This window comes from Ranitomeya imitator, chromosome 5, assembly GCF_032444005.1.
Source record: "Ranitomeya imitator isolate aRanImi1 chromosome 5, aRanImi1.pri, whole genome shotgun sequence".
NCBI lineage: Eukaryota > Metazoa > Chordata > Amphibia > Anura > Dendrobatidae > Ranitomeya > Ranitomeya imitator.
Genome location: NC_091286.1, coordinates 674,531,172 through 674,675,350, shown reverse-complemented (window position 1 = coordinate 674,675,350; position 144,179 = coordinate 674,531,172). Strand labels below are relative to the sequence as shown.

The 144,179-nt window shown below is 43.8% G+C and overlaps 1 protein-coding gene across 1 annotated transcript; it reads right to left on the bottom strand.

The window, feature by feature from the left end:
* Nucleotides 1–25,230: 25,230 nt before the first annotated feature.
* Nucleotides 25,231–139,219, bottom strand: LOC138680974 (cytochrome P450 2K4-like). Its single transcript, XM_069768160.1, has 9 exons — nucleotides 138,873–139,219; nucleotides 122,486–122,648; nucleotides 119,957–120,106; nucleotides 86,004–86,164; nucleotides 82,558–82,731; nucleotides 80,032–80,173; nucleotides 40,002–40,186; nucleotides 26,154–26,295; nucleotides 25,231–25,571 (listed from the first exon to the last, which is right to left on the bottom strand). The coding sequence occupies exons 1-9, from the start codon at nucleotides 139,044–139,046 to the stop codon at nucleotides 25,378–25,380; spliced, it is 1,485 nt and encodes a 494-aa protein (XP_069624261.1). The 5' UTR covers nucleotides 139,047–139,219; the 3' UTR covers nucleotides 25,231–25,377.
* Nucleotides 139,220–144,179: the final 4,960 nt, after the last annotated feature.

Sequence of the window (144,179 nt, the reverse complement as noted above, 5' to 3'; positions counted from 1 at the left end):
TGGCACAGCTATGGGGCACAGTGAACGGTGCAGAGCACTGTATATGGCACAGCTAGGGGGCACAGTGAACGGTGCAGAGCACTATATGGGGCACAGCTATGGGGAAATATGAACGGTGCAGAGCACTATATGGCACAGCTATGGGGAAATAATGATCTATTTTTATTTTTGAAATTCACCGGTAAATGCTGCATTTCCACCCTAGGCTTATACTCGAGTCAATAAGTTTTCCCAGTTTTTTGTGGCAAAATTAGGGGGGTCGGCTTATACTCGGGTCGGCTTATACTCGAGTATATACGGTACTTGGGACTCTGAGGCCTAATTGTTTCAAATGAAATGCTGTTGTGAATTGATTAGAATTGTCAACACCAGTAGTCATTTCCTCAACAGGGTTATTACCAAAGTGTACTTTAAGTCTTAAAGACCTAAAGAAACGGTTTAATTCTTGGATTTTTACGTTACAAACACTGGAACCGTGGGGGCTAAACAGGGAGTATGAGATTAGTTATTGAATATGTTATTATTTATACATATCGCATGGTTTAATCCTTGCTTATTTTTATATTAATATTTTTTTTCTTTTTGTCTTGTTATTGTAGGTGTCTTGATGCACTGGTAATGTATCCCCTCTTATATCTTTTCTCTTTTTCTTTTCCTGTTCTCTTTTTGTGTTATTTCTTTTCTACGTTCGTTTTTTTCTTCTATTCATTAGCGGTATCTTATTCGCTTGCGGCTGCGCGGTATTTCACTTTTCCTGTTTCTTCACCGCGCTCTTCGGCTCTTTTCGGATATTTCCGGCCTTATGTCAGGACGCATGCGCATTTCTCTGCGGCTCTACATTCCTCGGCGCTTGCGCTGTCTTTCTTGGCTTACTTCGGACGTTCCGGTTTCACCGCCAGCACGCATGCGCACTACTCCGTGTCCTATTCCGGCTTGTCTCGGGGCCTTTCGGCTTTATCACATGACAGGCAGGATATTACATCACTGCCCTATATAAGGTCCTCTCGCATGCCGGCATACTACCGCTCTGGGACTGCCATCTGGAACTTTGTTTCTTATACAGGTAACATTTTCATTCCACATATTTGGATCTTTTTGTTTGCCACTTGTTTCTCTCCTTTTGGTTCTTTGGGCTTGTCGCTGGGGATACATTTCCATTAGCTCTCGAGGGTTCATCTAGATTGTGGTTGATTCACCACATTTTGTTTAGGACCTGCATATTGCGGATCCTTGATAATGTTAATCATTTTATCAATTGATATATGTTTGTTTTTTTTACCCGATTTTTCACAAGACTGACTTCTTATGGGGTTATATATTTTTTATTTTTTCATGTGTATTATTCACTTTGAAGGACTGGTTTTGTGAACCATGCTTTCTTCTGCCCTTATTGATCCTTGATTGGAGTATGTACAATGCTTATTGGCTCGAGTAGAATATACCCTAGGTGTATATATATATATATATGTATTTGAATATATACAAATTTTTCTTTTTCTTTTTTCTTATGAGAGTTCACACATATATAAATTATTTAGGTTCATTGTGTAATAGTAATATTGAACACTCGTGTTACAATAATTTTTTCTTTTTTATTGTTGTGTACTTATACTGTATTATGTTTTTTTCATATAGATTGTACCCTTGACAAAGACCATTTTATGGTCGAAACGTTGGGAAAATTTTCTGTTATATCCCGTTGTTATGGCTGTGAACTCCCAGAACAAATGACTATAATAAAGAATTGAACATTTGATACAAGACCCCTTTTTTCTCTCATGAGAGTGCTGGAGGTTGTTCTATTATATTGTACTATTTTTTCCTCTTAAGCACCAGGACTTCAAAGTGTGCGATTGACCCTGGTCATTTATATTTGAAATTTTTTTGGGTTCACCGCACCTTAAAAACCAGATATATGTCTTTCAACACTTTATCTTATGGCCCAGCAGAGGCAGAAGAAATTGTTTCTCGTGTTACTATTCCAGGGGAATTTTTACATACCCCTTCGGAAGAGATCAGATCTCGTGATTTGGAGAGAGAGCTAAGAAGAAAAACAGCTCTTGAATTACACTATGTAACATTAGCGGAGTATCATAAGGTCAAGAGGATACCCAGAGGACTTCGAGTCTCCCTTAGACCCACACTCTTCCAGGATAAACCGGATTTTTGTCAGAAATTCGAAAGCATTTTGAATAAATGCTCGATGGACATAATTATTCTCACCATTGAGTATCTTCATAAGGAACTTTCAACAATTGAAGAACAGATTACCTCTATTCAACAACAACTGAGTAGTACATTAATGTTATGTTTGCTAATGACAGGTGTTATGAAGGCAATCCAGAAACACAGTGTGCTTAGCGATCAGAGCGCACACAGTGATCTGACAAATACCCAAAAATACAAGAACGAGCTCTGAGACGTGGAAACTCTGTAGACTGCACACCTGATCCTATCCTAAACACAACTAAAAGCGGCTGTGGATTGCGCCTAACAACTACCTAGGCAACTCGGCACAGCCTAAGAAACTAGCTAGCCTGAAGATAGAAAAATAGGCCTGACTTGCCCCAGAGAAATTCCCCAAAGGAAAAGGCAGCCCCCCACATATAATGACTGTGGGTAAGATGAAAAGACAAAACGTAGGGATGAAATAGATTCAGCAAAGTGGGGCCCGATATTCTAGGACAGAGCGAGGACAGTAAAGCGAACTTTGCAGTCTACAAAAAACCCTAAAGCAAACCACGCAAAGGGGGCAAAAAAAACCCACCGTGCCGAACTAACGGCACGGCGGTACACCCTTTGCGTCTCAGAGCTTCCAGCAAAACAAAAGACAAGCTGGACCGAAAAAAAGCAACAAAAAAGCAAAAGCACTTAGCTATACAGAGCAGCAGGTCACAGGAACAATCAGGAGAAGCTCAGATCCAACACTGAAACATTGACAAGGAGCAAGGATAGCAGCATCAGGCGGAGTTAAGTAATGAAGCAGTTAACGAGCTCACCAGAACACCTGAGGGAGGAAGCTCAGAAGCTGCAGTACCACTTGTGACCACAGGAGTGAATTCAGCCACAGAATTCACAACACATTAACCACTGATAAATTTGACTCTATTTTACAGAAAACCAACAAAACCATTGAGGAATTCAGATCTCAACTCCAAGAGAGAAAACGATCCAAATTCTTGCGTGACGCTGAGGACTATCATCGTGAACAAGTTTATAGATGGCGGGATCAAAATTATTTCAAGGAAAGAAGGGGTTACCGTCGTGGCAACTCCTCAACGTCATCAGGTTCCGAGAGCGAACTTACATCACGTACTCCCCTACCTTTTTTAGAGCAGAGGCGGGGAAGAAGTACAAAAAGCCGACGAGGAGGGGCCGCAGACAACATAATCTTCGAGGGTTCAAGGATACGCACACGATCTCAGGTAGGGACAACCAGATTGTCTACAACATATCATCCTATAATCTCTCACCCACTGAGTACAACGTCCTTCAAAAAGGACTATCCTTCTGCCCTACCCCCTCCTTCAACGGTTTTACATTAGACCAAGAATTACACCGTTTCTTTAGGTCTTTAAGACTTAAAGTACACTTTGGTAATAACCCTGTTGAGGAAATGACTACTGGTGTTGACAATTCTAATCAATTCACAACAGCATTTCATTTGAAACAATTAGGCCTCAGAATCCCAAGTAACTATAATCCTCCACGTGTTTATCATCCTATTGAGACATATATCTCTCTTGTTAAAAGGGATGTTGAATCTGATTTGAAATCTATTCGAAAAGGCTCTATGCGTATTCACAGAAATTTATCTGTGATAGAAAAAGAGGCACTGAGGAGTCTGCAAGAGAATAAGCGGATAATAATTAAGCCCGCCGATAAGGGGGGCTCAATTGTTGTCATGGACAAATCCCATTATACATCTATTATACAAATGCAACTAAGTGACGGGACTACTTACCAACCTATTGATAGAGATCCTACTTTCGATATAGCGAGAGAAATACGTCAGATGGTGGAAAAATATAAAGAGAAAGGTATGATTGATGTTAAGCTTAGTGAATACCTTATAAATACTCAGCCTATGACACCGGTGTTTTATATATTGCCGAAAGTGCATAAAGATCTAATGAACCCACCAGGACGGCCAATTGTGGCGTCAACTAATTCACTTCTCTCCCCTCTGGCGATTACACTGGACCGTATCCTCACTCCATTATTACAGAATATCTCTTCGTACCTTAAGGACACTACAGACTTTCTCTCTAAATTACATGCTATCACTCCAGTAGCTTCAGGGTGCACACTGGTTACGTTAGACGTGAATAGTCTGTATACATGTATTAATCATCAAAGGGGTGTAGAGGCTGTCCAGTGGTTTTTGACTAAATATACCGATTTTTTTCCTGATCAACTTCAATTTTGTGTAGATTTATTGGTCCTTGTTTTAAACAAGAATTTTTTTCTGTTCGGTGATCAATATTATATACAAAAGACTGGGACGGCCATGGGCTCAAACATGGCACCACCATATGCAAACATTTTTATGGCATCCTTTGAGGAGACTTATGTCTATACACACTCATTATTCCAAAAATATTCTATATACTGGAAACGGTATATAGATGACGTTTTCATGATTTGGAAGGGGGATGAAAATCTTCTCCTTCAGTTTGTTAGTGATATGAATTCCTGTGTTCCCAATTTAACGTTTTCTATGCAGAAGAGCACAATATCCATTAATTTCTTGGATACTATGATAACATTGGAAGCTGACGGTAACCTTGATGTGGATCTATATTGTAAACCAACCGATAAGAACAGTCTATTGCACTACAGCAGCTGTCATCCTCGACATGTTAAACAGTCCTTACCCCTTTCTCAATATCACCGACTGTCACAGATAATATCCATTGAAGGCAAACAGGCTATACGACATCAGGAAATGTCAAATAAATTCTTACAATGTGGCTATCCTCTGAGAACACTTCAGAAAGCCAGAATTAATATCACTAATAAAGAAGAAAATTTGGGGAGACAGAGAATACCCTTTGTCAGCACATTTCATCCATATCTTTACAAAATAAAAAATTGTGTCTTACGTCATTGGGATTTGCTGGGTAAAGCTTATCCCAATATACGTGAATTTAAAGATAAGCCGATTATGTGTTACAAAAAACCTTCCAATCTTAGAAACCTTTTGGTGAGAGCTGACATCGGTTCCGATAGACCTAATTACACACAGAGGACTCTTGCTACACAAAAACGGGGCACGTTCCCTTGTCTTCATTGTTTACAATGTTCGAACATTACTAAGGGGGAGACTTTTTCACACCCCCGGTCGGGAAAGTTGTTTAATATAAATGGTTTCTTTACATGTAATTCGTCCTATGTTGTATATTTGATTAAGTGTCCATGCGGTCTCGGATATGTTGGGGAGACTACCCAACATATCCGAGACCGCATATCTCAGCATAAATCCACCATTAGGTGTCAGAAACTCATGTTACCCGTCCCAGCACATTTTGCCGCCGCTGGACACAACGTGTCACAATTGAAATATCAAGTGATTGAGCACGTAGCTTTGCCCAGACGAGGGGGAGATAGGATCAAGAGGCTTAAATCTAGGGAATCTTTTTGGATTTTTACGTTACAAACACTGGAACCGTGGGGGCTAAACAGGGAGTATGAGATTAGTTATTGAATATGTTATTATTTATACATATCGCATGGTTTAATCCTTGCTTATTTTTATATTAATATTTTTTTTCTTTTTGTCTTGTTATTGTAGGTGTCTTGATACACTGGTAATGTATCCCCTCTTATATCTTTTCTCTTTTTCTTTTCCTGTTCTCTTTTTGTGTTATTTCTTTTCTACGTTCGTTTTTTTCTTCTATTCATTTGCGGTATCTTATTCGCTTGCGGCTGCGCGGTATTTCACTTTTCCTGTTTCTTCACCGCGCTCTTCGGCTCTTTTCGGATATTTCCGGCCTTATGTCAGGACGCATGCGCATTTCTCTGCGGCTCTACATTCCTCGGCGCTTGCGCTGTCTTTCTTGGCTTACTTCGGACGTTCCGGTTTCACCGCCAGCACGCATGCGCACTACTCCGTGTCCTATTTCGGCTTGTCTCGGGGCCTTTCGGCTTTATCACATGACAGGCAGGATATTACATCACTGACCTATATAAGATCCTCTCGCATGCCGGCATACTACCGCTCTGGGACTGCCGTCTGGAACTTTGTTTCTTATACAGGTAACATTTTCATTCCACATATTTGGATCTTTTTGTTTGCCACTTGTTTCTCTCCTTTTGGTTCTTTGGGCTTGTCGCTGGGGATACATTTCCATTAGCTCTCGAGGGTTCATCTAGATTGTGGTTGATTCACCACATTGTTTGTTTAGGACCTGCATATTGCGGATCCTTGATAATGTTAATCATTTTATCAATTGATATATGTTTGTTTTTTTTGCCCGATTTTTCACAAGACTGACTTCTTATGGGGTTATATATTTTTTATTTTTTATTTTTTCATGTGTATTATTCACTTTGAAGGACATTCCACTGTCCCTGGGGTGTGACTTTCCTTTATAATGATACGCAGCACCACCCTTGGTAGCGCTGCCCGTCTTCTGACATCATTGGTTGGCTGGCTGAGGCTGTGCGTCCGCCCTGCCTGAAACCACGCTCCTCGTTGTCTTACTTATTTTGACTGCGAGGGTGTGATCGATGGGCACGAGCAGTGGATATCTTCACCTGTCTTTACTCTTCTCCTTCCGCCTTCTTCAGACTATGCGGCCTCATGGCCGCGGCATGCAAGAAGGGATCAGCTGAGGCCGCCCAGTCTGAAGCAGGTGTAAGGACATGAGTGAGCGGCGAACATATTTACTGCGCAAGGCCATAAATCCCAGCTCTGCAGTGTGACTTTATTAAAACACACTGCGGGTCTGGGTTTCATGGCCATCGCTAACCGCACGGGCCAACATGAAATGAGGTGAGAAGACAGGCAGCGCTCACAGCGCATGGCCAAGGGATAACAAGAGCGCAGACTCCTGTACAACAAATAACAACGCTCAGGAAGCTGCGCCCATGCACCAAGGTGTTGTTTTGGACACCTGTGCTGCGTCTCCTTAAAAAGACAACTCACGCCACCACTACTGTTTGACAGTATAATGGGCTAAATAGTGCACGTGTTTTATTCAGCGTGTGCAAGGCGCAAAATTAATAGAGCAACCTTTTACTTGTGCAGCATTAATGCTGCACAAGGTGTGGCTCTTGTACCTTGCAACACCTGAGGGGGGGTTAAAGGTTTCCTTTGAAATTGGTTCAACTAGGCTTCGGCCTACACTCTGCTCCTCTCCTCCTCCTGCTGACCCTGGGCTCATAACACCGCCAGTTGTAGCCTGGAAGTGCTAGCCGCACAGAGAAAACACCAGCCAATGTGTTTGTGGGGTTCAGCAACGCCGGTTGTTCCCCTGCTGTGTAGCCGGCATCGTGTCCAGCACAAGCCACGCTGGCACAACAGACCAAAAGCTGCCACCAGTGCAGGTTTTGGCCTACACTCTACTCCTCTCCTCCTCCTGCTGACCCTGGGCTCAAACAACGCTAGTTTTTGCCAGGAAGTGCTAGCTGCACAGAGAAAAACACCAGCCAATGTGTTAGTGGGGTTCAGCACCGCCAGCTGTTCCCCTGCTGTGTAGTCTGCAACGTGTCCAGCAGAAGCCACGCTGGCACAACAGAAAAAAAGCTGCCACCAGTGCAGGCTTCGGCCTACACTCTACTCCTCTCCTCCTCCTGCTGACCCTGGGCTCATAACACCGCCAGTTGTAGCCTGGAAGTGCTAGCCGCACAGAGAAATGTCAGGGGGTTCATGATGATGCACCTCCAATTTCTATCGCTTCATCTACTCCTTCTGAGGTTCCTGTATTTTTGTCTGATTATCGGGATGTTTTTGAGGAGCCTAAGCTCAGTTCGCTTCCTCCTCACAGGGATTGCGATTGTGCTATAGATTTAATTCCTGGTAGTAAATTTCCTAAAGGTCGTTTGTTCAATCTGTCAGTGCCAGAGCATACTGCTATGCGGGATTATTTTAAGGAGTCCTTGGAAAAGGGACATATCCGTCCATCTTCGTCCCCTTTGGGAGCAGGTTTTTTTTTCGTGGCCAAAAAAGATGGGTCCTTGAGGCCTTGTATAGATTATCGTCTTTTGAATAAGATTACCGTAAAATATCAGTATCCTTTGCCTTTGTTGACTGATTTGTTTGCTCGCATTAAGGGGGCTAAATGGTTCACTAAGATTGATCTTCGGGGTGCGTATAATCTTATACGAATAAAGCAAGGTGATGAGTGGAAAACCACATTTAATACGCCTGAGGGCCATTTTGAGTATTTGGTAATGCCTTTCGGACTTTCTAATGCTCCTTCAGTCTTCCAGTCCTTTATGCACGATATTTTCCGTGAATATCTGGATAAATTTATGATTGTGTATTTGGATGATATTTTGTTTTTTTCTGATGACTGGGAGTCTCATGTTCAGCAGGTCAGGAAGGTGTTTCAGGTCCTGCGGGCTAATTCCTTGTTTGTAAAGGGCTCAAAGTGTCTCTTTGGAGTCCAGAAGATTTCTTTCTTGGGGTATATTTTTTTCCCTTCTACTATTGAGATGGATCCCGTCAAGGTTCGGGCTATTTGTGACTGGACGCAGCCTGCATCTCTTAAGAGTCTGCAGAAGTTCTTGGGCTTTGCTAATTTCTATCGTCGTTTTATAACTAATTTTTCTAGTGTTGTTAAGCCTTTGACGGATTTGACTAAGAAGGGTGCTGATGTTGCTGATTGGTCTCCTGCGGCTGTGGAGGCCTTTCAGGAACTTAAGCGCCGGTTTTCTTCTGCTCCTGTGTTGCGTCAGCCTGATGTTTCGCTTCCTTTCCAAGTTGAGGTTGATGCTTCCGAGATTGGAGCGGGGGCGGTTTTGTCTCAGAGAAGCTCCGATTGCTCAGTGATGAAGCCATGTGCGTTCTTTTCTAGAAAATTTTCGCCCGCTGAGCGGAATTATGATGTGGGTAATCGGGAACTTTTGGCCATTAGGTGGGCATTTGAGGAGTGGCGTCATTGGCTGGAGGGTGCTAGACATCGTGTGGTGGTCTTGACTGATCACAAAAATCTGATTTACCTTGAGTCTGCCAGGCGTTTGAATCCTAGACAGGCTCGTTGGTCACTGTTTTTCTCTCGTTTCAATTTTGTGGTTTCATACCTGCCAGGTTCAAAGAATGTGAAGGCGGATGCTCTTTCTAGGAGTTTTGTGCCTGACTCCCCTGGAAATTCTGAGCCCACTGGTATCCTTGGGGGTGGGGTGATTTTGTCGGCCGTATTCCCAGACTTGCGACGTGCTTTGCAGGAGTTTCAGGCGGGTAAACCTGATCGTTGTCCGCCTGAGAGACTGTTTGTTCCGGATAGTTGGACCAGTAGAGTCATCTCCGAGGTCCATTCTTCTGCGTTGGCAGGTCATCCTGGAATATTTGGTACTAGAGACTTGGTGGCCAGGTCTTTATGGTGGCCTTCCTTGTCGAGGGATGTGCGTTCTTTTGTGCAGTCTTGTGAGGTTTTTTCTCGGGCTAAGCCTTGCTGTTCTCGAGCCAGTGGATTGTTGTCACGTTTGCCTATCCCGAAGAGGCGTTGGACGCACATTTCCATGGACTTTATTTCGGATCTCCCTGTCTCTCAAAAAATGTCCGTCATCTGGGTTGTGTGTGACCCCGCTTTTCTAAGATGGTTCATCTTGTACCCTTGCCTAAGTTGCCTTCCTCCTCTGAGTTGGTCCCTCTGTTTTTCCAGAACGTGGTTCGTTTGCATGGGATTCCGGAGAACATCGTTTCTGACAGGGGATCCCAGTTTGTGTCTAGATTTTGGCGGACGTTCTGTGCTAAGATGGGCATTGATTTGTCCTTTTCGTCTGCATTCCACCCTCAGACGAATGGCCAGACGGAGCGAACTAATCAGACCTTGGAAACTTATTTGAGGTGTTTTGTTTCTGCTGATCAGGATGACTGGGTTACCTTTTTGCCGCTGGCCGAGTTTGCCCTTAATAATCGGGCTAGTTCTGCTACCTTGGTTTCTCCTTTCTTTTGTAATTCGGGGTTTCATCCTCGTTTTTCCTCTGGTCAGGTGGAGCCTTCTGATTGTCCTGGAGTGGACATGGTGGTGGATGGGTTGCATCGGATTTGGAGTCATGTGGTGGACAATTTGAAGTTGTCCCAGGAGAAGGCTCAGCAGTTTGCTAATCGCCGTCGCCGCGTGGGTCCTCGACTTCGTGTTGGGGACTTGGTGTGGTTGTCTTCTCGTTTTGTTCCTATGAAGGTCTCTTCTCCTAAGTTCAAGCCTCGGTTCATCGGTCCTTATAGGATCTTGGAAATTCTTAACCCTGTGTCGTTTTGTTTGGATCTCCCGGCATCGTTTGCTATTCATATTGTGTTCCATCGGTCGTTGTTGCGGAGGTATGAGGTACCTGTTGTTCCTTCGCTTGAGCCTCCTGCTCCGGTGCTGGTGGAGGGAGAATTGGAGTATGTTGTGGAGAAGATCTTGGATTCTCATGTTTCCAGACGGAAACTCCAATATTTGGTCAAGTGGAAGGGTTATGGTCAGGAGGATAATTCTTGGGTGGTTGCCTCTGATGTTCATGCTGATGACTTGGTCCGCGCTTTTCATAGGGCTCATCCTGGTCGCCCTGGTGGTTCTCGTGAGGGTTCGGTGACCCCTCCTCAAGGGGGGGTACTGTTGTGAGTTCTGTTTTTGGGCTCCCTCTGGTGGTTACTGATGGTACTGGGTGATTTGTGTTCTGCTGTCTCTGGTGTCCACCTGTTCTATTAGGATTTGGGAGTTTCCTATTTATCCGGGCTTTCTTGTCATTTCCCCGCTGGCTATCAAGGTTATCAGAGTGTTTTGTTACCTCAGCTTCTGGCTTCAGTAATCTTCAGGACAAGCTAAGTTTTTGATTTTCTTGTTCCACGTTTGCTTTATTTTTGTCTTGTCCAGCTTGCATATAATTGTTTCTTTGCTGCTGGTTGCTCTAGCGGGCTGTAATTGCTCCTCATGTTCCATGAGTTGGAACATGAGTTCAAGTAATTACAGGATGGTTTTTTGAAGGGTTTTTTGCTGACCGCGCAGTTTACTTTTGTATCCTCTGCTATCTAATTTTAGCGGGCCTCATTTTGCTGAATCTGTTTTCATACTGTGTATGTGCCTTCCTCTCATTTCACCGTCATTATATGTGGGGGGCTGCTATATCTGTGGGGTATTTCTCTGGAGGCAAGAGAGGTCTGTGTTTCTTCTAATAGGGGAAGTTAGATCTTCGGCTGGTGTGAGACGTCTAGGATCAACGTAGGCACGTTCCCCGGCTATTGTTATTTGTGTGTTCAGGTTTAGGGTCGCGGTCAGCTCAGGTTCCATCACCCTAGAGCTCGTTGGTGCTTGTCCTTTTGTGATTCCCTGCCATTGGAATCATGACAGATATCTTCGCCTGTCTTTACTCTTTTCCTTCCGCCTTCTTCAGACTGTGCGGCCTCATGGCCGCGGCATGCGAGAAGGGATCAGATGAGGCCGCCCAGTCTGATGCAGGTGTAAGGACATGAGTGACAGGCGACAAAATTCACTGTGCAAGGTCACGAATCCCAGCCCCGTAGTTGACGTAAAGAAAAGACACTGCGGGTCTGTGATTCATGGCCATTGCTAACCGCACCGGCCAACATGAAATGAGGTGAGAAGACAGCCAGCGCTCACAGCGCATGGCCAAGGGATCACAATAGCGCAGACTCCTGTACACCAAATAACAACGCCTGTGCTGCGTCTCCTTAAAAAGACAAGTCACGCCTCCACTACTGTTTGACAGTATAATGGGCTAAATAGTGTACGTGTTTTATTCAGTGTGTGCAAGTAGACAAATTAATAGAGCAACCTTTTACTTGTGCAGCATTAATGCTGCACAAGGTGTGGCTCTTGTACCTTGCAACACCTGAGGGGGGGTTAAAGGTTTCCTTTGAAATTGGTTCAATTAGGCTTCGGCCTACACTCTGCTCCTCTCCTCCTCCTGCTGACCCTGGGCTCTAACACCGCTAGTTTTTGCCCGGAAGTGCTAGCTGCACAGAGACAAACACCAGCCAATGTGTTAGTGGGGTTCAGCACCGCCAGCTGTTCCCCTGCTGTGTAGCTGGCATCGTCTCCAGCACAAGCCACGCTGGCACAAAATACCAAAAGCTGCTACCAGTGCAGGCTGCGGCCTACACTCTGCTCCTCTCCTCCTCCTGCTGACCCTGGGCTTATAACACCACCAGTTGTAGCCTGGAAGTGCTAGCCGCACAGAGAAAAACACCAGCCAATGTGTTTGTGGGGTTCAGCAACGCCAGCTGTTCCCCTGCTGTGTAGTCGGCAACGTGTCCAGCACAAGCCACGCTGGCACAACCAAACAAAAGCTGCCACCAGTGCAGGCTTCGGCCTACACTCTGCTCCTCTCCTCCTCCTGCTGACCCTGGGCTCATAACACCGCCAGTTGTAGCCTGGAAGTGCTAGCCGCACAGAGAAAAACACCAGCCAATGTGTTAGTGGGGTTCAGCACCGCCAGCTGTTCCCCTGCTGTGTAGCCGGCAACGTGACCTGGAAACGCCACGCAGGCACATGAACTGAAATTGAAGGGAGCCTGCCCCCCACCCCCAGGTGTTTCTATGTATAACAGCCACCTTGTTCAGCAGTACTGCTAAATTTGTACAAGGTGATTGACTTTTTCTCCTTGCCCACGTTGAACTCAACACGTAAGAAATGTGTCTCATTGAGACCATTAAACTGTCCCTGAGGTGTGACTTCCTTTCTAATGATACACAGCACCCCCCTTGGTAGCGCTTCCCCTCTTCTGACATCATTGGTTGGCTGCCTGTGCGTCCGCCCTGCCTCACACAACACCCCTCGTTGTCTTATTTATTTTGTCAGCGAGGGTGTTGTTTATGGGCACGAGCAGTGCATATGTTCGCCTGTCGGACTCGTCACTCATCTCCTTCCGCCTTCTTCAGACTGTGCGGCCTCATGGCTGCGGCATGCGAAAAGGGATCAGCAGAGGCCGCCCTGTCTGAAGCAGGTGTAAGGACGTGTGTGAGCGGCGAAAATATTTACTGCTCAAGGCCACGAATCCCAGCACCGCAGTGTGACTTTATGAAAAGGCACTGTGGGTCTGGGATTTATGGCCATCGTTAACCGCACCGGCCAACTTGAAATGAGGTCATAAGACGGGCAGCGCTAACAGGGCATTGGCAAGGGATAACATAAGAGCGCAGACTCCTGTCCTGCAAATAACAATGCTCAGGAAGCTGCGCCAAGCACCAAGGTGTTATTTGGGACACCTGTGCTGCGTCTCCTTAAAAATACAAGTCACGCCTCCACTACAGTTAGACTGTAGAATGGGCTAAATTGTGTACGTCTTTCATTCAGCGTGTGCAAGTAGACAAATTAATAGAGCAACCTTTCAGTTGTGCAGCATTAATGCTGCACAAGGTGTGGCTCTTGTACTTTGTAACAACTGAGGGGGGGTTAAAGGTTACCTTTGAAATTGTTTCAACTAGGCTTCGGCCTACACTATGCTCCTCTCCTCCTCCTGCTGCCCCTGGGCTCTAACACCGCTAGTTTTTGCCCGGAAGTGCTAGCTGCACAGAGAAAAACACCCGCCATTGTGTCAGTGGGGTTCAGCAATGCCAGCTGTTCCCCCACTGTGTAGCCGGCAAAATGTCCTGCAAACGCAACGCAGACACAAGGCTGACTCCAGTGCAGGCTTCGGCCTACACTCTGCTCCCCCTGCTTACCCTTTGCTCCAACACCGCTAGTTATGGCTGTAGGAAGACAATCTTTAATAGGCAACGCATCCTGGTTCCAGCACCGCCAGCTGGTTCTCGGCAGTGTTTTTGTCACAGGTACTCCCTCGTGCCAAGCCTGGTTTCAGCACCGTCAGCTGTTTCCAGGTTGTGTCAATCTCACTGAGACGCCTATGCTTGCCCCGTCGTGGTGCGGTCGGGTTAGCCAACTCCAGGGTGCCTCCAGTTTAGGAGCTTCCTATGTGAGCTGCGTGAACTGGTAGTCAAGGCTGGTTCTGTAGTGCCAGTAGGGCCTGCTCCCCCTGTAGGACTGTTGGGGTTCGGTAACTGCGGCTGCCTCGCGGCCTAGCTGTTCTCTCCTCTCCTGTGGGCCTTCGGGTCCACCACCTGTTTCCAGCACCGTCAGCTGGTTCCGGGCCGAGCCTTTGGCTTAGGTGTCTCCTCCTGGGTATCCGAGTTCCGCCAACGCCAGGCGGTCCTTGGTAGTGCTTTTAAGCGCGGGCACCTACAGCTTAGTAACTGGGTTCCAGCACCGTCAGCTGGTCCTCGGTCGTGCCATTGGCTCTTGCACACTGGGGCAACGCATCCGAGTTCCAGCACCGCCAGCTGGTTCTCGGCAGTGTTTTTGTCACAGGTACTCCCTCGTGCCAAGCCTGGTTTCAGCACCGCCAGCTGTTTCAGGGTTGTGTCAAGCTCACTGAGACGCCTATGCTTGCCCCGTCGTGGTGCGGTCGGGTTAGCCAACTCCAGGGTGCCTCCAGTTTAGGAGCTTCCTATGTGGGCTGCGTGAACTGGTAGTCAAGGCTGGTTCTGTAGTGCCAGTAGGCCCAGCTCCCCCTGTAGGACTGTTGGGGTTCGGTAACTGCGGCTGCCTCGCGGCCTAGCTGTTCTCTCCTCTCCTGTGGGCCTTCGGGTCCACCACCTGGTTCCAGCACCGTCAGCTGGTTCTCGGCAGTGTCTTTTGCTCTTGTACCTTCTGCTCCCCATCCTGGTTCCAGTACCGTCAGCTGGTTCCGGGCAGAGCCTTTGGCTTAGGTGCCTCCTTCTGGGTATCCAAGTTCCACCAACGTCAGGTGGTCCTTGGTAGTGCTTTCAGGCACGGGTACCTCCTGCTTAGTAACCGGTTTCCAGTAACGTCAGCTGGTCCTCGGTAGTTCCATTGGCTCTTGGACCTTCGGCTACCCATCTTGGTTCCAGTACCGTCAGCTGGTTCTCGGCAGTGTCTTTTGCTCTTGTACCTTCTGCTCCCCATCCTGGTTCCAGTAACGTCAGCTGGTTCCGGGCAGAGCCTTTGGCTTAGGTGCCTCCTTCTGGGTATCCGAGTTCCGCCAACGTCAGGCGGTCCTTGGTAGTGCTTTTTAGGACGGGTACCTCCTGCTTAGTAACTGGGTTCCAGTAACGTCAGCTGGTCCTCGGTAGTTCCATAGGCTCTTGAACCTTCGGGTAGCCATCCGAGTTCCAGTTCCATCAGCTGGTTCTTGGCATTTTCTCAGCCTTCTTGTACCTTCTGCTACATTTTCAAGTTGAAGACCCTAAAGTCGACGACTCGGAAGACCACCCCGATGACGACGATGACGACGACGGCGAAGACGACGACGGCGGAGACGACGACGGCGGAGATGACGACACTGGAGACGACGACCCTGGAGACGACGACATGGAAGACCGAGAAGCAGAAGAACAAGAGGCTGCAGAACAAAGAGCAGAAGAACATTAAGCATAACACTTAATATCAGAGCAAAAGATATTATCTAAATTATATGCAGAAGAAGACTAAGCAGTGTATGGGGGTGAGTCCGTTCCTCCTCGTGGTGCCCCTGGATAAAGCCTGATGCTGCAGGCCAAACTGAACGCGGACAAATGTAACTTTTGTGACTGGCAGAACGGAAGGTGTAATCTTCCAACTTCTATAGATAACAACTACGGGAATGCCTGTCACAAATGAGAATATGATGAAGAAGTAGAATAGGAAGAATAATAACAGTTGAATAAAATGAATATGTAGAATAGGAAGAATAATAATAGTTGAATAAAATGAATATGAAGAATGTAATAAAAAAAAAAAAAGGTAAAGGATGAAGAAGAAGATGAATAAGGTGAAGAAGAAGTTGATGTCAAAGATGCTGATGATGATGAAGATGAAAGTGTGGGAAAAGTAAAAAAAAAAGAAGGGGAAGGGCGTGGAATAGTGAAACATCAATATCTGACAAAATAAAAAAAAAATTACATAGTCAATATCTTTGTCACTCTGAACGTCTTTAAAAAAAAAAAAAAAATGCTATTCTATTTGATTGGGCTAAACCTCTATGACTTTAATGTCTCCGCCACCTCCCCAAATACATCCTGCATTATTCTTAGTTGTTTTCCTTCATGTAGAATGAACCTACAAGGAAAGAAAGGGTTTATTTTAATTCCGATATTTTGGTCCCATTGACTTGCATTGGGATCTGGTATCAGTATCGGCGATATCCGATATTTTTTGAATATCGGCCGATCCAATCCGATACCGATACTTTCCGATATCGGAAGGTATCGCTCAACACTAGTAGCATACCAATATAGAGATGAGGAAAGGTCATGATTATGCATAAATTGAGAGGGAAAAATGCACCTAGAGTTTGCATATTGAAGAGTTTGATTTAATGGGGCTATTGTTTGTGATCACATGGCAGTTTTAACTCCTTTCTGACAATGGACATACTATTCCGCCCATGTGGGGTGGGCCCTACTTCCCAAGGATGGAATAGTACGTCCAGCGTGATCGGCCGCGCTCACGTGGGGAGCGCGGCCAATCACGAATGGGAGTCAGCTGCTTATCGCAGCTGACATCTGGCACTATGTGCCAGGAGCGGTCACGGACCACCCCCGGCACATTAACCCCCGGCACACCACGATCAAACATGATCGCGATGTGCCGGCGGTGCAGGGAAGCATCGCGCAGGGAGGGGGCTCCCTGCGGGCTTCCCTGACACCCCCGCAGCAATGCGATGTGATCGCGTTGCTCCGAGGGTCTCCTACCTCCTTCCTCGCTGCAGGCCCCGGATCCAAGATGGCCGCGGCATCCAGGTCCTGCAGTGAGGGAGGTGGCTTACCAAGTGCCTGCTCAGAGCAGGCACTTGGTAACGCTGCAGCGCTCTGAGACAGATCGGTGATCTGACAGAGTGCTATGCAAACTGTCAGATCACCGATCTGTGATGTCCCCCCCTGGGACAAAGTAAAAAAGTAAAAAAAAAAATTTCCAAATGTGTAAAAAAAAAAAAAAATCCTAAATAATGAAAAAAAAATATTTATATTATTCACATAAATACATTTCTTTATCTAAATAAAAAAACAAAAGCAATAAAAGTACACATATTTAGTATTGCCGCATCCGTAACGACCCAACCTATAAAACTGGCTTATTAGTTAACCCCTTCAGTAAACACCGTAAGAAAAAAAATAGAAAAACGAGGCAAATAACAATGCTTTATTATCATACCGCCGAACAAAAAGTGGAATAACACGCGATCAAAAAAACAGATATAAACTAACATGGTACCGCTGAAAGCGTCATCTTGTCCCACAATAAACGAGCCACCATACAGCATCATCAGCGAAAAAATAAAAAAGTTATAGTCCTCAGAATAAAGCAATGCAAAAATAATTATTTTTTCTATAAAATAGTTTTTATCATATAAAAGCGCCAAAACATAAAAAGATGATATAAATGAGGTATCGCTGTAATTGTACTGACCCGAAGAATAAAACTGCTTTATCAATTTTACCTAACGCGGAACGGTATAAACGCCTCCCCCAAAAGAAATTCATGAATAGCTGGTTTTTGGTCATTCTGCCTCACAAAAATCGGAATAAAAAGCGATAAAAAAAGTCACGTGCCCAAAAATGTTACCAATAAAAACGTCAACTCGTCCCGCAAAAAACACGACCTCACATGACTCTGTGGACTCAAATATGGAAAAATTATAGCTCTTAAAATGTGGTAATGCAAAAAATATTTTTTGCAATAAAAAGCGTCTTTCATTGTGTGACGGCTGCCAATCATAAAAATCCGCTAAAAAACGCTATAAAAGTAAATCAAACCCCCCTTCATCACCCCCTTAGTTAGGGAAAAATTAAAAAATTAAAAAAAATGTATTTATTTACATTTTCCCATTAGGATTAGGGCTAGGGTTAGGGCTAGGGCTAGGGCTAGGGTTAGGGTTAGGGTTAGGGTTAGGGCTAGGGTTAGGGCTAGGGCTAGGGCTAGGGTTAGGGCTGGGGTTAGGGCTAGTGTTGGGGCTAGGGTTATGGTAAGGGCTAGGATTAGGGCTAGGGTTAGGGCTAGAGTTAAGGCTGTAGTTAGGGTTAAGGCTACAGTTAGAGTTGGGGCTAAAGTTAGGGTTAGGGTTTAGATTACATTTACGGTTGGGAATAGGGTTGGGATTAGGGTTAGGGGTGTGTCTGGGTTAGAGGTGTGGTTAGGGTTATCGTTGGAATTAGGGTTAACGTTGGAATTAGGGTTAGGAGTGTGTTTTGATTAGGGTTTCAGTTATAATTGGGGGGTTTCCACTGTTTAGGCACATCAGGGGCTCTCCAAACGTGACATGGCGTTCGATCTCAATTCTAGCCAATTCTGCGTTGAAAAAGTACAACAGTGCTCCTTCCCTTCCGAGCTCTCCCGTGTGCCCAAACCGGAGTTTACCTCAATATATAGGGTATCAGCGTACTCAGAACAAATTGGACAACAACTTTTGGGGTCCAATTTCTCCTGTTACCCTTGGGAAAATACAAAACTGGGGGCTAAAATATAATTTTTGTGGGAAAAAAAAAGATTTTTTATTTTCACGGCTCTGCGTTATAAACTGTAGTGAAACACTTGGGGGCTCAAAGTTCTCACAACACATCTAGATAAGTTCCTTGGGGGGTCTAGATTCCAATATGGGGTCACTTGTGGGGGGTTTCTACTGTTTAGGTACATTAGGGGCTCTGCAAACGCAATGTGACGCCTGCAGAACATTCCATCTAAGTCTGTATTCCAAATGGTGCTCCTTCCCTTTCGAGCCCTCCCATGCGCCCAAACGGTGGTTCCCCCCATATGTAGGGTATCAGGACACTCAGGACAAATTGCACAACAACTTTTTGGGTCCAATTTCTCCTGTTACCCTCAGGAAAATACAAAACTGGGGGCCAAAAAAATAATTTTTGTGGGAAAAAATTTTTGTTTTATTTTTACGGCTCTGCATTATAAACTTCTGTAAAGCTCTTGGTGGGTCAAGTGCTCACCACACATCTAGATAAGTTCCTTAGGGGGTCTACTTTCCAAAATGGTGTCACTTGTGGGGGGTTTCAATGTTTAGGCACATCAGTGGCTCTCCAAACGCAACATGGTGTCCCATCTCAATTCCTGTCAATTTTGCATTGAAAAGTCAAATGGCGCTCCTTCGCTTCCGAGCTCTGTCATGCGCCCAAACAGTGGTTTACCTCCACTTATGGGGTATCGGCGTACTCAGGACAACAAGGTTTAGGGTCCATTTTCTCCTGCAACCCTCGGTAAAATAAAACAAATTGGAGCTGAAGTAAATTTTTTGTGAAAAAAAGTTAAATGTTAATTTTTATTTAAACATTCCAAAAATTCCTGTGAAACACCTGAAGGGTTAATAAACTTCTTGAATGTGGTTTTGAGAACCTTTAGGGGTGCAGTTTTTAGAACGGTGTCAAACTTGGGTATTTTCTATCATATAGACCCCTCAAAATGACTTCAAATGAGATGTGGTCCTTAAAATAAAATGATCTTGTAAAAATGAGAAGTTGCTGGTCAACTTTTAACCCTTATAACTCCCTAACAAAAAAAAAATATTTTGTGTGACATATCTCTGTGATTTAATTGCATAAAAATTCAAAGTTGGAAAATTGCGAAATTTTCAATATTTTCGCCAAATTTCCATTTTTTTCACAAATAAACGCAGGTAATATCAAATAAATTTTACAACTATCATGAAGTACAATATGTCACGAGAAAACAATGTCAGAATCACCGGGATCCGTTGAAGCGTTCCAGAGTTATAACCTCATAAAAGGACAGTGGTCAGAATTGTAAAAATTGGCCTGGTCCATAACATGCAAACCACCCTTGGGGGTAAAGGGGTTAATAATGACTACTACAGACAGGCTTGGCTTTAACCCCTTCATTTACCAGATCCCTGGGGTGCCCTGGCCTTAAGCATTTTACTTTTGTTTAGGGATCGGTACTTACACAGGGTCCCCTGGGTTGGGGCCATGGAGTAGATAGTTGACTGGTGGTGCAGGCTGACAGGATTGTTCAAGTCACCAATGTAGAATCAGGAGGGCAGAGATGGTACAAAATTGGAAGGCAGAAGAATTGTTAGGAAAAGGTCTGACATCAAAACAAGTGTAACACTGGTTTAACATGCTGGAAAAGAGATGTAGATAAGGGCTAGTAAAACTATATCTGGCAGCTCTCAGGAGTAAACTGGGAGTATTAATAAACATAAACCATATAAGGTACCATAGGTGAAATGGTGCTGTTGAGACAAACCACAGTGCACCTTGACAAAGAAGGCGAAACGCGCGTCGGTGGCGGCGGGGGGCATCGGTCCTGACCTGGCATATCATGGGTAAGCACATTTGGTGGTTTATGAACCGGGGTGTACTCAGATGGTAGTGCGCACTACATCATACATCTGATTTAAACTAGTCATTGAACCTAATACTGATACTATACCCTGGGTTCATTTATTTACTGACGGCACTTAGCCTGTTTTTCTTACCCATGCTGGCCATTGTTCCATCTTGTTTGTCAGGACTTTTGCCCCACTTTTTCCCGATCCTAGTCTTGTAACTGTCGTTGTATATTTAATAAATTTTGTATTTTGTTACATTTGGACCCATCTCCAATTTTTTCCTAATGTAATATAAAACTGGGAGTATTAGTAGGGTGTTTTTGTCCCAATGGCCAAAGCAGGGAGGAACAGGATACACAGTCAAATTTCCAGACTGGACAGCATTACAGGTCCAACTTCTCCACCATCACCAGCGATGCACACAGAATGAATATGATGACAATCTAACATATAAAGCTGAATGTGTGTCTGTATGTGTGTGTGTGTGTGTGTGTATGTGTGTATGTCCGGGATTGGCATCTGCACCGTCGCAGCTACAGCCACAAAATTTTGCACAGTCACGCGTCTGGACCCCGAGAGCGTCATAGGCTATGTTGTGAGGTGAAATTTTAACCCCGCGCTTTCCAATTCACCAAACAATTTTGCTCCTATCTACATAATGAAAAAAATGAAAGGAAAAGTGTAGGAGGCAAATTAACAGCTGCCAGATGTAAACAAGGGGGACTTAAAGAATGAGAGCGATGGCGCCAAAGAGTATATACCGTACAGTTGCTAAGGTGGGGCCCCGACATGGGATACTCACCACACACGGGGATATAAACACACACACAAAATGCGCCACACACTACCACATGCTTGAACACATATTACCCTCAGCACACATTTCACCACAAATACACCAACCTCGCCACATAAAAGTCGAAACACAAAAGTCTGCACTCAAAACTTGCCACGCGCAGAACTCGCCACATACAAAAACTAGGCTCTTGCAAAACTCGCCACAAGTGCAAAACTCACCTCATGGAAAACTCGCCACACGCAAAACTTGCACACGCGGAAAAAATGTCACATGCACAAAAGTTGCAACACATGCAAAAGTTGCCTCACACAAAACTTTCACATACTCAAAAGGCACCACACATAAAACTCGCCACGCGCAAAACTCGCCATGCGCAAAACTTGCTGCACACAACTTGCTACACTAACCTGTCACATGCAACTCGACACACAAAAAGTCGCTACATGCATGTCGCCACACGCAACTCAACACACACAACTTGACAAACGAAACTCGCCCTAAAACACACACAAGTCTGGTATTATCCTTCAAAAATAAAAATCTGATTAATAAGCAGACAAACTACAACAAATGTACCATATAGGAAATATGGCAGCTGTCAGTCACATGACCTGTCTATTATGTGTATGTGTGAGCTAATATATACTGCCAGGGGGAGGGCTTCCTGTTGGCTGGGGATTTATCAGGCTGCCAATTTAGCTTACAAATACTGAGGTAAAAATACTGAGCAAATAACATGTGAATGAGGTCTAATACAGGAGGAGATGACACACAGGTATATACTATATACAGGGGAGATGACACAGATATATACTATATACAGGAGAGATGACACACAGGTATATACTATATACAGGAGCAGATGACCTACAGGTATATACTATATACAGGAGGAGATGACATACAGGTATATAATATATACAGGAGGAGATGACACACAGGTATATACTATATACAGGAGCAGATGACCTACAGGTATATACTATATACAGGAGGAGATGACATACAGGTATATGCTATATATAGAAGATGACATGCAGGTATATACTATATACAGGAGGAGATGACACACAGATATATACTATCTGACGGACGGGAAGAAAAACATTAGACTTGAACAAAGAAGACCCAGGAAAACATACTCAGATGGGAGGTAAGAACATTTCTAAAACAATCCACAGCGAGGAGATTGGAACAAAACAAAATCCTCTAAACTGCATGCTCGCAAACGCCAGAAGCCTGACAAACAAGATGGAAGAACTAGAAGCAGAAATATCTACAGGTAACTTTGACATAGTGGGAATAACCGAGACATGGTTAGATGAAAGCTATGACTGGGCAGTTAACTTACAGGGTTACAGTCTGTTTAGAAAGGATCGTAAAAATCGGCGAGGAGGAGGGGTTTGTCTCTATGTAAAGTCTTGTCTAAAGTCCACTTTAAGGGAGGATATTAGCGAAGGAAATGAGGATGTCGAGTCCATATGGGTCGAAATTCATGGAGGGAAAAATGGTAACAAAATTCTCATTGGGGTCTGTTTCAAACCCCCAAATATAACAGAAACCATGGAAAGTCTACTTCTAAAGCAGATAGATGAAGCTGCAACCCATAATGAGGTCCTGGTTATGGGGGACTTTAACTACCCGGATATTAACTGGGAAACAGAAACCTGTGAAACCCATAAAGGCAACAGGTTTCTGCTAATAACCAAGAAAAATTATCTTTCACAATTGGTGCAGAATCCAACCAGAGGAGCAGCACTTTTAGACCTAATACTATCTAATAGACCTGACAGAATAACAAATCTGCAGGTGGTTGGGCATCTAGGAAATAGCGACCACAATATTGTACAGTTTCACCTGTCTTTCACTAGGGGGACTAGTCAGGGAGTCACAAAAACACTGAACTTTAGGAAGGCAAAGTTTGACCAGCTTAGAGATGCCCTTAATCTGGTAGACTGGGACAATATCCTCAGAAATGAGAATACAGATAATAAATGGGAAATGTTTAAGAACACCCTAAATAGGCAGTGTAAGCGGTTTATACCTTGTGGGAATAAAAGGACTAGAAATAGGAAAAACCCAATGTGGCTAAAAAAAGAAGTAAGACAGGCAATTAACAGTAAAAAGAAAGCATTTGCACTACTAAAGCAGGATGGCACCATTGAAGCTCTAAAAAACTATAGGGAGAAAAATACTTTATCTAAAAAACTAATTAAAGCTGCCAAAAAGGAAACAGAGAAGCACATTGCTAAAGAGTAAAACTAATCCCAAACTGTTCTTCAACTATATCAATAGTAAAAGAATAAAAACTGAAAATGTAGGCCCCTTAAAAAATCGTGAGGAAAGAATGGTTGTAGATGACGAGGAAAAAGCTAACATATTAAACACCTTCTTCTCCACGGTATTCACGGTGGAAAATGAAATGCTAGGTGAAATCCCAAGAAACAATGAAAACCCTATATTAAGGGTCACCAATCTAACCCAAGAAGAGGTGCGAAACCGGCTAAATAAGATTAAAATAGATAAATCTCCGGGTCCGGATGGCATACACCCACGAGTACTAAGAGAACTAAGTAATGTAATAGATAAACCATTATTTCTTATTTTTAGGGACTCTATAGCGACAGGGTCTGTTCCGCAGGACTGGCGCATAGCAAATGTGGTGCCAATATTCAAAAAGGGCTCTAAAAGTGAACCTGGAAATTATAGGCCAGTAAGTCTAACCTCTATTGTTGGTAAAATATTTGAAGGGTTTCTGAGGGATGTTATTCTGGATTATCTCAATGAGAATAACTGTTTAACTCCATATCAGCATGGGTTTATGAGAAATCGCTCCTGTCAAACCAATCTAATCAGTTTTTATGAAGAGGTAAGCTATAGGCTAGACCACGGTGAGTCATTGGACGTGGTATATCTCGATTTTTCCAAAGCGTTTGATACCGTGCCGCACAAGAGGTTGGTACACAAAATGAGAATGCTTGGCCTGGGGGAAAATGTGTGTAAATGGGTTAGTAACTGGCTTAGTGATAGAAAGCAGAGGGTGGTTATAAATGGTATAGTCTCTAACTGGGTCGCTGTGACCAGTGGGGTACCGCAGGGGTCAGTATTGGGACCTGTTCTCTTCAACATATTCATTAATGATCTGGTAGAAGGTTTACACAGTAAAATATCGATATTTGCAGATGATACAAAACTATGTAAAGCAGTTAATACAAGAGAAGATAGTATTCTGCTACAGATGGATCTGGATAAGTTGGAAACTTGGGCTGAAAGGTGGCAGATGAGGTTTAACAATGATAAATGTAAGGTTATACACATGGGAAGAAGGAATCAATATCACCATTACACACTGAATGGGAAACCACTGGGTAAATCTGACAGGGAGAAGGACTTGGGGATCCTAGTTAATGATAAACTTACCTGGAGCAGCCAGTGCCAGGCAGCAGCTGCCAAGGCAAACAGGATCATGGGGTGCATTAAAAGAGGTCTGGATACACATGATGAGAGCATTATACTGCCTCTGTACAAATCCCTAGTTAGACCGCACATGGAGTACTGTGTCCAGTTTTGGGCACCGGTGCTCAGGAAGGATATAATGGAACTAGAGAGAGTACAAAGGAGGGCAACAAAATTAATAAAGGGGATGGGAGAACTACAATACCCAGATAGATTAGCGAAATTAGGATTATTTAGTCTAGAAAAAAGACGACTGACTATAAAAACAGTGACTATGTTCTGCACCTTCTAGGAAATAGCATCATTCCTAAAAAGGCCCACTAACAATTAACAGGAATCAGTTTCATTCGTCTGTTTTATGAAAAGTGTTGGTGTACCTTGAGATTTCATTACACTGAACCATCTCCACAGAAAATTCCTTTTAAATGAAGATTATTTTGAAATTTGCTTAATTTAGCATTTATAAAGCGATTGCGCAATGAATAGAGATCAGTGTGAGGATGACCATGGCCTTTAACATCAAAAATGTTTAATGGTTAACACAGTGTGGCATTCATTTTGCTGTACAACTGTACATCACACATAGATTACAGAAAAGTTCAATTTTTCTAGATACTGTATCATTCACAAATATTCCCATGTATTTTATAACTAGCTTTCTATGCATCTTCTTGGATCCGTGGAATAGCACAAATCTTTTGAGGAACTGGAGCTCGAGTTACTCCAACAGTTGTGGTTAGATTTGGCTCACTGACCCCAGGAGGAAGTCGGAAAGTAAATTTCTGTAAAAGACTGGTAAAAAAGAGAAAAAGCTCCATTCTGGCCAAATTTTCTCCTGCACATACTCTACGACCTGCAGAATAAAGCAAAGGCAATAAATATGAAGTTAACAGTAAATAAATGATTGCATTGCTTTGCAGATACAGTGAATCCTTTAAAAGTAAAAGATGGAGAGATGTGAAAGATAAATATGAGATAGATAGATGATAGATAGATAGATAGATAGATAGATAGATAGATAGATAGATAGATAGATAGATAGATAGATTTTCTTTGTCTAGGTTACTCTTAAAGCTATTAAAGACCTCTTATGCAAATCTAAAACTATAGAGACTTCCAAATCTTCAGAAACAATGAATTAGAAGTTTATGAATATTAATGATCAGGAACCCACTGCTCTCATGCTTTACATATACTCTTTCTTCCTTCATAAAAAATTCCCCCCCTTACGATGTGTCTTTCTTGTAGTGAGATATGTGTATGTGAGACAAAATAGAGAAGGTAGTGGTGTCAAGATATTGGCGAGGTTACCTCTGAAAAATTCCATCCATACAATGAAAATCTCATGTCTGGTTATGATGTCCTCCTCTAGACTTCCATTTGGCTAATGGCACCTAATTGTGACTGGAACTAAAGAAATGTATGAAGCGAATACCTGCTGAAAATGCCAAGAAGGCGTCATTCTTCACGAACTGCCCATTTGAGTCGAGGAAATTATTTGGGTCAAATTCTTTTGGGACTTTGAATTGTTTCTTGTCATGTAAGACAGATGTCAGCAATGGAATGATGTATGTACCCTATAAAAAAGGCATGACATATATGATATATCTCTTATACTTGCTAACATTTATGACTATGGAATTTTTTATTTACATAACTCTTTGTCGTAAATTTTTATGGTAGGTCATTAAGGAAAGTATGGAGCCAGCCCAGGAGCTAAGTCTAGTGTATTTGTGGCAGATATCGGCTGTGTTATATTTAGGATAACGTAGCCTGTCCATGCCAAAGTCTTTGTTATCTTTAACCTAAATCTCTAAGTCTCGCTGTACTTCTCTATTTTTGTTCCTTTTTTACCACTACTCGGCAAGATATCAGTCCTTGCCATAAGAAGATTTTCTGTGTTATCAAGAGAACCTACCCAAAGCAAGAAATGGTAAGAAAATAATAAAATAATAAAATAATCTGTATTTCCCAATTTACTTTGCTGCTTAAATGCCATATCATTGTTCATCCAGCCACTTTCAGTGCACATACAGGCGCTTCTCACAAAATTAGAATATCATCAACAAGTTAATTTATTTCAGTTCTTCAATACAAAAAATGAAACTCATATATTATATAGAGTCATTACTAGTGTTGAGCATTCCGATACCGCAAGTATCGGGTATTGTCCGATATTTGCGGTATCGGAATTCCGATACCGAGTTTCGATATTTTTGCGATATCGGGAATCGGTATCGGGATGAAGATTGATGTGTAAAATAAAGAATAAAAATAAAAAATATTGATATACTCACCCTCGGACGCTCCCTGGTAGAAACCGCTGCCACCGCCATGATTCCCTTCCTAAGAATGAGCGACTGAAGGACCTGCGATGACGTCGCGGCTTGTGATTGGTCGCGTGAGCGGTCACATGAGCGGTCACGCGACCAATCACAAGCTGCGACGTCATCGAAGGTCCTTCACGCGCTCATTCTTAGGAAGGGAATCATGGCGGTTGCAGCGGTTACAACCAGGGCGCGTCCGAGGGTAAGTATATCAATATTTTTTATTTTTATTCTTTATTTTACACATGAATATGGATCCCAGGGCCTGAAGGAGAGTTTTCTCTCCTTCAGACCCTGGGATCCATTACAGAATACATTCGATATTTGTGTCCCATTGACTTGTATTGGCATCAGATATCGGTATCGGCGATATCTGATATTTTTCGGATATCGGCCGATACCATCCGATACCGATACTCTCAAATATCGGAAGGTATCGCTCAACACTAGTCATTACACACAGAGTGATCTATTTCAAGTGTTTATTTCTGTTAATGTTGATGATTATGGCTTACAGCCAATGAAAACCCAAAAGTCATTATCTCAGTAATTTAGAATGCTTTACAACACGATCTTGAAAAATTATTTTAAAATCTGAAATGTTGGCCACAGAAAGGTATGTTCAGTAAATGCACTCAATACTTGGTCGGTGCTCCTTTTGCATCAATTACTGCATCAATGCGGCATGGCATGGAGGCAAGCAGCGTGCAAACAGAGTGCAACATATCAATAGACAACCCTGACACAATAATACCACTTAAAAGCTCCGGCAACTGGTCAGGGTTGCAGAGCGGCATTGGAAGAATACACATTCGCAAGACGACTTCACTGCATTCAAACAGGCAACACTCGCTTTTAAATATGCTCTCACCTCTGCTAAACAGGCCTACTTCACAACCCTCATATCCTTCCTATCCTATCACCCCAAACAGTTATTCAAAATCTTTAGCTCCCTCCTCCGCCCCCCACTGCCCCCTCCAACCGCTCTCATCTCTGCTGAGGACTTTGCCACACACTTTAAAAATAAGATCGACCAAGCAAGGCAAGTCTTCATTGTTCAACCACCACAACCCCTTTGTATACCAGACCAATGCCCAAACCCCATACCCTCCCTCTCCAAGATCACTGAAGGGGGCTTAATTGTCTCTTCTTCAAATTGCACCTCACCACCTGTGCACTTGACCCCACCCCATCCCACCTCCTCCCCAACCTCACCACCACACTTATCCCATCCCTAATCCACCTCTTCAACCTATCACTACCTTCTGGCACCTTCCCTTCTGCTTTCAAACATGCCACAAAGACGCCTATCCTTAAAAAGCCGACCCTCGACCCAACAGCTATATCTAGCTATCGCCCAATATTGCTGCTCCCATCCGCTTCCAAACTCCTGGAGCAGCACGTCCACGCTGAACTTTCCTCCCACCTCTCATCTAACTTGCTCTTTAACAATCTACAATCTGGTTTCTGCCCCATCACTCAACTGAGACAGCTCTGACCAAAATCACTAATGACCTACATACAGCCAAAGCTAACGGACAATACTCTGTACTCCTCCTTCTAGACCTGTCCTCTGCTTTCGAGACAGTCGATCACTGCCTACTGTTACAGAGTCTTTCTTCCCTTGGCATCAAAGACCTCACCCTATCCTGGATCTCCTCATACCTTTCCAACAGCACATTCAGCGTTTCCCACTCCCACCCTACCTCCTCATCCCACCCTCTCTCTGTTGGAGTCCCCCAAGGCTCTGTTCTAGGACCCCTATTCTTCTCAATCTACACACTTGGCCATGGACAACTCATAAAGTCCCATGGATTCCAGTACCACCTTTATGCTGATGACACTCAGATCTACCTTTCTTGACCAGATGTCACCTCTCTGCTGTCCAGAATTCCGGAGTGTCTATCAGCCATATCCTCCTTCTTCTCCTCTCGCTTCCTCAAACTCAATGTGGACAAATCTGAACTCATCATCTTTCCTCCATCTCATAGATCTTCCATACCTGACCTACCTATCGCAATTAACGACATCACGCTTACCCCCGTACTGGAAGTCCGCTGCCTCGGAGTAACCCTTGACTCTGCCCTGTCTTTCAAACCGCACATCCAAGCTCTTTCTACCTCCTGTTGCCTCTAGCTCAAAAATATCTCCAGAATCTGTCTTTTCCTCAACCGTCAATCTACTAAAATGCTTGTGCATGCCCTCATCATCTCCCGACTTGACTACTGCAACATCCTTTTCTGTGGCCTCACTGCTAACACCCTTGCACCTCTCCAGTCCATCCTTAACTCTGCTGCCCAACTAATTAATCTCACTCCTTGCTACTCCTCTGCTTCTCCTCTCTGCAAATCTCTTTACTGGCTCACATTCCCTCAACGTATCCAGTTCAAATTACTAATACTGACCTACAAAGCCATCCATAACCTGTCTCCTCCATATATCTCTGAACTAATCTCCCCATATCTTCCCTCATGTAATCTCTGGTGTTCCCAAGACCTCCTTCTCTCCTCCACACTTTTGTGCTCCTCACCCAACCACCTCCAAGACTTCTCCAGAATATCCCCCATCCTCTGAAATTCTTTGCCTCAACACATCCGACTTTCAGCCACATCCGGATCCTTCAGACGGAACCTGAAAACCCACCTCTTCAGGAAAGCCTACAGCCTGCACTGATCCTGCTGCCTCCTCACCACTACTGAAGCTACTGCCTCACCAACACCGGAGCTCCTACAACCCTCAACATATTGTCTCCATCCCCACCATCCTGTAGAATGTAAACCCACAAGGGTAGGGTCATCACCTCTCTGTATCAGTCTGTAATTGTTAATTTGCTTACTGTAAGTGATATCTGTAATTTGTATGTAACCCCTTCTCATGTACAGCACTGTTAAATATTAATTATTCTTATTTTTATTCTGTACCGAGCACATGGTTTCTTGCTGACACTATCAAAAGCTATTTCTGTGTATGTAGCTCAGAGTATAAGTTAACTCCATATACAGAAGACACGTGATCAGTGTTGAACATATATAAACGTCTCTTAGGAGGGGGTGGGGGCTTTTTGTCACGTGGGACGGTCACCTCTCTTCCTTCACCATCATTCTCCATGGACATGGGACAAGACACGAGGAACAACAGCTGTTAGCTACTCCATGCCGTGATGACTTCAGACTTCACACAGACAGATGACTTTTACCATTCTACCTTTTAAAGATGAGTAACAGGAGAAGCGCTGATATCTACACATGGACACTCTGTTTGTAATTGTTTCATCTACCTTTTATGTTTTTGCTGCGATGGTGGATAACTCAATAAACCACTATACTTTCGTCAGAATATCATGACATTTTTCTTTTAAGAATAACGCACCTGGTTAAGTCTTGATTAGATATTTTTGCGCAATAACGATTTTTAACATTTGGCCTAGCCAGCCAGTTTTGATTTTTTGTGCTATTTTTGCGTGAATTTCCTTCTTCTTGCACACGGGGGAAGACAGAAGAGTTCCCGCTAGATTGTGCAAGTATTCAGGAATTCCACTTCAAAACTTCAAGTCACAAAGAACTCATACAAGAACCTACGAATTACGAAGACTTTAACAGGTGTCAGACGGATTGACAGCAAGCACTGGTAGTGCTGAAGATAGATGTGCTAAAAATAGCCGTGCTGAAGTCCGGAGCCCAGCGTTGTAAAAGCAAAGGGATTACAAGCTGAGATTTCAAGGTAAGACAAATGGATTTGATAAATTCATATGCTAAATCAAGTCAGATAGAATTTGTAAGTTTGTACGGATCTAGCTTAGAAATATTTTGGTCTAATTTATTTGCAGAATGCAGAATAGCGAATTCGAATTTGAATTTAGATTCTAAGCTAATGTCTAAGAAAAAAGAAAAAGAGCAACTTAAAAATATTTTACATATGGTTTATGTATTTAACGAGTTTGTGACAGAGAAGTCCAAAAAAGACAGTGTAGAAAGAATTTCTAAGGAAACTAATGATGTTCCCAAGATTGACTGTAATGAGAAGAGTGAGAAAGATGTGACGCACGTATCTGTAATGACGATGACCACCCAAAGTGACATTGACTTTGTGACACAAGATGAAAAACAAGATGGAGTAAGTGAAGGAGACATGACAATTGACAAAGATGATCTACGAGGGACAGATGTACCATTGCCCTTAAAAATAGACGACTCAGAGGCCCAACTCCAACCTAAATCTAGGAAAATCCTGCTAAAATTATGCAAAATCATTCCTGCATATGATGACAAAATCCATGTGTGCAGAAATTCAGAGATATTTGAAAGTTTTGCTGATAAGTTTGATTTGACTAATCAGGAGAAAAATAATTTGTTTAAAATTTGGCTGCCAGTAACTTTTATGAGAAGATATTCATTAGAAATGCAGAATGAGGAGTATGAAAATATGACTGATGTAGAAAGATTAAGAATTTTGATTTTCTGTGGATTAAAAGAAAATTATCCAGATCTTGATATTCTTCTAAAATTGAAGATTGGCCGGGAAGAATGTACGTTTACTTTTATGGCCATTTTTGAAAGGATTTATAAATTGGTCTGTACGAATTTGAATCAACAATCCATGATAAATTGTTTTGTAAACAAGTTTAAATTCTTAAATCCTGTATCTCGTGCAATTGCTACACAGAAAAATTCTTTATACGAATGCGCCCAATCCCTTGATTTTTCTAGAAAACACGAGAATCTTGAAAGGAAAACACATTTTACTAAGTTTTTGAAACCAGTCAGAATTCAATCTTATCAAAAGCCAAAATCAAAATCTTCAAATCTGATCCAAAATCAAATCTATGAAGTACGAAGAAAATTACATATTTGTTACAAACCGTATGAAAAGATTCAGGAGTCTATTAAAGAAATTTCTCTGAAAGATTTAAAATCTGAAGGGTCAGATCTGTCTCTAAAGATGGCGGAAACTGACAGACGGAAGCAGGTGAGTATCCCAGGGGGAGCTCAGCTGAACACTCCATTATCACAGCAGCTCTTCAAAGAGTCCATAGGGTTAAAACTGACCTTACTAAATTTAGCATTTCAGCAGATTATCGACAAACAGCCAAATTTTGGGATAGGAATTGGCTAAAAATTAATTATATTATATGAAGAGTTATACAATGTATTATTTATTAATGTAATTTTTTTATTCAATATAATTCTGCAGTTACATATATTAATATAATATACAGTAAATACTGTAGCATATTTGTATAAGTAGAGATTATATCAACTGCATTTTTATATATATAGTGAAATAATTAAAATTTACTCCAGTAAAAAATATTTAGAATTACAATTAAATACATTTATTAAATATATACATATGTATAAGATATTTAAATTATTTTGTTTTGAAATAAATATGAAATTAACCTTTATCTTTCATTTCCCTTAGAATTTTACTTTCAAAGCGAGGATTGAACAAAAAATACCTGTTTCATGAATTTATGTCTTATTCACACAGGAAGTTATATTAACTGCATGATTTTTATATATATATATTTAACACTAACAAAATAAATAATATATCTAACAACCTAAAAATGTGTGTACTACATGTAAATTTTCTTTCTGTAATAATCTAAAACGTGTTTTTTTTTTCCTCCCACTGCATGGTGCATGGTGTGACATATGTGAGTTAAGAAATATCATATAGCCTTGTTTTTTAATTTTAGGAATTTTCCTCAGCCTTTACTTGCAAATGGATTCCTGTACCGAAATAGCGTTGGAACATTCAACTCGGGTTTCTTGTAAATGGAGGAGTCCTTTCTATAGTTTAAAACATACTGATACTGTTAGATAATATTTGGGGAATATTCAAAGAAATATTAGAATACTAAATTTAATAGATTACAATGCGCATTGATTGATAATTAGGATACAATATTTTGGGTTAATATACATGTTTTTTATTCTTTGTATGTGAAATGTATTGTGAACGTCTATGTGAGTCACATGTGACAGGTGAGAGAACATATGAGCAGCTGCTGAGTGAATTTGACATGAGATGTAATGTAAGAGTGACCAGAGCGTGGAATGTGGAATGTGGAATGTGTATGCACAGTTTGACTGAGGCCTCATGATTCATGGTATGTCAAAAAAAAAAAAAAAAAAAAAAAAACTTTGTGTTTAATTTAATAATAGCATTCAGTTAAATTATTAGAATATTAAGATATATTTAAATATTATTATTCAACATATATTTCTTTAGTTATTATTATTTAATAAGTACAATAATACATCAATATGATTTTTCTAGAAAACCTACATTTAGAATAATTTTTCCAAATTATAATTTTATGATATTCAGTGTTTTTTTTTATAGTTACATAGATAAGTACACATCTTCAAACAAATATATGGCACAAGCTGATATGACAGTTCTAAAAATAATGATTTTTCACTTGGGTTTTTACAAATTAATTTTTTCATAAAATAATATTTTTTGATATTAAGGGGGAAATGTGTTTTTGATCCTGATCACATCATCACATTTCATCAATACCTCTTCTTCACACATTTTAATAAAGAAGAAATATTAATAAGGTATTATTGAGTACAATAACAATAAATATTATAAATATCATTTTTTTTCTCTAATGAAGGGTATTATATGCAAAGTTGCATAATTTCAATATTTTGGTGATCCAAGGTTATGACAACATCTACATGAGGAAGTATTAAGGGAATGTGTTACTAAGACATAATCTCAGCATTTGTCATCAACATATAAAGGCCTTATTTTTATTTTTTATTCTCATTTTTATTTTTCATTTTTTTCCACTTTTCTTTCAATTTTTATTTTTCATTCTTATTTTTCATCAAGGAAAAATCAATATTTAATAAAGTAATGTCTACAAGCATATTGCTTTATCAAATATAGTGATCATATGGTTTCATTATATAAGAAATGTTTCAATTCCAAGTTAAATACAATTCTTTCACTCATTCATTCATTCATACATATATTTTTATTTTGGTTCATGGCTATACATACTTACATATTATTGGTCTACTGAACATAAATTAATAAAGTTTTAATACTAAATATCAGCACTTGTTACATAAAAGACATACTGACATCTATGGGTTCAAAAAGAAATTACACCTATGACATAAAAATGTCCAATCACATGAAGAATATGGTTAATAATATACTATCATTTATCATTTATTATTATTATTTTATTTTTCCAAATATAAACTCCATTTTAATATCATTTAATAATTATATGGATATTATTGATTGCTATGGTACGCTGTGATATTATAAGTTAGGAAAATTACCAGATTTGGTATAGAATAGGGAATGAAGACTTCAATCAAGATACTAAAGACGTTAATAAAGATTTTATATTTTTCTAAATTGAATTGATTCTTAAAAGTTGCAAGAAGAAAAGCCGTTATCCAGAAGTTCCACAAGGTAACAATGCTATGATTTCTGAGTAATAATAGACTGTGTCAAATACAATTCATGTCACCATTCACAACTACAGCATCCATCACTGACAACTGAGTACAGTATCAAAGATGAACTGTGTTATTACGTTCTTATCACGATCCAGTGGTTTCCTATCACCTATAAGACTTCCATGAAAGCTGGTGAACACTCAGGTAATTGTCAGGACGCTACAACCCTGACATGTGTCCTGTGCACTAAGGACTGGTTATGGTGCTATGTTTGGCAAGGAAGAGTCAATGTAACCCTTGCTGTGCTGACCAAAGACGTCACACCTGTCCCAAGACCAGTGCGGACGATATGAGGATTCCAGATGATTTCCAAGGCGAGCCAATGTAAGTCCAGGTCTCTAAAAGTGACACTGCACAGATATTAAAGCTACATTTCATCTATGGACTTTGTTTTCTTATCAACATTTGAATTTATGGACTTTGATTGACACATGACACACGGTCTCTACATATCTACATGCTATCATCTATTGCAAAAGACATATTAAAGATTGTTTGAAAGAACCAAGAAGAAGAACCAAGATGAAGACCAGATGACATCAGATGACATCACACCTGAGATGCTTCAAGTAGATATAGGGAAGTATAATATATATTTTATATGAATATTAGTCACGGCTTACCATAACATGAATTACCATAACATGAATTACCATAACATGAATTACCATAACATGAATTTACATATCATTATATTATTGAGAACATATAACGATATTATTATTAATAATATAATTTATTACATCATTTTGCCAAAGAAGAAAGAAGATTTTATTAATATTTTAATTTGAGGGTTCCAATCAATGTCTGTCACCCTCAAAAGGGGGAATTGTTAAATATTAATTATTCTTATTTTTATTCTGTACCGAGCACATGGTTTCTTGCTGACACTATCAAAAGCTATTTCTGTGTATGTAGCTCAGAGTATAAGTTAACTCCATATACAGAAGACACGTGATCAGTGTTGAACATATATAAACGTCTCTTAGGAGGGGGTGGGGGCTTTTTGTCACGTGGGACGGTCACCTCTCTTCCTTCACCATCATTCTCCATGGACATGGGACAAGACACGAGGAACAACAGCTGTTAGCTACTCCATGCCGTGATGACTTCAGACTTCACACAGACAGATGACTTTTACCATTCTACCTTTTAAAGATGAGTAACAGGAGAAGCGCTGATATCTACACATGGACACTCTGTTTGTAATTGTTTCATCTACCTTTTATGTTTTTGCTGCGATGGTGGATAACTCAATAAACCACTATACTTTCGTCAGAATATCATGACATTTTTCTTTTAAGAATAACGCACCTGGTTAAGTCTTGATTAGATATTTTTGCGCAATAACGATTTTTAACAAGCACCATGGAATCAATGGTGCTATATAAATAAATAATAATAATAATAATAATAATAATAATAATAATAATAATAATATGGCACTGCTGAAGTGTTATGGAAATCCAGGTTGTTTTGATAACAGCCATAAGCTTGTCTACATTGTTGGGTCTTTTGTCTCATATTCCTTTTGACAATACCCCATAGATTCTCTATGAGGTTAAGGTCAGGCAAGTTTTGCTGGCCAATCAAGCACAGTGATACTTTTGTTTTTAAACCAGGCATTGGTACTTTTGGCAGTGTGGACCGGTGCCAAGTCCTGTTTGAGAATTAAATTTCTATCTCCAAAAAGCTTGTGGGCAGAGGGAAGCATGAAGTGCTCTAATTTCCTGTTAGAAGGCTGCGCTGACTTCGGTCTTGATAAAACACAGTGGACCTACACCAGCAGATGATAAGGCTCCTGAAACCATCATTGATTGTGGAAACTTCACACTAGACCTCCAGCAGCTTGGATTGTCTCCACTCCAAATGAAATGCAAACTTTACTTTCATCTGAAAACAACACCTTGGACCACTGATCAACAGTCCAGTTCTTTTTCTCCTTGGCCCAGGTAAGACGCTTCTGGCTCTGTCTATTCTTCGTGAGTGGCTTGACACAAGGAATGTGACAATTGTAGCCCATGTCCTGGATATATCTGTGTGTGGTGGCTCTTGAAGCAATGACTCCAGCAGCAGTCCACTCCTTGTGGATCTCCCCCAAATTTTTGAATAGCCTTTTCTTAATAATTAAAAAGACATAGATAAACACCGGCGCTCCATGTGCAGATGAAAAATACGAGGCTCGGAATTGCTATAGAGTGCTGCTAGTGGTTAAAGCAGGTTCCGTGTACTCCTGCTGCGGCAAAGAGTATATATAAATCAATAATAAACACCGTGCTCTTCTATATGCAGATCATGTCGTGAAGAAATAAATCAAGTTGATTCTGTGACACTGTCGGGAGTTAAATAGAGAAAAAACTTACTGAAGGTGCGGCACAAATCCAGATTGGATTCCAAGTGCTTGTTAGAGGAAGTGATGCTCCTGAAGTTTAGTGGGATGTGTTGTCCACTAATGGGGGAGAATGGTATAAATAAAGTTTAGTGGGGCTTAACAGCAACACTATCGACAAAATGTAGTAGTAGTACTGATCCAATTGGACTTACTGTGATCACAATAGATGGTGTGAGAGGATGGTGATCTTTTTTGATGAATACTGAAAAATGTAATACCTATGTACTTTCTGTGTACACTACACCAATGGGGATCCTGAAGATGGAAGAAGTGTTTTTCTGTAGGATTAACCTATTATAAACAAGATAGTGATCAGTTTAAATTGTCTATCAGAGTGAACCCTTCAATTAATGTAATTACTAGTGTTGAGCATTCCGATACCGCAAGTATCGGGTATCGGCCATATTTGCAGTATCGGAATTCCGATACCGAGTTCCGATATTTTTGTGATATCGGGAATCGGTATCGGGATTAAGATTAATGTGTAAAATAAAGAATAAAAAAAAAAAATATTGATATGCTTACCCTCTGACGGGCCCTGGTTGTCACCGCTGCAATCGCCATGTTTTCCTTCCTAAGAATGAGCGCGTTAAGGACCTTCGTTGACGTCGCAGCTTGTGATTGGTCGCGTGAGCGGTCACATGACCGCTCAGCAACCAATCATAAGCTGCGACGTCATCGAAGATACTTAACAAGCTCATTCATAGGAAGGAAAACATGGCGATTGCAGCGGTGACAACCAGGGCCCGTCAGAGGGTAAGCATATCAATATTTTTTATTTTTATTCTTTATTTTACACATAAACATGGATCCCAGGGCCTGAAGGAGAGTTTCCTCTCCTTCAGACCCTGGGAACCATTACGGATACCTTCCAATATTTGTGCTCCCATTGACTTGTATTGGTATCGGATATCGGTATCGGCGATATCCGATATTTTTCGGATATCGGCCGATACCATCCGATACCGATACTTTCAAATATCGGACGGTATCGCTCCACACTAGTAATTACTGCTGATTTTGTTGCCGGCATGGCATGTATATTACTGTGTACTTCTATAGATGAGAGTGTGCTTAGCTCTCCAATACCAGCGATAAGTCAGTGAGTACTACTAAGCGTATTATTATTTACAATATTATCTACTTACTCACTGTAATATCATAATATCTCCCCTTCTGAATTTCACTGTTACAGCCTAAAGCTGAGCACACTCGCATCTATAGAAGTACACAGTAATATACATGCCACGCCGGCAACAAAATCAGCAGTAAGTATATTAATTATGGGGTTCATTCTTATAGACAATCTAACTGATCATTATCTTGTTTATAATAGGTGAATCCTACAGAAAAACACTTCTTCCACCTACAGGATCCCCATTGGTGTAGTGTACACAGAAAGTACCTACGTATTACATTTTTCAGTATTCGTCAAAAAAGATCACCATCCTATCACACCATCTATTGTGATCACAGTAAGTCCAATTTGATAAGTACTACTACATTTTGTCGATAGTGTAGCTGTTAAGCCCCACTAAACTTTATTTATACCATTCTCCCCCATTAGTGAACAACGCATCCCACTAAACTTCAGGAGCATCACTTCCTCTAACAAGCACGTGGAATCCAATCTGGATTTGTGCCACACCTTCAGTAAGTTTTTCTCTCTTTAACTCCCGACAGTGTCACAGAATCAACTTGTTTGTAATGACTCTATATAATATATGAGCTTCACTTTTTGTATTGAAGAACTGAAATAAATTAACTTTTTTGATGATACTCTAATTTTGTGAGAAGCAACTGTATATATGAACTTTAAAGGGTATCTGTCACCTACTTTTTCGTATATAAGCTTTGGCCACCACCATCAGGGGCTTATCTACAGCATTCTGTAATGCTGTAGATAAGCCCCCGATGTAACCTGAAAGGTAAGAAAAACAAGTTACATTATACTCACCTTGGGGGAGGTCCGGTGCGGTGCTATCCGATGGGCGTCGCAGTTTGGGTCTGGCGCCTCCCATCTTCATGCGATGACATCCTCTTCCTTGCTTCAGTCGCGGCTCCTATGTAGGCATATTTATTTGTCCTCTTGAGGGCAGATCAAAGACCAGAAGTGCGCAGGTGCCGGGAAAGGTCAGAGAAGCCCAACACCTGCACACTGCAGTACTTTGCTCTGCCCTCAACAGGACAGATAAAGTACGCATGTGCAGGAGTTGTGACAGAAGTAAAGAAGAGGGCGTCAGCCAGACCCAGACCTGTGACGCTCATCAGACCGGAACGCACCGGACCACCCCTGGGTGAGTATAATATAACTTGTTTTTCTTATCTTTCAAGTTACATCGGTGGCTTATTTACAGCATTACAGAATGCTGTAGATAAGCCCCTGATGGCGGTGGCCGAAGCTTATATATGAAACAGTAGGTCACAGATTCTCTTTAATGAGATGCAAATGTGTATGATTATGAAAATGTTTTAAAAAAATAATTGTCATGATCCAGACCAGGTTTTGAGTCCTGTTTTCACTTTTTCCTGGTCTGGTCATGTCAAGAGTTAACCTTTCCCAGCCTCAGTCTGGGCTAAGGTTGGCTATCGCCGATGCTTCCTGCAGATGATGTCAGTTATAGTATTTGCCTAGCGCTGCTGTAGCTGACTCCGATTGCTCTGATTTGCCCTGCTGCATTTACTGTTTGAACCAGAGTCTCTGTTTTCCCCTATTCCCATCTTGATTCAGTGTGCTGACATCCTGGTTTTGACTTGGCTTGTATCCTGACCTGCTTCTGTCTTTTGTCTTCTGGCTGCTCCTGACCATTACTGATCCCCTGGCTTGTCTCTGACCGTGAGTTTGCTTATTCCTTTGATACTGCGTTACAGTCTAGGATCTGCCCCAGCATGTTTGACTATTCTGCTGCCTCTTGTGGTAGCCTCACTGTTGCACTTCCTGCCAGCTCTATTTAGGTGCACTCCTGCTTCCATTCTACTGCCATATATTGGTGCCTGCACCTACCTGCATTGCAACAGCGTGACAACAATATTTTGGATTATAGACCGAAAGAAATGGGAAAACTTACTTTTGGAAGATGGTAGCCTCTAAAGTTGACATCTCTTGTTGTTTCACGCGGCACACTCATTGGTGCAACGTCTGTGAATCTCTGGGTCTCATGTATGACTGCATTGGTGAAGGGCATTTGTAGACGATGGCTACAATTGGGTTCAGCTACTCCAATTACTTTTGAAATTTCTTCTTGGACTTTTTCTGAAAAAAAAAATAGAATTAAGTGATTCATTGGATATGGATGGGCACAAACAAAACATTGAGAACACTCAACAACTGTATATAATCTAGTATAAACCACGTTTTTCAGCACATTTTTATGCTGAAAAAAACCCCTCTACCTATGCTTGAGTAAGGGTCCCAAAATATGGAGAGGGAGTGGCATCTACGGAGCATCGGGTCACAAGAGGCAGGAGTCGGCTGCTGCGGCTAATGCCTGTGCCCATTGAAACTGTGTGCCACCCGTGTGCCCCATCAGTACCACACGGATGGACTCCGAGGAAGAAGCGTTACAGTAAGTGCTGTTCCCCTGTGGCTGGTGCTGAAGCTGGCTCTCATCATTATCACCTGCTCTGCCGGAGATCAACGCGAGCAGAGGAGAATGATGTCCGAACTATGACAGCAGGTGGGGGCTTTTGGGATACTTACCCCATCATCCGACACCTGCTGCCGCTAATAAAAGTGACAGCAGGTGCAGATAATCGGGGTGTTCCACAGCCATCACCTGCGATCTAATAAATAAATGAATGAAAAACCAGACATGGGTTCCCACTGATTTTCTTGAACTAACCAGGTAAAGCAAACAGGTAAGGGCTGCAACCCTCAGCTGTCAGCTTCTGCCAGGTTGGTTATCAAGAATAGAGGGATCTCCAAGCTGTTTCTTTAACCCATTGCTTGCCAAATTAGAAATTTTCATTTTACGGATTTTTCAGAAAAGGGCATCCCAATATTCAATTAAAAATGACAATGACATGATTTCCTATTTTGAAAACATTCATTTTACAAACACAACACAAAAAATTGGATCTAATTATAAAAATTATAAAATCTTAGTTGCTAGAAGCAAAAGATTAGGCATCCCAAAAAATGGACATTGGTAGATAATGGGTTAATTATTTAAAAAAATAATTGAACAAAAACAGTTTGGAGTCTCCACATTGATAACAACCAGCTTTGCTAAAGCTCAAAGCTGGGGGCTGCTATTCTCAGGCTGGTAAGGGGCCATAGATATTGGCACCCCAAACCTATAAAGAGCTGCCCAGAAAAGGCGCATCTATTAGATGCGCCAATTCTGGCACATTGCCCAGCTCTTCCCACTTGCCCTGTAGTGGTGACAAGTGGGGTTCATATTTTTCGGGTTGATGTCACCTCTGTAATGTCAGGTGACATCAAGCTCTGAAGTTAGTAATGGAGAGGCGTCAATAAGACACCCCCATTGCTAACCCCATAGTCACATTGTATAAAAACACACACACCAAGAAAAAAAAAACTTAAATTGAAAAAATGACACAGACTCCTTTAATGTTCCCAATTAAACCATACTTTCTGCCTTGCCAAATTCCACCAAAGCCTTCGATCTCCTGTAAGAAAAATAGAATAAAAAAGCAACAATATACTATGCATGTCCGATGTTCTGTCCCATCCTGTAACCCATGTCTGGGGGCTAAATAGTTTTCAACCTGGACGGTGCCAAGACGCGAACGTCCCAGCTGATAACCACTGGTGAATGAGCTGCTGCGGGCGCAGCATCATTGCCCAGCGGTGACATCATCAAAGTTCCCAGCCATTTCCCTGGTGGCCGTCCGTGTGATACTGATGCTGCACACTGGCGGCACATGGTTGCCACATGTGTGCTGCAAGTATTACATACGTAACACACGGACACGGATATCTCGGGTACCGTTTTTTCAGGCACTGGATATAAACGGACGTGTGAAACCGACCTTACATTGCAAAGGATAAGAGAAGCTTTGTCATTTTTTATCAATGTATGAAAAACACTGAGGACACATTGACCAAACACTGAGGACAGTCTGATCCAATACACTGGTGACACTCCTACTGGTATATCATATGTGTTTAAACATGAATGTGGCCTAACAGAGAATTCTGCAATGTCAGTGTAAGGCTTTGTTCACATTTTGGGCTTTTACAAATACCAGAGACCAGTGCATAGGGTTTGTACGTTTCCCAGGTGTGGAATGGTAGATACTAAACATACACATGCACGTGCACATACACCATGCACCTTATAGTTGGTGCAATCTTTACAGAGATGTTCTCTCTTAGAAGCATACCTATGCAATTAAAGGGAATCTGTCAACCGTACTGAGAGACCTTCTGCTGGAAGGAAATTAAATGTATTCCTCCCGGCAGGCAGCCTCGGGTTTCCAGTCTTAGGGATGGGCCAGAGCAACTTCAGTCACTACTCAGAGCCTAGTGGGGGCACAGTTACAGCTGGTGCTTACTATGTGCTGAGCAGCGACCGCACGTCAGCACCATCGCTATGACTGAAAACCTGAGGCTGCCTTAGGCCTGTCCCACACGTTCAGATAATTCCGGTACCGGAAAAATCGGTACCGGAATTATCCGTGTCCGTGTGTCCGTGTGCGTACGGAGCACATCAGTGTGGCACAGGTGCGGCAGCCGTGTGCCGCCCGTGTGCCGACTGAGGACCACACGGACCATGCAGGAGACAGCGCTACAGTTAAGCGCTGTTCCCTGCATGCGGTGCTGAAGCCGGTATTCACCCCTTCTACCCAGCAGCATTCACTGGAAAGAAGGAATGAATAATCTTTTTTTTTTTCTTTCCCCTTAAAAATAAATTTTGTGCGTCCCCTCCCACCTCCCATCCGCTGTGCGTCCCTTCTCCCCCCCCCCCCCTGCTTGCCAGGAAATACTCACCGACACCCAGCTCCAGCGATGTCTCCTCTCAGCGGCTGCAGCCTGTGCTGTGTAAGTGGTCACGTGGTCCCGCTCATTACAGTGAGGAATATGCGCATATTTTGTCAGAAAAAAAATACAAAATTTAAGGCTTGGAAATTCGGAGACATGTTGTCAGAAGTTTATAGACTAAAGGAAAAATTTATATTTTACTCAAAAATATACTTATAAAGAGAACAATCAGACAAACTGAACATTTTGCAGGGATCATTATACCACGGGCCTAAAACCCCATTCTGCCTCCATGCAGCAGGATTACAACCAACATTTGCGTCATTTGCTCCATCACAGATTGTGTCATCTTTATGTGAACAATAGAGGTGAATATGTCTGTTAGTGTCCATCATGTGATGAATGTACCGCTGTATTGTTCTTACCGATTGTGTCCTCCCTCCTCTTCCCCAACCAACATTATTTTTGTAAATTAACATAGGCTTCCGGCAGCTTTTTGGTGAGATAAATTAGCGACAGTTTGGGGAAATTATCATTGCTTTCAGTTTATAAATTTTTTTTTTATCATGGCTAAATCTAGAGTAGCTTGAAACAATATATTTTAAAGTGACATGCACAATTTATTGTATGGGTTGTTATGTTTATGGGGATACCAATTTTGTGTATGTACCTCTGTGATTATATGTAAATAAAACATTTAAAACGTGCATTTTTTTAAAGTCTTTATTTATTTATTTTTTATTGTTCTCAAATAATAATCTTATAATAATCTTTTTTTTTATATAACGCTAACATATTCTGCAGCGCTTTACAGACATTATCATCACTGTCCCGAAATGGAAATCACAATCTAAATTCCCTATCAGTATGTCTTTGAAATGTGTATTTGTTTGATTTATTTATTGAAGGGGTTGTCCACTACTAGGACAACCCTGTCTTAAACTAAATGTTCAGCCTCGATACAATAAAAAAGCCTATACTCACCTCCCATGATGTTCCCTCCTCAGGGTTGTGATTCGGTTTTGTGCCAATCAGCGTTGGTGACATTGGACGAACTGAACAAGAGGCAAGCCAGAGATCAGCTGCAGCCTGGACTTCCTCTTCGTATTCAGTTTGTCTGAAGGAGGAGACTAGGGTTGAGCGAAACGGATCGGTCAATTTCATAAGTCGCCGACTTTCGGCAAAGTTGGGTTTCGTGAAACCCGAGCCGATTCCAGTGTGGGATCGGCCACGCGGTCGGCAATCTTCGCGCCAAAGTCGCGCTTCATATGACGCGTTCAGCGCCATTTCTCAGCCAATGAAGGTGGACGTAGAGTGTGGGCAGCGTGATGACATAGGTCTCAGTCCCCACCATCTTAGAGAAGGGCATTACAGTGATTGGCTTGCTTTCTGCGGCGTCACAGGGGCTATAAAGGGGCGTGCACACCGACCGCCATCTTACTTCTGTCGATCTCAGCATAGGGAGAGGTTGCTGCAACTTCGTCAGAAGCAGGGATATTGTTAGGAAGGGAATATTAACCCCCAATCTGCTTGTGCTGTAGCAATTTCCACTGTCCAACACCACCTTTTCTTTGCAGGGACAGTGGAGGCTAGATTTCTGTGCATCAGCTCTGTAGCTTATAAGGCTCCCTGATAGCTGCATTGCTGTTTGTACGCTGCTGTGCAAACCAACTGCTTTATTCAAAGCAAAAATCCTGTTGCTCCTTCTTTTCTGCACAGTTCTCTTGTTTCTTTGTCCACACTCTCGTGTGCAGCAGTCCTTTTTATTGCTGCCATACTTGTCCTTTGATCATTGTAGGGAGATTGAAATTCTACAACAGCCCTTGTATTTTTGGATATATCTGCCAGCCACTTTCTGCCACTCAGACTGTGTAGTGTAATACAGTGGGCCTGATTTTTTTCCAGCTGTCTCCCACACATAAAAAAGGGAGATTTATATTGCCACTGAGTGCATCTGAGTCAGTCCAGGACATAGAAGAGGAGGTGATAGATGACCCAGTTGTTGACCCCGATTGGCAGCCATTGGGGGAACAGGGGCCGCCGGCAGTAGCTCTGAAGCGGAGGAGGAGGAGCTGCAGCAAGTATCAACATCGCAACAGCTTTCATCTGGCAGGCCCGTATCTGGCCAAAAACGTGTGTCAAAACCAAAAACAGTTGTAGGACATCGTGGCCATCCAGTTAAAGTAGCTCAGTGTGCAATGCCTGAAAAGGTATCCGATAGTAGGAAGAGTGCAGTCTGGCAATTTTTTAACCAAGATCCAAATGATCAGCGCAAAGTCATCTGTAAGAAATGCTCAAGGACCTTCAGCAGAGGTCAGAATGTGAAAAATCTAAATACAAGTTGCATGCGTAGACATTTAACAACCATGCACTTGCAAGCCTGGACTAACTACCAAACGTCCCGTAACATTGTTGCACCCTCTCACAATGAAGCTAGTCAGCAACGCTACATTCCTTCCATCACTGTAAGACCACCGTTTACGACACCACCTGCAGCAAATCTGGAGGTTTCGTCGCAAGGCCAAAGCAGTCAGGGAATCATCAGGTTCGTGGTAGGAAACACTGTATGTACGCCAACTGCAAGAATACCATCACCAACCCTCTCTCAGTCTGCCATGTCCACTATCATCCCGCTAGTGCCACCATATGCAGCTCTCCAGTCCAGCTAACCCTACAAGAGACTCTCATTAGGAAAAGGAAGTACTCATCCTCTCATCCGCGTACACAGGGTTTGAGTGCCCACACTGCTAGACTAAACTCGTTAGAGATGATGCCCTACCGGTTAGTTGAAAGCGAAGCTTTCAAAGCCCTGATGGACTATGCAGTACCACGCTATGACCTACTCAGTCGACACTTTTTTGCAAGAAAAGCCATCCCAGCCCTCCACCAGCATGTAAAAGACCGCATTGTCCATGCACTCAGGCAATTTGTCAGTAGAAAGGTGCACCTGACAACAGATGCATGGACCAGTAGGCATGGCCAGGGACGTTACGTGTCCATCACGGCACACTAGGTTAATGTGGTGGATGCAGGGTCCACAGGGGACAGCCATATTGGGACAGTTCTGCCTAGCCCACGGTCTAGGAAACAGTTGGCTGTAGGCGTTCGCCCCCCCTCCTCTTCATCCTCGTCCTCCAGCAGAAGCGAGAGCTCGTCCACAGACCACAGTCGCACGACCACTCCATCCGCAGCTGCCACTGTTGCACACGAGGTGTTCCAATATGGAACAGATAGTGAGTAGCGTCAGCAGGCTGTGTTGGAAATGAAGTGTTTGGGTCACAACAGACACACCGCAGAAGTTCTGTACGAGTTCTTGCAGCAAGAAACTCAGTCATGCCTGGGCAGTGTACATCTTGAGGCAGGCAATGTAGTCAGTGATAACAGAAGTACGGCTGCCATAGCCCTTTCACAACTGAAACACATTCCTTGCCTGGCTCACACCTTGAACCTGGTGGTGCAGTGCTTCCTGAAAAGTTATCCGGGGTTACCCGACCTACTACTGAAGGTGCGCAGACTTTGCTCGCACATCCGCCGTTCGCCCGTACACTCCAGCCGTATGCAGAACCATCAGCGGTCTTTGAACCTTCCCCAGCATCGCCTAATCATCGACGTTGCAACAAGGTGGAACTCCACACTGCACATGCTTCAGAGACTGTGCGAACAGAGGCATGATGTCATGTATTTGTGGGAGGATACACATACACGGGCAGGCAGTTGGATGGCAGACATGGAGTTGTCAGGTGTGCAGATTTCAAAGCTACAAGACCTGTGTCAAGTCCTTCAGTGTTTTGAGGAATGCACATGCCTGGTTAGTGCAGACGACTCCATCATAAGCATGAGCATCCCCCTAATGCATCTGCTGATGCAAAGTTTGACGCACATAATGGAGCAGGCGTCTGCATTCGAGGATGAGGGAAGCCTTGATGACAGTCAGCCATTGTCTGGTCAGGGAAGTCTACTGGACGAGGTGGCGGGCGAAGAGGAGGAGGACGAGGAGGATGATGGGGATGAATATTTTTTGGATGAGGAAGCTTCTCAGGGGCAATAGAAACTGGTGGCATTGCAAGGTCAGTTTCAGGGTTTTTTAGGGAGACAAGTAACGTTGATTTGCCAGAAAGTGCTCCTCAACCAAGCATAAGCAGTGAATTGACACCTGGAACATTGGCCCACATAGCAGATTATGCCTTGCGTATCCTAAAAAGGGACTCCCGCATTATAAAAATGATGACCGATGACGATTACTGGTTGGCCTGCCTCCTGGATTCACGCTATAAAGGGAAATTGCAAAATATCATGCCACATGAGAACCTTGAGCAAATATTGGCAACCAAACAAGCAACTCTAGTAGACCGTTAGATTCAGGCATTCCCAGCACACCGCGGTGGTGATGGTTCTCACACGAGCTGCAGGGGGCAACATGGCAGAGGTGTTTGAGGTGCACAAATCAGAAGTGGCGTTGGACAGAGGGGTTTTCTGACCAGGTTGTGGAATGATTTCGCAATGACCGCAGACAGGACAGGTACTGCAGCATCAATTCAAAGTGACAGGAGACAACATTTGTCCAGTATGGTTACTAACTATTTTTCATCCCTTATCGATGTTCTCCCTCACCCGTCATTCCCATTTGATTACTGGGCATCCAAAATAGACACCTGGCCTGAATTGGCAGAATATGCATTGCAGGAGCTTGCTTGCCCAGCAGCTGGTGTCCTATCAGAAAGAGTATTCAGTGCTGCTGGTTCAATACTGACCGAAAAAAGGAGTTGTCTGGCTACCCAAAATGTTGATGATCTAACCTTAATTAAAATGAACCAATCATGGATTTCTAATTATTTTGCCCCACCTTTCCCGGCTGACACCTAGCTTTCCTGTAAAAAGGTCTTGCTTTTGGACTGGTCTTACTGACTCTTCCAATTTCTCCATTTGCAGCTGCTGTATGTCCAGCATACAACATTTTTACACCTCCCTAAATGGGCTGACTCCCCCCACGGGGCCGTGGTCACCACTTGGCGCAAGCACCCATAAGAGTGCCGTTTGTCTGAAGAGGTGGGTGTGCCCACTTTTGGGCAACGGCAGCGGCATAGGGTCCCTCATAGTACAATGAAGTGTCTCTGGCGGTGGTGGTGCGCACCCAATGTCAGAAACACCATTGAAACATGAGGGGCCCTGGGCCAGTACCGCTGTGAAGGAACAAATTATGAAAGATTCTCCATTTTGTGCTTTGACTCCATTTTGTTTTTGGTTAAAGATAAATTCTGTTATTTACTTAGGTAGAAGATTACAGCTGCTATGAAATAACTGTCCTGTTTCTCACGAAGATAACATTTTGTTATTCAGCTAGTCTATGGTTCATAATTGGTATAAAGACCTTGAGTATTCTAACTCAAGTGAGCCAGATAAGAGACTCGTGGGGGTATCGCTATACAAGACTGAGGCATCTGTTAATATGTTTTCTATGCCAAAAAGACATGACCATATCTGTAGTTCCCATTTTTCCTGTATCCTCATGGGTTAAGTTTTTCCTGTATTCTTATAGGTTAAGAACTGTGAACGTGTTCTTATGCTGATTGGTTGAAGTATAATTTCTATGACTATGAAAAGTCAGACAATAAAACGGGGGCCCAGAGATCTGCACGATCCCCCCACACAGAGGCACGAGTCTCCGTCTGGTCATTTTCAGTTGCCGGCAACGCCCTGTAAATTAATCTGGAAATCACTGAGTCAACCGTGAAGGATCACTTTAGATCCTCCCTCAACACCGCCAGCCACGAGAGAGTGCCCCCCCAAGCTCTAACAGTGCTCTACCACTTGCAAAATGATCTCTCACTGCTCCACCACTGTTTAGTCTATGCGGTTAAATCCTTCAATGGCACTGCCAATACCAATTTGTTGACATGTATGATGCTAGTAAAAATATTCAGGGGCCCTGTCCTACATTTACACCAGTTAATACTTTGCGCCAAATACCAATGTCTGCAAGTCAGCAGAGAAGCCCACCCCTGTACCTAGGTATGCCACCTGTTTATTTTTATTTATTTATTTTTTTTGCCAGACATTAACATCTATTTATTATATTGGAGTACTAACTGTGTCAGACACTCCTTCCAATTGTCCTCCGCTGACCACATTAATGCTGCCTTTGTACCCCTGGAACCTATTTCAAACTGCATAGAGCCTCCTTTTTTTAGTCTATGCCTAGTAAGTAAGTCTATCTGCGGTCCCTCCTTCAAATTGTCCTCCGCTGACTACACCAATGCTTCCTGTGTACCCCTGGAACCTATTTAAACCTGCATAGAGCCAACTTTTTTATTTTAGGCCTAGTTAGTCTGTCTGCGGTCCCTCCTTCCAATTGTCCTCCGCTGACCACACCAATGCTGCCCGTGTACCCCTGTAACCTTCTTTTAAACTGCATTGAGCCAATTTTTTTGTTTAAGGCCTACTACCAGGGTCTGTCTGCGCCACTCAATACAGCTGTCCTCCTCTTAAAAAAGCTGAGCTGCAATTGTCAGGTTTTCAGCCTATCGGAATTTGAAAACTGCATTGGGGCTACAAGTTGGTTGGGTTCTACAAACGGTGTCTGCCGCTCCTAGGTGTTCTCTTGGTTTCCTTTCCAGAGATTCTATCTTCAGGCTTTCATTAAGTAGTTTTAATGATATAAAGCATGTGGCCTACTAGTTTGGTTGGGGCCCACTAACGGTGTCTGCTGCTCCTAGGTCTTCTCCTGGTTTCCTTTCCAGAGCTTCTATCTTCAGGCTTTCATTAAGTAGTTTTAATAATATAAAGCATGTGGTCTACTAGTTTGGTTGGGGCCTACTAACGGTGTCTGCTGCTCCAAGGTGTTCTCATGGTTTCCTTTCCAGAGCTTCTATCTTCAGGCTTTCATTAAGTAGTTTTAAAATTACACTGCATTTGGCCTACTAGTTTGGTTGGGGCCTACTATCGGTGTCTGCCGCTCCAAGGTGTTCTCCTGGTTTACTTGCCTTAGCTTCAATCTTCAGGCTTTCATTAAGAAGTTTTAATATTATACTGCATTTGCCCTACTAGTTTAGTTGGGGCCTACTAACGGTGTCTGCCGCTCCTAGGCCTTCGCCTGGTTTCCTTTACTGAGCATCTATCTTCAGGATTTCATTTAGTAGTTTTAATAATATAAAGCATGTGGCCTCCTAGTTTGGTTGGGGCCTACTAACGGTGTCTGCCGCTCCAAGGTTTTCTCCTGGTTTCATTTCCTGAGCTTCTATCTTCAGGCTTTCATTAAAGGGAACCTGTCACCCCGAAAATCGCAGGTGAGGTAAGCCCACCGGCACCAGGGGCTTATCTAAAGCATTCTGTAATGCTGTAGATAAGCCCCCAATGTTACCTGAAAGAGGAGAAAAAGACATTAGATTATACTCACCCAGGGGTGGTCCCGCTGCAGGTCCGGTCGGATGGGCGTCTCTGGTCCGCTGCGGCGCCTTCCATCTTCTTTCCATGACGTCCTCTTCTGATCTTCAGCCACGGCTCCGGCGCCAGAAAGGTCAGAGAGGCCTGGCGCCTGCGCACTGCAGTACTTTGTTCTGCCCTCAACAGGGCAGACAATGTACGCCTGCGCCGGAGCTGTGGCTGAAGATCAGAGGAGGACGTCATGGAAAGAATATGGGAGGCACCGCAGCGGACCAGAGACGCCCATCTGACCTGACCAGCAGCGGGACCGCCCCTGGGTAAGTATAATATAACGTCGTTTTCTCCTCTTTCAGGTAACATCGGGGGCTTATCTACAGCATTACAGAATGCTGTAGATAAGACCCTGATGCCGGTGGGCTTACCTCACCCGCGATTTTCGGGGTGACAGGTTTCCTTTTAAGTAGTTTTAATATTACACTGCATTTGCCCTACTAGTTTGGTTGGGGCCTACTAATGGTGTCTGCCACTCCTAGGTGTTCTCCTGGTTTCCTTTACTGAGCTTCTATCTTCAGGCTTTCATTAAGTAGTTTTAATGATATAAAGCATGTGGCCTACTAGTTTGGTTGGGGCCTACTAACGGTGTCTGCCACTCCAAGGTTTTCTCCTGGATTCCTTTCCTGAGCTTCTATCTTCAAGCTTTCATTAAGTAGTTTTAAAATTACACTGCATTTGCCCTACTAGTTTTGTGAGGGCCTACTAACGGTGTCTGCCGCTCCTAGGTGTTCTCCTGGTTTCCTTTACTGAGCTTCTATCTTCAGGCTTTCATTAAGTAGTTTTAATAATATAAAGCATGTGGCCTACTAGTTTGGTTGGGGCCTACTAACGGTGTCTGCCACTCCAAGGTTTTCTCCTGGTTTCCTTTCCAGAGCTTCTAGCTTCAGGCTTTCATTAAGTAGTTTTAATAATATAAAGCATGTGGCCTACTAGTTTGGTTGGGGCCTACTAACGGTGTCTGCCGCTCCAAGGTTTTCTCCTAGTTTCCTTTCCTGAGCTTCTATCTTCAGGCTTTCATTAAGTAGTTTTAAAATTACACTGCATTTGCCCTACTAGTTTTGTTGGGCCCTACTAACGGTGTCTGCCTCTCCTAGGTGTTCTCCTGGTTTCCTTTACTGAGCTTCTATCTTCAGGCTTTCATTAAGTAGTTTTAATAATATAAAGCATGTGGCCTACTAGTTTGGTTGGGGCCTACTAACGGTGTCTGCCACTCCAAGGTTTTCTCCTGGATTCCTTTCCTGAGCTTCTATCTTCAGGCTTTCATTAAGTAGTTTTAATATTACACTGCATTTGCCCTACTAGTTTGGTTGGGGCCTACTAATGGTGTCTGCCACTCCTTGGTGTTCTCCTGGTTTCCTTTACTGAGCTTCTATCTTCAGGCTTTCATTAAGTAGTTTTAATAATATAAAGCATGTGGCCTACTAGTTTGGTTGGGGCCTACTAACGGTGTCTGCCACTCCAAGGTTTTCTCCTGGTTTCCTTTCCAGAGCTTCTAGCTTCAGGCTTTCATTAAGTAGTTTTAATGATATAAAGCATGTGGCCTACTAGTTTGGTTGGGGCCTACTAACGGTGTCTGCCGCTCCAAGGTTTTCTCCTAGTTTCCTTTCCTGAGCTTCTATCTTCAGGCTTTCATTAAGTAGTTTTAAAATTACACTGCATTTGCCCTACTAGTTTTGTTGGGCCCTACTAACGGTGTCTGCCTCTCCTAGGTGTTCTCCTGGCTTCCTTTACTGAGCTTCTATCTTCAGGCTTTCATTAAGTAGTTTTAATAATATAAAGCATGTGGCCTACTAGTTCGGTTGGGGCCTACTAACGGTGTCTGCCGCTCCAAGGTGTTCTCCTGGTTTACTTGCCTTAGCTTCAATCTTCAGGCTTTCATTAAGTAGTTTTAATATTACACTGCATTTGCCCTACTAGATTTGTTGGACCCTACTAATGGTGTCTGCCGCTCCTAGGTGTTCTCCTGGTTCCTTTACTGAGCTCCTATCTTCAGGCTTTCATTAAATAGTTTTAATATTACACTGCATTTGCCCTACTAGTTTGGTTGGGGCCTACTAACGATGTCTGCCGCTCCTAGGTGTTCTCCTGGTTTCCTTTACTGAGCTTCTATCTTCAGGCTTTCATTAAGTAATTTTAACCCCTTCCCGACCTTTGACGCATACGCTGCGTCATGAAAGTCGGTGCCATTCCGACCCATGACGCAGCATATGCGTCATGGAAAGATTGCGTCCCTGCAGATCGGGTGAAAGGGTTAACTCCATTTTCACCCGATCTGCAGGGACAGGGGGAGTGGTAGTTTAGCCCAGGGGGGGTGGCTTCACCCCCTCGTGGCTACGATCGCTCTGATTGGCTGTTGAAAGCGAAACTGCCAATCAGAGCGATTTGTAATATTTCACCTAAAAAAATGGTGAAATATTACAATCCAGCCATGGCCGATGCTGCAATATCATCGGCCATGGCTGGACACACTAATGTGCACCCACCCCACTCCTCCGATCGCCCCCCCAGCCCCCCGATCTGTGGTCTGCTCCCCTCGGTCCTGTGCTCCGCTCCCCCGTCCTCCTGCCCGCTCCCCCCGTGCTCCAATCACACCCCCCGTGCTCCAATCAAACCCCCCCGCACTCCGATCCCCCCCCGCACAGCGATCCCCCCCCGCACAGCGATCCCCCCCCCGAACAGCGATTCCCCCCCCCGTGCTCCGATCCAACCGCCCGCACAGCGATCCCCCACTCCGTGCTCCTATCCACCCCCCGTGTTCCGATCCACCCCCCGTGCTCCGACGCCCCCCCCCCCCGTGCCCTGATCTCCCCCCCCCCTTATACTTACCTGGCCTCCCGGGGACCGTCCGTCTTCTTTCCTGGGCGCCGCCATCTTCCAAAATGGCGGGCGCATGTGCAGTGCGCCCGCCGAATCTGCCGGCCGGCAGGTTCGTTCCAGAGTGAATTTTGATCACTGAGATAGGTTATATCTCAGTGATCAAAATAAAAAAAAAAAGTAAATGACCCCCCCCCCCCCTTTGTCACCCCCATAGGTAGGGATAGGGTTAGGGGTAGGGTTAGGGGTAGGGTTAGGGTTAGGGGTAGGGTTAGGGTTAGGGGTAGGGTTAGGGTTAGGGTTTCGGTATGTGCACACGTATTCTGGTCCTCTGCGGATTTTTCCGCTGCGGATTTGATAAATCCGCAGTGCTAAACCGCTGCGGATTTATGGCGGATTTACCATGTTTTTTCTGCGCATTTCAATGCGGTTTTACAACAGCGATTTTCTATTTGAGCAGTTGTAAAACCGCTGCGGAATCCGCAGAAAGAAGTGACATGCTGCGGAATGTAAACCGCTGCGTTTCCGTGCAGTTTTTCTGCAGCATGTGTACAGCGATTTTTGTTTTCCATAGGTTTGCATTGAACTGTAAACTCATGGGAAACTGCTGCGGATCCGCAGCGTTTTCCGCAGCGTGTGCACATACCTTTAGAATTAGGCTATGTGCACACGGTGCGGATTGGCCGCTGCGGATCCGCAGCAGAGTTCCATCAGGTTTACAGTACCATGTAAACATATGGAAAGCCAAATCCGCTGTGCCCATGGTGCGGAAAATACCGCGCGGGAACGCTGCGCTGTATTTTCCGCAGCATGTCAATTCTTTGTGCGGATTCCGCAGCGTTTTACACCTGTTCCTCAATAGGAATCCGCAGGTGCAATCCGGACAAAAAACACTGGGAATCCGCGGTAAATCCGCAGGTAAAACGCAGTGCCTTTTACCCGCGGATTTTTCAAAAATGGTGCTGAAAAATCTCATACGAATCCGCAACGTTGGCACATAGCCTTAGGGCTAGGGTTGGGTTGGAATTAGGGTTGTGGTTAGGGTTAGGGGTGTGTTGGGGTTACGGGTGTGTTGGGGTTACGGGTGTGTTGGGGTTAGGGTTGTGATTAGGGTTACGACTACAGTTGGGATAAGGGTTAGGGGTGTGTTGGAGTTAGAATTGAGGGGTTTCCACTGTTTAGGCACATCAGGGGGTCTCCAAACGCAACATGGCGCCACCATTGATTCCAGCCAATCTTGTATTCAAAAAGTCAAATGGTGCTCCCTCACTTCCGAGCCCCGACGTGTGCCCAAACAGTGGTTTACCCCCACATATGGGGTACCAGCATACTCATGACAAACTGCGCAACAATTACTGGGGTCCAATTTCTCCTGTTACCCTTGTGAAAATAAAGAAATGCTTGCTAAAACATCATTTTTGAGGAAAGAAAAATGATTTTTTATTTTCACGGCTCTGCGTTGTAAACGTCTGTGAAGCACTTGGGGGTTCAAAGTGCTCACCACATATCTAGATAAGTTCCTTGGGGGGTCTAGTTTCTAAAATGGGGTCACTTGTGGGGGGTTTCTACTGTTTAGGCACACCAGGGGCTCTGCAAACGCAATGTGACGCCCGCAGACCATTCCATCAAAGTCTGCATTTCAAAAGTCACTACTTCCCTTCTGAGCCCCGACGTGTGCCCAAACAGTGGTTTACCCCAACACATGGGGTATGAGCGTACTCAGGAGAAACTGGACAACAACTTTTGTGGTCCAATTTCTCCTGTAACCCTTGAGAAAATAAAAAAATCTGGGCTAAATAATTATTTTTGAGGAAAGAAAACGTATTTATTATTTTCACGGCTCTGCATTATAAACTTCTATGAAGCACTTGGGGGTTCAAAGTGCTCACCACACATCTAGATAAGTTCCTTTCGGGGTCTAGTTTCCAAAATGGGGTCACTTGTGGGGGGTTTCTACTGTTAAGCCACATCAGGGGCTCTGCAAACGCAACGTGACGCCCACAGAGCATTCCATCAAAGTCTGCATTTCAAAACGTCACTACTTCAATTCCGAGCCCCGGCATGTGCCCAAACAGTAGTTTACCCCCACATATGGTGTATCACCGTACTCAGGAGAAACTGGACAACAAATATTGGGGTCAAATTTCTCCTGTTACCTTTGGGAAAATTAAAAAATTCTGGGCTAAATAATTATTTTTGAGGAAAGAAAACGTATTTATTATTTTCACGGCTCTGCATTATAAACTTCTGTGAAGCACTTGGGGGTTCAAAGTGCTCACCACACATCTAGATAAGTTCCTTTCGGGGTCTAGTTTCCAAAATGGGGTCACTTGTGGGGGGTTTCTACTGTTAAGCCACATCAGGGGCTCTGCAAACGCAACGTGACGCCCACAGAGCATTCCATCAAAGTCTGCATTTCAAAACGTCACTACTTCACTTCCGAGCCTCGGCATGTGCCCAAACAGTGGTTTACCCCCACATATGGGGTATCAGCGTACTCAGGAGAAACTGGACAACAACTTTTGGGATCCAATTTCTCCTGTTACCCTTGGGAAAATAAAAAATTCTGGGCTAAATAATTATTTTTGAGGAAAGAAAACGTATTTATTATTTTCACGGCTCTGCATTATAAACTTTTGTGAAGCACTTGGGGGTTCAAAGTCCTCACCACACATCTAGATTAGTTCCTTTGGGGGTCTAGTTACCAAAATGGGGTCATTTCTGGGGGATCTCCAATGTTTAGGCACACAGGGGCTCTCCAAACGTGACATGGTGTCCGCTAATGATTGGAGCTAATTTTCCATTTAAAAAGCCAAATGGCGTGCCATCCCTTCCGAGCCCTGCCGTGCGCCCAAACAGTGGTTTACCCCCACATATGGGGTATCAGCGTACTCAGGACAAACTGGACAACAATATTTGGGGTCCAATTTCTCCTATTATCCTTGGCAAAATAGGAAATTCCAGGCTAAAAAATCATTTTTGAGGAAAGAAAATTATTTTTTATTTTCATGGCTCTGCGTTATAAACTTCTGTGAAGCACCTGGGGGTTTAAAGTGCTCAATATGCATCTAGATAAGTTCCTTGGGGGGTCTAGTTTCCAAAATGGGGTCACTTGTGGGGGAGCTCCAATGCATAGGCACACAGGGGCTCTCCAAACGCGACATGGTGTCCGCTAACAATTGGAGCTAATTTTCCATTCAAAAAGTCAAATGGCGCGCCTTCCCTTCCGAGCCCTGCCGTGTGCCTAAACAGTTGTTTACCCCCACATATGAGGTATCGGCGTACTCGGGAGAAATTGCCCAACAAATTTTATGATCCATTTTATCCTACTGCCCATGTGAAAATGAAAAAATTGAGGCGAAAAGAATTTTTTTGTGAAATAAAGTACTTTTTCATTTTTACAGATCAATTTGTGAAGCACCTGAGGGTTTAAAGTGCTCACTAGGCATCTAAATAAGTTCCTTGGGGAGTCTAGTTTCCAAAATGGGGTCACTTGTGGGGGAGCGCCAATGTTTAGGCACACAGGAGCTCTCCAAAGGCGACATGGTGTCCGCTAACGATGGAAATAATTTTTCATTCAAAAAGTCAAATGGCGCTCCTTCCCTTCCGAGCCTTACCATGTGCCCAAACAGTGGTTTACCCCCACATATGAGGTATCGGCGTACTCAGGAGAAGTTGCCCAACACATTTTAGGATCCATTTTATCCTGTTGCCCATGTGAAAATTAAAAAATTGAGGCTAAAAGAATTTTTTTGTGAAAAAAAAGTACTTTTTCATTTTTACGGATTAATTTGTGAAGCACGTGGGGGTTCAAAGTGCTCACTGTGCATCTAGATAAGTTCCTTGGGGCATCTAGTTTCCAAAATGGGGTCACTTGTGGGGGAGCTCCAATTTTTAGGCACACGGGGGCTCTCCAAACGTGACATGGTGTCCGCAAAAGAGTGGAGCCAATTTTTGATTCAAAAAGTCAAATGCCGCTCCTCCCTTCCAAGCCCTGCCGTGCGCCCAAACAGTGGTTTACCCCCACATATGAGGTATCAGTGTACTCTGGACAAATTGTACAACAACTTTCATGGTTCAGTTTCTCCTTTTACCATTGGGAAAATAAAAAAATTGTTGCTAAAAGATAATTTTTGTGACTAAAAAGTTAAATGTTCATTTTTTCCTTCCATGTTGCTTCTGCTGCTGTGAAGCATCTGAAGGGTTAATAAACTTCTTGAATGTGGTTTTGAGTACCTTGAGGGGTGCAGTTTTTAGAATGGTGTCACTTTTGGGTATTTTCAGCCATATAGACCCCTCAAACTGACTTCAAATGTGAGGTGGTCCCTAAAAAAAATGGTTTTGTAAATTTCGTTGTAAAAATGACAAATCGCTGGTCAAATTTTAACCCTTATAACTTCCTAACAAAAAAAAATTTTGTTTCCAAAATTGTGCTGATGTAAAGTAAACATGTGGGAAATGTTATTTATTAACTATTTTGTGTCACATATCTCTCTGGTTTAACAGAATAAAAATTCAAAATGTGAAAATTGCGAAATTTTCAAAATTTTCGCCAAATTTCCGTTTTTATCACAAATAAACGCAGAATTTATTGACCTAAATTTACCACTAACATGAAGCCCAATATGTCACGAAAAAACAATCTCAGAACCGCTAGGATCCGTTGAAGCGTTCCTGAGTTATTACCTCATAAAGGGACACTGGTCAGAATTGCAAAAAACGGCAAGGTCTTTAAGGTCAAAATAGACTGGGTCATGAAGGGGTTAATAATATAAAGCATGTGGCCTATTAGTTTGGTTGGGGCCTACTAACGGTGTCTGCCGCTCCAAGGTTTTCTCCTGGCTTCCTTTCCTGAGCTTCTATCTTCAGGCTTTCATTAAGTAGTTTTAATATTACACTGCATTTGGCCTACTAGTTTGGTTGGGGCCTACTAACGGTGTCTGCCGCTCCTTGCTGTTCTCCTCCACTGAACAAAGCAGTTCCGCCTGTTTACTACTGTTACCAATTTGGAACTGCATTTAGCCTACTTACTGATTTGTGCCTCTCATTACAGTTGTCCTCCACTGAACAAAGCAATGCCGCCTGGTTAGAACTGTTACCAATTTTGAAATGCATTTAGCCCACTTTATTATTTGGACCTATATCTGTGTTTCCTCCTCATCCTGCCCACTGCCCAGCCAGTGCTAGATGAGTCTGCTGGTACATTCACCAAGACCACTACATTCCCCTTGCACGCTACACAGCCAGAATCTGACCCTGCTGAAAGTCAGGTTCCCCTTCCCGCATACTATACCACCTTACACAGGGACAAAGAGGAAGGTGCAGATGAAAGTGCAGGTTCCTTCATGAGTCTTTGGCGACGTCACTGGCAGAGGGCTGTTATGATAGGCAATTCAGGAACACAATGTACATAGCGATCAGAGCACACACAGTGATCTGACAACAACCCAAAATAACAGAACGAGCTCTGAGACGTGGGAACTCTGTAGACCGCAATTCCTGATCCTCTCCAAACACAACTAGAGGCAGCTGTGGATTGCGCCTAACGCTCCCTATGCAACTCGGCACAGCCTGAGAAACTAACTAGCCTGAAGATAGAAAAATAAGCCTACCTTGCCTCAGAGAAATACCCCAAAGGAAAAGGCAGCCCCCCACATATAATGACTGTGAGTAAGATGAAAAGACAAGCGTAGGGATGAAATAGATTCAGCAAAGTGAGGCCCGATATTCTAGACAGAACGAGGATAGGAAAGATAACTTTGCGGTCTACACAAAACCCTAAAGAAAACCACGCAAAGGGGGCAAAAAGATCCTCCGTACCGAACTAACGGCACGGAGGTACACCCCTTGCGTCCCAGAGCTTCCAGCAAAATAAATAGACAAGCTGGACAGAAAAAATAGCAACAAATAGCAAAGAAGCACTTAGCTATGCAGAGCAGCAGGCCACAGGAATGATCCAGAGAAACACAAGTCCAACACTGGAACATTGACAGGAAGCATGGACCAAAGCATTAGGTGGAGTTATGTAGAGAAGCAACTAACGACCTCACCAGATCACCTGAGGGAGGAAACTCAGAAGCTGCAGTACCACTTTCCTCCACAAACGGAAGCTCCCAGAGAGAATCAGCCGAAGTACCACTTGTGACCACAGGAGTGAACTCTGCCACAGAATTCACAACAGTACCCCCCCCCTTGAGGAGGGGTCACCGAACCCTCACCAGAGCCCCCAGGCCGACCAGGATGAGCCACATGAAAGGCACGAACAAGATCGGGAGCATGGACATCAGAGGCAAAAACCCAGGAATTATCTTCCTGAGCATAACCCTTCCATTTAACCAGATACTGGAGTTTCCGTCTTGAAACAAGAGAATCCAAAATCTTCTCCACAATATACTCCAATTCCCCCTCCACCAAAACCGGGGCAGGAGGGTCAACAGATGGAACCATAGGTGCCACGTATCTCCGCAACAATGACCTATGGAATACGTTATGTATGGAAAAAGAATCTGGGAGGGTCAGACGAAAAGACACAGGATTAAGAACCTCAGAAATCCTATACGGACCAATAAAACGAGGTTTAAACTTAGGAGAGGAAACCTTCATAGGAATATGACGAGAAGATAACCAAACCAGATCTCCAACACGAAGTCGGGGACCCACACGGCGTCTGCGATTAGCGAAAAGTTGAGCCTTCTCCTGGGACAAGGTCAAATTGTCCACTACCTGAGTCCAAATCTGCTGCAACCTGTCCACCACAGTATTCACACCAGGACAGTCCGAAGACTCAACCTGTCCTGAAGAGAAACGAGGATGGAACCCAGAATTGCAGAAAAACGGTGAAACCAGGGTAGCCGAGCTGGCCCGATTATTAAGGGCGAACTCAGCCAAAGGCAAAAAGGACACCCAGTCATCCTGATCAGCAGAAACAAAGCATCTCAGATATGTTTCCAAGGTCTGATTGGTTCGTTCGGTCTGGCCATTAGTCTGAGGATGGAAAGCCGAGGAAAAAGACAAGTCAATGCCCATCCTACCACAAAAGGCTCGCCAAAACCTCGAAACAAACTGGGAACCTCTGTCAGAAACAATATTCTCTGGAATGCCATGCAAACGAACCACATGCTGGAAGAACAAATGCACCAAATCAGAGGAGGAAGGCAATTTAGACAAGGGTACCAGATGGACCATCTTAGAAAAGCGATCACAGACCACCCAAATGACTGACATCTTTTGAGAAACGGGAAGGTCAGAAATAAAATCCATAGAGATATGTGTCCAAGGTCTCTTCGGGACCGGCAAGGGCAAAAGCAACCCACTGGCACGAGAACAGCAGGGCTTAGCCCGAGCACAAATCCCACAGGACTGCACAAAATTACGCACATCCCGCGACAGAGACGGCCACCAAAAGGATCTAGCCACTAACTCTCTGGTACCAAAGATTCCAGGATGACCAGCCAACACCGAACAATGAAGTTCAGAGATAACTCTATTCGTCCACCTATCAGGGACAAACAGTTTCTCCGCTGGGCAACGATCAGGTTTATTAGCCTGAAATTTTTGCAGCACCCGCCGCAAATCAGGGGAGATGGCAGACACAATTACTCCTTCCTTGAGGATACCCGCCGGCTCAGATAAACCCGGAGAGTCGGGCACAAAACTCCTAGACAGAGCATCTGCCTTCACATTTTTAGAGCCCGGAAGGTACGAAATCACAAAGTCAAAACGGGCAAAAAACAACGACCAACGAGCTTGTCTAGGATTCAAGCGCTTGGCAGACTCGAGATAAGTAAAGTTCTTATGATCAGTCAATACCACCACGCGATGCTTAGCTCCTTCAAGCCAATGACGCCACTCCTCGAATGCCCACTTCATGGCCAGCAACTCTCGGTTGCCCACATCATAATTTCGCTCAGCAGGCGAAAACTTCCTGGAAAAGAAAGCGCATGGTTTCATCACTGAGCAATCAGAACCTCTCTGCGACAAAACAGCCCCTGCTCAAATCTCAGAAGCATCAACCTCGACCTGGAACGGAAGAGAAACATCTGGTTGACACAACACAGGGGCAGAAGAAAAACGACGCTTCAACTCCTGAAAAGCTTCCACAGCAGCAGAAGACCAATTGACCAAATCAGCACCCTTCTTGGTCAAATCGGTCAATGGTTTAGCAATACTAGAGAAATTGCAGATGAAGCGACGATAAAAATTAGCAAAGCCCAGGAACTTTTGCAGACTTTTCAGAGATGTCGGCTGAGTCCAATTATGGATGGCCTGGACCTTAACAGGATCCATCTCGATAGTAGAAGGGGAAAATATGAACCCCAAAAATGAAACCTTCTGCACACCAAAGAGACACTTTGATCCCTTCACAAACAAAGAATTAGCACGCAGGACCTGAAAAACCGTTCTGACCTGCTTCACATGAGACTCCCAATCATCCGAGAAGATCAAAATGTCATCCAATACACAATCAGGAATTTATCCAGGTACTCTCGGAAGATGTCATGCATAAAGGACTGAAACACTGATGGAGCATTGGCAAGTCCGAACGGCATCACTAGATACTCAAAATGACCCTCGGGCGTATTAAATGCAGTTTTCCATTCATCGCCTTGCTTAATTCGCACCAGATTATACGCACCACGAAGATCTATCTTTGTGAACCAACTAGCCCCCTTAATCCGAGCAAACAGGTCAGATAACAATGGCAAGGGGTACTGAAATTTAACCGTGATCTTATTAAGAAGGCGGTAATCTATACAAGGTCTCAGCGAACCATCCTTCTTGGCTACAAAAAAGAACCCCGCTCCTAATGGCGACGATGACGGGCAATATGCCCCTTCTCCAGGGATTCCTTCACATAACTGCGCATAGCGGTGTGCTCAGGTACGGACAAATTAAACAATCGACCTTTTGGGAATTTACTACCAGGAATCAAATTGATAGCACAATCACAATCCCTATGCGGAGGTAGGGTATCGGACTTGGGCTCATCAAATACATCCCGGTAATCAGACAAGAACTCTGGGACCTCAGAAGGGGTGGATGACGAAATTGACAGAAATGGAAAATCACCATGTACCCCCTGACAACCCCAGCTTGACACCGACATGGATTTCCAATCTAATACTGGATTATGGACTTGTAGCCATGGCAACCCCAACACGACCACATCATGCAGATTATGCAACACCAGAAAACGAATATCCTCCTGATGTGCAGGAGCCATGCACATGGTCAGCTGGGTCCAGTACTGAGGCTTATTCTTGGCCAAAGGTGTAGCATCAATTCCTCTTAATGGAATAGGACACTGCAAGGGCTCCAAGAAAAACCCACAACGCTTAGCATATTCCAAGTCCATCAAATTTAGGGCAGCGCCTGAATCCACAAATGCCATGACAGAATATGATGACAAAGAGCAGATTAAGGTAATGGACAGAAGAAATTTTGACTGTACTGTACCAATGGTGGCAAACCTAGCGAACCGCTTAGAGCGCTTAGGACAATCAGAGATGGCATGAGTGGAATCACCACAGTAGAAACACAGACCATTCAGACGTCTGTGTTCATGCCGTTCAACTCTGGACAAAGTCCTATCGCACTGCATAGGCTTAGGTTTAATCTCAGGTATTACCGCCAAATGGTGCACAGCTTTACGCTCACGCAAGCGTCGACCGATCTGAATGGCCAAAGACATAGATTCATTCAGACCATCAGGCATAGGAAATCCCACCATGACATCTTTTAGGGCTTCAGAGAGACCCTTTCTGAAAATCGCTGCGAGCGCAGCTTCATTCCATTGAGTGAGTACAGACCACTTTCTAAATTTCTGACAGTATACCTCTATCTCATCCTGACCCTGACACAAAGCCAGCAAATTTTTATCTGCCTGATCCACTGAATTAGGCTCATCGTACAGCAATCCGAGCGCCAGGAAAAACGCATCAATATTACCCACTGCAGGATCTCCTGGCGCAAGGGAAAATGCCCAGTCTTGAGGGTCACCACGCAAAAAAGAAATAATAATTCTCACTTGCTGAGCTGGGTCACCAGAGGAGTGAGGTTTCAAGGCCAAAAACAGCTTGCAATTATTTTTGAAATTCATAAACTTGACTCTATCACCAAAAAACAAATCAGGAATAGGAATTTTTGGTTCTAACATAGGCTTCTGAACCACCAAGTCTTGAATCTTTTGTACATTTATAACGAGATTATCCATTGAAGAGCACAGACCCTGAATATCTATGTCCACACCTGTGTCCTGAACCACCCAAATGTCTAGGAGAAAAAAAAGACAAAACACAGTGCAAAGGAAAAAAATGGTTTCAGAACTAGTGTTGAGCGATACCGTCCGATACTTGAAAGTATCGGTATCGGATAGTATCGGCCGATACCCGAAAAATATCGGATATCGCCGATACCGATATCCGATACCAATACAAGTCAATGGGACATCAAGTATCGGAATGTATCCTCATGGATCCCAGGGTCTGAAGGAGAGGAAACTCTCCTTCAGGCCCTGGGATCCATATTAAAGTGTAAAATAAAGAATTAAAATAAAAAATATTGTTATATTCACCTCTCCGGCGGCCCCTGGACATCAGCGGGAGGATCCGGCGTCCGGCACGGCTTCTTTCTTCAAAATGCGCGCCTTTAGGACCTGTGGAATGACGTCCCGGCTTCTGATTGGTCGCGTGCCGCCCATGTGACCGCCACGCGACCAATCAGAAGCCGCGACGTCATTCCTCAGGTCCTAAAAGGCGCTCATTCTAGGACTTTAGCTGAGGAATGACGTCGCGGCTTCTAATTGGTCGCGTGGCGGTCACATGGGCGGCACGCGACCAATCAGAAGCCGGGACGTCATACCACAGGTCCTAAAGGCGCGCATTTTGAAGAAAGTAGCCGTGCCGGACGCCGGTTCCTCACGCAGATGTCCAGGGGCCGCCGGAGAGGTGAATATAACAATATTTTTTATTTTAATTCTTTATTTTACACTACCGATACCCGATATCACAAAAATATCGGATCTCGGTATCGGAATTCCGATACCGCAAGTATCGGCCGATACCCGATACTTGCGGTATCGGAATGCTCAACACTACTCAGAACTTCTTTTTTCCCTCTATTGAGAAACATTAGTACTTTTGGCTTCCTGTACTGTTATGATAGGCAATTCAGGAACACAATGTACATAGCGATCAGAGCACACACAGTGATCTGACAACAACCCAAAATAACAGAACGAGCTCTGAGACGTGGGAACTCTGTAGACCGCAATTCCTGATCCTCTCCAAACACAACTAGAGTGTCATGATCCCAATGGCAGGGGATCACAAAAGGACAAGCACAAAAACAAAACAAGCTCTAGGGTGATGGAACCTGAGCTGACCGCGATCCTGAACCTAAACACACAACTAGCAGTAGCCGGGGAACTTGCCTACGATGATTCCTAGACGTCTCGCGCCAGCCGAAGGATTAACTTCCCCTATTAGAAGAAACACAGACCTCACTTGCCTCCAGAGAAACACCCCACATGTAATAACGGTGAAATGAGAGGAAAGCACATACGTAGTTATGAAAATAGAATCAGCAAAAATGAGGCCCGCTAAAGCTAGATAGCAGAGGATACAAAAGTGAACTGCGCGGTCAGCGAAAAACCCTTCAAAAAACCATCCTGAAATTACTTGAACTCATGTGCCAATTCATGGAACATGAGGAGTAATTTCAGCCCACTAGATCAACCAGCAGCAAGGAATCACATATCAGCAAGCTGGACTAAGACAAAAATAAAGCAAAACGTGGAACAGGAAAATCAAAAATTAGCTTGTCCTGAAGATAACAGACGCAGGGAGCAGAGGTAAAAAGACACGCTGATTACATTGATAGCCGGCGAGGAAATGACAAAAAGGCCAGGTTAAATAGGAAACTCCCATAACCTGATGGAACAGGTGGACACCAGAGACCGCAGAGAACACAAGTCACCCAGTACCATCAGTAACCACCAGAGGGAGCCCAAAAACAGAACTCACAACAGTACCCCCCCTTGAGGAGGGGTCACCGAACCCTCACGAGAACCACCAGGGCGACCAGGATGAGCCCTATGAAAAGCACGGACCAAATCGGCAGCATGAACATCAGAGGCAATCACCCAAGAATTATCCTCCTGACCATAACCCTTCCACTTGACCAAAAACTGGAGTTTCCGTCTGGAAACACTAGAATCCAAGATCTTCTTCACAACATACTCCAATTCACCCTCCACCAGCACCGGAGCAGGAGGCTCAAGCGAAGGAACAACAGGTACCTCATACTTCCGCAACAACGACCGATGGAACACATTATGAATAGCAAACGATGCCGGGAGATCCAAACGAAACGACACAGGGTTAAGAATTTCCAAGATCCTATAGGGACCGATGAACCGAGGCTTGAACTTAGGAGAAGAGACCTTCATAGGAACAAAACGAGAAGACAACCACACCAAGTCCCCAACAAGAAGTCGAGGACCCACGCGGCGACGGCGATTAGCAAACTGCTGAGCCCTCTCCTGGGACAACTTCAAATTGTCCACCACATGACTCCAAATCCGATGCAACCTATCCACCACCATGTCCACTCCAGGACAATCAGAAGGCTCCACCTGACCAGAGGAAAAACGAGGATGAAACCCCGAATTACAAAAGAAAGGAGAAACCAAGGTAGCAGAACTAGCCCGATTATTAAGGGCAAACTCGGCAAGCGGCAAAAAGGAAACCCAGTCATCTTGATCAGCAGAAACAAAACACCTTAAATAAGTTTCTAAAGTCTGATTAGTTCGTTCCGTCTGGCCATTCGTCTGGGGATGGAATGCAGACGAAAAGGACAAATCAATGCCCATCTTAGCACAGAACGTCCGCCAAAATCTAGACACAAACTGGGATCCACTGTCAGAAACGATGTTCTCCGGAATGCCATGCAAACGGACCACGTTTTGAAAAAACAGAGGGACCAACTCAGAGGAGGAAGGTAACTTAGGCAAGGGTACCAGATGAACCATCTTAGAAAAGCGGTCACACACAACCCATATGACGGACATTTTTTGAGAGACAGGGAGATCCGAAATAAAGTCCATGGAAATGTGCGTCCAAGGCCTCTTCGGGATAGGCAAAGGTGACAACAATCCACTGGCCCGAGAACAGCAAGGCTTAGCCCGAGCGCAAACTCCACAAGACTGCACGAAAGAACGCACATCCCTCGACAAGGAAGGCCACCAAAAAGACCTGGCCACCAAGTCTCTAGTACCAAATATTCCAGGATGACCTGCCAACACAGAAGAATGGACCTCGGAGATCACTCTACTGGTCCAATTATCCGGAACAAACAGTCTTTCCGGCGGACAACGATCAGGTTTATCCGCCTGAAACTCCTGCAAAGCACGTCGCAAGTCTGGGGAGACAGCCGACAAAATCACCCCATCCCTAAGGATACCAGTGGGCTCAGAATTTCCAGGGGAGTCAGGCACAAAACTCCTAGAAAGAGCATCCGCCTTCACATTCTTTGAACCTGGCAGGTATGAAACCACAAAATTGAAACGGGAGAAAAACAGTGACCAACGAGCCTGTCTAGGATTCAGACGCTTGGCAGACTCAAGGTACATCAAATTTTTGTGATCAGTCAAGACCAGCACACGATGTCTAGCACCCTCAAGCCAATGACGCCACTCCTCAAATGCCCACTTCATGGCCAAAAGCTCCCGATTACCAACATCATAATTCCGTTCAGCGGGCGAAAATTTTCTAGAAAAGAACGCACATGGCTTCATCACTGAGCCATCGGAGCTTCTCTGTGACAAAACCGCCCCCGCTCCGATCTCGGAAGCATCAACCTCAACCTGAAAAGGAAGCGACATATCTGGCTGACGCAACACAGGAGCAGAAGAAAACCGGCGCTTAAGTTCCTGAAAGGCCTCCACAGCCGCAGGAGACCAATCAGTAACATCAGCACCCTTCTTAGTCAAATCCGTCAAAGGCTTAACAACACTAGAAAAATTAGTTATGAAGTGACGATAAAAATTAGCAAAGCCCAAGAACTTCTGTAGACTCTTAAGACATGTAGGCTGCGTCCAGTCACAAATAGCCTGAACCTTGACGGGATCCATCTCAATAGTAGAAGGGGAAAAAATATACCCCAAAAAGGAAATCTTCTGGACTCCAAAGAGACATTTAGAACCCTTTACAAACAAAGAATTGGCCCGCAGGACCTGAAACACCTTCCTGACCTGCTGAACATGAGACTCCCAGTCATCAGAAAAAACCTTAACATCATCCAAATACACGATAATAAATTTATCCAGATATTCACGGAAAATATCGTGCATAAAAGACTGGAAGACAGAAGGAGCATTAGAAAGTCCAAAAGGCATCACCAAATACTCGAAATGGCCCTCAGGCGTATTAAATGCGGTTTTCCACTCATCACCCTGCCTTATCCGCACAAGATTATACGCACCCCGAAGATCAATCTTAGTGAACCATTTAGCCCCCTTAATGCGAGCGAACAAATCAGTCAACAATGGCAAAGGATACTGATATTTGACTGTAATCTTATTCAAAAGACGATAATCTATGCAAGGCCTCAAGGAACCATCTTTTTTGGCCACGAAAAAAAAACCTGCTACCAAAGGGGACGAAGATGGACGGATATGTCCCTTTTCCAAGGACTTCTTAACATAATTCCGCATAGCAGTATGCTCTGGCACTGACAGATTGAACAAACGACCTTTAGGGAATTTACTGCCAGGAATCAAATCTATAGCACAATCGCAATCCCTGTGAGGAGGAAGCTAACTGAGCTTAGGCTCCTCAAAAACCTCCCGATAATCAGACAAAAATACCGGAACCTCAGAAGGAGTAGATGAAGCGATAGAAATCGGAGATGCATCATCATGAACCCCCTGACATCCTCAGCTTAGCACAGACATTGTTTTCCAGTCTAGGACTGGGTTATGAGTTTGTAACCATGGCAGACCAAGCACTAAGACATCATGTAAATTATACAGTACCAGGAAGCGAATCACCTCCTGATGAACGGGAGTCATACGCATGGTCACTTGTGTCCAGTACTGAGGTTTATTCATAGCCAAAGGTGTAGAGTCAATTCCTTTCAAAGGAATAGGAACTTCCAGAGGCTCCAGACTAAACCCACAGCGATTGGCAAATGACCAATCCATAAGACTCAGGGCAGCGCCTGAATCCACATAGGCATCGACGGAAATGGATGATAATGAACAAATCAGAGTCACAGACAGAATGAACTTAGACTGTAAAGTACCAATGGCAACAGACTTATCAACCTTTTTTGTGCGTTTAGAGCATGCTGATATAACATGAGCTGAATCACCACAATAAAAACACAATCCATTTTTCCGCCTATAATTTTGCCGTTCACTTCTGGACTGAATTCTATCACATTGCATTATCTCAGGTGCCTGTTCAGAAGACACCGCCAAATGGTGCACAGGTTTGCGCTCCCGTAAACGCCGATCAATCTGAATAGCCATAGTCATGGACTCATTCAGACCTGTAGGCGCCGGGAACCCCACCATAACATCTTTAATGGCCTCAGAAAGGCCATCTCTAAATTTTGCAGCCAGAGCGCACTCATTCCACTGAGTAAGCACCGACCATTTCTGAAATTTCTGACAATATATTTCTGCTTCATCTTGCCCCTGAGAGAGAGCCAATAAAGCTTTTTCAGCCTGAATCTCTAGGTTAGGTTCCTCATAGAGCAAACCCAATGCCAGAAAAAACGCATCCACATTGAGGCCGGCTTCACACTTTCGAGTTTTACGGACGTAAGAGCGCAGAAACTACGTCCGTAAAACTCGCAAAAAATACGGCACAATTATTCTCTATGCCCCTGCTCCTATCTGGCGTATTTTACTGATCAGTATTATACGGCTTTCAACGGCCGTACAAAATCGCAGCATGCTGCGTTTGTCACCGTACTGCGCAAGAAATACGCCAATGAAAGTCTATGGAAGCGTGAAAAATACGGATTTCACACGGACAAGCAGTGTGACTTGCGAGAAATACGCAGCGCTGTTAGAGAGAAAAGCCGGTAATTCAGTGCGGTGTACAGTAAAATCACACTGACAGCTTACAGTCCAATAGGTAGAATAAATGTGTACACATAGAATAGGTATATATATATATATATGTCAGTGAGACACATATATGTATATATATTAATATTTATTCCAGCGCTATACAGCTTGAAAGCCGGTAATTCAATTACCGGCTTTTTCTTTCTCCTTCCTAAAACCCGACATGATTTGAGACATGGTTTACATACAGTAAACCATGTCGGCTCTCCATTTTTTTTGCAGATTCCACACTACTAATGTCAGTAGTGTGTATCTGCAAAATTTGGCCGTTCTAGCTCTTAAAATAAAGGGTTAAATGGCGGAAAAAATTGGCGTGGGCTCCCGCGCAATTTTCTCCGCCAGAGTAGTAAAGCCAGTGACTGAGGGCAGATATTAATAGCCTGGAGAGGGTCCATGGTTATTGGCCCCCCCCTGGCTAAAAATATCTGCCCCCAGCCACCCCAGAAAAGGCACATCTGGAAGATGCGCCTATTCTGGCACTTGGCCACTCTCTTCCCATTCCCGTGTAGCGGTGGGATATGGGGTAATGAAGGGTTAATGCCACCTTGCTATTGTAAGGTGACATTAAGCCTAATTAATAATGGAGAGGCGTCAATTATGACACCTATCCATTATTAATCCAATTGAATGAAAGGGTTAAATAAAACACAAACACATTATTTAAAATTATTTTAATGAAATAAAAACAATGGTTGTTGGAGTATTTTATTCTACGCCCAATCCAATCACTGAAGACCCTCGTTCTGTGAAAGAAAAAACATAATAAACCAACAATATACTTACCCTCCGCAGATCTGTAACGTCCAACGATGTAAATCCTTCTGAAGGGGTTAATACATTTTGCAGCAAGGAGCTTTGCTAATGCAGGCTGCTCCTCGCTGCAAAACCCCGGGGAATGAGTCTAAATATAGATCAATGAGCTATATTTAGCTTCATTTGCGGTGAGGCGCCCTCTGCTGGCTGTTTATAGATCGTGGGAACTTGCCTAGAAAGCCTGGGAGCTCATTGATCTATATTTAGACTTTCAAGCTGTATAGCGCTGGAATAAATATTAATATATATACATATATGTGTCTAATGACATATATATATATATATATATATATATATACATATATATATATATATATATATATAGACAGTATATATATATATTTTTTTTTCTTTTTGGGACACATGGATCATTTCTATAGCGGTATGTTGGTTTTGCAAGCCTGCGAGAAAACCACGCAGTACGGATGCCATACGGATTACATACGGAGGATGCCAAAAAACGCTGACACACCCTGCCTACGGAGGAGCTACAGACCACTATTTTCGGGACATTTCAGCGTATTACGGCCGTAATATACTGACCGTATTTTCATACGCTGAGTGTCAAGCCGGCCTGAGCAACGCAGGATCCCCTGGTGCCAATGCAAATGCCCAATTCTGAGGGTCACCCCGCAGGAAAGATATAACAATCTTGACCTGCTGAGCAGGGTCTCCAGAGGAGCGAGATTTCAAAGAAAGAAACAACTTGCAATTGTTCCTAAAATTCAGAAAACTAGATCTATCTCCAGAAAAAAACTATGGGATAGGAATTCTAGGTTCAGACATAGGCGTATGTACAACAAAATCTTGTATATTTTGAACCTTAGCAGCAAGATTATTCAGGCTGGAAGCCAAACTCTGGACGTCCATGATAAACAGCTGAGGTCAGAGCCATTCAAGGATTAAGAGGAGGAAAAAAAACAGCCAAGCTGCAATTAAGGCTAGGCAGCAAACACTGAGGAGGGGAAAAAAAAAAAAAAAAAAAAACTTCCTCAGACTACTTTTCCTCCTACTTAGCCAAAACGATGACCAATTTTTTTAGGGCCGGCTATACTGTCATGATCCCAATGGCAGGGGATCACAAAAGGACAAGCACAAAAACAAAACAAGCTCTAGGGTGATGGAACCTGAGCTAACCGCGATCCTGAACCTAAACACACAACTAGCAGTAGCCGGGGAACGTGCCTACGATGATTCCTAGACGTCTCGCGCCAGCCGAAGGATTAACTTCCCCTATTAGAAGAAACACAGACCTCACTTGCCTCCAGAGAAACACCCCACATGTAATAACGGTGAAATGAGAGGAAAGCACATACGTAGTTATGAAAATAGAATCAGCAAAAATGAGGCCCGCTAAAGCTAGATAGCAGAGGATACAAAAGTGAACTGCGCGGTCAGCGAAAAACCCTTCAAAAAAACCATCCTGAAATTACTTGAACTCATGTGCCAACTCATGGAACATGAGGAGTAATTTCAGCCCACTAGATCAACCAGCAGCAAGGAATCACATATCAGCAAGCTGAACTAAGACAAAAATAAAGCAAAACGTGGAACAGGAAAATCAAAACTTAGCTTGTCCTGAAGATAACAGACGCAGGGAGCAGAGGTAAAAAGACACGCTGATTACATTGATAGCCGGCGAGGAAATGACAAAAAGGCCAGGTTAAATAGGAAACTCCCATAACCTGATGGAACAGGTGGACACCAGAGACCGCAGAGAACACAAGTCACCCAGTACCATCAGTAACCACCAGAGGGAGCCCAAAAACAGAACTCACAACACTAGAGGCAGCTGTGGATTGCGCCTAACGCTCCCTATACAACTCGGCACAGTCTGAGAAACTAACTAGCCTGAAGATAGAAAAATAAGCCTACCTTGCCTCAGAGAAATACCCCAAAGGAAATGGCAGCCCCCCACATATAATGACTGTGAGTAAGATGAAAAGACAAACGTAGGGATGAAATAGATTCAGCAAAGTGAGGCCCGATATTCTAGACAGAACGAGGATAGGAAAGATAACTTTGCGGTCTACACAAAACCCTAAAGAAAACCACGCAAAGGGGGCAAAAAGACCCTCCGTACCGAACTAACGGCACGGAGGTACACCCCTTGCGTCCCAGAGCTTCCAGCAAAACAAATAGACAAGCTGGACAGAAAAAATAGCAACAAATAGCAAAGAAGCACTTAGCTATGCAGAGCAGCAGGCCACAGGAATGATCCAGAGAAACACAAGTCCAACACTGGAACATTGACAGGAAGCATGGACCAAAGCATTAGGTGGAGTTAAGTAGAGAAGCAGCTAACGACCTCACCAGATCACCTGAGGGAGGAAACTCAGAAGCTGCAGTACCACTTTCCTCCACAAACGGAAGCTCCCAGAGAGAATCAGCTGAAGTACCACTTGTGACCACAGGAGTGAACTCTGCCACAGAATTCACAACACAGGGCCCCTCATAGTATGCAAAAGTGTTGCTGCCAGTGGGAGGTGCCCCCGCCGTGCAAACACACCGCCGTGTACTTTGAGGGGCCCTGTGCCAGTGCCAATGCGAATGAGTGGGCCCCCCCTGCTTGCTCAGGATTATTATTATTATTTATTTATATAGCACCATTAATTCCATGGTGCTGTACATGAGAAAGGAGTTACATACAGGGTTATAGATATCGATTACAGTAGGCAGGTTTACAGTGACAGACTGGTACAGAGGGGAGAGGACCCTGCCCTTGCGGACTTACATTCTATGGGATAGTGGGGAAGAGACGGAAGGTAGGGGTGAGGCGGCGGCTCTGGCAGCATTGAGGTAGCAGCTCTGGTGGCGTTGAGGCAGCGAGGCGGCAGTGAGGCTGAGGCAGCGGCGAGGCGGCGGCTTGGTTATTGTAGGCTGTAGGCTTTCCTGAAGAGGTGGGTTTTCAGGTTCCGTCTGAAGGATCTGAGGGTGGTGGATAATCGGACGTGTTGAGGCATGGAATTCCAGAGGATGGGGGATATTAGGGAGAAATCTTGGAGGCGGTTGTGTGAGGAACGAATAAGTGTGGAGGAGTGGAGGAGGTCTTGGGAGGATCGAAGATTACGTGAGGGAAGATATTGGGAGATTAGTTCAGAGATATAGGGAGGGGACAGGTTGTGGATGGCTTTGTAAATCAGTGTTAGTAGTTTGAACTGGATTCGTTGGGGAATGGGCTTCCAGTGGAGGGATTTGCAAAGGGGAGAAGCAGGGGAGTAGCGAGGAGAGAGGTGGATTAGCCAGGCAGCAGAGTTGAGGACAGAGTGGAGTGGTGCAAGAGAGTTAGCGGGAAGGCCACAGAGGAGGGTGTTGCAGTAGTCGAGGCGGGAGATGATGAGGGCATACACAAGAGTTTTGGTAGATTGTGGGCTGAGGAAGGAATGGATTCTGGCAATATTTTTGAGTTGGAGGCGACAGGAGGTGGCAAGAGTTTGGACGTGCGGTTTGAAGGACAGGGCAGAGTCGAGAGTTACCCCGAGGCAGTGGATTTCAGGTGCGGGAGAGAGCGTGATGCCGTTTACCATAATAGATAGGTCCGGTAGGACGGATACGTGAGATGGGGGAAAGATGATGAGTTCGGTTTTGTCTACATTGAGTTTTAGGAAGCGAGAGGAGAAGAAGGAGGATATGGCTGACAGACACTTCGGGATTCTGGACAGCAGAGAGGTAACATCTGGGCCAGAGAGGTAGATCTGAGTGTTGTCCGCATACAGGTGGTACTGAAAGCCGTGGGACTTTATGATTTGTCCTAGGCCAAGAGTATAGATGGAAAAAAGTAGGGGCCCTAGGACAGAGCCCTGAGGGACTCCAACAGAGAGAAGGCGGGATGAGGAGGTGGTGTGGGAGTGGGAAACGCTAAATGTGCGGTCGGAAAGGTATGAGGCAATCCAGGACAGGGCAAGGTCTTTGATGCCAAGGGAAGAAAGAATCTTTAGCAGTAGGCAGTGATCGACTGTGTCGAAAGCAGAGGACAGGTCAAGAAGGAGGAGGATGGAGAACTGTCTGTTAGCTTTGGCTGTGAGTAAGTCATTAATAATTTTTGTCAGGGCAGTTTCGGTGGAGTGGTGGGGGTGGAAGCCAGATTGGAGGTTGTCAAGGAGAGAGTTAGATGAGAGGTGGGAGGAAATTTGAGCATGGACATGTTGCTCAAGGAGTTTTGAAGCAAACGGGAGCAGTGATATGGGGCGGTAGCTGGGCATAGCAGTTGGGTCAAGGTTAGTTTTTTTTGAGGATGGGTGTGATGGTGGCATGTTTGAAGGCCGAGGAGAAGGTACCAGAAGATAGCAATAGGTTGAAGATTAGGGCTGGAATGAGCATATTAGTGACGTTGGGGAGCAGGTGGGAGGGGATGGGGTCAAGTGCACAGGTGGTGAGGTGCGATTTGGAGAAGAGGCGAGTAAGCTCTTCTTCAGTGCTGTTGGAGAGGGAGGTTATTAGGGAAGGGCAGAGGTCTGGTATATGGAGTGGATGGGGTGATGGAACTGTAAAGGTTAGCCTTGTTTGGTCGATCTTGTTTTTGAAGTAGGTGGCAAAGTCCTCGGAGGAGATGAGGGGAGTTGGAGGTGGCAGTGGTGGGCGGAGGAGGGAGGTAAATGTGCTGAATAGTTGTTTTGGGTTGAAGGATAGTGAAGATACAAGGTTATTGAAATAGGTCTGTTTAGCGGAGGTGAGGGCAGATTTGAAGTCAAATGTAGCTTGTTTGAAAGCAGTGAAGTCGTCTGGCTGGCGTATTTTCTTTGAACGCTGCTCCGCAACCCTGGATGCTTGTCGAAGTTTTTTTGTGAGATTGTTATGCCAAGGTTGCCTATTGGTTTGTCGCACTGTGCCATGCATGAGAGGGGTGACTGAGACTATTGCTGATGTGAGGGTGGAGTTATAGAAAGTGGTGGCACTGTCCATGTCATGGAGTGAAGATATGGAGGACAGGGGTAGGAGAGAGTCTGAGAGTCTGTGAATGTCTCGGTGTGCGAGGTTTCTGCGAGGATGTGGTAATGGCTGGACATGGGGGGCAGGTGAGGAGGACAAGGATGAGAAGGTGAGTAGATGTGGTCAGATAGGGGGAAGGGAGAGGTTGTGAGATTAGATAAGGAGCAGAGGCGGATGAAGATGAGGTCTAGTGTATGTCCGTCTGTGTGGGTGGCTGTGGAGGACCACTGAGTGAGTCCAAAGGATGAAGTAAGGGCCAGGAGCTTGGAGGCTGCTGGCTGGCGGGTGTCAGTAGGGATATTAAAGTCACACATGATGATGGTGGGGATGTCAGCAGAGAGAAAGTGAAGGAGCCAGGTGGAGAATTGGTCGATGAAGGCATTGACTGAGCCCAGTGGTCGGTATATGACAGCCATTTGGAGATTGGAGGGAGAGTAGATACGGACAGAGTGAACATCAAAAGGATCACAGCACTTGCAAAGTTGAAATACTTACCTCTCCCTGCTCCATTGCCGTGACGTGGTCCACGTTTCCTGGGCCTACTAAATACTTGAACCAGCCATAACCCTACAACTTTAGCCAAATGACCCCCAATTTCCAATGCCTAACTAATAAATTAAATTAGGTAAATTAAGATTGACAAGCTTCGGTAACAAGAATGGATGTTTTTGCCATTAAAATGGGCACTGTACGTGTTTTCCTGGCCTCCACTCACTGCCGACTATGCTTCCCCATTGACTCGCATTGGGTTTCGTGTTTCGGTCGATCCCCGACTTTTCGCGATAATCGGCTGATTTCACTCGACTTTTGAGATAGTCGGGTTTCGCGAAACCCGACTCGATCCTAAAAAAGTAAAAGTCGCTCAACCCTAGCGGAGACAGTGACACCAGCAGTGATTAGGCGCTGGGCATCACGTGTCATTCCACTGCATTACAGCCCCGGGACCGTGAGTGCCATCAGCGCTAGAACGGAGCTGAGGTGAGTATAGGCTTATTATTTTATGGAGGCATAAGATTTAGTTTAAGAACGGGTTGTCTAGTAGAGGACAACCCCTTTAAGCACCTACATGCATCTGACATACCTGTTGATATGTTGTGGTGTTTATGCCCCTTTTTATTGTTTTATGATACAATAATATAGCTGTCAAATTGTCTATAATGTTAACTGAACACATAGTGAACATACATTATGATCTATTTTTTTTTTTTTGAATGGCACATGGCCCAAAACCTAAAAGCAGAGCTCAATAGCGCAGACTAAGAAAAGAAGAGTTAGCACAGACAGCCACATGACCCAAAATTAGGTCATTTCTAAAAACAATCTGAGAAAGAACATGGTGAGATAGCAACCCCCTGTAGCAGTACTTCTGGTGACAGTGGTCAGATTACTGCCTGTGCCCATGGTGAGAAGACTGGAAACTTGCCAAGTGTTAATCCTGACATTCCATGTGCAAACACTTATCACACTCCTTTAAACCTTGCTGTAAACGATTCCATAAGATTCATCCCGGCATTCGGAAAATTTTATGATCTCATTGAAAAATTGTACCAGCTTTTTGGCGACAGCAGCAAATGATGAACTTTATTATCTGAGATATCATCAGAGTCTAAAACTGATAAGATTAGTCTGAAGAGATTGTGTCCAACTAGATGGTCTTCCAGGAATGATTCGATCAAGGCACTGAGGTATCGCTATACTGACAACCTGAAGGCACTGACAAAAATTATCCTGAAGTCAGACAAAAATTTCAGTGACAGCAATGATGCCGCTAGCTTAAAGAAATACATCAGCAGCTTTGAGTTTGTGATCACAGTCGTCAAGCAGTCTACGGTTCTAGATGTTGTTGGACCAATTTCAAAGTGTGTGCAAGCTAAAGACGCAAATCTTGAAAAAGCAACACTTACTTAAAAATGCTGTTGAAATTCTTCAAGAGTTCAGAAAAAAACTACCAGGGAGCAAAACTCAGTGCAATGTAATTGTCAGAGAAGTGGGGAATAGACATTGCATTTGAAAGAAAAAGAAATAAAGGTGTAAAAAGACAGTATGTTGAATTGTGCGAAGATGAACGACTCTGCGATGCTGAGAAGTACCTCCAGTTAACATCTTTAACTGCTGCTTAGACACAATTATCATGCTATTAATACAAAGATTTCAAAGTCTTCATGTAACAGTGAATAAATTTAGAGCAATCCTTCCCAGCTCACTGCGATCTGCATCTGATGAAGAACTGCATAAGGATGGAGAGAACCTTGTGAACCATTTCAAAAAAGACTTTTCACCAGATCTTCCTACATGACTCATTTCATTCAGAGTTTGCTTAAAATCACAACTTGCACACTTGACCACTGTGAAAGAAATTGCCAAGCTACTGATTGCTGACAACAGTGTGCTAGTTCCAAGTTTTCCAGAAGTATGTACAGCATATGTTTTGTTCTTATCCTTGCCAGTAACTGTGGCTAGCGCTGAACGCTCCTCGTCAAAACTAAAGTTAATAAAAAACTACCTGAGATATATGGAGTCCCCGTCAGGGCCGTGGGGTACTCACGCCGGATCCATTGGTTCTTCAGGGGGTTGTCGCGGCAGCAGTGACCCAGTACGTGGCCCTGGGCATCCAATAAAATTAATGAAATGAAGGTGAAATAGAGTTTATAGGGGGTTTGTTCGTGACGCCATATGTGGTGCTTGGCAATAAGGAAAATGGCCGGGGCTGCGGTTCAGGTCCCAGGGCAAAGAACTAAAGTCAATGATGGTGAATGCTGTGATGCAGGACACGTGATGCAGTAATAATTTAGAGGACACAGCAGGGTGCAATTTCCACAGGTTACTCACAGTTCTTATACGTATGCAATCCCCAGCCGGGTGCTGTGTCCTGTGGGTCCGTGGTCCTGCCAGCTCTCAGGTAGTTTGGAGTACACTTTGTGAAGACCCCCTTCTTATGTTCCTTTCCTAGCTGTCTCACTATGCTGGCTCCCGCCTCTCCTGCTCTGCACCTTCACACACAGTGTCAAAAGCCAGGAGCCTCAGACCTCATCGGGCGACGTCCTCCTGGTTCCCTTGATATTATGTGGCCACCTTTTAGGCGAATATGTGTGGCTGTGGCACATAGTTACCCCAGGCTCTGGCTTGCTAGCTGAGCCTTATAGTTCTCCACAAGTCTGGAGGCCAGTTCCCCCACTGTGACTTGGTCCCTCCACCCAAATACAGTTGGCGTGGATTTGGGCCCCATGGGTGGATTCCTCACTACCCGTGCCCCTAGAACACATTCTCTTCTTCCTGTCAGGAGCTTTCTCTCTATCTTCCTTGTTCTCTCTCTTCGTCCTCTGGTGCTGGGAAGAGCTCCTCTCTGCTCAGGTCCCAGCTCCAACTGACTAACTCCCTAACTTACTCCTCCCTCTTGTTTCTATGACAACTCCACTCTCTCCACCCACAGCCTCTACCTAGTTCCCTCCAGACCTATAGAGGCCTAGTGTTGGATGCCAGTGTGTGGGTATTGGGTAGTGTCCCCTCCTTGCCCGAGAGCAGAGTACCACACCTCTGGCTGAGGTGCAGTACCTCTGTGGTGACTGGACCCTCAGGGGCACCACATGTACAATGGGACAAGAAAGGCTAAGTGGACTAGATATGCAGTCCATAGAAAATGACCGTGCTAGAATGATTAACTTAAATACAATTATTGATGAATTTTCAGAAAAGAAGGCCAGAAGAATGAGTTTTAAGTCAATTGTTCACACCTCCACAGGGTTATGCTGTTTGAAATACATTTTTCAGTGAACATTTCTAAATTCAAGCAGGTGAATGGCTGACTAAAGCCTAGGTGATTTGAATTAGTAAAATGTTTTTTAGTATTTGGCAATAAAGGGTAAAATTGTTTACTAATTATTATTAAATGGGTTGTCCAAAACCATTCTATTTTTTACTATAGGCCTCAGATCTAACAGGCAGGTATTACTAACTAACTGCCTGTCCTTCCCCTTTCAGATCTCTGCCAGATCAGGGTAGTCACAGATCACTACTGTTGCTTCTGCTGACGTCACATCAACAGAACAGCAGCTTCTCTTCTGCTCTGTTGAAGGGCTGTGACTGCCAGCGTTATGCTGATTGACAGCCATCTCCCCATTGCTTAACTACGGGGAGCCAGCTGTTGAACAGCATGAGGTCAGTAGTCATGCCCCGTAAACAGGCAAGCCCAGAACATGAGGAAGAGCTCTATTGACATGAAGCAGCAGGATCGGTGGCAGGAGCAATTCTTGACCACTCTATGCCAGCACAGAATAGGTGGGTAGTTAGCAACTACCTGCCTATCAGTTCATAGGTTCATAGTAAAATAATAAAACTGTCCTGGACAACCCCTTTAAGTTTGAAAAAAAATCAAATTCTCCTCACTGCAGTATTATTTCCTCCAATTTATAAAGGAATAACAGTCTGTGCTGCTTGATAAGTCATAGGCCACAGTAAGCAAATCCAGATATGCCAGATATGGCATCAATTGCTTGACTGCTTTGTGTTATACCGAATTGTTAAATATGGAACTTAAATGTATTATTTAGATTTGATTGTTGTGTTCTAAACTGGTAATAAATATTACAACCTACTGTATATATGTTTACATAACTTTGTTGCGGAACGGGGGGCCCGGGAAGGTTTCTTGCACAGGGGCCCTCTGGAGATTTAGATAGTCTGCAACTAAACTTGCTTGGCCTCACTCAATACAAATAAATTGAGCTAAGCCTCGGTCTTCTAGTTGGAAATTGCATGCAAATTGCACACTTGTGGTCACCACCCTGTTCCTGACAGCGTGCGTGAGCAGCCTGCAAGCATTCAGAATTCTTTTAGCAAAAGACTTGACAACTTTGACCCTATAAACAGTTTTGGACTTTGTTATATTTCTGAAAAAAAATCAATCACAAATACAGTTTCTTGCCCTAAGCCCAATCCATTAAACCTTACCCTGTCCATGAGTTGTTTTTCCTAGTTTGTATAAAATTATTGCGCAAGCCATGCTATCATATATACTGTAAATTACCTTGATAATGAGGATATTTAATCATCATCAGTATACACCAGCGGATTGTGGTAGATGTGGTCTCTGTCCCCGCATTCACAATAGATCTTATCAAACTGGTCAGGTTGTCATTATGAAAATAGGACTGGGCATTTGCCTTTTCCTAAAATATCCAAAAATAAAAGTTTTAGATTTTTTTTTTAAACATTTACATTGAAAATTTCTAATGTGTCTTTTAGTAATTACTTATTAAGACATATCATTGTAAAATAGATTATCTTGGACCTTTAAATGGAAGAATTGAAAAACAAAAATTAAAGTAGCCAACTATCTTTTCCAGGTTAGAGTGGGGAGGTTAAAGATGCAGATCCTAATTAATCATTGGATTTCCACCAGTTTCTTTTACATGAAATGTAAATCGAATGTGTCCTCATTGCCTCTACAAAAGCTGCTTTCTAATACACTAAGGTATCCTGACCCAAAAAATAATTAACAGATGTAAAGAATTTCACTGCGATGAATTTGGCCCAGCTTGGAACGCAGCCTCATTGACCTGCGGTAACCTCGATGAGGACACTGCTGCTCACTAATGCTGCGCTTTCAGCATCTCATTCATCAGTGGTTCTCAGCTTGGACGGTCACATCTTGGCACCCTCCAGGTTGAAAACTATTTATCCCCTTGACATGGATTACGGCATGGGACAAAACGTCAGATAGGTGAGGATATTGTTTTGTTTTGTTTTTTTATTACAGGAGACAAGGGATTCCATTGGAATGGACGTTAGATGAGTATAACTGTTTGTTATTTTTAAATAAAAAAGGAAAAGTGTGGTTTGTATTTAGTTCAAATAAAAGATATCATTCTGGCTGTGTATTTATTTACTATGTAACTATTAGATTAGTAATGGATATAGACACCTCTCCACTACTAATCCGTGGGCTTGATGTCACCAGAAAATACAAAGGTGACATCAACCCCACAAATATGAACCCTTCTTGCCACCATTACAGGGCAAGAGGGAAGAGCAGGGCAAAGCACCAGAATTGGCTCAGCTAATAGATGTGCCTTTTTCTGGGGCATCTCCGGGCTGCTATTTTTAGTTGGGGAGTTCAATATCCATGGCCCATTACCAGCTGAGAATACCAGCCCTGAGATGTCTGCTGAAGCAAAGGTGGTTGTCAAACATGGGGGGACCCAACGCCGATTTTTTTAAATTATTTATTTAAATAATTAAAAAAACAGCTTGGGGAATCCTCTATTCTTGAAAACCAACCTTGCTAATACTGACAGCTGAGGGTTTTTCTGGCTGATTATCAAAAATACAGGGGAACCCACGTTGGTTTTTTTTATTATTTATTTAGAGCGCAGGCGCCGGCTAATGAATATTTCCATCAGCCGCCACCTGCTCTCACTGTTATTAGGGGCAGCAGGCTTTGGTTTGATGGGAGCAGTTGTCCCATCAGCCAACACCAGTGACTGGAGGTAAACTTTATACCTCCAATCACAGCTGCGGGCTCACGCTGTCATTTGGCAGCATGGGAACTGCAGCTGTCTGACTGGCGGTAATGATTTTACTGCTTATAAGAAACAGAGTTTTCTGCCCTTTCATGTACATGACAGCGTAGCAAACACTGGTTGTTTGGGCCCCCTATTCAAGCGAATGGGGTTCGGGTCCGGGTACTGTTCTGGTTCCTGAACCCAAACTTTTTTTTAACTGTTTGGCAGAATCCGCCAGACCCAAACATACATCCAGAGGTCCACCCATCTGTAACAGAGACACCATAATATGTGCCTAAGATACAAACAAGAGCCCTTTTGAGGTGAAAATTCTTACAACAATGGGTTTTTAAAAATCTGTGAAGAGACTTTGAGTGCAACACTAAAGAGCATGTTACAGAGTAGGAGGAACTGACTAGAATAATATAGAAATATATTTTTGTGAGAGGAGATTCACTATAACTTGTGTTATATTCACAGCAGTGGTCCCATTTAGTGGTGAGCGAGTATACTCGTTGCTTGGGTTTTCCCGAGCACGCTTGGGTGATCTCCGAGCATTTGTTAGTGTTCAGAGATTTAGTTTTTGCTGATGCAATTGCATGTTTTATGTCTGTTAGCCAGCTTGAGTACATGTGGGGGTTGCCTGTTTGCTAGGGAATCCCCACATATAATCAAGCTGTCTAGTAGTCGCAAATCATGCAGCTCCTGCAAGGAAAACTAAATCTCTGAACACTCATAAATACTCGGAGACCACAAGAACATGCTCGGGAAAATCCAAGCAATGAGTATACTCGCTGATCACTAGTCCCATCAGCTGGCATCAGTGGCTGGAGGTAAACTTTATACCTCCGACCACAGCTGTGGGCTCACGCTGTCAAGAACCGCAGATGTCTCACTGGTAGTAATCATTTTACTGCCACAGTAGATATTCGGTACAGATGACAAACTTTACTGTTCGGGTTCGCCCATCTCTAGTCCCTATATTAAGGAAAATAACAATGAATTGACAAGTGTGTCAGCAGTCCTACACAAAAAAAAAATTAGTGTACCATGCTCTGCTTTGCAAGAAATACATCAATGAAGCTTCGCTGATCATTCATGTCCAACTCATTAAGATTCTTCATAAATGTGCCTTGAATGAACGTTTGCAGCTCCTTGACATTCTTCTGAAATCTTTTGTGGCTTCCTGGTAAAATACCCAGAGCTGGATATAAATTGTATAACTGGAATGATAAAATGTTGAAAAAAGATGTATAAAGTAAACCATACATGATAGTGTAAAACAACATGGACACCTCTCCTAATATATGTATGCTGGAATTACAGATCTGCTCGATCTGCCCTGGTCACCTGTGTTATTATTGATAAGTGTTTAGGAGTTGCAACAGTTTAAAGGGTTGTTTCTAGTGATCAGACACACTGAGGTCTCTTACGACTGTATCCATTCCCTTTCAAGTTATTAGCACAAGAACAATCTTAGTAATGTCAAAGTGATGTTCAACATACCGTATATACTCGAGTATAAGCCGAGATTTTCGGCCCAAATTTTTGGGCTGAAAGTGCCCCTCTCGGCTTATACTCGAGTCAAGGTGGGTGGCAGGGTCGGCGGGTGAGGGGGAGAGGGCGCTGAGGCATACTTACCTGCTTTCAGCGATCCTGGCGCTCCCTCTGCCTGTCCCAAGGTCTTCGGTGCTGCAGTTCTTCCACTGTTCAGCGGTCACGTGGGACCGCTCATTAGAGAAATGAATAAGCGGCTCCACCTCCCATAGGGGTGGAGCCACATATTCATTTTTCTTAGCAGCGGTGCCGGTGACCGCTGATAGAGGAAGAAGCTGCGGCACCGAAGACACCTGTTCGGGGGAAGGAGCGGGACGCCGGGAGCAGGTAAGTATGTCATATTTACCTGTCCACGTTCCAGCCGCCGGGCGCCGCTTCATCTTCCCGGCGTCTCTGCGCTCTGACTGTGCAGGTCAGAGGGCGTGATGACGCATATAGTGCGCGCGGCGCCCTCTGCCTGATCAGTCAGAGCGGAGAGACGCTGAGACGGGACGCTGGGAGCTGCAAGCAAGAGAGGTGAGTACGGCATTTTTTTTTTATTGCAGCAGCAGCAGCAATGGCACAGATATATGTGGAGCATCTATGGGGAAATATGAACGGTGCAGAACACTATATGTGGCACAGCTATGGGGCAATATGAACGGTGCAGAGCACTATATGGGGCACAGCTATGGGGCAATATGAACGGTGCAGAGCACTACATGGGGCCAGCTATGGGGAAATATGAACGGTGCAGAGCACTATATGGGGCACAGCTATGGGGAAATATGAACGGTGCAGAGCACTATATGGCAGAGCTATGGGGCAATAATGAACGCTGCAGAGCACTATATGGCACAGCTATGGAAAAATTTGAACGGTGCAGAGCACTATATGGGGCACAGCTATGGGGAAATATGAACGGTGCAGAGCACTATATGGCAGAGCTATGGGCCAATATGAACGGTGCAGAGCACTATATGGCACAGCTATGGGGCAATATGAACGGTGCAGAGCACTATATGGCACAGCTATGGAAAAATTTGAACGGTGCAGAGCACTATACGGGGCACAGCTATGGGGAAATATGAACGGTGCAGAGCACTATATGGCAGAGCTATGGGGCAATATGAACGGTGCATAGCACTATATGGGGCACAGCTATGGGGCAATATGAATGGTGCAGAGCACTATATGGCACAGCTATGAGGAAATATGAACGGTGCAGAGCACTATATGGGGCACAGCTATGGGGCAATATGAACGGTGCAGAGCACTATATGGCACAGCTATGGAAAAATTTGAACGGTGCAGAGCACTATATGGGGCACAGCTATGGGGAAATATGAACGGTGCAGAGCACTATATGGCAGAGCTATGGGCCAATATGAACGGTGCAGAGCACTATATGGCACAGCTATGGGGCAATATGAACGGTGCAGAGCACTATATGGCACAGCTATGGAAAAATTTGAACGGTGCAGAGCACTATACGGGGCACAGCTATGGGGAAATATGAACGGTGCAGAGCACTATATGGCAGAGCTATGGGGCAATATGAACGGTGCATAGCACTATATGGGGCACAGCTATGGGGCAATATGAACGGTGCAGAGCACTATATGGCACAGCTATAGAAAAATTTGAACGGTGCAGAGCACTATATGGGGCACAGCTATGGGGAAATATGAACGGTGCAGAGCACTATATGGCAGAGCTATGGGGCAATATGAACGGTGCACAGCACTATATTGGGCACAGCTATGGGGCAATATGAACGGTGCAGAGCACTATATGGCACAGCTATGAGGAAATATGAACGGTGCAGAGCACTATATGGGGCACAGCTATGGGGAAATATGAACGGTGCAGAGCACTATATGGCACAGCTATGGGGAAATATGAACGGTGCAGAGCACTATATGGCACAGCTATGGGGCAATAATGAGCGGTGCAGAGCACTATATGGCACAGCTATGGGGCAATAATGAACATGCAGAGCACTATATGGCACAGCTATGGGGCAAGAATGATCTATTTTTATTTTTGAAATTCACCGGTAAATGCTGCATTTCCACCCTAGGCTTATACTCGAGTCAATAAGTTTTCCCAGTTTTTTGTGGCAAAATTAGGGGGGACGGCTTATACTCGAGTATATACGGTTTCCGCAATATTGGTGGCTTGCTTCAACATAAATGCAAAGAAAATGTGTGACTGAATTGCAGCAGCACTATAACCTCACTTGAAAAGCAAGCAGCAGCTTTGTTTCCCTTCCTGGTCATGCTTCACAGACAAAAATAACTTTGCAATGCCTCACCCTTAAAATTAAATCTGTGTTATTCTCCCACCTCATGCCGTAATCTTCTTTACCGTTCTGCTGTCACACCTGATTTGCACAGTTTTTCTCCTCATATTTATGGATAAGCTGTGAGTTGTGATGTTGCTTTACTATCCAGATTCACCACAGAATGGCTGCTGCATTCTACGCTTCAGCTTTTACACAGACTGTGATAGTATCTGCTGTATATAAGGGCTTTAACATGTGATGAGGTACTGTAGCTGCGAAGTATTATTTGCAAAAAAAGAGACCTGATGCACATCAAATAAACTTGCCTATATATATATATATATATATATATATATATATATACTGTATATACCCAAAGTATGAAATATCCACAGTATAAGATACTGTACAACTTGTGAAGGTCAATCCTGAGAACATGTCTCCATGCCAACAAGGGCATGTCAGATCTTCCATCACAGAATTGGTAGGGGTTCAAGTGTTTGAATAACCACTAATTCTTTGTTGCTGACCCTACTTGGTAGTTTTTGAGCCAACCACATTAAATTATCCATAGCTAGAACTGTCCAGTGCCATTATATAATGATGTTTATATTAGAAATAGTACATTATCAGAAAATAAAACAAGAAAAATAATAAGAAGGGTAACCTAACTAAAATCATTTTGTCTGCCAGAAGCCGCATATTTTCATTCATTAAATCCAAGAGCCTGTTAAATTGTGGATCTTCATAATCCATACGATTCCCAAATAACATTGAGACGATGATATTGGAAACTGCTGAGGATATGATCCTGGTGTTATCAAATGGCTGTCCTGGAAATACAGAAATACAGATTATAAAATATGTTCATCCTTATATAAAACATATTGCAGATTAGACCATTTACCTTTTTTTAATGACCAAAGTTGGAAAAATTGTCTCAGCTAAATGCGTCAGAATTTTAGCTCAACTGTTGTAAGAAAAATGAAAAACATATGTGTCCAATTTTGAGAAGAAAAATCATAAATGACACTGTGGTGTAGATAGATGAGGTGCCTGAGCCAATCCGTGCCGCTAGTAGTAGTAAAACTCGGCATTCAAGAGGATATGTTGCAAAACATGGTGAATTGACTTACAATGAATCAGTCTGTAGAAAACAGCTGGTAGATATAACGTTTCGGTCCGCATGGACCTTCATCAGATAAATGCTGTATTGTTGTGGTGGAGAGTAGGGTTGAGCGACCTTGACCTTTTTAGAGTCGAGCCGTGTTTCGCGAAACCCGACTATCTCAAAAGTCGAGTCGAGTGGAATCGGCCGATTATCGCGAAAAGTCGGGGATCGACCGAAACACGAAACCCGGTGCAAGTCAATGGGGAAGCAAAGTCGGCAGTGAGTGGAGGCCAGGAAAACACCTACAGTGCCCATTTTAATGGCAAAAACATCCATTCTTGTTACTGAAGCTTGTCAATCTTAATGTACCTTATAATAATAGTAAGGCATTGGAAATTGGAGGTCATTTGGCTAAAATTGTGGGGGGTAGGGCTGGTTCAAGTATTTAGTGGGCCCAGGAAATCTGGACCACGTCACGGCAGTGGAGCAGGGAGAGGTAAGTATTTCAACTTTGCAAGTGCTGTGATCCTGAGCAAGCAGGGGGGGCCCACTCGTTGGCATTGGCACTGGCACAGGGCCCCTCAAAGTACGGCGGTGTGTTTGCACGTCGGGGGCGCCTCCCACCGACAGCGACACTTTTGCATACTATGAGGGGCCCTGTGCCAGTGACGTCACCAACGAGTATCCCCCCCACCTGATGAAGGAACCTGCACTTTCATCTGCACCTTCCTCTTTGTCCCCGTGTAAGGTGGTATGGTATGCGGGAAGGGGAACCTGACTTTCAGCAGGGTCACATTCTGGCTGTGTAGCGTGCACGGGAAATGTAGCGTTCTGGGTCAATGTACCAGCAGACTCATCTATCACTGGCTGGGCAATGGGCAGGATGAGGAGGAAACACAGATATAGGCCCAAATAATAAAGTGGGCTAAATGCAGTTCAAAATTGGTAACAGGACTAACCAGGGGGCATTGCTTTGTTCAGTGGAGTACAACTGTAATGAGAGGCTGACACAGTGAGTAGGCCCAAATCAGTAAGTAGGCTAAATGCAGTTCAAAATTGGTAACAGAAGTAAACAGGCGGCACTGGTTTGTTCAGTGTAGGAGAACATCAAGGAGCGGCAGACACCGTTTGTAGGGCCAACAAAACAAGTAGGCCAAATGCAGTGTTATATTAAAAATAATTTAACAAGAGCCTGAAGATAGAAGCTAGAGAGAGGCAACCTGGAGAACACCTTGGAGCGGCAGACACCGTCTCTACAACCCAGACCCAACTTGTAGGCCTAATGCAGTGTTGTTTCAACAACTACTTAACGAGAGCTTCAAGATAGAAGCTAGGGAGAGGCAACCTGGAGAACAACTTGGAGCGGCAGACACCGTCTCTACAACCCAGACCCAACTTGTAGGCCTAATGCAGTGTGGTTTCAACAACTACTTAACGAGAGCCTGAAAATGGAATTTCAGGACAGGAAACCAGGAGAACAGCATGGAGCGGCATACACCGTTAGTAGGCCCCAACCCAACTAGTAGCCCCACTGCAGTTGTTTGATTAAAAAACTATTTAACAAGAGCCTGAAGACTGAAGCTCAGGAAAGGCAACCAGGAGAACACCTTGGAGCGGCAGACACTGGTAGTAGGCCCCAACCCAAGTACTAGCCCCACTGCAGTTTGATTAAAAAACTATTTAACGAGAGCCTGCAAATTGAAGCTCAGGAAAGGCAACCAGGAGAACACCTTGGAGCGGCAGACACTGGTAGTAGGCCCCAACCCAAGTACTAGCCCCACTTCAGTTTGATTAAAAAACTATTTAACAAGAGCCTGCAAATTGAAGCTCCTGAAAGGCAACCAGGAGAACACCTTGAAGCGGCAGACACTGGTAGTAGGCCCCAACCCAAGTGCTAGCCCTACTGCAGTTTGATTAAAAAATTATTTAACGAGAGCCTGAAAATTGAAGCTCAGGAAAGGCAACCAGGAGAACACCTTGGAGCGGCAGACACTGGTAGTAGGCCTCAACCTAAGTACTAGCCCCACTGCAGTTTGATTAAAAAACTATTTAATGAGAGCCTGAAGATCGAAGCTCAGGAAAGGCTACCAGGAGAACACCTTGGAGCGGCAGACACTGGTAGTAGGCCCCAACCCAAGTACTAGCCCCACTGCAGTTTGATTAAAAAACTATTTAACGAGAGCCTGAAAATTGAAGCTCAGGAAAGGCAACCAGGAGAACACCTTGGAGCGGCAGACACTGATAGTAGGCCCCAAACCAAGTACTAGCCCCACTGCAGTTTGATTAAAAAACTATTTAACGAGAGCCTGAAAATTGAAGCTCAGGAAAGGCAACCAGGAGAACACTTTGGAGCGGCAAACACTGGTAGTAGGCCCCAACTCAAGTACTAGCCCCACTCCAGTTTGATTAAAAAACTATTTAACGAGAGCCTGCAAATTGAAGCTCAGGAAAGGCAACCAGGAGAACACCTTGGAGCGGCAGACACTGGTAGTAGGCCCCAACCCAAGTACTAGCCCCACTGCAGTTTGATTAAAAAACTATTTAACGAGAGCCTGCATATTGAAGCTCAGGAAAGGCAACCAGGAGAACACCTTGGAGCGGTAGACACTGGTAGTAGGCCCCAACCCAAGTACTAGCCCCACTGCAGTTTGATTAAAAAACTATTTAACGAGAGCCTGCAAATTGAAGCTCAGGAAAGGCAACCAAGAGAACACCTTGGAGTGGCAGACACTAGTAGTAGGCCCCAACCTAAGTACTAGCCCCACTGCAGTTTGATTAAAAAACTATTTAACGAGAGCCTGAAAATTGAAGCTCAGGAAAGACAACCAGGAAAACACCTTGGAGCGGCAGACACTGGTAGTAGGCCCCAATCCAGATACTAGCCCCACTGCAGTTTGATTAAAAATCTATTTAACGAGAGCCTGAAAATTGAAGCTCAGGAAAGGCAACCAGGAGAACACCTTCGAGCTGCAGACACTGGTAGAAGGCCCCAACCCAAGTACTTGCCCCACTGCAGTTTGATTAAATAACTATTTAACGAGAGCCTGAAAATTGAAGCTCAGGAAAGGCAACCAGGAGAACACCTTGGAGCGGCAGACACTGGTAGTAGGCCCCAACCCAAGTACTAGCCCCACTGCAGTTTGATTAAAAAACTATTTAACGAGAGCCTGCAAATTGAAGCTCAGGAAAGGCAACCAGGAGAACACCTTGGAGCGGCAGACACTGGTAGTAGGCCACAACCCAAGTACTAGCCCCACTGCAGTTTGATTAAAAAACTATTTAACTAGAGCCTGAAAATTGAAGCTCAGGAAAGGCAACCAGGAGAACACCTTGGAGCGGCAGACACTGGTAGTAGGCCCCAACCCAAGTACTAGCCCCACTGCAGGTTGATTAAAAAACTATTTAACGAGAGCCTGCAAATTGAAGCTCAGTAAAGGCAACCAGGAGAACACCTTGGAGCGGAAGAATCAGTTTGTAGACCACAACGAAACTTGTGGCCCCAATGCAGTTTTATAATTCTGACAGGCTGAAAACCAGCCTTTTTTTTTTTTTATTAGAACAGCTGTATTAAGTGGCGCAGACAGACACTGCTAGTAGGCCTTACACCACAAAGTTGGCTCACTGCATTTTGAAAAAAAGTTACATGGGTACACGGTCGGCATTGGTGTGCTCAGCGGAGGGCAAATGGAAGGATGGACCGCAGACAGACTTAGTAGGCCTACAATAAAAAAAGTAGGCTCTATGCACTTTTAAATAGGTTCCAGGGGTACACAGGCAGCATTGGTGTGGTCAGCGGTGGACTATTGGAAGGAGGGACTGCAGACAGACTTAATAGGCCTAAAATAAAAAAAATTAGGCTCAATGCAGTTCGAATTATCTTGCAGGGGTACACAGGCAGCATTGGTGTGGTCAGCAAGGGAAGATTGGAAGGAGTGTCTGACACAGTTAGTACTCCCAAAAAATAAATAGATGTTAATGTCTCGCAAAACAACAAAACCAAAAAACAAAAGGGTGGCATACTTATGTACAGGGATGGGTTCCTCTGCTGAGTTTCAGACATAGTAATTTGGCGCCAATAAGTATTTACTGGTGTCAATATAGGACACTGACCCAGACTATTTTAACTAGCATCATACATGTCAACAAATTGGTATTGTCATTGCCAGGCATTGAAGGATGTCAGTGCATAGACTAAACATTGGTGGAGCTGTGAGAGATTATTTTGCAAGTGGTAGAGCACTGTTTGAGCTGGGGAGAACTCTCTTGTGGCCGGCGGTACAGGCCCAGGGCCTCTCATGTTACAATGGTGTGTCTGACGTTGGGTGCGCGCCACCACCGCCAGAGACACTTTATTGTACTATGAGGGACCCAGTGGCAGTGCCGTTGACCAAAAGCGGGCACACCCACCTCTTCAGACAAACGGCACTCTCACGGGTGCTTGCGCCAAGTGGCGAGACCATTGCCCCGTGGGGGGAGTTTGCCCATTTAGGGAGGTGTAAACCTGTTGTATGCTGGACAAACAGCTGCTGCAGATTAAGAGATTGGAACAGTCAGTAAGACCAGTCCACAAGCAAGACCTTTTTATAGGAAAGCTAGGTGTCAGCCGGGAAAGGTGGGGCAAAATAATTAGAAATCCATGAGTGGTTCATTTTAATGAAGGTTAGATCATCAACATTTTGGGTAGCCAGACGAGTCCTTTTTTCGGTCAATATTGAACCAGCAGCACTGAATACTCTTTCTGATAGCACACTAGCTGCTGGGCAAGCATGCTCCTGCAATGCATATTCTGCCAATTCAGGCCAGGTGTCTATTTTGGATGCCCAGTAATCAAATGAGAATGACGGTTGAGGGAGAACATCGATAAGGGATGAAAAATAGTTAGTAACCATACTGGACAAATGTTGTCTCCTGTCACTTTGAATTGATGCTGCAGTACCTGTCCTGCCTCCGGTCATTGCGAAATCACTCAACAACCTGGTCAGAAAACCCCTCTGTCCAACGCCACTTCTGATTTGTGCACCTTTAACACCTCTGCCCTGTTGCCCCCTGCACCTCGTGTGAGATCCATCACCGGCGCTTTGTGATGGGAATGCCTGAATCAAACGGTCTACAAGACTTGCTTGTTTCGTTGCTAATATTTGTTCGAGGTTCTCATGTGGCATGATATTTTGCAATTTGCCTTTATAGCGAGGATCAAGGAGGCAGGCTAACCAGTAATCGTCATCAGTCATCATTTTAATAATGCGTGGGTGCCTTTTGAGGATACATAAGGCATGATCCGCCATGTGGTCCAAAGTTCCAGTTGTCAAATCTGCGGTTGTGCTGGGTTGAGGGGCAGTTTCACGCAAATCTACGTCACTTGTCTCCCTCAAAAAACCTGAACCCGGACTTGCAATGCCAACAGTTTCTATTGGCCCCAGAGAAGCTTCCTCATTCAAAAAATACTCATCCCCATCATCCTCCTCCTCTTCGCCCGCTATCTCATCCTGTAGACTGCCCTGACCAGACAATGGCTGACTGTCATCAAGGCTTTCCTCTTCCTTGGCTGCAGACGCCTGCTCCTTTATGTGCGTCAAACTTTGCATCAGCAGACGCATTAGGGGGATGCTTATGCTTTTTATGGCATTGTCTGCACTAACCAGCCATGTGCATTCCTCAAAACACTGAAGGACTTGACACAGGTCTTGTACCTTCGACCACTGCACACCTGACAACTCCATGTCTGCCATCCAACTGCCTGCCCGTGTATGTGTATCCTCCCACAAATACATAACAGCACGCCTCTGTTCGCACAGTCTCTGAAGCCTGTGCAGTGTGGAGTTCCACCTTGTTGCCACGTCGATGATTAGGCGATGCTGGGAAAGGTTCAAAGACCGCTGATGGTTCTGCATACGGCTGGAGTGTATGGGCGAACGGCGGATATGCGCACAAAGTCTGCGAACTTTGAGGAGCAGGTCGGGTAACCCCGGATAACTTTTCAGGAAGCACTGCACCACCAGGTTTAAGGTGTGAGCCAGGCAAGGAATGTGTTTCAGTTGTGAAAGGGCTATGGCAGCCATAAAATTCCTTCTGTTATCACTCACTACCTTGCCTGCCTCAAGATGTACAGTGCCCAGCCATGACTGAGTTTCGTTCTGCAAGAACTCGGACAGAACTTCCGCGGTGTGTCTGTTGTTGCCCAAACACTTCATTGCCAATACAGGCTGCTGACGCTTGCCACTAGTTTTCCCATAATGGGACACCTCGTGTGCAACAGTGGCAGCTGCGGAAGGAGTGGTCGTGCGACTGCGGTCTGTGGACGAGCTCTCGCTTTTGCAGGAGGACAAGGAGGAGGGGGGGCTAATGCCTACAGCCAACTGTTTCCTAGACCGTGGGCTAGGCAGAACTGTCCCAATATTGCTGTCCCCTGTGGACCCTGCATCCACCACATTAACCCAGTGTGCCGTGATGGACACGTAATGTCTCTGGCCATGCCTACTGGTCCATGCATCTGTTGTCAGGTGCACCTTTGTACTCACAGATTGCCTGAGTGCATGGACGATGCGGTCTTTTACATGCTGGTGGAGGGCTGGGATGGCTTTTCTAGAAAAGAAGTGTCGACTGGGTAGCTCGTAGCGTGCTACAGCGTAGTCCATCAGGGCTTTGAAAGCTTCGCTTTCAACTAACCAGTAGGGCATCATCTCTAATGAGATTAGTCTAGCAATGTGGGCGTTCAAACCCTGTGTACGCGGATGTGAGGATGAGTACTTCCTTTTCCTAACGAGAGTCTCATGTAGGGTGAGCTGGACTGGAGAGCTGCAGATCGGGAAACTAGCGGGGGTGTCGGTGGACATGGCAGACTGAGAGAGGGTTGGAGATGGTATTCTTGCTGCTGCCCTACATGCTGCGTTTCCTACCATGAACCTGGTGATTCCCTGGCTGCTTTGGCCTGGCGACGAAACATGCACATTTACTGCAGATGGTGCGGGAAATGGTGGGCTTACAGTGAGGGAAGGGATGTAGTGTTGCTGACTAGCTTCATTGGCCGAGCGTGCAACAACCTTAAGGGACATTTGGTAGTTAGTCCAGGCTTGCAAATGCATGGTGGTTAAATGTCTACGCATGCAACTTGTATTTAAACTTTTAAGATTCTGACCTCTGCTTAAGGTAGTTGAACATTTTTGACAGATGACTTTGCGCTGATCATTTGGATGTTGTTTAAAAAAATGCCAGACTGCACTCTTTCTACTATCGGATACCTTTTCAGGAATTTCAGACTGAGCTTCTTTAACCGGATGGCCACGCTGTCCTACAACTGGTTTTGGTTTTGCCACGCGTTTTTGGCCAGATACGGGCCTGGCAGATGGAACCTGTTGCGATGTTGATGCCTGCTGCGGCTCCTCCTCCTCCGCTTCAGAGCTACTGCCGACTGCACCCTGTTCCCCCAATGGCTGCCAATCGGGGTCAACAACTGGGTCATCTATGACCTCCTCTACTATCTCGTGTGCAACTTCGTCTGTGTCACCGTGTAAGCCGGTGGTATAGCGTTCATGACGGGGCACCATAGTCTCATCAGGGTCTGATTTTGGATCAGTACACTGCGAGGGCAATGTTCTGGTCTGAGTGAAAGGAACAGCATAGTAATCTGGCTGTGGCTGTGCATCTGTGCACTCCATCTCCGATTCAACTTGTAATGTTCATGGCCTGTTAACTGTTTCACTTTCTAACCCAGGAACGGTATGTGTAAAGAGCTCCATGGAGTAACCCGTTGTGTCGCCTGACGCATCCTTCTCTGTTGTTCTTGGTGAAGAAGACAAGGAAGCGACTTGTCCCTGAGCGTGAACATCCACTAACGACGCGCTGCTTTTACATTTAGCAGTTTCAGAAGAGGAGGCGAAAGAGCTAGAGGCTGAGTCACAAAGGTAAGCCAAAACTTGCTCTTGCTTCTCCGGCTTTAAAAGCGGTTTTCCTACTCCCAGAAAAGGGAGCGTTCGAGGCCTTGTGTAGCCTGACGACGAACCTGGCTCAACAACTCGAGACTTAGGTGCTATATTGCTTTTCCCACGACCACCTGATGCTCCACCACCACTACCATCATTACCAGCTGGCAATGACCGCCCACGCCCACGACCTCTTCCACCAGACTTCCTCATTGATTTAAAAACGTAACCAAACTAATGGTAGTTGTTACTGTAAAACCATTTACAAGGTGAACTAAAAGTTCTGTTGGATTTATATATCCCTTTATAGGTGGGTGAGACTGCAGGGAAAATCAGGCCCAATGTATAACAGTACACAGCTTCAGTGGCAGACAGATATGCCACTAACAAGACTGACGCTGATGCAGACACTAACAATTCAAATCTCCCCCTTTTTATTTTTTCTGGGAGAATATTGAAGAAATGTGGCCCACTCTTTTACAGTATATGTTCTGTGGCACAAAATTAGAGACAGATGCCACACACAGCACTGACACCGAAGCAGAAATGCCAATCTTAATCTCCCACTATTTTTTTTTTCAGGGAGAATTTAAAATAAATCTGGCCCAGTGTTACACACTATTAATGTGGCACAAAATTAGAGACAGGTGGCACACACAGGACTGGCACCAAAGCAGAAATGCCAATCTTAATCTCCCACTATTTTTTTTTCCAGGGAGAATTTAAAAGAAATCTGGCCCAGTGTTACACACTAGATTTAATGTGCCACACAATTTGAGACAGGTGGCACACACAGCACTGGCACCAAAGCAGAAATGCCAATCTTAATCTCCCACTCATTTTTTTTTTCCAGGGAGAATTTAAAAGAAATCTGGCCCAGTGTTACACACTAGGTTTAATGTGGCACACAATTTGAGACAGGTGGCACACACAGCACTGGCACCGAAGCAGAAATGCCAATCTTAATCTCCCACTATTTTTTTTTCCAGGGAGAATTTAAAAGAAATCTGGCCCAGTGTTACACACTAGGTTTAATGTGGCACACAATTTGAGACAGGTGGCACACACAGCACTGGCACCAAAGCAGAAATGCCAATCTTAATCTCCCACTATTTTTTTTTTCCAGGGAGAATTTAAAAGAAATCTGGCCCAGTGTTACACACTAGGTTTAATGTGGCACACAATTTGAGACAGGTGGCACACACAGCACTGGCACAGAAGCAGAAATGCCAATCTTAATCTCCCACTATTTTTTTTTTCCAGGGAGAATTTAAAAGAAATCTGGCCCAGTGTTACACACTAGGTTTAATGTGGCACACAATTTGAGACAGGTGGCACACACAGCACTGGCACCAAAGCAGAAATGCCAATCTTAATCTCCCACTATTTTTTTTTTCCAGGGAGAATTTAAAAGAAATCTGGCCCAGTGTTACACACTAGGTTTAATGTGGCACACAATTTGAGACAGGTGGCACACACAGCACTGGCACAGAAGCAGAAATGCCAATCTTAATCCCCTACAATTTTTTTTTTCCAGGGAGAATTTAAAAGAAATCTGGCCCAGTGTTACACACTAGGTTTAATGTGGCACACAATTTGAGACAGGTGGCACACACAGCACTGGCACCGAAGCAGAAATGCCAATCTTAATCCCCTACAATTTTTTTTTTATTTATGGGAGAATTGGCAAGAAATCAGGCCCACTCTTAGACTGTATGTTTTCTGTGCCAGAAAATGAGACACAGATGCCACACACAGGACTGCCACTGATGCAGATTTGACAATTTTAATCTGCACCCTTTTTTTCTCTCTTCAGGGAGAGTAGTGAATAAATCTGGGCCACTGTATTAGAGTATATTTTCTGAGGCAGAAAGTGGCTTGAAAAGATATAACGAAAAAAAAAAAAAGGACAGTCCTACAATTACTATCTCCCTGCTGTAATCTCAGCAAAGTATGGCAGGCAGCAATAACAAGGAGTGGACTGCTGCACAAAAAAGTCAAAAGTGTGGACAAACAAACAAGATAGCTGTGCAGAAAGGAAGGAACAACAGGATTTGTGCTTTGAAAAAAGCAGTTGGTTTGCACAGCGGCGTACACACAGCAATGCAGCTATCAGGGAGCCTTCTAGGGCAGCCCAATGAGCTACAGCGCTGAGGGGAAAAAAAATCTAGCCTCCACTGTCCCTGCAAACAAAAGGTGGTGTTGGACAGTTGAAATTGCTACAGCACCAGCGGTTTGGGAGTTAATGTACCCTGCCTAACGCTATCCCTGCTTCTGACGAAGCGGCAGCAACCTCTCCCTATACTCAGATCAGCAGCAGTAACATGGCGGTCGGCGGGAACGCCTCTTTATAGCCCCTGTGACGCCGCAGACAGCAAGCCAATCACTGCAATGCCCTTCTCTAAGATGGTGGGGACCAGGACCTATGTCATCACGCTGCCCACACTCTGCGTCCACCTTCATTGGCTGAGAAATGGCGGTTTTTGCGTAATTGAAACGCGACTTTGGCGCGAAATTCGCGTACCGCATGGCCGACCAGACACAGGGATCGGGTCGGGTTTCATGAAACCCGACTTTGCCAAAAGTTGGCGACTTATGAAAATGAACGACCCGTTTCGCTCAACCCTAGTGGAGAGTGAGTAATTGAAACTCACTGGGGCCAGTGAAATTTATGCGGAGTAAAGCTAGAAAAATGTGTAGGTATGTCTGAGCTGGAGTATGGTGGCAAGATCCCCTAAGAGGAAGCGCTTCCTGGCAGTGGCTCTTCCCACCATATCCTCTTCACCACAATAATACAGCATTTATCTGATGAAGGCCTGTGGGGGACTGAAACGTTATATCTACCGGACTGATACATTGCAAATAAATATTTTACAACATATCCTCTTGAGTGCAGAATTTACTACTAATTCTGTGTCCAATTTTGTGTTTTTGGCTGTGAACACCTTAAGGCTGGAGTCACACACAATGTATAAAAAAATCTGTCCGATTTTGTCTGCCGAGAATCGCACAAATGTTCTCCGTATGGTCATCCGTATCTCATCCGTGTGCGATGCCAGGATGCGCTTTTTTCTCAAAAAAGTATCCGTGTGTCATCCGTGTGTCATCCATATGGTGAGATTTTCTCACACACTTGCAAAATGAGCAAATAATGGCTGAGGCTTTCCTGTAACCTGACCAATGCCTGAGAATTTCACGCAAGTCATACTGATGGTCCGTGTGCTGTGCGTTTTTTTCTCGCACCCATAGACTTGCATTGGCGTTTCTCAGCTGGGATACGGGGACAATCGCAGCATGCTGCCATTTCACTCGCAAGTGTAATACGGGCGAGAAAAAAACGGAAGATGTGAGCTGCCCCATAGAGAAATACTGGTCAGAGTGTGATTTGTTTATCTCATAGATAGCACTCGTCCGTATTATAGACTAGTGTGACTCCGGCCTTATGAGTTTTTTTTCAGTTGAAACACAAACTGGTTCTGCAGCTCCACTCTAGGACTTTGCTTTTCTCATTGGAATTTATAATAAGTCAATTAGTTTTGCTGCTCTTTGAAGACTATAGTAGTATTTCTTACCTACTGCAATATCCAACTCCTGTCTTGTCTGTAAACTTTGCAGCTATACAATATTAAAGTGTTTTTTTTTTTGTTTCGACCATCTTTGTGAAACTCAATAACACAATCAAACATAAGAAACTTTATAAAATATTTCATTAGAGAATTATTTCTTTCCCCACTTATGAGTAATTTTTTCTGCTCCCTCTTTCCATTAAACTTATCAATCACTCTGAAATGCAACAAAAACCTGCACTTCTCAAAACTAGATGACCTTCTAGCTCACTGTGGGATCATATTATTGATGTCTGTTCAAGATTATAGAAAGGGGGAGCTGTATCAGAATGAGAGTGAGCAGCAGACAGACAAGCAGATCAAATGATAGCGGTGTATAGTAATTTATTTTTCTCACCCCCGTAGCTGGATTCCCAGCTACACTGCTTAGTAGTGCTGCAAAATATTCTTTATTCCACCCCAGAGCTGGACTTCCAGGTACACTGCTCAGTAGTGCTGCAAAATGTTCTTTATTCCACCCCAGAGCTGGACTTCCAGGTACACTGCTCAGTACTGCTGTAAAATATTTGTCATGCTACTGCTGCTCCCCAATACAGTCATTGCTAAAAATGCACTCCACATTGCCGCTTTACTTACAGTGATGCTGTAATCCAACACTGGTTACCCATCCACTCCAGAATCCAGTACAAAACTTCTACCCTCATCCACAAAGCACTCCATGGCTCAGCACCACCCTACATCTCCTCCCTGGTATCAGTCTACCACCCTACCCGTGCCCTCCGCTCCGCTAATGACCTCAGGTTAGCATCCTCAATAATCAGAACCTCCCACTCCCGTCTCCAAGACTTTACACGTGCTGCGCCGATTCTTTGGAATGCACTACCTAGGTTAATACGATTAATCCCCAATCCCCACAGTTTTAAGCGTGCCCTAAAAACTCATTTGTTCAGACTGGCCTACCGCCTCAATGCATTAACCTAACGATCCCTGTGTGGCCTATTTATAATAAAAAAAAAAAAAAAAAAAAGGTTCCTCGCATCATGTTCTCATACACTTTATGCAGTATTAGCCCTCTGTGTCTGTACTGCTACATACTTAGGCAGTTAACTGGTTCATGCAGCTTTACATGAACACCTGAGCCTTACACTATAGCTGGTCCGAATAACTAAAGCAATTGTTACCATCCACCTCTCGTGTCTCCCCTTTTCCCCATAGTTTGTAAGCTTGCGATCAGGGCCCTCATTCCTCTTGGTATCTGTTTTGAACTGTATTTCTGTTATGCTGTAATGTTTATTGTCTGTACAAGTCCCCTCTATAATTTGTAAAGCGCTGCGGAATATGTTGGCGCTATATAAATAAAATTATTATTATTATTATTATTATTACTGGTTTTTTTTTGTTTTGGAACTGACTTAAAACAACCTACAACTTATAAAACAAAATTAGCTGTATCGAACAACGAAGCGTAATTCCAAGTGGAGGAAGAGGTGAAGGTGTCTTTATGGTAGAAGCAAGGTAGGAGTAATCCAACTTTTTTTTGGATGTTTTGTATTTTTTTTCCTTGCGTTTCTTTTTTTATGTAGAGCACTTAAAACAACCTAGAATTTAAAAAAACAAAGCTAGCTATCTAGAACGGCAAGGCGTAAACCTAAATCGAGGAAGAGGTGGATGTGGCGGTTTGAGTGGAAGAGACAAGGGAGGAGTAAATTAACACTGAAGTCAGTTCAATAAATAAAAATGGAACAAAGAATACAGAATGATCACAAGCTACCACCAGGTGGCTGAGGTCCAAATGGAGGAGTAGGTGGACATGGTAGTGTAGGTGTAAGAGGAGGAGGAGAAGGTAGTCTGCATATTTTATTGGAGGCACCTAAATGGAACAAATGGCAATAAGAGTCGAAGATTGGCTGAGTGTGGCTGCTCTAGTTGTCCAGTTATCAAAAAGTATGAGCAAGTCGTGTGGGATCCAAGACTCGTTCATTTTAAGGAATGTTAGTTTCCCCACGTTGTATGTGGACAGGCGGATGCGTCTGTCTGTGATCACACCCCCCTGCAGTGCTAAATACAATTTCCGACAGTACACCTGCTGCAGGGCAGGCCAATACCTCCATGACCTCAAAGGAAAGCTCAGACTATGTGTCCAATTTGTAGACTCAGAAAATAAATGGGGCAAACCCATCTGTTAGTATGTGGAGATGTGCGGACACGTTCTCTTCCACCATGTTGCTGTAACGCTGCCTCCTACTAACACGGACCCTATTAGATGGTGGTGCTTGATGTTGTGGTGGGCTCATAAAGTTTTGCCACAGTTTGGCCATTCTAAACCCACCTTCTGAGGTGCTGGCAGTGCCCCAGATGTGTTGGTGACCTCCCCCACTGTCTCTCCCTTGTTGTTCCTCTGAGCCACTGCTGTCAGGTGTGAAAGGCATTAGTAGTTTTTCTATCAGTGTGTGTTTGTATTCACACATTTTGCAATCCCTCTCCAGTGACAGAAGTAATGATGGTACATTGTCCTTGTAGCAGGGATCCATCAGGGTGGACACTCAGTAATCTGCACTGGTAGCAATACAGGCTTCTCAGCAGTCGTTGTGCAGGCACTGCAGCATGTATTGTCTCACGTGTGCCAGGCTGCCTAAAGACAACAACAAGCTGTCCTCGGTGGGAGGTGTAGTGTCTGTATACTGTGTACTCTGTATCCCCCCAGCCAAACTACTGTGATGCCCGTGATCTGATCTGAGTGCCACCCTGATGTAAACAAAGTTATTCCTCCTCCCCTGCCTCCTCCTCCTCCTCATCATCATCCTCTCAAACTGTCTCCTGCCCGTACATTTTGGTACCTGGCTGATGTAGGGTTTGCAACCAACCCTCTGAGTCATGTGTGGACGATAGGCCTGATAACGGTGTAAATTAGTTCTGTTCCTCCTCCTGAACCTCTTCCTCCTGTACCACCACCTCATCTATTATGGCCTGAATTGCTTTTTTCAGCAAGCATCTAAGTGGTATAGTAGCACTGATTATGGCGTCATCAGCACTTGCCATATTTGTGGAATATTTGAAGCAGAGCAACACGGCACACACGTCACACTAGGGTTGAGCGAAACGGGTCGGCCAGATTCAGAAGTCGCCGACTTTTGGCAAAGTCGGGTTTCATGAAAACCGACCCGACCCCTGTGTGGGGTCGGCCATGAAGTCGGCGATCTTCTGATCTGGAATCGGAATTCCGATACCGAGTTCCGATATGTTTAAGATATCGGGAATCGGTATCGGAATTCATATTTAAGTGTAAAATAAAGAATTAAAAAAAAATATATTGATATACTCACCCTCGGACGCGCCCTGGTTCTCACCGGCAGCCTTCCTTCCTAAGAATGAGCGCCTGAAGGGCCTTCGATGACGTCGCGGCTTGTGATTGGTCGCGTGAGCAGTCACATGGGCGTCACACGACCAATCACAAGCCGCGATGTCATCTAAGGTCCTTCAGGCGCTAATTCTTAGGAAGGAAGCGTCCGAGGGCGCGTCCGAGGGTGAGTATATTCCTAATAGGTATATACTCACCCTCGGACGCGCCCTGGTTCTAACCCGCAGCCTTCCTTCCTAAGAATCAGCGCCTGAAGGACCTTAGATGACGTCGCGGCTTGTGATTGGTCGCGTGATGCCCATGTGACCGCTCACGCGACCAATCACAAGCCACGAAGTCATCGAAGGTCCTTCAGGCACTCATTCTTAGGAAGGAAGGCTGCCGGTGAGAACCAGGGCGCATCGGAGGGTAAGTATATCAATATTTTTTATTTTGATTCTTTATCTTACACCTAAATATGGATCCCAGGGCCTGAAGGAGAGTTTCCTCTCCTTGAGACCCTGGGAACCATTAGAAACCCAATGCAATGCATTGGGTTTCGTGTCTCGGCCGACCCCGACCCCGACTTTTCTATAGGATCGGCCGATTTCACTCAACCCGACTTTTGAAAAAGTCGGGTTTCGTGAAACCCGACCCGATCCTATAAAAAGAAAAGTCACTCAACCCTACGTCACACATGAAGGCCGAGTCATTGGTAGTGAAGTGGTGTTGTTCTGCAGAGCGAATCAGCCATGCGTTCAGCAGCTAAAACTCCACTATTGCCTGCTTCTGCTCGCACAGTCTCTCCAGCATATGCAAAGTGGATACATCACATATCAAATGGTGAGCAGTTTGCTGTAGCCATATTAGGATTCAGATGTATGCACCTCTGTTTGGGATTACTCTTTCCACCTGCTTCATTGTTCTTAATACAATATTTCAGAGAATAACAACTTTTTTCTTCAGGACTCTTATTACAAGTCAGTACGGCTAAATTGGCACTGTCTGAGGAAACCTGGCATGTGAGTACAACAATCATACAGTTATCTAAGGGATTGATGGCTAAGGATTTATAGACTCATACTGCCTTGAAGAGTCATAATAGTGAAAAGAATATGAATATGCGACAGCCATGGCAAGGTTAAAGGTCTTTGAACAAACTGTAAGTGGGAGTTATGGGAACAGTATCAGCTTGTGTGAGATCGATACAGAAGACCCGCATAAGCGCACAAGAGACTGTGCACTAAACCAAAACAATGAACCACCAATCACGACTAATGTTCCTGTCAGTTCCGACACTTCTTCAAGGCACCAAGATGCTGATCTGCCTGCAGCTCCCAGTTTACAAGGTCAGTCCAATGCACAACCAATGTCCAAACCCGAATATCATTCACGCTTCAACATGCAGCCAAACGCTGCACCTCAGCAAACTCCATATGCCAACGTCTATATGCAACCTAACATGATGGCAAGTCGCTATACCTTTGACAACCGCATGGCTCCAGCCCCACATACGACAGACTGTATACACCAAACCGTCTGCTCGGTTAAATGCTTATGCCGCTCCATACGTTCCCACGTTTCTGAACCAAGAAACTACAAACAAAGTGAACAGCATTACTCAGCCAGCAAGTGTGCTCCCAAATTCAGAAAGAACAGACATGTTCGACTTTGTAAGGTACATGTTTCACCAAGAACTCACCAACACCAGTCTCACAAGGTTCAGCAACCAACCTGAAAACTACAAGGGTGGAAGTGTGCCTTTAAAACCGCAACTAGTGACCTTAGCATTTCTGCTGCTGAAGTGCTGGACCTGCTGATCAGGTGGCTGGGACCTCGATGCACGAAGCGAATCAAGACACTCAGTTGCGTTTACATCAGTGATCCAGCGGCTGGTCTCACTGCCGCATGGGACAGACTAGAGAAAAGTACTGGCAGTCCTGAAGCTATAGAAGACGCACTGCTCAAACAATTGCAGGATTTTCCTAAAATCAAGGACACTTCAAAATTCTAAGAACTCAACGACTTGCTGTTCGAACTCCAGATGGCCAAGACAGACACACATCTTCCTGGCATCAGCTACCTGGATATCGCATGTGCTTCATCCACTCCCAAATATGAGAGCCCTTGCCAAATTGACAAAAAATGTAGAGGCCCAGTATAAGTAAAAAAGACTGACATTCTTCCCACTCCAGTGAAAGAGTTGAGAATCCAAAGTCAGTGTCCAATCATTATTATTATTATTTATTTATTTATATAGCACCATAAATTCCATCCATGGTGCTGTACATGAGAAGGGGTTACATCAAAATACTAATATCACTTACAGTAAACAAAACTAACAATGACAGACTGGTACAGAGGGAAGAGGACCCTGCCCTTGCGGGCTTACATCCACAAGAAGCTTCAGAAAGAAACAGCTCCAAGAACGCAAGGAGCTTCTAAAGAAGTTTGGAGTATGCTTCAGATGTTGTGCTTCTACAGAACACCTTGTTAAGGACTGTAAGGTTACAATCAAGTGTATGGAGTGTGACAGAGAGGACCACGTACAAGCGCTTCCTCCATCCCAGCTTAACCCTATGCCTATGCCTTCTCCCACCACAAGCCATGTCGGGGAGAGTATAGGCCAAGCAGCAAGTCATCTTACAGTATCGTCTCCTTGCACAGAAGTATGCGCAGAAGGTCTTTTGGAGAAATCTTGTGTGAAGATTTGCCTGGTAAAGGTATATCCCAAGGGTCACCCAGAGAAGGCTGTGAAGGTGTATAGCATTCTGGACGATCAGAGCTACCGATCACTACTAAAGTCAGAACTCATTGATCTGTTCGATTTAAAGGGAAGTGCCTAACCTTAAACCTTTGGCACCTGCAGCGGCATTTCAGAAATCTTCGGAAAAAGGGCCAGTGGTCTCATGGTAACATCTCTTGAAAATACTGTAGAAATAACTTTACCCACACTCATTGAGTGCAATCAGATACCGTCTAACAAGGAAGAGATCCCAACACCAGAAGCCGCTTTTGATCACCCTCACCTAAAGACTATAGCCAACAACATTCCAGCTCTTGATCACAATGCAGAAATCCTGATTCTACTAGGGAGAGACATCCTCCCCTTTCACAAGGTACATCAGCAAATCAACAGTCCACATGACGCAGCATTTTCTCAATGCTTTAACCTAGGCTGGGTGATCACAGGGAATGCCTGCGTAGACAAAATGAAGAGACCTAACTAGGGTTGAGCAACTTTTACTTTTTTAGGGTCGAGTCGGGTTTTGCGAAACCCGACTATCTCTAAAGTCGAGTCGAGTGAAATCGGCCGATTATGGCGAAATCGACCGAAACACGAAACCCAATGCAAAGTAAATGGGAATTTTTTTATTTTTTTTTTATTTTTGTTCTTTCTCTCTCTCTCTCTCTCTCTCTCTCTCTCTCTCTCCCCTCCGTCCCTGAACAAAAAAGCTTGTGTTACACATTGCAAATTGCTACTGCGCACAAGCGACAAGATGGTGATAGGCGTCCACGCCCCTAAGACCTATGTCATCACTCTGCCCACGCTCCTTCATTGGCTGAAAAAATGGCGCCAAGCGCGTCATACGAAACGTGACTTTGGCGCGAAAGTCGCGTACCGCATGGCCGAACCCACACAGGGATCGGGTCGGGTTTCATGAAACCTGACTTTGCCAAAAGTCGGCGACTTTTGAAAATGAACGATCCGTTTCGCTCAACCGTAGACCTAACAATATCTTCTCCCACAAGACACTCATCCTGACAAATGGTTGCAGCACTCATTTCCAGCCATGCCCACATCATTACTGGGTGAAAGAGAAATTGAGCGACACCAAGTGGCCATGGTTACCACTTGACAGCACAAACACGGACAGTCCCTGGGACAATGACCTCTGGTCAACAGTGTTCAATTCCAGAAGTGAAGACAACAAGTTGGCATCCACAAGAGAAGATAAAGAACTTATAAGGGTTATGGACAAGGAATTCTCTCAAGATGACTACAACAGCTCGGTGGCTCTGTTACCCTTTCTTTCTCCAAAACCAAAGTTGCAAAACAATCTTCAGCAAGCAACAGCAAGGCTCTCTTCACTAAAGCAAAACATCTTTGACAGAGATCATGCAGAACCCACACCACCAATGAAGGAAGGAGAAGAATGCTGGTACCTTCCGTACTTCAGGGTTTACCACCCCCAGAAACCTAACCAGATCAAGGTGGAATTTAACTCCAGTGCTCAGCACTAAGGCGCCTCCTTCAAGAGCTTGCTTCTTACTGGACCCAACATGAACAATAGCCTCATAGGAGTGTTGATTTGCTTCAGGCAGGAACCCGTGGCCATAATGGCTGACATCCAGCAGATATTTCATTGCATCATCGTGAGGGAAGACAGTAGAAACTTTCTCAGGTTCCTATGGCACAAGGGCAGTGATATCCACAACGAGGTCGTGGACTGCCAGATGAAGGTACACATCTTCGGCAACAGCCCTTCACCTGCTGTAGCAATCTATGACTGATACGGGCAGCCCAGGAAGGTGAGATAGAATATGGGTGTGATGCTTGTGAGTTTGTAGAGAAGAATTTCTACATGGACGACGGGCTCAAGTCTTTATCCTCGAGTGAAGAGGCTATTGATCTGCTCTCCAGGACTCAAGAAATGCTCTCTTCATCAAATCTCAGGCTCCAAAGGAATATTTCCAACAGTCAAGAAGTCAATAGGTAATAATATAATAATCTTTATTTTTATATAGCACTAACATATTCCGCAGCGCTTTACAGGTTGCACACATTATCATGTAGGTGTTTCCATCTGATGACTATGCCATGAGCTTAAGAGACCTCGATTTTGGTTCAGACATCCCACTCACGCAACGCAGTCTCAGTCTGCTATGGGATATTAAACAGGACGCATTTTCTTTTCAAGTGTCACCCTGTGACAAACCATTCATTAAATGAGGCATCCTATGTATCATAAACAGTATCTACGATCCTCTTGGATTCGTCACACCCATCAGTATTCAAGGCAAGATTCTGCTAAGACAGCTCACTGTCGAAAATACCGATTGGGATGCTCTGCTACCATCCCATAAACAACAAAGATGGGAGGCCTGGAAGAAGTCACAAAAGGTCTTAGAACAACTCCAAGTTCCACATTGTTACTCTGTAATATCTTCTTCAGTTGCCGCCAGAAGAGAAGTCCACATTTTTTCCGATGCATCTACAGAAGCCGTAGCCGCAGTAGCTTATCTGAGGACCTTGGGAGCGCACTATGATGTGCACTGTAGTTTTATTCTGAGTAAGGCCAAATTAACCCCTAAACCTGCACACCAGTACCAAGGCTTGAACTTTGTGCCGCAGTATTGGCGGTAGAAATCACTGAAGTAGTGAGAGATTAAATGGACATTGCAATCGATTCCTTTACATTCTACACAGATGGTAGAGAGGTAATTGGATATATATATATATATATATATATATATATATATATCGAAATGAAATAATTCTACATCTACGTGAGTAATAGAGTAGAGCGCATCAGACATTTTGCTACTCCTGAGCAGTGGCATCACATCCCCTCTGATCTAAACCCAGCTGACCGAGGAGCGAGACTCACAACTGCATCCAAGCTCGGTGACAACATGTGGCTGACACCTCCAAGTATCTTTCCTGAGGATACCTAAGATAACTATGTCAGCGACACAAATAAGCTGGTGGATCCAAATCTGACAAGGAAATTAGGCCAACTCCTAACCTACAAGGAGGAGATCCTTTCCTTTTAAAAGACAAAGAAGCTCATCGTAACCACTGGCTGATGGGTCATATCACCAAAGTTGTGCCCAGCAATAACAGAAAGACTCGGAAGGTAGAATTCAAGGTGACAAAAGGGGGTTCAACTCAAATCTTCTTTCACCCAGTCAGTGAACTCATGCTACTTCTACCGAAGGAGGACGTCATATGAGCTGAACATTGTTGCTGGACTCCATCACAGCGGGGAACATGCTTCTGCATAACCCAGCCATGTTAGGTCATAAAATGCTCAACCACACTTGAACACTTCTCAATGGATTAAATGTTATTTTGAATTAATGGGTTGGTGGAAGTATTGGCTTGTTGAGGCTTCCCCAACCCGAGGATGTTTTTTTTCTACTGAATGCATGTTCATATTTTTTACTTTTATTCAAGGACTACACGTCGTCGCTTGAGTATGGACTTGAAATGTTGCATTATTGTTGCATAGTGTTTTCTTCTCTCTCCTCTTTTCAGGTTCCATGTCGGCGTTGGACAGCAATTACTGGCTGTGTCATACAGAGACATTGTGAAATCTGAAATTTTCAGACGGGGAGTGTTGTGTTCCATGAATGGGAACAATGTGTGTATTTTCTGTATTATGCATTGCATTCTGTTTTTGCTATGGAGAAACTCTGCCCTCTAAGTTAGTCCCTTTTGTCTCTCCTGTAATTGATTATGCTAGCCCTTGCCCTTCCTTTCTTCATTATCAGTTTGTTTTAGCCATCTTTGGATACACATGTATACTCCTCTGTTTGGGATTACTCTTTCCACTTGCTGCTTAGTTCTTAATACAAGATTTCAGAGAATATCAACTTTTTTTCTCCTGGACTCTTATTACAAGTCAGTGTGGCTGAGTTGGCACTATCTGAGGAAGCCTGGCCTGAGTACAACAATCATACAGTTATCTAAGGGATTGATGCATAAGGATTTAGAGACTCATATTGCCTTGAAGAGTCAGAATAGGTCCACAACATGTTTGTGCAGAGCAGGGATAACCCACCTGGAAAAGTTGTGTCTTCTGATGAAAACTTACTTTGGGACATCCACCTCCATCAGTTTTTTAAAACTGTCCTTCTCTACCAGCTGGAATGGCAGCATTTCAGAGACCAGTCATTTGGAAATGTTTTCATTCAGGACCATAGCTCGTTGGTAGGAAGGGGGATAACTCCTCTTTCTCTTGAGTATTTAGGGGATGGAAAGCTGAAAACTTCCATGGGATGGTGTGGAGATGCTTGGTGACACTGTGGTGTTGGTGCTACTGATCCTGTTACATCCTCTTAATCAGGGGAGGTAGGTGGCCCTGTTGATTGTGAATGAGAGGAAGAGACTGGGACCGCATCAGAAGAGGAAGCAGGAGGAGGATCTAATCTATCGTGATTTTTAAAGTGTGTACTCTACTGCACCTTGGAATTTAGATGCCTCATCATACAGGTGGTGCTCAGGTTAAGGGCATTTATGCCTCGCTTCACGGTCTGACGGCACAGAGTATAAACCACCTGTTGCTTGTTGGCAGCATGTTCCCTGAAGAAGTGCCACACCAGGAAGCTCTTTTAAGCTGACTTTGGTGTGCTTATTTCAGTGGTTCGGTGGGGAGTAGCGGCTGATGTACTGGCTAGGGGCTGCCCACTGTGCCTTTTCACCCTGTTCCCTTTTTCCTGAGCTGCTGTTGCAGCGTGGCCATCTCCTATTCCTCCAAACTGCGCACATCACAAGGATGGCCTCTGCTCCATATGGGGTTAAGGAACAGGGCAGGGCAGCACGGTGGCTCAGTGGATAGCACTGCAGCCTTGCAGTGCTGGAGTCCTGGGTTCTAAATCCACCTTGGACAACATCTGCAAGGAGTTTGTATGTTCTCCCCGTGTTTGCGTGGGTTTCCTCTGGTACTCCAGCTTTTTTTTGCCTTCTTCCAAAGACATACTGATAGGGAATTTAGATTGTGAGCCCCATCAGGGTCAGCGATGATAATGTGTGCAAAACTGTAAAGCGCTGCGGAATATGTTAGCGCTATATAAAAAAATAAAGATTATTATTATAACTTATCATCTCCTGCATCATCTTCCACCCACTTCTCAACTCTGCCCTCCTTATGAGTCTGCACACTGCAGAACGACACTGCAGTTGGCAACTGAGTTTTGTCATCTTCTGACGTGTGCTATGATGGTCCACTCACCGTTTGTACTAACTCTGCCATGTACTCATCTTCCAACCTATCAAGAGATTGAGCATCAGTGCACATAGTCTCTTCCACTTCTGGGGCAGGGGTAGGTGGATGAGTCACGGAACCCCAGCCGATGGAGTCATCAAACAGCAGAAGAGACTGCTGCATGACTTGTAGCTCAGACCGCTTGGCTGATTTGCAAAGGAGTGAGGTGAAAGCCAGATGACCATGGTTCTAACATGCCAACTGTGCACTTTCTACTGGGGACCGAGTGGAAGATAATGCAAAGGAGCTGTATTCACTCTCAGCCATCCAATGTAACACATTTCAACATCTCGTTGCCTCGCCATTCATGCAGCGGTATTCAGGCCTATTAAAGGACGCATAACGTGCAACAGAAGAAAGGTGTTATATTTGGGCACGTAGCAGGGACAAAATGACCATGTCCTCTCCCTGGATTAGTTACACCACCACAACCATCGGTAGCTACACCAGCACCACCACGATCACGTCCACATTCCTTATTTAATGTTCTCATTTTTGCAAGTGGATTTTCTAAACACTACTTTCAAAGAGATGGCGGAAAAGTAGATTTATTTTTTTGCAACAGTATTAGAAAACAGACAAAAGATAAATTATTTTTTGGGCCTAGAAATGGCACCTAGATGGCTAATGTCAAATATTTCAGACTAGTAAAAAACAGGCACCAGTCCAGAAACAATAGCTTTTGGGCCTAGAAATGGCAACTAGTTGGCTGATGCCATATAATTATTTCACGAACTAGTAAGAAACAGACAGCAGAAAACAGTCCAGAAAAAATAGTTTTTGGGCCTGGAAATGGCAACTAGACAACTAATGCAATTATTTATTTCTCAAACTAGTAAAAACAGATAGCAGTCTTAAAAAAATTAGGTTTTGCCCCTAGAAAGGGCAGCTAGATGGCTAATGCCAATTAATTATTTAACATTCTAGAGAAAAACAGACACTATTCCAGATAAATTACCCACAAAGGACAGTATTCCTACAGGATGGGGTGCACAGTACACAAATCAGCTTAAAGGACAGAAACTCCTACATGTGGGGGTGTGAAGAGTACACAGCAGCTCCAAGGAAAGTAACTCCACAGCAGTAGCGTAGGTACTGGGGGGGCATAGTGGTCCGTCGTCCCGGGCCCTGTCACATGAAGGGGCCCCCGGGAGCCAGGGCGTGGCCACTTCTGTGACGAGGCAGAACACAGCATAGGAGCAGAGCAGTATAATGTCTGCTCCCATCTGACGGAGACTGTTATGGACCTGGTGGTTAGGAGCACCCGGCACGACCTGATAGTTAAACTCACACAAGACAAGCTCTGGGATGTGGGAGCTCTGCTGACCGCAACCCCTAATCCTATCACAACTAGAAATAGCTGTGGAGCGTTCCTGACACTCCCTAGACGCCTCTTCACAGCCTAAGAGCTAGCTAGCCCTAGAGATAGAAAATAAAGCCTACCTTGCCTCAGAGAAATTCCCCAAAGGAATAATAATAATAATAATAATTTTTATTTATATAGCGCCAACATATTCCACAGCGCTTTACAAATTATAGAGGGGACTTGTACAGACAATAGACATTACAGCATAACAGAAATACAGTTCAAAACAGATACCAGGAGGAGTGAGGGCCCTGCTCGCAAGCTTACAAACTATGGGGAAAAGGGGAGACACGAGAGGTGGATGGTAACAATTGCTTTAGTTATTCGGACCAGCTATAGTGTAAGGCTCAGGTGTTCATGTAAAGCTGCATGAACCAGTATGTAGCAGTACAGACACAGAGGGCTAATACTGCATAAAGTGTATGAGAACATGATGCGAGGAACCTTTTTTTTTTTTTTTTATTATAAATAAAAAAAAAAGGCAGCATGAACATCAGAGGCAAAAACCCAGGAATTATCTTCCTGACCATAACCCTTCCACTTGACCAGGTACTGGAGCTTCCGTCTCGAAAAGGCAGCCCCCCACATATATTGACTGTGAGTAAAGATGAAAGTCACAAATGCAGAAATGAAACAGGTTTCAGCAAAGGGAGGCCAGACTTACTAAACAGACAGAGGATAGGAAAGGTATCTTTGCGGTCAGCACAAAAAACTACAAAAGACCACGCAGAGTGTGCAAAAAGACCTCCGCACCGACTAACGGTGCGGAGATGCCACTCTGCATCCCAGAGCTTCCAGCTAGCAAGGCAAAATCATAATATGCAGCTGGACAAGGAAACAATGAACAAATAATAACAAGCAGGAACTTAGCTTCTGCTGGAGTAGACAGGTCACCAGAAAGATCCAAGAGCGAACTGAACCAATGCAGGAACATTGACAGCTGGCATGGAGTAACGATCTGAGTGGAGTTAAATAGAGCAGCCAACCAAAGGATAAACCACGTCACCTGTGTAAGGAACCTCAGAAGCAGCAGCTTCACTCACAGCCACCAGAGGGAGTCCATGGACAGAATTCGCCGAAGTACCATTCACGACCACAGGAGAGAGTTCGACAACAAAATTCACAACAGTACCCCCCCTTGAGGAGGGGTCACCGAACCCTCACCAGAGCCCCCAGGCCGATCAGGATGAGCCAAATGAAAGGCATGAACTAGATCGGCAGCATGAACATCAGAGGCAAAAACCCAGGAATTATCTTCCTGACCATAACCCTTCCACTTGACCAGGTACTGGAGCTTCCGTCTCGAAACATGAGAATCCAAAATCTTCTCCACCACATATTCCAACTCCCCCTCAACCAACACCGGGGCAGGAGGATCAATGGAGGGAACCATAGGCGCCACGTATCTCCGCAACAACGACCTATGGAACACATTATGGATGGCAAAAGAAGCTGGAAGGTCCAAACGAAATGACACAGGATTAAGAACTTCAGAAATCTTATATGGCCCAATGAAACGAGGCTTAAACTTAGGAGAGGAAACCTTCATAGGAACATGACGAGATGACAACCAAACCAAATCCCCAACACGAAGTCGGGGACCAACACAGCGCCGGCGGTTAGCGAAACGTTGAGCCTTCTCCTGGGACAATGTCAAATTGTCCACCACATGAGTCCATGCTGCAACCTGTCCACCACAGTATCCCCACCAGGACAGTCCGAAGACTCAACCTGCCCTGAAGAGAAACGAGGATGGAAACCAGAATTACAGAAAAAAGGGGAAACCAAAGTAGCCAAGCTAGCCTGATTATTAAGGGCGAACTCAGCCAAAGGCAAGAAGGACACCCAATCATCCTGATCAGCAGAAACAAAGCATCTCAGATATGTCTCCAAAGTCTGATTTGTTCGTTCGGTTTGGCCATTAGTCTGAGGATGGAAAGCCGAAGAAAAAGACAAATCAATGCCCATCTTAGCACAAAAGGACCGCCAAAACCTCGAAACAAACTGGGAACCTCTGTCCGAGACGATGTTCTCCGGAATACCATGCAAACGAACCACATGCTGGAAAAACAATGGCACCAAATCAGAGGAGGAAGGCAATTTAGACAAGGGTACCAAATGGACCATCTTAGAGAAGCGATCACAAACCACCCAAATGACCGACATCCTTTGAGAAACAGGGAGATCAGAAATAAAATCCATGGAAATATGCGTCCAGGGCCTCTTCGGGACCGGCAAGGGCAAAAGCAACCCACTGGCACGAGAACAGCAGGGCTTAGCCCGAGCACAAGTCCCACAGGACTGCACAAAAGAACGCACATCCCGTGACAAAGAAGGCCACCAAAAGGATCTAGCCACCAAATCTCTGGTACCAAAGATTCCAGGATGACCAGCCAACACCGAACAATGAACCTCAGAGATAACTCTACTAGTCCATCTATCAGGGACAAACAGTTTCTCCGTTGGACAACGGTCAGGTCTATCAGCCTGAAACTTCTGCAGCACGCGCCGCAAATCAGGGGAGATGGCAGACAAAATTACCCCCTCTTTAAGAATACCCGCCGGCTCCGGAACACCCGGAGAGTCAGGCACAAAACTCCTTGACAGGGCATCAGCCTTCACATTCTTAAATCCCGGAAGGTATGAAACCACAAAATCAAAACGGGAGAAAAAGAGCGACCATCGAGCCTGTCTAGGATTCAACCGTTTGGCAGACTCGAGATAAGTCAAATTCTTGTGATCCGTCAAGACCACCACGCGATGTTTAGCTCCTTCAAGCCAATGTCGCCACTCCTCAAATGCCCACTTCATGGCCAACAACTCTCGAGTGCCAACATCATAATTGCGCTCAGCAGGCGAGAATTTTCTAGAAAAGAAGGCACATGGTTTCATCACCGAGCCATCAGAACTTCTTTGCGACAAAACAGCCCCTGCTCCAATCTCAGAAGCTTCAACCTTGACCTGAAACGGGAGCAAAACATCTGGCTGGCACAACACAGGAGCAGAAGAAAAACGACGCTTCAACTCCTGAAAAGCCTCTACAGCCGCAGAGGACCAATTGACCACATCAGCACCTTTCTTGGTCAAATTAGTCAACGGTTTAGCAATACTAGAAAAATTAGCGATGAAGTGACGGTAAAAATTAGCAAAGCCCAGGAACTTCTGCAGGCTCTTCACAGATGTCGGCTGAGTCCAATCATATATGGCCTGGACTTTAACAGGGTCCATCTCGATAGTAGAAGGGGAAAAAATGAAACACAAAAATGAAACCTTTTGAACTCCAAAGAGACACTTTGACCACTTCACAAACAAGGAATTCGCACGAAGGACCTGGAACACCATTCTGACCTGCTTCACATGAGACTCCCAATCATCCGAAAAGACCAAAATGTCATCCAAATATACAATCATGAATCTATCCAGGTACTCTCGGAAGATGTCATGCATAAAGGACTGAAACACAGATGGAGCATTAGAAAGCCCGAATGGCATAACCAGGTACTCAAAATGGCCCTCGGGCTTATTAAATGCTGTTTTCCATTTATCGCCCTGTTTAATTCGCACAAGATTATACGCCCCTCGAAGATCTATCTTGGTGAACCAACTAGCCCCCTTAATCCGAGCAAACAATATAGACAGTGCAGCAAAGGATACTGAAATTTGACTGTGATCTTATTAAGAAGGCGGTAATCAATACAAGGTCTCAAAGAGCCATCCTTCTTGGCCACAAAAAAGAACCCTGCTCCCAACGGTGATGACGACGGGCGAATATGACCCTTCTCCAAGGATTCCTTTATATAACTCCGCATAGCGGCGTGCTCTGGCACAGATAAATTAAACAGTCTGCCTTTAGGAAACTTACTACCAGGAATCAAATTAATAGCACAATCGCAATCCCTATGAGGAGGTAGGGCACCGGATTTGGGCTCTTCAAATACATCCCGGTAATCTGACAAAAACTCAGGGACCTCAGAAGGAGTAGAAGGCAAAATTGACAACAATGGAACATCACCATGTTCCCCCTGACAACCCCAGCCGGACACAGACATAAATTTCCAATCCAACTCTGGATTATGGACCTGTAGCCATGGCAACCCCAAAACGACCACATCATGCAGATTATGCAACACCAAAAAGCGAATATCCTCCTGATGTGCAGGAGCCATGCACATGGTCAATGGAGTCCAGTACTGAGGCTTATTCTTGGCCAAAGGTATAGCATCAATTCCTCTCAATGGAATAGGATACTGCAAGGGCTCCAAGAAAAAACCACAGCGCCTGGCAAACTCCAAGTCCATCAAATTCAGGGCAGCGCCTGAATCCACAAATGCCATAACAGAATAGGATGACAGAGAGCAAATCAGAGTAACGGACAAAAGAAATTTAGACTATACCATACCAATGGTGGCAGACCTAGTGAGCCGCTTAGTGCGCTTAGGACAATCTGAGATAGCATGAGTGGATTCACCACAGTAAAAACACAGCCCATTCCGACGTCTGTGTTCTTGCCGTTCAGCTCTGGTCAAAGTCCTATCACATTGCATAGGCTCAGGCCTATGCTCAGAGAATACCGCCAAATGGTGCACAGCTTTGCGCTCACGCAAGCGCCGATCGATCTGAATGGCCAAGGACATAGACTCATTCAGACCAACAAGGGTGGGAAATCCCACCATGACATCCTTAAGGGCTTCAGAAAGACCCTTTCTGAAAATTGCCGCCAGGGCACACTCATTCCACTGAGTAAGCACAGACCACTTTCTAAACTTCTGACAGTACACCTCCGCCTCATCCTGACCCTGACATAAAGCCAGCAAGATTTTCTCTGCCTGATCCACTGAATTTGGTTCATCATAAAGCAATCCAAGCGCCAGAAAAAACGCATCAACATCACGCAATGCAGGATCTCCTGGCGCAAGGGAAAATGCCCAGTCTTGAGGGTCACCACGCAACAAAGAAATAATGATTTTTACTTGTTGAACGGGGTCACCAGAGGAGCGGGGTTTCAAAGCTAGAAACAGTTTACAATTATTTTTGAAATTCAGGAACTTAGATCTATCCCCAGAAAATAAATCAGGAATAGGAGTTCTAGGCTCTAACATCGGATTCTGAACCACAAAATCTTGAATGTTTTGTACCCTTGCAGTGAGATGATCCACACCAGAGAACAGACCTTGAATGTCCATATCTACACCTGTGTCCTGAACCACCCAAAGGTTTAGGGGAAAAGAAAGACAAAACACAGTGCAAAGAAAAAAAAATGGTCTCAGAACTTCTCTTATCCCTCTATTGAGATGCATTAATACTTTGGGCCAGCTGTACTGTTATGGACCTGGTGGTTAGGAGCACCCGGCACGACCTGATAGTTAAACTCACACAGGACAAGCTCTGGGATGTGGGAGCTCTGCTGACCGCAACCCCTAATCCTATCACAACAACTAGAAATAGCCGTAGAGCGTTCCTGACACTCCCTAGACACCTCTTCACAGCCTAATAGCTAGCTAGCCCTAGAGATAGAAAATAAAGCCTACCTTGCCTCAGAGAAATTCCCCAAAGGAAAAGGCAGCCCCCCACATATATTGACTGTGAGTAAAGATGAAAGTCACAAACGCAGAAATGAAACAGGTTTCAGCAAAGGGAGGCCAGACTTACTAAACAGACAGAGGATAGGAAAGGTATCTTTGCGGTCAGCACAAAAAACTACAAAAGACCACGCAGAGTGTGCAAAAAGACCTCCGCACCGACTAACGGTGCGGAGATGCCACTCTGCATCCCAGAGCTTCCAGCTAGCAAGGCAAAATCATAATATGCAGCTGGACAAGGAAACAATGAACAAATAATAACAAGCAGGAACTTAGCTTCTGCTGGAGTAGACAGGTCACCAGAAAGATCCAAGAGCGAACTGAACCAATGCAGGAACATTGACAGCTGGCATGGAGTAACGATCTGAGTGGAGTTAAATAGAGCAGCCAACCAAAGGATAAACCACGTCACCTGTGTAAGGAACCTCAGAAGCAGCAGCTTCACTCACAGCCACCAAAGGGAGTCCATGGACAGAACTCGTTAAAGTACCATTCACGACCACAGGAGGGAGTTCGACAACAGAATTCACAACAGGAGACTCTACAAGCTGGGCAGCACAGTGACCGGCTGCAGTTTCCCTCCTGCAGTGAATGGTGCTGCCTGTCTGACCTGATGATGATGCTTTATCCCCACAATGTGCATGCTGGGATTGGCTCAAGGACGCTGGGTCCTAGTGCCCACCTTGCATTTCACTCAGACACTTCCTGGTCCTGCCTGCAAACTTTATCAGTAAGTGGGGATGGAACTTATTAGGTTTACTAAATTCAGGTATGTCACTGTGAGGTGAATGTGAGACCACTGAAGTATTGTGGGGGCTGAAAGTGTGTGAGGGGGAACAGGGTACTGGGGGGTGAATGTGAGACCATGGGGGTATTGGGGGGAAGGGGAGACAGGGCAATAGGGGTGAATATGAAACCATGGGGGTGTTGTGGGGGCTGCAGGTGGTTGAGGTGGGACAGGGCATTGAGGGAGTGGATGTGAGATGATGGGGGTATTGTTGGGGCTAAAGTGGGGGAAGGGAGTAGGGCACTGGAGGCTGAATATTATAATGCTTTGTTGTTATATTATATCCATCACATGTAATACTTGCTGTCTGGGGAGGCTGGAGATGGGGGGGGGGGTAGGGGGCTTTTGATACTTACCACCTGTTTCTTTTATGAAAATCAGTAAAAGAAGCCCCCATACAGTAATCAAGAGCTGCATCACATTTACAGCACTACTCCAGTATTTTTTTTAGTTCACCTCTGGAGTAGTGCTGAAAATCGAAGTCTGCTGCCCCCAGTCTGACACTCACCTTCCGGCATTTTCATATGGTTTTTGTCTCCACTCGGCTTCGTCTCCTGCAGTTTGTGACCTGTCTGCGGCTCCAGTGTTTCATGGAGCAGCGCAGAGGTCACTAATCAATGTAAGTCTATGGAAGTCTCGTTCTGGCCTGTTTCTCACTCTCATAGTCTTACATTGAGCGCTTGTGACATAGCTTCTATCTTCTGGCAAATCAGAAGCTGCGCTCACAAGTTTGAGCCGCGGCACTGCAGCAGTGCCACCAAACAGTGAATACGCCGGAGGATGAGTATATGACGAGGAAACTCTGGATGTGCCCATCGGACCGGCCGGTCTCAGATAGCCCTGTTAACCGTGCTCTGGATTGAGGATCCTGAAGTCTTCAGGAAAGAGGTAAAGAGACTGCAACCCTGTGTCCTCATTATTGACTGCACCTCACACCATCACCATCCACCTTACTGGGAAGCCCTGGGGACATACATCACCTGTGGGAAGGTATACCATCCAGCTGCCATTCCATCACCCCAGCGGGCCCCACAGCAGTGTCGGTCACCCTGACCGAACACCACAGGTGGCGTCACGAACCCTTGACAGACTGTACCACCTTTTTTGGATGCCCCTTAGCAGGGTCACGGACCGGGTCTAGCCACCGTAACAGCCTCAGAACTGAACCAGAGAGGCCCGGTACCGAGAACTTGTGGCCCTGTGTCTGGAGGCGCTCCATGTGGAGTGCTGGTGCTGCTCCCACGCGCCCGACGAGCGCCATTTCGCAATAGCTTCTTCAAAGGGGCGTGGACGGGTTAGGAATGAGCTTGGGGTATTTTTACACTGTGTACGCTATGGTGCTGAGTTCCGGAAGTGTCCAAAGAGATCGTATCAGGGCGCGCTTACAGGGTGGTCCCACCTTACAAATAGGACTTCCAAAATTGTGCATCGTGACACGCAGTGGAATGCACTGCGGTCACGTGGGTCAGCGCTTCCTGAAGTCAGAGGGGGAGTACGAAACCTGCGCGTTCGCAATGATCTCCTGGACATGGCGATAAGGGAATTAAGAAGAAGAGGGAACATATGGAACCTGCGCGTGCGCAATGATCTCCTGGACACGGCGATAAGGGAATTAAGAAGAAGAGGAAACATATGTAACCTGCGCGTGCGCAATGATCTCCTCGACATGGCGATAAGGGAATAAAGAAGAAGAGGAAACACATGGAACCTGCGTGTGCGCAATGATCTCCTGGACACTGCGATAAGGGAATTAAGAAGAAGAGGAAACATATGGAACCTGCGCATGCGCAATGATCCCCTAGACACGATGATAAGGGAATTAAGAAGAAGAGGAAACATACAAAACCTGTGCATGCGCAATGATCTCCTGGACACTGCGAAAAGGGAATTAAGAAAAAGAGGAAACATATGGAACCTGCGCGTGCGCAATGATCTCCTGGACACTGCAATAAGGGAATTAAGAAGAAACATATGGAACCTGCGCATGCACAATGATCCCCTAGAGATGGTGAGAAATGCATTGGAAAGGAGAGGAGAACGAAGGTTTGACTGGAAGAGAACAGAGACAAAGGGAAGTATGGGACTAAGGAATAAACATATTAATAATATTATATGTGAATAATATTTTATGTGAATAATATGAAGTAAATAAATACTCACCTTCTCTTCACTTTCCTGCCAAACGCTTCCTCTTGTGAAGTCAGCAATTGACTTCGGTGTCTGACAGGAGCGTATGACATCACTGCCATGCGCCCGTTACATGCATGCCGATGTCAGCTGCTAGCCTCTGATTGTATGGCAGCATGTATTGTTGCGCACGAACCCGATACACTTCAGCTGGATGTGCTTCTAAGGACGTACATTCAGTTGAAGTCTCTGCTGACGTCAGCATGCCCCTAGTCCTCCGGGCCAGGTCTCAGCGGTGACTGCTGCGACTGTGGTCATTACACCCCTGACAGAGAAGAAAACTGTAAATGAAAAATGAAAAGATGCAGGGTACAAGTTATACTATGACCAAAAATGGGATTGCTCCTCATATATACACATGACAGCTTATTCTATAAAGTCATTTCAAACTATAAGTAGACTTTAAAACATGCTGCCTATAAGTATTTACATGGTCAATAAATCAGATTGAGAAAAAATGAAGATCCTACAAATGGGACAGAAAGTTTTAGTAAGGTTAATATTGCAGGTGTCATTTATGGCTTTTCAAAGCACTGAAATTCAAAGTTATCATAAAAGATTTTTTCTATTTATATAAAAAATGGGTGTACTTTTTTTCCCCAAATTGCCCCAGTCTTGTCTCCTTTTGATGATCACACCCATTCATTTTACTTGACAAATTTAATAATTACCATAGTGAAGTATGCCCTGGGGCGACCACTCTGAAATCTTCCTTCTGCTACAAAAAAGGATTCTATAAATCTTTTTAAAAAACTTAATATTTGTTTATTTATACTACAAACCTTTAAATTTTTTAATGTTCTTTATTAACTGTGAACACTCCTCAGTTATTTTCTCCTCTAGGCTCCTCTTGCCCATCCCGAGGTCTCGTAAAGTGGAAATGGTGAATCTTCTCATGATCCTCCAGTTTTCACCATGAGAAAAACTTAGACCTGGAGAACAAAGGAGCCATCAGATTTCATTTTGGAATTAACTCAACTCGCCGTGTTTGGAGGAAGAGAAATGCTGCCTATGACCCCACGAACTCCATCCCCACTGTCAAGCATGGATGGGGAAGCATTATGTTTTGGGGTTTTTCTCTGCTAAGGGCAAAGGACTACTTCACTGCAGCAGTTGGAGAATGGATGGAGTCATGTACCATAAAATCCTGAGTGACAACCTCCTTCCCTCCACAGGACATTAAAAATGGGTCGTGGCTGGGTCTTCCAGCAAGACAATGACCCAAAACATACAGCCAGGGAAACAAAAAAGTGGCTCAATAAGAAGCACATTAAGATCATGGAGTGGCCTAGCCAGTCTCCGGACCTCAATCCCATAGAAAACCTATGGAGGATGTTGAAGCTCTGAGTTGCCAAGCGACAGCCTCTTCTTTTGTCAAAGAAATCATGTTTTTTTTAAGTTAATCAGCTGAGATCAGATTTTTCTGATTCCAACTGTTATTATGGATATGCCCTTCCTCATCATTCCTTTTGCCGTTATAAATTCCAAGGTTAATGACTTTGTGATACTCTGTCGGGAGATGATTATGTTATATGTGTAGTAGTTTTCTTGTGATTTGGTGTCTGCAGAGGGTTTTGTTGACATGTCGTGAAAATGTATTGAGAGTATTTATTGTGAGAAATTGGGGCTTCTATTGAAACTTTCGGAAAGTTAAAGAGGTGGACACATCGGCACATGGAGGCAGCAAAAATAAAATAGTGTCCCATCATGGTGTGGCAATTAAAATGATATCTAAGAAGAAAAGTAATCGCAGGATGTTTTTAAACAACATCTGGGTCAATTTTATTTTATTTATTGCATTTTTGCTGTTGTTAGACAAGTAGGTTTCATTAACAATTATAAACGGTTTACCTTCTACGGACTAAGCTATGTATTGTCTATTCCTGGCTGCAGAATAAATTTACTGAGAATCCATCAGCGATCTCATTCTGGTGGAAGACTATGCAACACCAATGTTCCCTACCTAGGCTTAGGGCATGTATGCACAGTCAGGACTGCATCAGGATTTGACGCAGGTAAAATCTGCATCAAATCTGCACCGGAGGTCACTGGCAGGTCAACTGCATTTTTTATGCGTTTTTGCATGTGGGTTTTTGTGTGTTTTTGAAAACTAAATAAAGAAATAAGAAAAATAAAAAAGATTTGTGATGTCATTTCTTGTCCAACCTCTTTTACATACTCCATTGAAGAATAATATATACTCACACAGATAGATAAATACATAGGTGGATGGATAGATAGATAGATAGATAGATAGATAGATAGATAGATAGATAGATAGATAGATAGATAGATAGATAGATAAAAAAAAATTCCCTAAAGGTTTTCATATGTAAAATTATAGAGGACCAGACCCACTGGATCCCCATCAATTAGCAGAACAAGAGGGGAATAGTGACATCTGGAGCTCTGGTGCTCTTTAAGGGTTGAGTTGTAGCACCAAACACAGCTGTGAGAATGCTGCAGGTTCTGCAGGGGTGTTGACTCTCCTATAATTTCCACTGCCTCCTTGTTTAGCTGAACCCAGAGGTCCCACAGTTCAAGCCCCTACTAATAAAATATCGATAACCTATCCTCTTCACCTTGGACTCTTGCATTATCCCCTGTTCCTTTACTTTTGGCTTTTTTCCTGACATCCCCTATTTCTTTTCCTTTTTTTAGCCCATTTGGGACCTACCCCTACATTTCGTTTTCCCTTACATTTTCTCTTGTCACAAGGTCAGTACATTGTTTTCATTGATCAATTTCCCTGAGCTATCTGAATGTATATAACCTCTGCATAATGTTTGCGATTCTTTTACGTTTTTCCTGCTGCTCCTGCATATAAGTGATGGTATTTTTCTGAGATAGTGTATGATTGTATATCTTTTGCACTACGCCAGACAATTGCATATAATACTGTATATAGTATCTATATTTCTGTCTACTGGGATTTATTGAGTTGACATGAAGTTCCTGATTTTGATTTATGTGTATGCTCATGTATATCTGTAAAGCACATTAAATTATGTATTTATTTTTTCAGTGAGGTTTTGACAAAGACCGCCCCTGGTCGAAACGTTAACCTTATTGTCCGCAACTACTATATGTCATGTGCACCCGGTGATGTTTATACGCATGAATAAAGAAATACTATTTTTTGCATAATCTTCAAACTACTTGAGTGCGGCTGATTCTCTTTTTGATATCCAGAGGACAGGTCATCAATGCAACATTCTGGAAAGTCCCTTTGAGTTTTTAACGGTCATTAACTGATGGTAAAGTATGAAGAAGTCATAGTATAGGATACTTTTTTCTTGCTACTATCTTACCCATTCCATTATCCATTTTCTCAAATATTGGAACTTTCGGTCGTTCTTCAAAATCTTCAGCATGCGTTATCAGGGCATCTTTAACAGCATCATATCCAGCTAACACCACCATCTTCGTCATGCCCATCTGAATACTAAACACCGGACCATAGACCTTTGAGAGCTTCAAAAAGGCAATCATAGTAAAATAAATACTAGATAACTTCATTATGTTGAATTCATGATATGAGACACAGCAGGCCATGAAGAAGTGAATATTATATATATATATATATATATATATACAGTGGGGCAAAAAAGTATTTAGTCAGTCAGCAATAGTGCAAGTTCCACCACTTAAAAAGATGAGAGGCGTCTGTAATTTACATCATAGGTAGACCTCAACTATGGGAGACAAACTGAGAAAAAAAAATCCAGAAAATCACATTGTCTGTTTTTTTAACATTTTATTTGCATATTATGGTGGAAAATAAGTATTTGGTCAGAAACAAAATTTCATCTCAATACTTTGTAATATATCCTTTGTTGGCAATGACAGAGGTCAAACGTTTTCTGTAAGTCTTCACAAGGTTGCCACACACTGTTGTTGGTATGTTGGCCCATTCCTCCATGCAGATCTCCTCTAGAGCAGTGATGTTTTTGGCTTTTCGCTTGGCAACACGGACTTTCAACTCCCTCCAAAGGTTTTCTATAGGGTTGAGATCTGGAGACTGGCTAGGCCACTCCAGGACCTTGAAATGCTTCTTACGAAGCCACTCCTTCGTTGCCCTGGCGGTGTGCTTTGGATCATTGTCATGTTGAAAGACCCAGCCACGTTTCATCTTCAATGCCCTTGCTGATGGAAGGAGGTTTCCACTCAAAATCTCATGATACATGGCCCCATTCATTCTTTCATGTACCCGGATCAGTCGTCCTGGCCCCTTTGCAGAGAAACAGCCCCAAAGCATGATGTTTCCACCACCATGCTTTACAGTAGGTATGGTGTTTGATGGATGCAACTCAGTATTCTTTTTCCTCCAAACACGACAAGTTGTGTTTCTACCAAACAGTTCCAGTTTGGTTTCATCAGACCATAGGACATTCTCCCAAAACTCCTCTGGATCATCCAAATGCTCTCTAGCAAACTTCAGATGGGCCCGGACATGTACTGGCTTAAGCAGTGGGACACGTCTGGCACTGCAGGATCTGAGTCCATGGTGGCGTAGTGTGTTACTTATGGTAGGCCTTGTTACATTGGTCCCAGCTCTCTGCAGTTCATTCACTAGGTCCACCCGCGTGGTTCTGGGATTTTTGCTCACCGTTCTTGTGATCATTCTGACCCCACGGGGTGGGATTTTGCGTGGCGCCCCAGATCGAGGGAGATTATCAGTGGTCTTGTATGTCTTCCATTTTCTAATTATTGCTCCCACTGTTGATTTCTTCACTCCAAGCTGGTTGGCTATTGCAGATTCAGTCTTCCCAGCCTGGTGCAGGGCTACAATTTTGTTTCTGGTGTCCTTTGACAGCTCTTTGGTCTTCACCATAGTGGAGTTTGGAGTCAGACTGTTTGAGGGTGTGCACAGGTGTCTTTTTATACTGATAACAAGTTTAAACAGGTGCCATTACTACAGGTAATGAGTGGAGGAAAGAGGAGACTCTTAAAGAAGAAGTTACAGGTCTGTGAGAGCCAGAAATCTTGATTGTTTGTTTCTGACCAAATACTTATTTTCCACCATAATATGCAAATTAAATGTTAAAAAAACAGACAATGTGATTTTCTGGATTTTTTTTTCTCAGTTTGTCTCCCACAGTTGAGGTCTACCTATGATGTAAATTACAGACGCCTCTCATCTTTTTAAGTGGTGGAACTTGCACTATTGCTGACTGACTAAATACTTTTTTGCCCCACTGTATATATATATATATATATATATATATATATATATATATAATATATAAAGCTGAATGTGTGTATGTGTGTATGTGTGTATGTCTGGGATTGGCATCTGCACCGTCGCAGCTACAGCCACAACATTTTGCACAGTCACACGTCTGGACCCCGAGAGCGTCATAGGCTATATTGTGAGGTGAAATTTTAACCCCGCGCATTCCAATTCACCAAACAATTTTGCCCCTATCTACATAATGGGGAAAAAAGTGAAAGGAAAAGTGTTGGAGGCGTCGCAGCTACAGCCACAAAATTTTGCACAGTCACACGTCCGGACCCTGAGAGAGTCATAGGCTATGTTGTGAGGTGAAATTTTAACCCCGTGCTTTCCAATTCACCAAACAATTTTGCCCCTATCTACATAATGGGAAAACATGAAAGGAAAAGTGTTGGAGGCAAATTGACAGCTGCCAGATGTGAACAAGTGGTACGTAAAGAGTGAGAGCAATGGCGCCAAAGAGTATATACCGTACAGTTGCTAAGGTGGGGCCCTGACATGGGATACTCACCACACACGGGGATATGAACACACACACAAAATGCGCCACACACTACCACGTGATTGAACACATATCACCCTCAGCACATAATTCACCACACATTCTCCAACCTCGCCACATAAAAGTCGAAACACAAAAGTCGCCGCTCAAAACTCGCCACGCGCAGAACTCGCCACATGCAAAAACTAGGCTCTTGCAAAACTCGCCACAAGTGCAAAACTCACCTCATGGAAAACTCGCCACACGCAAAACTTGCACACGCGGAAAAATTGCCACATGCACAAAAGTTGCAACACATGCAAAATTTGCCTCACACAAAACTTGCACATACTCAAAAGGCACCACACAAAACTCGCCATGCGCAAAACTCGCCATGCGCAAAACTTGCTGCACACAAGTTGCTACACTAACCTGTCACATGCAACTCGACACACAAAAAGTTGCTACACGCATGTTGCCACACAAAACTCATCTCACAAAAGTCGCTACATGCATGTCGCCACACGCAACTCAACACACACAACTTGACAAACGAAACTCGCCCTAAAACACACACAAGTCTGGTATTATCCTTCAAAAATAAATATCTGATTAATAAGCAGACAAACTACAACAAATGTACCATATAGGAAATACGGCAGCTGTCAGTCACATGACCTGTCTATTACGTGTATGTGTGAGCTAATATATACTGCCAGGGGGAGGGCTTCCTGTTGGCTGGGGATTTATCAGGCTGCCAATTTAGCTTACAAATACTGAGGTAAAAATACTGAGCAAATAATGTGTGAACGAGGTCTAATACAGAAGGAGATGACACACAGGTATATACTATATACAGGGGAGATGACACACAGATATATACTATATACAGGAGAGATGACACACAGGTATATACTATATAGAGGAGGAGATGACATACAGGTACATATATATACAGGAGGAGATGACATACAGGTATATACTATATACAGGAGGAGATGACACACAGGTATATACTATATACAGGAGCAGATGACCTACAGGTATATACTATATACAGGAGGAGATGACATACAGGTATATGCTATATATAGAAGATGACATGCAGGTATATACTATATACAGGAGGAAATGACACACAGATATATACTATATACAGGGGAGATGACACACAGGTATATACTATATACAGGAGGAGATGACATACAAGTATATACTATATATAGAAGGAGATGGCATTCAGGTATATACTATATATAGGGGAGATGACACACAGCAGGTATATAATATATACAGGGGAGATGACATACAGGTATAGACTATATACAGGAGATGACATACAGATGTATACTATATATAAGGGAGATGACAAACATGTATATACTGAGGTGATGAGGTGAAAATGAGAGGTGTGAGGTGAGAATGAAAAGGTGTGAGTGCAAAATGAGAGGAGTGAGGAAAAATAATGGAGTGATCAGAAAATGACAGATGTGAGGTTGAAATGACAAGTGTTAGGGGGGAATGAGAGGAGTGAGGGAGAAAATGAGAGATGTGAGGGGGAAAATGAAAGATGTGATTGGGAAAATGAGAGGCGTGATGGGAAAATAAGAGAAGTGAGGTGCTATAACTAACCACAGATATTTACTATGCCCAGGCAACGCCGGGCTCTTCAGCTAGTATATATATATATATATATAGGAAAAAAAAGGAAAACAGCACACAAAAAAATAGAAAAAAAGTGGGCTTTAATGCCTGGACGGCGTGGCAACGTTTCGGATTTCCAATCCTTTTTCAAGCAGTGAACATACAAATGAAGTGGGTATATATAGCTAATACATATGTTCTCTATTAATCATCATTAAAATAATATTTACATTTCTGACAATAGTGCTAATGAATTCCATATCATAATAAAGTGCATCAGTGTCAATGTGCATATATCTATAATGTACCATTAAAACAATAACCATCATGTACAGTACACCATATAGATCACGTAGATATCATAATAAGCAATTAGACCTACACAGATGTCCCAATCTAATATATAATTAGGTAGAAGGCACACTTACAGGCATATCGCCGCTGTGTACAATTCTCGGCGTCTTCCTGGAGTCATTGCGCATGTCTATGGCATTTGACCCAAGACGCATAGCATTGTGGTCAGCGCCTGCGCACTAGTGCTCCGAGGACCTCGGCGCCATTTTGGAAAATTGAATACCCTTGATTTCAAGGGAAAGCAGGAGAAAACTCTGCAAATTCATGGCGAATTTCTATATTCAATACAGCGCTAGCCACATGAGTGTCTTATAAATAGCCCAACAAGTTTATGTAGTGATCTTTAATATCAATATATTTATAAGACACTCATGTGGCTAGCGCTGTATTGAATATAGAAATTCGCCATGAATTTGCAGAGTTTTCTCCTGCTTTCCCTTGAAATCAAGGGTATTCCCTTTTCCAAAATGGCGCCGAGGTCCTCGGAGCACTAGTGCGCAGGCGCTGACCACAATGCTATGCGTCTTGGGTCAAATGCCATAGACATGCGCAATGACTCCAGGAAGACGCCGAGAATTGTACACAGCGGCGATATGCCTGTAAGTGTGCCTTCTACCTAATTATATATTAGATTGGGACATCTGTGTAGGTCTAATTGCTCATTATGATATCTACGTGATCTATATGGTGTACTGTACATGATGGTTATTGTTTTAATGGTACATTATAGATATATGCACATTGACACTGATGCACTTTATTATGATATGGAATTCATTAGCACTATTGTCAGAAATGTAAATATTATTTTAATGATGATTAATAGAGAACATATGTATTAGCTATATATACCCACTTCATTTGTATGTTCACTGCTTGAAAAAGGATTGGAAATCCGAAACGTTGCCACGCCGTCCAGGCATTAAAGCCCACTTTTTTTCTATTTTTTTGTGTGCTGTTTTCCTTTTTTTTCCTATATTTTGGAACCATTTGAATATTGGTTTGGAAAGCTTTGCACCGCAAATTTGGTAATATGATGCTGTTCTAATTTTTTCTCTATACTATGTTCTGTGAAAATTTGCATCGGACTATTTTTTCTACCACCCTTATTTGCTTATTATTTTTTTGGACTTATTTTTTGAGTATTTTTTGCTTAATATATTTTCCAGTGTGGGCTATGGAAAAAGCTATGCCGGATTCGGGGTTTTTTGCATATACTAATGAAGACGGGGAAAGGATACTTGAGGGGTTGGAAAGTAATGCCACTTTCTTAAGTACACCATCACTATATGACTTGAAAGTGAAATACGAAAATACTATAAGAAAATTAACTACAGCTCAATTACATCTGGTGACCCTTAGTGAGTACTATAGGGTTAAAAAAATCCCTAGAGGTCTTCGCTCTAATATCCGTCCTAATCTTATGCTAAATGATACGTCTTTTTGTGTTAAGTTTGGCATGATCTCAAATAAATACGGCTTGGATATAATCCTCCTCAATATTGAGTATCTGCAACAGGAAACAAAAAAATTGAAATGTGATATATCGTTGGTGGAAGTGGAACTTAAAGGTCTCATGAGGGAGGAAGAATGGACTAATTTTAAAGAATCTATAAATATCAAAATTGACAAGTTGCGTCTTGAGCTAGAGGATGTAAAACGTAGAAAATGGAACCGTGATATGGATGACTACAAAGATGGGAACATTTATAATTGGCAAAGAGACAATGCAGGCAATTGGAGGAAAAAAGGTTACTGGACATTGAAAAACAGACCGAATTGTTTTTATAATGAAAATTTGTTACCTCATGTTGATTTTTCTAGGAATGGACCCTATGAAAGAAAAAACGAAAACAGCAGGAAAAGGGGAGGAACAAAGCATCGGCGACAACAAAAAAGAGAGAAAAGGGAAAAACAAGTCACCCATAGAGAAACAGATGGCAACAACGAGCAAAGAACAGACTTAATTGTAAATATTTCAAGTAAGATCCTCACTAAAAATCAAGTATCAGTTTTGAATAAGGGGTTATCCTTTGGGCTAAGCACACATGTGGATTGGTTCCAACTTAATATGGACTTCCAGCAATTCTTTAGGTCTATCAAACTCAAAGAGTGGTTTTGGAATAAGCCTAATATAGAGAAACCTCTTAGCTGCAGTTTAAGTTTACAACAACTAAATTTGAAGAAAACTAGTCATTTTATCCCACCAGATAACTCGCCTGTTATTGAAGCCTTCATTTTGGCTGTCAATCATGATATAGAAAAGTTAAAAAAAGAATGTACTAACCAATTTTTGTATCCGAATATGAGAGCAGGTGAAATAGAGGCTCTGTATGAATTGGCACATGATGATGAAATAATCATCAAAAATGCAGATAAAGGTGGCGCAGTCGTCATCATGAATAAGAAAGATTACATTGATGAGATTAACAGACAGTTGGCTGACCCGGAGGTGTACGAGAGACTTACTCATGATCCAAAGTTTGACATTGCGAGGGACATTAAATCCATTTTAGATGGTGCCCTGAATATGCAAATCATTGACCAAGATGTATTTGATTTTTTGATAGTTAAATTTCCCATCACTCCTGTGATGTACATATTACCTAAGATACATAAGTCTCTCGTACACCCTCCGGGCAGGCCTATTGTTTCAGGCTGCGATTCCATTCTTTCCCATATTGGGATCTTTTTGGATAGGATTTTGAATCCAATTGCTAATCATACAAAGTCTTTTGTGAGGGATACCACAGATTTCCTTGAAAAGATTGGTGGGATTGAAATGACGGGTGAAGTCATATTGGCTTCATTCGACGTAATATCTTTATATACGTCGATTGGAAACAACAAAGGCTTGAAGGCAGTCAGTAGGAAGCTGCAGAACACTCAATATTCTGAGGGCACTAAAAAGTTTATTTTATAGCTGCTTGAACTAATATTGACCAAGAACTACTTTTTGTTTGGAGATGTTTATTATTTTCAATTGTGAGGAGTCGCCATGGGCGCTAATATGGCGCCAGCTTATGCTAATATTGTCATGAGCACCCTCGAGGAAGATTTCGTCTATGTGTCTCCCCACTTCAGCTATGTTGCTGCGTGGTGGAGATACATAGACGATATCTTTCTGATTTGGACTGGCCCGGAGGATACACTGATTGAGTTCCATCAATACTTGAATACAGTTGACGATACAATCAAGTTCACCTTGGTACATTCAAATACAGATATTCAATTTTTGGATGTGAATGTGAAAATTGACAATAATAGATTGACTACTCAACTGTATTCTAAGATGACTGACAGAAATGACCTACTTCTCTTTAATAGTCAACATCCGAAAAAAACAAAAGAAGCGATCCCCTTTAGCCAGCTAATTAGGGTCAAAAGAATTGAGAGTGGGGAAGATTCTTTAAAAGAATCTATGGAAAATACCCTAAGAAAATTTTCAGATAGAGGTTATCCAAAAAATCTCTTAAAAACACAAAAAAGTAAAGTGGATTTATTAAAAAGAGATGACCTTCTTCAAAAAAAGCCCTCCAAAAAAGAATTGAAACGCATACCATTTGTGACTTCTTTTTGCGAAGAGAGTAGCAAAATTTCAAAAATTATATGTAAACATTGGGGAATGTTGTCCAAATGTTTACCACATGTGACAGAATTCTCCAATCCTCCAATATTTTCTTACAAACGTAACCGCACTATTGGTTCCACTGTAGTCAAATCTGACATTGGACCCCTTTAAAGGTCCGGTCAAACAACTATATCTGGTCAAGATAGGAAGGGATGTTTCCCATGTCTATCATGCGTCAACTGTTCCTTGATGCTTAAAGGATCAAGTTTTTTCTATCCCATTACTCAAGAAAAATTTAAAATACAGTATTTTTTGACTTGCAATTCTGAATTTGTTGTGTACCTATTACAGTGCCCTTGTTCCTTGTGGTATGTCGGTGAAACAACTTGTGATTTTAAAACTCGTATTAATCAACACCGACATACCATAAGGAAGGGACGTATGGATTTGCCTGTTTCCAAGCACTTTAGAGAAATCGCACACAGAAAAACAACTACGATTTCGTATCATTGACATGATTCCTCCTCAGAGAAGAGGGGGAGATCGCGTGCGATTACTTAAAAGGAGGGAATTAGAATGGATTGTGAAACTTAATACATTAAAACCATATGGATTGAATGTGGATTTTAAAACTAATCAAGTCCTGTAGAATTTGGTAAATTTTCTCTTTTCATTTATATGTGGGAAAATTGTTTTTAATTTTTTACATTTTTTTCAGATGTCCCAATCTATGAAGGGAAAGATACACCTTGTATGGAAAATGACGTTCTTTTGCAATTTTCCTGTTTCAAAATGAATACTCTGCTAAAAGTTTCAATAAATACATGGATGGCACTCACTTGTCTTTATAATTTATTTGTTTCACAGTATCATGATGGAAGTTTATTATGATCTTAGGAATTAAGAATATATGGGGACAATGGAGGCTTTCTACCTCTGTGTATCTCAGTCCTGACTTATAATACCCCCTTAGGTGGGATGAACTATTTGGACCCCTAGTGGACTTATGTCCGGACCACTATGTAAATATGATACGATTAATCCTCTTCTAACTAAGACATTGTGGGTGCGTCCTAGTATACAGCTAATAGCGCTTATGTTAGCCCAACAAGTTTATGTAGTGATCTTTAATATCAATATATTTATAAGACACTCATGTGGCTAGCGCTGTATTGAATATAGAAATTCGCCATGAATTTGCAGAGTTTTTTCCTGCTTTCCCTTGAAATCAAGGGTATTCCCTTTTCCAAAATGGCGCCGAGGTCCTCGGAGCACTAGTGCGCAGGCGCTGACCACAATGCTATGCGTCTTGGGTCAAATGCCATAGACATGCGCAATGACTCCAGGAAGACGCCGAGAATTGTACACAGCGGCGATATGCCTGTAAGTGTGCCTTCTACCTAATTATATATTAGATTGGGACATCTGTGTAGGTCTAATTGCTTATTATGATATCTACGTGATCTATATGGTGTACTGTACATGATGGTTATTGTTTTAATGGTACATTATAGATATATGCACATTGACACTGATGCACTTTATTATGATATGGAATTCATTAGCACTATTGTCAGAAATGTAAATATTATTTTAATGATGATTAATAGAGAACATATGTATTAGCTATATATACTCACTTTATTTGTATGTTCACTGCTTGAAAAAGGATTGGAAATCCGAAACGTTGCCACGCCGTCCAGGCATTAAAGCCCACTTTTTTTCTATTTTTTTGTGTGCTGTTTTCCTTTTTTTCCCTATATTTTGGAACCATTTGAATATTGGTTTGGAAAGCTTTGCACCGCAAGTTTGGTAATATGATGCTGTTCTAATTTTTTCTCTCTCTCTCTCTCTCTCTCTCTATATATATATATAGTGGCTGCCAAACACATACTGTATGAGAGATGTGTATCACAGATGTGGATGTCCTCTGTGATGTAAACCTGGAGTACAAAGAGGGGTTAATTGGCCATGAGAGGGTTAGTTTTAACCCCTTAACGACCAGAGAATGTTTTGCATTTTCATTTTTTGCTATCCTTCTTCCCAGAGCCATAACTTTTTTTTATTTTTGGGTGAAAATGGCCATGTGAGGGCTTTTTTTTGCAGAAGGAGTTGTGATTTTAACGACACCATTAGTTTTACCATGTCAGGTACTTGACAACAGGAATGAAATACCAAGCGCGATGAAATTGCAAAAACAGCGCAATCCCATTCAGCGATACCAAATATGTGTATGTTTGATTTTTTTTTTTATTGTTTTATATTGAATGGGACGAAAGGGGGATGATTTGAATTTTAATTTTTTTAATTTTATTTTATATTTTGTAAAACTCTTTTTTTACATTTTGCATGCTTCAATAGTCTCCCAGGGTGGACCAGAAGCTGCACTTGTCTGATCTGCTCTGTTACATACAGGCGATAATCAGATCATCTGTATGTAGCAGAATTGCTGACTTACTATGAGGGCCGACTACCTGTAGTCATGACAACCCATTGGTGACCCACGATCATGTGATGGGGGTCACCAATAGGCGTATTTCCGGTGCGATTGCCTGAAGCGAATGCTAAATGCTGCTGTCAGAGTTTGACAGTGGCATTTAACGGGTTAATAGCCATGGGTGGATTGCGATTTCCCAGCTGACATGTGCTGGGAAAGATGTGGACTCACCTACGGAGCCCACAACAAAGTGAGGGAGTCCGATATCGGCATGCATTTACACCCGATGTCGGAAAGGGGTTAATGTGTGCAGCTGAAGAATTTGGTTGGACAGCTTTTCACAATATTAAATCCCCTAGTGTGGTTCTCATTGTAAAATGGGGCCTGTTTGTCTCACAAATGTTCAGTGTATAGAGGTGTGCGGATCTCTAGGATTGTGTGCCTTTGCTAAAAGACTAAGAAGCTGAACTCTTACCCAAGTGGGCAAACCCACAATATTGTATGGAATTTATAATATATGTTTAATTTTGTGCAGAACAAAGGCTGTAGTTAAGTTTTCTTGTCATGTAGTTTATGAGGAGTGAAATAAGCCAGCATAACTGTTATGAAATGGTTCCTGAGATATCTCATTCTACTTCCAAGTGAGTAGCCTAGGGAGGGAATAAGTATTTGATCCCTTGCTGATTTTTTAAGTTTGCCCACTGACAAAGACATGAACAGTCTATAATTTTAAGGATAGGTTAATATTAACATTGAGAGATAGAACATCACAAATAAAATCAAATCCAGAAAATCACATTGTATAAATTAAATAAATGTATTTGCTTTTTGCAGTGAGAAATAAGTATTTGATCCCCTACTAACCATTAAGAGTTCTGGCTCCTACAGACCAGTTGGACGCTCCTAATCAACTCATTACCTGCATCAAAAACAGCTGTCTTATACAGTCATGGCCAAAAGTATTGACACCCCTGCAATTCTGTCAGATAATACTCATTTTCTTCCTGAAAATGATTGCAAACACAAATTCTTTGGTATTATTATCTTCATTTAATTTGTCTTAAATGAAAAAACACAAAAGAGTATGAAGCAAAAAGCAAAACATTGATCATTTCACACAAAACTCCCAAAATGGGCCAGACAAAAGTATTGGCACCCTCGGGCTAATACTTAGTTGCACAACCTTTAGCCAAAATAACTGCGACCAACCATCAATGAGTTTCTTACAATGCTCTGCTGGAATTTTAGACCATTCTTCTTTGGCAAAACTGCTCCAGGTCCCTGATATTTGAAGGGTGCCTTCTCCAAACTGCCATTTTTGGATCTCTCTACAGGTGTTCTATGGGATTCAGGTCTGGACTCATTGCTGGACACCTTAGAAGTCTCCAGTGCTTTCTCTCAAACCATTTTCTAGTGCTTTTTGAAGTGTGTTTTGGGTCATTGTCCTGCTGGAAGACCCATGACCTCTGAGGGAGACCCAGCTTTCTCACACTGGGCCCTACATTATGCTGCAAAATTTGTTGGTAGTCGTCAGACTTCATAATGCCATGCACACGGTCAAGCCGTCCAGTGCCAAAGGCAGCAAAGCAACCCCAAAACATCAGGGAACCTCCGCCATGTTTGACTGTAGGGACCATGTTCTTTTCTTTGAATGCCTCTTTTTTTCTCCTGTAAACTCTATGTTGATGCCTTTGCCCAAAAAGTTTTACTTTTGTCTCATCTGACCAGAGAACATTCTTCCAAAACGTTTTAGGCTTTTTCAGGTAAGTTTTGGTAAACTCCAGCCTGGCTTTTTTATGTCTCGGGGTAAGAAGTGGGGTCTTCCTGGGTCTCCTACCATACAGTCCCTTTTCATTCAGATGCTGATGGATAGTACGGGTTGACACTGTTGTACCCTTGGACTGCAGGGCAGCTTGAACTTGTTTAGATGTTAGTCGAGGTTCTTTATCCAACATTCGCACAATCTTGCGTTGAAATCTCTTGTCAATTTTTCTTTTCCGTCCACATCTAGGGAGGTTAGCCACAGTTCCATGGGCTTTACACTTCTTGATGACACTGCGCACGGTAGACACAGGAACATTCAGGTCTTTGGAGATAGACTTGTAGCCTTGAGATTGCTCATGCTTCCTCACAATTTGGTTTCTCAAGTCCTCAGACAGTTCTTTGGTCTTCTTTCTTTTCTCCATGCTCAATGTGGTACACACAAGGACACAGGACAGAGGTTGAGTCAACTTTAATCCATGTCAACTGGCTGCAAGTGTGATTTAGTTATTGCCAACACCTGTTAGGTGCCACAGGTAAGTTACAGGTGCTGTTAATTATACAAGTTAGAGAAGCATCACATGATTTTTCGAACAGTGCCAATACTTTTTTATGTTTGGTGTGGAATTATATCCAATTTCGCTATAGGACAATTCTTTTTGTGTTTTTTCCTTTAAGACAAATTAAATGAAGATAATAATGCCAAATAATTTGTGTTTGCAATCATTTTCAGGAAGAAAATGAGTATTATCTGACAGAATTGCAGGGGTGTCAATACTTTTGGCCATGACTGTATTGTCACCTTTATAAAAGACTCCTGGAAAATTTGAATAAATATAAATAAATTTGATGCAAATGGAATTTACTGGCTGAATTTGATTGAATCTGACACAATCATATTTTGGCAGACTCACACATTTCTAGAATCATCCTCCAGCAGTTGTAACCTTCTTCTGTTGTCTTGTTCATGTTGAAAAAATGGGAAAACAAAACTACGACCATTTACGTAAGCCAAATTATTTTTTGTCTTACCTGTATTAAACATGACAAGCCTAAAGCCTAAATGCTTTGTGCCTAAACTGCCATAATTACTAAAACACATCATTTGGAGATTAAATTATAGCTTCAAATATGACCTTTAGCTTATTTATTTTAATGAGAAATGTGTAAAGCTGCACTTTTCCTGTGGTGCAACTTCGGGGCAATTCAACATTTGTAAATAGGTTTCCTCTACTTAATTCAGTTGATCACTTAAGAGGTAGCACAGGTGAACAGTCTACAATGTCATGTAAAAGTTTGGGCACCCCTGGTCAAAGTTACAATTATTTTGAACAGTTAAGCAAGCTGAAGATGAAATGATCTCTAAAAGCACTAAAGTTAAAGATGACACATTTCCTTTGTGTTTTAGGTTATGCATATATACTATATACATATAGCAAAATGTTTTCAAGTTGCCCTTTCCTTAGTTTGAAATGGGATTAGAAATTAGAAATAGAAATTAAGAGGAACAGTGGAGGTCAAGATAAGGTCTGGAAGACCAAGCAAAATATCAGTGAGAGATGCTTGTAAGATTCCTAGAGAGAAAAATTAGAACCCTCACTTGACTGCAAAAGACTTAGCAGAAAAGAAAGATTTAGCAGACTCTGGAGTTGTGATACATTGTTCTAATGTTCAGAGATGCTTGTACAAATACAAATATGACCTTCATAGAAGAGTCATCAGAAGAAAACCTTTCCTGCATCCTCACCCTAAAATCCATAATCAGAAGTATGCAAAAGAACATCTAAACAAGCCTGATGCATTTTGGAAACAAGTCCTGTATACCGATCAGGTTAAAATAGGACGCTTTTGGCCACAATGATTAAAGGTATGTGTGAAAAATAAAAAATACAATATAGGAGAATGTGGTCAAATTCTGCGTTGCTGAATCATTGTAGTCCAAAGGTATTATTAAAAGTGGTTTTTATTCAACACATTTCTGAGTTTCAAAGGACTCCTTCATCAGGATCTCAGAAACGCGTTGAATAAAAACCACTTTTAATAATACCTTTGGACTACAATGATTGAGCAGCGCAGAATTTGACCACGTTCTCCTATATTGTATTCTCAACAGCCGGTCCTTCATGGATCTGCGGCAGCGAATCGTTCCAATGCTTGTGGATCGCCCCCACGTTAGGGCAATGGGGTACTCGGAGTCGGGCCCTTCGGTTCTTATCAGGGATGTCACGGTGGCCTGACCCAGTCCGTGGCCCTTTTAGGGGGCGTCCAATAAAAGGACGAAAGTTAATATGATAATATTCGTGATACCACCTGTGGTATTCGGTCAGGGTGACCGACGCTGCTTAGGGTTCCGCTGGGGTGATGTTATGGCAGCTAGATGGTATACCTACCCACAGGTGAAGTGTATCCCCAGGGCTTCCCAGAGTGTAGATGGTGAATGGTGGATGTTGTAAGGTGCAGTGAAGAACGAGGATACAAGGTTGCAGTCTCTTTACCTTTACTGAAGTCTTCAGTGTCCACAGTCAAGAGCACAGACCACAGGGCAGGCAGAGTCCGGCCGGTCTGAAGGCAATTCCAGAGTCCACCTTATCCAGGTGGAAATCAGTAGCCTTCCTCTAGCGCCTGAGTGTTGTAGTTCCTCCCTGCTGAGCTCCTCGGTGAGGTCCTCACAACTATCGTAGATGTAATGTCCTTTCTCTCTGTCTCCCTTATGGATAGGATAGGACAAACCCGTATGACAGATGGCCTGAGGCTTTTTACAGGGACCCTACAATGCCCCAGCCCCCAAAAGTTGCCACCGTGCCTCCTGGGTATAAGGTCGGGCAGCCAATGTGGAATCAACTGTTCTGCCAGTCTCTGAAGTAAAGCATAGAGATCCTTTCTCCCTCGGTGTTCTGGCTACCGGCTTCTGCGCTTCAGAAGGAAGCAGCCTGCTCCTGGCTGGTCTCCCACTGATATTCCTCTCCTTTTCTATGACTTCGTTTCTCACTCTCTGCAACGCAATTCCCTTTGTGTCCTTTCCTAGGATGCTGCCGCATGTGAGGCATGCGCAGCTCTGTAAACCCTCGTTCTCCGCAGACCTCAATCTGCATCTGGATCCCTCTCACTCCAGCCAGCATCAGCTTCAGTCTGCATCTTCTCTGCCTCTCTCTAACTTTCTGTCCAGACTCCCAGTTTTACCTAATTGTGAGGAGTGCCCTAGTAGATAGAAGCATGGCTCCCCTTGGTGGCCTGGAGTGTGAAGTGTGTTGTGTGGTTTGTGATACCTGGTAAGGTGATCTCCTTTATTGCCTTCAGACGTAACATCACTCCCCCTGGTGGAAGAACGACATTACTGCAACGACCCGGACTCTGGGGCGCTGCACTTGTCTTAAGCTACATCTGGTGAGGGCTATTACCATGCATTGACTACTTAATCTCAGATAAAACGCTATTGTGCTATTTCTCTCCAACAGTTTTTATTGACGAAAAGAGGGCACAGAATATTAGGAAAAGGACATCTCACCAACCATTAAGCATTTGGTTTTCATGTTTTGGGGTTGTGTTGCAGCTAATGGCACAAGGAAATTTTCATGAGTAGAAGACAGTCTGGATTTAATGACATTTCAACAAATTATTGATGCACACATAACACAATCTATAAAGAAAAGCTGAAGGTTAAAAGGTGAAATCCACAACAGACTACCACAAAAGGTGCAAGCTGAAGGTTTTACCATGGCCCTCACAGTCAACTGATCTGAACATAATTAAAAATCTGTGGCTAGACCTTAAAATAGCAGTGCATGCAAGACGACCCAGGAATCTCACAGAACTGGAAGAAATTTCCAATGAAGAATGGATGAAAATCCCTCAAAAAAGAAGTGAAAGACTCCTAGCTGGCTACAAATAGGTTTTACAAGCTAACATACTAACCATGTAGGGTGCCCAAACTTTTACATTGGTCAGTTTTCCTTTTTGTATTTTAAAAAATGTAAAGGATGAAAAAATATATATATATATTTGTGTCTAATATACAAAGGAAACGTGTCATCTTTAACTTTAGTCCTTTTAGAGATGATTTCATGTTCAGTTTGCTTAACTGTCACAACAGTAATTTTGACCAGGGGTGCCCCAAACTTTTACTTGCCACTTTAATATTGGCGAGCACTTCTAACAAATCCCCTAGTTACCTCTTTAGCTCTATAAAAAGTCATATAAAAGAGATTGTCACTTACCTTTAATAAAGTTTGATGAAGCCCCTTTAAGAACACAATATGCAGATTTCCAATCAGTGGCAGTTTTCTGGGTCCCGGAGGAAATTTTTTGTTCTTGTTATTCATCCAGTTGTATAAATAATGTATAATACAGAGAGTGAATAATGTTATTAACACAATAGCTATGACCTCCATTTGTAACTCTGGATCTGGATGAATTTACTCGGGATTTGAGATTGAAAAGGATTATAAATTAAGGACTATAAATAATTAGAAGAGATCAAAGTTTGAGCCATTAGTAAACATTTTGAAATCTGTTTTGAGAAAGAGAGAGAGCAAACACTGATGCCAAAGGTTGGATTCAACTTGAAATACCATAGCGGGGTGATAATGGAATTGTGAATGGTTACATAAGGCTGCTTTCTTACACAAAAATATGCCACCCATGCCCACAGGTTGTGGTTAGTATTACAGATCAACCAAAATAAAATTGTTATAAACGTGATATTCAAATTGAAAATTATACTGCTATACACTGCCAAAATAGTGACGGAGTTTAAGGGGTTATCCAGCATGAAACAAAAAAATGACAGATGCAAGTGACTAGTAAAAAATGCAAAATTGTGTAGACTTATGTTCTCTAACTCCCATAGCTTCCGCAAAAAAAATATATTTTTTTTCTCCATGCACATAACCAGGGCTGCCAGCAGGAATTTTGTGTCCCATACTGGCAAAATATTCAGGGCCCCTTTGAGACTCCACTCAGACTGTACCCCAGCCTCCACCCCTCTAACTGTCCACAGTCCCACCGCTATCTCTTGGAAAAACTCCACTTCTCACTAATCACCATGACCAGACAGCATATTACCAATACATAGTGACTAGGGTTGAGCGACTTTTACTTTTATAGGATCGGGTCGGGTTTCACGAAACCCGACTTTTTCAAAAGTCGGGTCGAGTGAAATCGGCCGATCCTATAAAAAAGTTGGGGTCGGGGTCGGCCAAAACTCGAAACCCCATGCAGTGCATTGGGTTTCCAATGGTTCCCAGGGTCTGAAGGAGAGGAAACTCTCCATCAGGCCCTGCGATCCATATTTAAGTGTAAAATAAATAATTAAAATGAAAAATATTGCTATACTCACCCTCTGACGCGCCCTGGTACTAACCGGCAGCCTTTCTTCCTTCGAATCAGCGCGTCAAGGGCCTTAGATGACGTCGCGGCTTGTGATTGGTCGCGCGACCGCCCATGTGACCGCTCGCGCGTCCAATCACAAGCCGCGACGTCACCGCAAGGTCCTTCAAGCGCTGATTCTTAGGAAGGAAGGCTGCCGGAAAGAAGCAGGGCACGTCCGAGGGTGAGTATATACCTAATAGGAATATGTTTGCAATATCGGAAATCGGTATCGGAATCCATATTTAAGTGTAAAATAAAGAATTAAAATGAAAAATATTGCTATACTTACCCTCTGACGCGCCCTGGTACTAACCGGCAGCCTTTCTTCCTTAGAATCATCGCGTGAAGGGCCTTAGATGACGTCGCGGCTTGTGATTGGTCGCGCGACCGCCCATGTGACCGCTCGCGCGTCCAATCAAAAGTCGCGACGTCACCGCAAGGTCCTTCAAGCGCTGATTCTTAGGAAGGAAGGCTGCTGGAAAGAAGCAGGGCACGTCCGAGGGTGAGTATATACCTAATAGGAATATACTCACCCTTGGACGCGCCCTGCTTCTTTCCGGCAGCCTTCCTTCCTAAGAATCAGCGCTTGAAGGACCTTGCGGTGACGTCGCGGCTTGTGATTGGTCGCGCGAGCGGTCACATGGGCGGTCGCGCGACCAATCACAAGCCGCGACGTCATCTAAGGCCCTTCACGTGCTGATTCGAAGGAAGAAAGGCTGCCTGTTAGTACCAGGGCGCGTCAGAGGGTGAGTATAGCAATATTTTTCATTTTAATTCTATATTTTACACTTAAATATGGATTCCGATACCGATTTCCGATATTGCAAACATATCGGAACTCGGGATCGGAATTCCGATACCAGATTCAGAAGATCGCCGACTTCATGGCCGACCCCACACAGGGGTCGGGTGGGGTTTCATGAAACCCGACTTTGCCAAAAGTCGGCGACTTCTGAAAATGGCCGACCCGTTTCGCTCAACCCTAATAGTGACCAATAATTCCGCATAGTATGAACAAATACTGCCACACCATGTCCAGACCACATATTACCACAACAGAGTGACTGAATAATATCACATACAAGGGACAAATACCACCACACCATATCCAGACCTCATATTACCACCACACCTTGACAAGACCACATATTACCCCCACATAGTGACCAAATAAAAGCACATGCAAGGAACTAATACCACCACACCATGGTGGAAAACATATTACCACCACATAGTTACTGAATACTACAATACTGATCATTAATAAAAAAAAAACACAATACTATCACCATAAATGCCATTATATACAGGAGATCTGTAGTTAGTATGCAGTGTGTGTGTGCAGGTAATACAGTGATCAAAGGTGACATAATACACAGGAACTCTGTATATAGTGTCAGTGTACAGATAGTACAGTGATTATTACTAGTGGCAGTATACACAGGAGCTATGTATATAGTGTCAGTGTAAAGGTAATACAGTGTTCACTGGTGACATTGTACACAGGACCTCTGCATATAGTATACAGTGTATTGTGTCAGTGTACAGGTAACACACTGACTCACAAGTGACGTCTCTAGGTGAAGTCCTTCATCTTCGCTGTCCATCTTCATTCAGCACAGACCGCCATCACTTCTTCCGGCCAGGGCTTGTCTCTGCAGGAAATAACAGTTATCTAGAGCTCCACTTGCAGAACACATTACTTATTTTTTTCCCAACTTCTACACTACACCAGATGAAGAAAAAAAAGCGACATAGTGTCGCTCTGCACAGTAACAGGACCACCCCACATTTAAAACAGCATCCTCAAAAAATATAATAAATACATCACTGCAGTAATAATATCCCTTAATTAGCCCCTATGGTAATAATATACCCTGTCCTGGCCCAGTGTATCTCATTCCTGGCTCCAGTCATATGTTCTCCCATCCTGCCCTCATAAGTATAAATTCTGCCCCATATCATCTCCCCATCCTGCTCCATCTGTCTCCATCCTGCCGCATCTGTCCCATGATCCCGCCCCTTCTGTCCCATGATCCTGCCCCATCTGTCACAAGATCCTGCCCCATGATCCTGCCCCATCTGTCTCCATCGTATCCATCCTGCCCCATAATATTGCACCATGTGTCTCCATCCTGCACCATCATCCTGCCCCATTTGCCTCCATCCTGCCCCATGACCCTGCTGAATCTGTCTCCATCCTGCACTATATTCTTGCCCCATTTGTCTCCATCCTGCCCTGTGTCTCTATCCTGCCCCATGCCTCCATTCTGCCTCATGTCTCTATTCTGCCCCGTATCTCCATTCTACCACATGTCCCCATTCTGCAGCATGTGTTTACATCCTGCCCCGTATCTCCCATCCTGCCCCCATGTCTCCCTTTCTGCCCCGTGTCCCTATCCTGCCCCCGTGTCTCCATTCTGCCCTGTGTCTCCTTTCTGCAGCATGTTTACATCCTGCAGCATGTGTTTACATCCTGCCCCATGTCTCCCATTCAGCCCCATGTCTCCCATCCTGCCCCATGTCTCCCATCCCGCCCATCTCCCATCCTGCCACCATCTCCCATCCTGCCCCGTGTCTCCATTCTTCCCCATGTCTCTATTCTGTCCCATGTCTCCTTTCTGCACCATGTGTTTACATCTTACCCTCTGTGTCTCCCTGTCATGGATCGGGGGTGACCTTTGGCCAGCACACAGCTATCACATGTGCAGGGGGGCTTATCTTAGCTATCCCACCACTGCTACAATGTGATGAAAACACAAACAAGGCTATTGACCTATCAATTTACTGCAGGGGCTTATTTTAGTTATCCCACTGCTGCTACAATATGTCACGAACTGCAGGGATTTATGTATAACCCGCTTCCAGTTCCGCTTCAGAACTTGCAGATCTCCGTCGCCCCCCCCTACCCTCCGGTCAGTCAGGGAACTACACCTAGAATAATTAGTCACTGGATGGGCTGCTTTACTGTGGACTGGCTAGCAGGTTCGCTGCAGCGAGGGAATTATAAATGCTCAGGCCACAGCCAGACAATAGCTTATAAAACCCCATTCCATTGCTGCCAGTTGTACCCACCTAGCCCAGAACACACTTTGCTGCCACCGGCTCAGATTTCTCGACAGAGGGATTCGAGCCAACCCAAATTAGGCTAACCATGCTGATGGGTGGGGCCAGATATCCCAGTTCATCAGGGAGTCTTGCTGCAGTGAGGTCCCATGAAAGAATGAAGGCTCGGTTGAGAGCCGTGACTTATACTTCTGAGCTTGTGACATCACTAAACAGGGTTGAGTTCCCATCGCCCTCCCCTTTCCTCAGAGCTACAGATTTGCTTGCAAAGCTTATAGTTATCATATCTTGGCTTGATAACCTAGCAGAGTAACTGCACACACATCCCGTATCTTATACTGAATTTAGCTTTCTGATGAGTCCAGACTTGGGCTAGCTATTCCACACGGTGCAGGAGAAATCCATTTCTCAGGTTCTGTTGGAGCTAATGTTTAGTGACAGGTTTCGCAGTAAAGCTCTATTAATGCAGTTTCTGAATATGTTTCTGGCATATCTCTATCATACACTGGTGGTGCATTATGGCTTATTTAATATCTTCCCCCTATTCAGCAAGCAAATGGGTTTAGATAATAGAAACTTGCACACACTCCTGGCTAATTAACATTCCTGGCTTGGAGGAGGAGCAGAGGGGAGTTTCAAGTTACAAGAGCCAGGGACAGATATCCCTAGTGCAGTGGGATCTGCATCTGCATCTGTGAGGGGGGCCACATGCAGAAAGTGTGTGATAGCAAGGGAAACTTATACACCAGTTTTTACATTAATGTGACACTCCCATCCTACCCCCGTGTCTCTCATCCTTTCTCGTGTCTCCATTCTGTCCCATGTCTCCATTCTGTAGCATGTGCTTACATCTGCCCCGTATCTCCCATCCTATCCTCATGTCTCCCATCCTGCCCACATGTCTCCTATCCTGACCCCATGTCTCTATTCTGCCCCATGTCTCTATTCTTTCTCCATTCTGCACCATGTCTCCCATCCTGCCCCCATGTCTCCCATCCTGCCCCGTCTCTCCCATCCTGCCCCATTTCTCCAATATGCCCCCTGTCAACATTCTGCCCCATATCTTGATTCTGCACCATATCTCAATT

What these genes read in the sequence shown, in the direction of transcription:
- LOC138680974 (XM_069768160.1), bottom strand. Translation starts at nt 139,046, where the DNA reads ATGGAGGTCATAGCTATTGTGTTAATAACATTATTCACTCTCTGTATT. An exon ending in TGGCAGACAAAATGATTTTA is followed by an intron (nt 82,732 to 86,003) that starts GTTAGGTTACCC and finishes TTATCATTCCAG; the next exon opens with TTATACAATTTATATCCAGC. An exon ending in TTCTTGCAAAGCAGAGCATG is followed by an intron (nt 80,174 to 82,557) that starts GTACACTAATTT and finishes TGGATATTTTAG; the next exon opens with GAAAAGGCAAATGCCCAGTC.